The sequence below is a fragment of the Schistocerca americana genome, chromosome X (genome assembly GCF_021461395.2).
Source record: "Schistocerca americana isolate TAMUIC-IGC-003095 chromosome X, iqSchAmer2.1, whole genome shotgun sequence".
NCBI lineage: Eukaryota > Metazoa > Arthropoda > Insecta > Orthoptera > Acrididae > Schistocerca > Schistocerca americana.
The window spans coordinates 810,724,415-810,868,593 of record NC_060130.1 but is presented as its reverse complement, the minus strand read 5'-3'; positions in this window follow the sequence as shown (position 1 = coordinate 810,868,593).

Here is a 144,179-nt window from a genome sequence, read left to right as displayed (position 1 = left end):
GGCAGCTAACTCTAAATATAGATAAATGTAAATTAATGCAGATGAATAGGAAAAAGAATCCCGTAATGTTTGAATACTCCATTAGTAGCGTAGCGCTTGACACAGTCACGTCGATTAAATATTTGGGCGTAACATTGCAGAGCGATATGAAGTGGGACAAGCATGTAATGGCAGTTGTGGGGAAGGCGGATAATCGTCTTCGGTTCATTGGTAGAATTTTGGGAAGATGTGGTTCATCTGTGAAGGAGACCGCTTATAAAACACTAATACGACCTATTCTTGAGTACTGCTCGAGGGTTTGGGATCCCTATCAGGTCGGATTGAGGGAGGACATAGAAGCAATTCAGAGGTGGGCTGCTAGATTTGTTATGGTAGGTTTTATCATCACACGAGTGTTACGGAAATGCTTCAGGATCTCGGATGGGAGTCTCTAGAGGAAAGGAGGGGTTCTTTTCGTGAATCGCTACTGAGGAAATTTAGAGAACCAGCATTTGAGGCTGGCTGCAGCACAATTTTACTGCCGCCAACTTACATTTCGCGGAAAGACCACAAAGATAAGATAAGGGAGATTAGGGCTCGTACAGAGGCATATAGGCAGTCATTTTTCCCTCGTTCTGTTTGGGAGTGGAACAGGGAGAGAAGATAGTAGTTGTGGTACGAGGTACCCTCCGCCACGCACCGTATCGTGGATTGCGGAGTATGTATGTAGATGTAGATGTAGATGAGTAATTGTTATTGTTTACCAATGTTTCATTTCAACAACATTAACCTTGTTTGCCAACTTTTCTATGTTTCATCTAGGAGAACTGTAAGACTGCCAACATATCGTTTACTGGCCGCTGCCGAACATTATTGATTTTCACAATTTTAGCAGCCACTAGTGTGTCCCTGAGATCTGTTAAGTTAATCTGTAAACGCAGTTTCTGGGCAGCGCTAACGCGTAATATTAATGATCGGCATACGACCAACAAACGATGTGCGCGGTCAGTCCACTTCACAATATCAGAGCAAGTTAGACAAAATCTTGAATTATTAATTTTCTCTCTCTTAGTGGTAAATTAATCAGTGTCATGTGATAATTTAAACTTATCATTATCAATTTTTTTTACCTGGATGCTTCTTTAAATTAACGACACTCCAGTTAATTTCCCCTTATCAAAAGTTATTTTTCAATTACCAATAAAGGGCGTCATACAAAATAGAGAAAACTTTCTTTCTTTTAAAATAATAATTCAATGGCCATTGCTTTCAAAAACAGATTACCTACTGGTTTTTACGTCACTATTCATAGATAAGCAACAACCATGACTGTGATGGAGGTAAGCATTACAGTTCGGGGAGAAAATAAATTTTTGATACAGGGAAAATATTTGCTCACTTATTAAGTATCCCTCAATAAAGGGAGACAAATTTTTTAGATGTTCTTAAATATGAACTTTCTATTGTTCCGTTGTTATTAACTGATGAACAAAGTAACATGCGGAAAGGAAACAAAGTATTTCTGCTAAATAAACTTTCTGTCACTACTTCAATAGCTAATCCTCCAGATGCTCAGCTCTCAATGATGGCAACACTTTGATGTATGCTACGTAATAGCCAACTGGTTATAATGCGTCCCTTCCCCACTGCACTGTGATAAATGCTGTGAAAGGAGATTACGACACATATATTGTTTTTGATAATGATGAAACTCCATCTACTAAAAACCATGAACGAGAAAGACGCTTATCTGCTAGTGCTGTCAAACAATTACTTCTGACATTAGACGCTTATCTGATAGTGCTGTTAAACGATTACTCCTGACATTGACAACAGCGCTTCCTACACGAAATATTGTTTTAAGTGGCGTCCAAAGTAAGGAACAGCCTACTGATTTGCTATTCTTCATCGAATATCGAGGTAAACAAGTTCACTTCGTGAATAAGAAGTACTCATCCGCTCACTACTGTCCTATGTTCTACAAATGGTTTTCAAATACGGTAAGGAGGACATCCAGATCGTTAGCGACGATATAGACATGTTTGTTTTAATCCTACACTTTTATTGGAGATGTGACTCTGTCTTTTACCCATTCACCTTGTAGCAGAAACATGATAATCTTGGCTTCAAATTACTAGGCGAGATTCACATTGAGAATCGTCAAATAATGACTGCCGGATATCAGCTCTGTTCACGTTTGTATAGCGATAGACCATGTGACTCAATGAGTCACATACGACAGCAATTGTTTACAACCAAAAGAGAGATCTCTTCTTAGAGTTACTTCCAGCAACAGATGAAGTCCTGAAAAACCACATAAAACAAGTTCACTTGTGAGTCGTTTACTGGAAAACGGCAAAGCAGTTGTCGCCTCCCACGTTATTTTTCAGGAACAATGGTTGAAAAGTGGAAAATGACTCGTGAATACACTTCAGTGGAATGAGCTCTGTAGGGCTTCCTGAACTGATGGAATTAGTAGCATGAGGACGTATGATATGCGAGCGAGGTAACTGTAATTGCAAATCTCATACTGTATTTTGCACAACATATTGTAAAGGTGCATCATCAGAGATATGTATGGATATTTCGACAGTCAACGTAAGTAGCATGAACTGCATCAACAGTGATGAAAGTAATGCTGACGATATTGACAACTTGACATGTGAGACACTTGAGAAAAAGTTTGACTGATACCATAATATAATGTGCGAAACATGTGACATTAAACAAAACAAAGCGAAGGCAGTATTTTAACATATTATTTTACCTTTGCCGACAATGTTTTTCATGTTTTTCATACATACACCATTGCCGTAATCCCCTGGTGTACAAAAATGGAATGTATTTGTAAATGTAAAATTGTAAAGACATTAAATCTTCAAAGCTTATTATTTTTATTAAAGAATAATTAATTATTTTTCTGTAGTCTTGGGAACATTTCAAAATTCTGGACTAAAATATGTCATAAAAATTGTTCTAGTATACCAAGGGAGCGCCTATCAAGTTAGCATCCCTTGAGTATCACTTTATCATATGAAAAAGAGAAATAACTTCATACCAAAGTTGCGGCCCGACTATCTCTCTGTACCGCACAGTGCCATGCTATTGAACTGTGAATTCTTACTCGCAATATTCACACACTTGGATATTTTCAATACCGGCTCCGTCACGTATGGTCGCCCAGTTCCTCTTTTCAAATTTTCCAAATTGCGTTTCATTGAAACTACTTCCTCATTTTTAAGTTATTGCACTGGCTCTAGCGCTACCTAAACTCACCGTTCGTCCAAGATTTTGCATTCCCTGTGCAATATATTCTTTCGTATTTTCGAGCATTCCCGTGCCGGATAGTGTCGCACTATTAGACTGTGAATCCTCGGCCCCAACATTCCTATTACCTGATACTTTTAAGAGCGTCTCCGCCTCTCTTGACCTCTTAGGTCCTCTTTTCAAATTTTCTATTTCGTGTTTCATTAAATCATATTCTTCAGTTTCTACGAATTACACCGAGTCGGTCGCTTCTGAAACTGGCCATTCCTGAAGACTTTGCACCCCTTGTGCAAGTTCTTCATTCGTGGCTTCAGTCGTTTTCACCACTTTTGTCTGGGCCTGGAGTGGCCTATTTTGTGCATACTTGAGACGAGATTCGGTTCTCCTTTCTAACTCTGCAATATTATCCCGCAACTGCTTTCTTCTTCCGTTACTTCTTTCCTCCCTGCATCGGCTCTTGCTCTATCTGCATCAACCTTTGCTCAATTTGTTTCATCCTTATGCTTATCTGCTTCTGCTTCTCGCCTCGGCTTCTTTATCGCTGTCCGCCACTCTAGCTATACACGCCTCTGCTCTTGCGTCGCTTTCCTCCATTCACTTTTGGTATTGTTTGTCCGTATTGGTACGTCTCCCAGAAATCCAGAAATCGAACTATTCGGTGTAACGTTAGTTTCGCTTGCCCTTTCCATACTTTAGAAGGACTTTAATCTAATTTAATGTTCAACGAATAGACACAGCTAAATGATATAATGAACAAATAAATATCGTGTACACATAAAGTATCTTCATATGGACTTTCATTTGTCTTCACAAATAACACCATTGACATAAACAAAAAATCTCAAAATACAAATAAAACATATAAATTTCTCGATAGCAAGATTGCACCTGCTGAGAAGCAATACAAGCGGGCGGATTGGTGACCGGAAAATGGTCGTTACAACAAAGTTCTGCACACTAAATTGCTATTTCTGATTGCAACTGTCAGGCCATTCCAGAGATAGGGATCCTGGCAGTGTCACCACGAATTGATCATTCTTGTAGGGATCACTGGTGCTAGTGTGACGTTCTGGGACTCGGCGGTGGACAGTACTATCTCCCTGTCGCACTTACGTGCTCAACACACAAACAATATCCCAACTGGTGTAAGCATTACATTGCCTTAACCTAGGATATTACTAATCTCAGTAACTGAAATAGCTCTATGATTTCAAGACTGTATTGAGTGCAAATGAGAGCAGTCCTCATTAGTAATTTTTCATACAAATTAGCTAAATTTCCTACGATACATATATAGTTCTATGAAGGGCAGCTGCTTTACTACGGAAAACCATCACATTAAGAGCACAGTTCAGTTACGCTAAATAAAAAGCCCATATTTATTATTTAATGAGGGTTGCCTGAACTAGAGCGTTGTCTAGGGGGGGGGGGGGGGGGGGGGGAGAGCAGATCAGTTCTTTTAAAAAATGGATTTATTTCCTCTACATTGTTCCACAATTAAAACGAATATTTGTACATGCCTGGGACAAAAATGATTACATACATGAAGCTCAATGAAGGAGCAATTATCTCTAAAACACTTAACCAATTTTATATTACAATTGAATGCACATCGATGTGCTCAAAAGTACAATAAATGAACGCTTGAGCGAAGCCCACTTGGGAGCGACTGCCCTCTTAACAAGTGGTGGAAACCTTTAATTGAACAGAAGATGGCTACACAACCGTGACTGGCTTTCCAAAATCTTGCAGCTCACAAATGCAAGTTAAAATCAAATGGAAGACCCAAATAAGTAAAGACACTGAAAATCAACAAAAGTTGCGGAATTGCTCTCACAAATTGTGAACTGCTCAGAGCAAAAAGCAGGGCGAGCGCTAAAAATCGACACTTAGTGTATCGATTCAGCTAAAACTGCTCCTTGCCGCGAGCACGCGCCGCTCTCTGTCGCTTTGCCTTGTTGGCCATGCGTCACCGCACCAACCCCTCGACTCACTCTGTTCCTCCCCGCCCCCAGAAAAAACATCGCTTCGAGGGAAGGATTCACAACTTTCGTCGCAGTGAAGGCCAAGAATTCATCGTCACGCAGAAACGCAGGAGAAGCCTGCCAAAACTTCTCCACTATCGCTTACATATGCCCATTAACTGCCTAGAGGTTTACACATTATACATCAAGTTAATGGGTCACATGATTTGATATTTTAACACAGGCAGCGTTGGGTATACAGTCTCCAGTTAACGAGACTGTGATAGGTGATGTAAGCTAGGTTCACCATTTGGACCCCAAAAACAACAGAGCATCTATTTACAAAACTTAAAGAACACCTTCAAGAATGTCTCTTCGATAGTGACGAAGTCGTGCTACCAGAGATGAAGTTCTGTCTCCACCAACAATGTCAAATATTGTACAGTGACGGTATGAACAGAATGGACACTCATTTGGAGAAATGTGTTGGTCGCCAGGGTGACTATGTTGAGGAATGAATATGTAGACATGAAGAGTAAAGATATAAAAGTTAGTAAACCTTGTTTTATTTAAAAATCCTTAAGAGTTTTCACACTTCACATAAAAAAATTCGGTGGTATTACTTTTCAGCACGCCCTCAAAACTGAGTTCGTTTTGGAATTTCCTTTCTCCCTTTGTGTAGGCGAGGTGCTGTCAACCGGACGCCTTCTCCACGGAGGATGAAGGCTCCTTCATGTCATAGAAAATATGGAAAAGTACTTCCTTGCCCGCCTCTGAAAGAACTGCCAGAGACTGGGAGATAGTGAGCCGATTTCTAAGAATTATAGAGGCGGGAATCCATGTGCTGACTGAAGTTAAATTATCTTTGAAGAATGGGAATTTAGGGCAAACTTTTTAGGAACTGTACCCGGAGAAACACAACAAATTGGCTGGTTGATAAAACTTTTCCTAGGAGAGAAAATTGGCAATTTTGTTAAGAACATTTTCGTTGGCCAGATATTAACGAACCCTTGTCACTGAGGGAGTGCACAGAGGAGACAGTTCAGCGAGAACGCAGGGGTCCCACACCTCTGTGGAAGTGCACTTATCTACAGTTCCTTTTGTGACTGTCGTTGAAGACGGGGCTACTTCTCAGGGAGGTGACGCTGTCTAGGACCCACTGGGTCAGCAGTCATCCACACTACTCCATCCCGAGTTTTAAATCATGGTGAGAATGAGAGTTACCGACCGTTCGGTAGCTGCATGATACGAATTGAGTTATATTCCAGGCCCTCGATGCTTTTGATGAGGCGTTCCAGGGCTCATTACTGACCCAGTTCGTTACGGTAGTTGCATGTGGCATCTTATGCTTTCTGCTAAAGTCAGAGCAATCACTGTGCGAGCATTGTGTGTGTTTCTTTTTATCAGTGACTTGTCGGATAATCACTATTCCTTTCTTTCTTACTTCCAACAGACTTTGTCAAGCGAATCGATCATTAGTTAGGATTGCTCGTTATCCACAAAAGTTAGTTGTTTTATTTGCTCTGTGTACTATCACTCTCGATATCAGTTTGTCTGAAAATTTGTGATACATATTTGGCACAGATATTTTTTAATAAACAGAGGTCAATTTGGGCCGCTAATTCATTTCAGCAGATTGATGAACATGTTCAGTGCTTTAGAAAAGCCTGCGACTGTGTCATTCGTGATTTAAATACTGAGAAACTGCACCAGTTATTTATTTATTTATTGTGTGCTTAGCACAATACGTTTTGAGAATTTATTCTCATTTCCAGGTGCATTTCTTTACATCAATATTTTTCGTGAAGTTTTTATGTGTGATTTTCTACCTCTCTGGCATTGTGGATGCCTTTTTGAGGTTATACTGGAATGGGAAAATAGGACTAAATGAATCTTGGAGGTTTTTATAAGCTGATGTCACAGATAGTATTTTGTTTGTCTGCTTACAAGTATTGTTGAGTGGTACTTAAGATAGGTAAATAAATTAGTGAAATCAATGTGAAGTAGAAATTAGAAAATACATGAAAAACTTCGTTCAGTTTAGAAGAGCTACACACAGGCAAACAGCGGGCAGAGCAGCAATGGCAACGGCCAGCGCTTGCAAGTCAGCACATTCAGTATAAGCCATCGCCCTCCCCACATAAGTGGAAGCTGTCGATTCAGCCGTCAGGGCATAGCCCGACCGGCTCACGTGTTTCTCATTTGTCATATGGGATCAAAGGCCCTAGCCTACATTCCAAGAGCCAATGATCGACGTTAAGAAGATTCTTCGAGAAGCTTTTCAACGTCACAGAAGAGGCAATGACCGGCTCACGTGTTTCTCAATTGCCACATGTGATCAAAGGCCCTCGCCTACATTCCAAGAGCCAATGACCGATGTTAAGAAGATTCTTCGAGAAGCCTTTCAACGTGACAGAAGAGGCAATGACCATGAAGCCCTTCACCTCCAGTGAACTGAAGTAAATAAATACGCGAGACGCAGTGGGTCCGACAGTAGTTTTCAGTTCAGTTCCAGTACAGTTCAGTCGGTGCTGAAGACCGTCATGCAGGAAGAGACTACATCGTACACAGAAGCACCAAGTCTGCCGCTGTAATTGAATAGCAAGCAGCAGTCTCGCCGCCAGAAGACAGAAGTTAGAAGGTATTTGAAGACTGATTTTTAAGTACCCGGGTGACTCGTGAGGACAGGAAGGAGACGGCCTCACATCAGCAGTCACCCGTGAGCTGGTGATGAAGATCTGACAACCGAAGACTGGCAAGCTGGAGTCCGTTGTTCGAGTCTGGGACACTGGCCTTCCCCCGCCGCGCCGCTCCGCTGGGCGACGCACAACACACGCCGCCGCATAGAGAAGAGAAACACTGGGACGCCACATCCAAGGTATCACCATCCGATTCACGACTTCGTTATCAATAATTAAACGGGCCACCTCACGATGCGCGTCTCCAGTCAACTGGGCGAAACAGCGACACGAGATATACACCGCCAGGTGTAATCAGACGCCGCCACCCATGCAGCAGAAGGCTTCGCAAACGACACAGCTGCCGCTCTCCCAGCCAGAACAATCCAGTAAGGAAACCATTGTACAAATATTCAATAAAAGTTATCTTATGGAAAAATGCTGTTTCATTCTACCTCATACCCGAGCCAAGGAAGTACCCACCCTGCCCACATGTTGTTAAGAGAGGAAACGTAATTTATTTAGTGTTTCTCACCCTGACATAATGCTTTAGAATCAAATGCCCTTTGCAGTAATGCTCATCCTGACAATTGACTAGCATCAAAGAGGTTAACCCGTTACAGTATTGTGCCTCCCCCATTACACAGAATGTCACACACTCGCAAATCATCACTTACACAGTTTTCTCAGTAATCAGAATGTGCTGCTAAGATATTGCAACACTATGGTTTCACAAAGAGTATGTACACAGTCATTGGTGTAACAGTGCTTTTGGATTAAAGTATATATATATATATATATATATATATATATATATATATATATATATATATATATATATATGACAAAATGTATCATATGCAAGAGAAATATTTGAAAAAAAGTTTACTGATTCATTGTCTAGTTTGTCAATGGAATTTTTTCTCCTTGCTTTTTGTGGTGTACAATAATTTCTAGTTCCTCTGTTAAATCCATTGTATCTGAGTTTTGGAAGATCTTCGTCTTTGTTTTCGAGTGGGTGTCCAGTGTTTTTTACGTGGTTTGCTATTACTGGTACTGTAAACATATAAATTTAAATAGCTTTCATTACCGCATCTGAGTCCTCGGATTGGCCTTCAGGTAGGTTCAGCCGATTAGGACTCTTGCTTGAAGTTATGGAGTTAAGGAAAGAGTTTCGATAACATTACAAGTAGCGACACTACTTAGGAATCACTTGGAGGAGGTTTTAGGTGGACTTCCCTGAATGCTTGTATCAAATATCATAGAACCAGACAATTTATGTTGTAACCACATTTCCGTTAAATTAAGTACTTCCCTTTCAGCATTTCTTCTGATTTTATGGTTTTTTCCTGTTGGTCCACTTTGATACTGATACCAGCATTGTACCAGCGTTCTGATATTTCCAGATGTTTTTACTGTGTTATATGATGGTCTGCGGTGTTATTACGACAAGGATCAATTAGAGCATCAGTGAAATTTTTTTTATTTTCTTTCTGCATTAAATTAGAATCGAATGTGTATTTGGAGTTAGAGTAGGATAAAAGGGGAATTAAGAGAAAAGACTCGATCGAGAATTATGGAGGAGGCACACAGTGGAGAGGAAACAGGTGCAGCAGGATGGCAGACAACGATTCCTATAAGTCATGTGGAGGTAAGTGGATGATACGGTGATTCTACGGCAGAGATTATGGAAGAAACTGCATACAGGAGAAACGATAAAGTTATATCCGAGAACATGACTGAACCTCACAATATGGATATGGGGTGATTTTTGATGTGTCAGAAGTGGACAGTAATGTTTGGTCTGATTTTTTCATATGTGAAGTCGTTCAGTTGAGCCATCACAGTGCGCCGTCAACAAATTCAGTTGCGGATCAAGATAAATTTGTTGTATTTCTGGAGGAAATGAGAGACAATGAGCCAAAATACAAGAAAAACAGAGTGAAGAGACAAAATAAATGTTTGCTAGACAGGAGATGCGGCTTGTGGATATTGGCCTGCAACTGGAGCAGGTTCCGATGATGCAGCAGCTGTCAAGGGGAAGGAGAGTGGGAGAGCTTAGTTAGGCCTTGGAAAAGAGGATGAATGAGGTAGAGGAGCGCTTAAATAAGGTGGCAGATGACATTAAATATCGGTTCTGCGAAGCAACAGGGCATCTGAAGACTAGTAGGAGGGAAATACTCGAACAGAAATTCAGAAATGTGCGTGAAGAGTCGGACAGCACGTGCCCTGTCACGGAAACAGCTTAAGTACGCTAAAAAAAAATGGCTCTGAGCACTATGCGACTTAACTGCTGAGGTCACCAGTCGCCTAGAACTTAGAACTAATTAAACCTAACTAACCTAAGGACATCACACACATCCATGCCCGAGGCAGGATTCGAACCTGCGACCGTAGCGGTCACGCGGTTCCAAACTGAAGCGCTAGAACCGCAAGGCCACACCGGCCGGGAAGTACGCTCATTTCTCTAGTTTAACCAGTGACAAGGCAAGCCAAACCATAAACAGGTGCAGAAGAATGAATGTTCGATCACTGTTTATTGATGTTTCCAGGTGAAAGTCGCAGAAGTATTAGGCTGGCAGAATGACACCAGTGGCATACGTAACTGCACACCTCCGATGCACAATTATGCGCGAGAAATAGGATGTTCTGTTCCAGAATAGTTAAACAGTGAAAGAGAAGCTTCTCCAGTCTTCCGCTCATATGAGGAGGAACCGCATCTACTACTTATTAGCCATCAACCGAGTTGCAGATATTCTCTGCTTGGCACTAGTGTGCATTGCGACGTAGACATGGTAATATTTGTGAGGAAAAAATGTTTGAAAATGTTCTGTTATTCTAGCGAATTGCTTAGTGAAAAAAGTAAATGACTAATTATAACGTAGGAACTGCACTATGTAGTAATCGTCCACTATGTACAGGGTTATTACAAATGATTGAAGCGATTTCACAGCTCTACAATAACTTCATTATTTGAGATATTTTCACAATGCTTTGCACACACATACAAAAACTCAAAAAGTTTTTTTAGTCATTCACAAATGTTCGATATGTGCCCCTTTAGTGATTCGGCAGACATCAAGTCGATAATCAAGTTCCTCCCACACTCGGTGCAGCATGTCCCCATCAATGAGTTCGAAACCATCGTAAACTTTAAACCGTGAGATTGCACGAAACACGTTAACTTTTGGTGAATTACGAATTTGCTGCACGAATGCGCGAGGATTCTCTACCGCCCAGATTCGCACATTGTGTCTGTTCACTTCACCATTAAGAAAAAATGTTGCTTCATCACTGAAAACAAGTTTCGCATTGAACGCATCCTTTTCCATGAGCTGTTGCAACCGCGACGAAAATTCAATGCGTTTGACTTTGTCATCGGGTGTCAGGACCTGTAGCAATTGTAAACGGTAAGGCTTCTGCTTTAGCCTTTTCTGTAAGATTTTCCAAACCGTCGGCTGTGGTAACGTTTAGCTCCCTGCTTGCTTTATTCGTCGACTTCCGCGGGCTACGCGTGAAACTTGCCCGCACGCGTTCAACCGTTTCTTCGCTCACTGCAGGCCGACCCGTTGATTTCCCCTTACAGAGGCATCCAGAAGCTTTAAACTGCGCATACCGTCGCCGAATGGAGTTAGCAGTTGGTGGATCTTTGTTGAACTTCGTCCTGAAGTGTCGTTGCACTGTTATGACTGACTGATGTGAGTGCATTTCAAGCACGACATACGCTTTCTCGGCTCCTGTCGCCATTTTGTCTCACTGCGCTCTGGCGGCAGAAACCTGAAGTGCGGCTTCAGCCGAACAAAACTTTATGAGTTTTTCTACGTATCTGTAGTGTGTCGTGACCATATGTCAATGAATGGAGCTACAGTGAATTTATGAAATCGCTTCAATCATTTGTAATAGCCCTGTAGTAATCGGCCACTATCCTTCGTTTTACTTACACTTGATAATAATAGTAGCAACTAAAGGTTTCACCCAAAATTTGAAGAGAAGAATTTCACGGCACCCATAAGGCGGCGTAAAATAAACTGTGTACTTTGTACTCCAATTAAAGTAATACAGAAAACTTCATATAGCGCTTCGCAGGCGGATGACTGAATGTTACGTATGGAAGGGGTTGAGTTGCTTGGAGCAGGGACGCAAGATTTTTTTTTTTATTGTAATTGTGTAATCCCTTCTCGCCGACTTGGTGACCATCTCAGGAGATCTATTCTCACCTCCGTATTTTTTAATTACTAATCGAGGACTTCGCTGGCTGTGATGTTATCCGTGCAGCTGGATAGGATTACCCACTAACATGGTCGCACGGAGGGGATACACAGTGGACAGAAAGCGAATGAAGGATAGCGGTTTCAAGAGCAAAGGAAAAGAAGTGCTAAGGCAAGAGCCAAGGGAAGAAAAATCTCAGCAGTAGTCTGGACGGGATAGTAAGAGCAGTAGCGGATTTCTTGCTACATGCGATGGATCGTGCAAAGGTAGGTTATGTTAATAGCGGGTTTTACGAGTCGGTCGTTTCCGTGAGGGCAATCCAGTGTGGCAGCGCAGTGTGCTGCTGTGAGCCTTCTGCTGCGCCGTGTCAGCGGTGACTTGGCACGGCATCAGGCGGCAGCTCACTGATGTTCTGCGTCATCCGTTTACTGCACGGCGCAGTTCTGCTGCATTTGTTCCTCGAGCAGGGCCGCCTGCTGCGGGGATGTCTATGCTAGCCGTCCGTGCATTGGCGACGAGTGCCGCCTTTCTTTCTCCAGCCTCGGTGCTGGCCGCCCCCTAACTTTCGGAGTCGCCGTCGTTGTCACAGGGACTACGGACGCGCTGTGCTCCTGCGGCGCTTCTAGGGCAGTCGCAGGGTCGGTGCCCTAGTAATCTTCTGCTCGCCGGCGGCGCTCTTTTGCGTAGGTGCAGGAGCGGCCGTCGTGGTTGGCAGCCCTGTTGCCGAACGAATGCTGTACACAGCTGCCTCGAGGCCTCTTTCTCTGCAACCAGGGCGGCTGCGAAGGCGGCCCTGGATGCCGCTACGGTTGGCGATGGCAGCTGCCTCTGCGCTGTCCCTCAGCTGTGCCGGGCAGGTCTCCGCCCGTCGTCGTCGCCGTCGTCTTCTTCTCCGATGCGGCATCGGCCGAATGACCGCCTTCGGCACGGCTGTGAGTGCGGGCCGCCACACCGGGCGCGAGTCGGCAGCACTTCTCTGTCGTGCCCGCCTTGACGCGCAGCACTGCACTGCGGCAATGCTTGGCGACGTGGCCCTCACCCTGGCACTCGAAGCGTTGGGGCGCAGGGTCCGTTGCGGGTGGGAGATCCCAGCAGCTTCCGCAACGCGAAGATGTCGCCCTCGTCCTCGGCCGTTTGCGCGATCACGGCATACAGCAGCTTTCTCCTCTCGTTCGTTCGCTTATGCAACCGTGGCAGCACTGTGCACTAGCTCAGTCGATTCCTGCATTCCAAGGTGAGCACACACAGGAAAATTTTCCAATAAAATGACACCTTCAATCTGTAGTAGTGTAATTACGTTATCAGGATAAGTAGTTGCTGGATGTGAGCGTCTCCCACCATTTTAAAGTGAAATCCAGCCCCTGCAAATTAATTTTTATAAACAAACAGTATATCCTATGCTGTTGTTGTTGTGGTCTTCAGTCCAGAGACTGGTTTGATGCAGCTCTCCATGCTACTCTATCCTGAGCAAGCCTCTTCATCTCTTAATAACTACTGCAACCTACATCCTTCTGAATCTGCTTAGCGTATTCATCTCTTGGTCTCCCGCTACGATTTTTACCCTCCACACTTCCCTCCAGTATTAAATTGGTGATCCCTTGATGCCTCACAACATGTGATACCAACCGAACCCTTCTTCTGCTCAAGTTGTACTACAAATTCCTCTTCTCCCCCATTCCATTCAGTACCTCTTCATTTGTTACGTTATCTACCCACCTAATCATCAAAATTCTTCTGTTGTACCACATCTACATCTACATGGATACTCTGCAAATCACATTTAAGTGCCTGGCAGAGGGCTCATCAAACTACCTTCACAATTCTCTATGATTCCAATCTCGGATAGCGCGCGGGAAGAATGAACACCTATATCTTTCCGTACGAGCTCTGATTTCCCTTATTTTATCTTTGTGATCGTTCCTGCCTATGTAAGTCGGTGTCAACAAAATATTTTCGCATTCGGAGGAGAAAGTTGATGGGTTCAAATGGCTCTGAGCACTATGGGACTTGACATCTGAGGTCATCAGTCCCCTAGAACTTAGACCCTCTTCCATGCCCGAGGCAGGATTCGAACCTGCGACCGTAGCGGTCGCGCGGTTCCAGACTGAAGCGCCTAGAACCGCTCGGCCACAACGGCCGGCAGAAAGTTGATGATTGGAATTTCGTGAGAAGATTCCGTCGCAACGAAAAACGCCTTTATTTAAATGATGTCCATCCCAAATCCTGTATCACTTCTGTGACACTCTCTCCCATATTTCGCGATAATACAAAGCCTGCTGCCTTTCTTTGAACTTTTTCGATGTACTCAGTCAGTCCTATCTAGTAAGGATCCCACACCGCGCAACAGTATTCTAAAAGAGGACGGTCAAGCGTAGTGTAGGCAGTCTGCTTAGTAGGTCTGTTACATTTTCTAAGTGTCCTGCCAATGAAACGCAGTCTTTGGTTAGCCTTCCCCACAACATTTTCTATGTGTTCCTTCCAATTTAAATTGTTCGTAATTGTAATTCCTAGGTATTTAGTTGAATTTACGGCTTTTAGATTAAACTGATTTATCGTGTAACCGAAGTTTAACGCGTTCTTTTTAGCACTCATGTGGATTACCTCACACTTTTGGTTAATTAAGGTCAATTGCCACTTTTCGCACCATTCCGATATTTCTTCTAAATCGTTTTGCAGTTTGTTTTGATCTTCTGATGACTTTATTAGTCGATAAACGACAGAGTCATCTGCGAACAACAGAAGACGGCTGTTCAGATTGTCTCCCAAATCGTTTATATAGATAGGGAACAGTGTCAAAAGCCTTCCCAAAATCCAGAAATACGGAATCGATCTGAAATCCATTGTCAATAGTACTCAGCACTTCATGTGAATAAAGAGCTAGTTGTGTTTCACAAGAACGATGTTTTCTAAACCCATGTTGACTGTGTGTCATTAGACTGTTTTCTTCGAGGTGATTCATTACATAATATATGTTCTACAATCCTGCTGCAGATCGACGTTAACGATATGGGCCTGTAATTTAGTGGATTACTCCTACTACCTTTCTTGAATATTAGTGTGACCTGTGCAACTTTCCAGTCTTTCGGTACGGATCTTTCGTCGAGCTATATAATTGAATTTCTTGACGTGGGGTCCTTTCTCTCCAACAGAGACAGCATCTTAGAGACCATGGTGGAATCCATTCTCAGTCAGGCATTTGGCTTGGACAGAAGGCGTTTCGAGTGCGCTGGTATTCCATGAGCGTTCACTGGGAAAACACTGTTTTGTTTGCGATTCGGTCCACTGCGACCGACGGCTCATGCCGGCCTGGCAAGCCACGAGGAGAAACAGAGAAAGAGCATGTGTTACGACAGGAATTCCTCGGATGCTTTAGTTCGGGGATTAGTGTGATTTCTGAACTGTTGGTCGTGCAGTCTGCGCGCACCGCCGCTTCTCAGGTCTCTTATGCGTGGTACTGCCCGGCAGCCGGCGCGGGTGGCATTCTGTGCAGTCCAGTGGACAGTGCGTGCCTCACGATCGAACGGTATTTAACAGCATAATGATGTGTGATGGGTGTTTCATAATGCTATTCTTTGTGCGATCGGAGTTAAAAAACTGATCGATTTGATTAGTTCTTCACAAGACCTACATCTTCCCAAACAGCAGAGAATGATGAGCAAGAGAAATCCAACCTCTGAAAACTTTTTTATAAATGGACAATATACCCTCTGCTATGTAATTGTATTTTTTGTCATGAGATCCTTCCTCTCCACCACAGAGCCGCCAGTTTCCAGGTAGGGGAAAGGGAGAGGGGAGGGAGGGTTGGGGGTTTACCAGAGGGAGAGAGGTTAATTGTTAATCAGATTGATAAGAGAGAGAAGGGGCTATTCGAATAACTCATGCCTGAAAGTGTACTTGTATCAGTGATAGGGTTGGTGGTAGCGTTGGAGGTTTGCTGAGGGGTTGGGAGGAGGAGAGGGAGGGGAGGTGGGAGAACAATAGGTTAAGGACCTGTCAATCAAAAGGAATGTCTATCCCCATGGGTCATAACCTGTCAATCAAAAGAGAGCTATAGGTTTGCCCCTGAGTGCACACTTGCCCCTGATGTAGGCAACCCGCAATGTGTGCTGAAACAATTTGTCCCACTACTTATGGAGGTTAAATTGATGCCACCACCAATTGTAATTGTATAATACAGATACGTGTTTTCTTTGAACCTTTCACCAGTTATATCCTCTGAGTTGGAATGTCAGTAAAGGGATACATTTATTATTTTATTGTGGTTGCCAAGAATGACATGTACCTGTACTAACTTACAGGAAGTATCTACTTCAGTTTCGTTACAAGATTAACTACTTCTAACAGCAACATATGCATCACTGCCAACTGTATTTTACCTATCCTTCCTGAACATCATGTGGACACTCTCAAAAATTTCTGCTGAACTTATCTCTGGTTTTAGCCAGCTTTCAGTGCCTATAACGAATTGAGTGTCAATGGTTTCTATTGGCGCTTGGATCTCTGATACTTTCCCAACATAGCTACGAAAATTTACAACCGTTATATCGATGGTTTCTTTATCTACGTTCTTCCTATGAATCCTTTGAGACTAAGGCCCTTTTTGTATTTCCCTGAGACCGTCTAACCCAAAACCCTCCCATTCCACGCCACACAGCCCCTGCTACCCGTTCTAACAATACCACCACTTACAAAGTAGGTTACAAATCAGATTAATAATGTTGCTCACGCAGCATATGTTCGCTTTATCGGGCAACAACAAAGTTATTGATTGTGGATAGTACCGTCAGAATGGAAATAATGAAGTCACTGTAAAAAAGTCATTAATTTTGGCACTTATCTTGAATGGATTCCCACGTAGATTTTGTCGAAGTTGTTATGGCTCATCTTGTTCATTCTAGGGTGATTCCACTTTGACTGCTAGAAGGTCCAGATCTGTATTTTAGCAATATTTGAAGACCTAACAAATGCGTTTTTCAGGAAATTCTTAATGATCAAACAATCCCAGATCAGAACAATGATATGGTAGAAATAATTTTTGACTTGGTATTCACGATCCACACTTTTATTAAACTTCTTGTAAATTCACATATACTTCTTCTTAATTGTCACATCATCAAGAAAACAGTTTTGTATCAATCTTCATATATTTAATTTCCACTTTAGCCAAACACAAGACTTGACTGTTCTTTTACAACGCGAAATAACAACTTAACTTCTGCAAAGTGAAACAAAGACTGCTCTGTGCGCATTCGCACCAAAACGGTTACAAGTAAGTCAAAGGTTATGACAGTCTCACACAAGAACCATATCACTGTAATATATCGATTCATCAGAGTACCCATACATTAATAAAACCAAATGTGAATATTGTCACAAAAATATGTCTGTTACTTCGCAGAAAAATAGTACGATATTACTGGCATCGAGAACTGGGGTTGGAGTGCCGTAATGGTCACGTAAATGAAGAACCACTACACCGTGTAGCCGCCTTCTGCTTGTAGTGGACTCCTGACCTATTCAGCGGAACCCAAAACCCAACGGAGTCGAGGAATCTGCAGCCTACGCGGTCGCAGAACCGTCTGAGCTTCTGATTCAGACCCTCCACTCATCTCTGCACTAAAGGTCCGCAATCAGTCCTGTCGACTATGCAGCAAATGGTGAGCTCTGCTTCCATCCTGCAAACAAGACTGGCAGCCTTTACCACTTTTGTTAGACGCTTGAAACCAGAGAGAATCTCTTCTATTGCAAAATGACACACATCATTCGTCACCACCTGCAGTTGGCTGCACCACTAAGACTCACAAAGACTCTTTCCCCATCTGGAATGACTCCGTGCAGTACGTACTCTGAGTGCACACTGGCTTTCTTCCCCTCTTTGGCAGCCATTTCCCTAAGGGGCATCACAACGCACCTAACATTGGAACTCCCAACTACTAATAATCTCACCCTCTGTGACTGCTCGAATCTTGCAGACTGAGAGGTTCCCTCTGAAAAAGGATAAGCGACTGCATCTGGAGCCGGCCGATGTGGCCGAGCGGTTCTAGTCATTTCAGTCAGGAACCGCGCTGCTGCTACGGTCGCAGGTTCGAGTCCTGCCTCGGGAATGGATGTGTGTGATGTCCTTAGGTTAGTTAGGTTTAAGTAGTTCTAAGTCTAGGGGACTGATGACCTCAGATGTTAAGTCCCATAGTGCTTAAAGCCATTTGAACCATTTGACTACATCTGGCTGAGGGGCAGTGTCAGCCTTAGACAGCACCTGGAATCTGTTTGTCAGACTAACCGTTAAGGCCTTACGTGCAGTGTCTGGGGAAGTCTTTCACAGCCTGCCACAACCGTAGGCGATCTCCCAGTCGAGCAGTCAACGTCAATGCGAACAGTAACTGGGCTCGCCATCGGTGAGGATCGATCGGCTGACTCGTGGGTTGTGCTGGACGTCCATTGGGTCCCCACATCTGGTACTCAACAGTGATGCCCATCCACTGCAGCATTAAGCTGTGTAAAGCAAGCCAACACAGCCTGGAGGTGAGAGACAACAACCGAGACAACAATCACAGTCCCTATCCATACTAAAGGCCGTAGAAAACTAGGCACACGGACAAACAAAGGACTATCGTCACTCTACTGTAGACACTGACGAAAACGCAAGAACTATGTCTAATAAATTAGATTAACACGCAGAGATTCAAAAACTAAACACCAAAAGCACACTGGTGAGACTAAATTTTTCGCCTTTAAAGCACACAGGCGAGACTGAATAGTGCGCTCCTGGTTAGGAACTTCTAAAATGTCACAAAATCGGTTTCCTATCCGGCACAAACAAAAACTCCAGAACTGTGTCTATTAAATATTAAATTAACACGCAGAAATGGAAAAACTGAACAACCAAGGCACGCAGACGGAACTATATAATTCGCCCCTGGCTAGAAACTCGTGGCCGGCCGGAGTGGCCGTGCGGTTCTAGGCGCTACAGTCTGGAGCCGAGCGACCGCTACGGTCGCAGGTTCGAATCCTGCCACGGGCATGGATGTGTGTGATGTCCTTAGGTTAGTTAGGTTTAATTAGTTCTAAGTTCTAGGCGACTGATGACCTCAGTAGTTAAGTCGCATAGTGCTCAGAGCCATTTGAACCATTTGAACCATAGAAACTCGTGAAATATCACAAAACTGTTACTTCCCTGTTGTTGTTCTGTCTTGGTTGGCGGCTGCTGTCTGACGTAGTTTCGCGTTGTATAGTTCAAATCGTCGCCGTGACATGAGCGTTGTTGGTAGGTGGGTTGCAGTAATGTCATCGAAGTGGGACGGGTGTTGCCTCGCCGACGTCAGTACAGTGACGCGATGTTCCGTCACTGGCTGCGTCGTCCAAGTGCTCTTCTCCATCAGGCTGAACGATCGCAACATTTGTACCGCAGCATCAGCTCTCTACAGAACATATCTTATCTTACCATACACACAGAAAAATAGTGTTAATACACCGGTTTTTTGCTCTACAATAGTTTCAAAAAATAGTTCAAATGGCTCTAACCACTTTGGGACTTCACATTTGAGGTCATCAGTCCCCTAGACTTAGAACTACTTAAACCTAACTAACCTAAGGACATCACACACATCCATGTCCGAGGCAGGATTCGAACCTGCGACCGTAGCAGCCGCGTGGTTCCGGACTGAAGCCCCTAGAACCACTTGACCACAGCGGCCGCCCTACAACAGTTTAAAGCAGCTGTTTTTGAAGTGTCTGTTTTTATTTATTCGACGCATATTAATTACTGGGCATTTTTACTTTGCTTTACGAACGTTAGCAAGCATATTAAAAGTCAATGTATCTTCGTCTTTATTTTTTGTGGTGTCACCGCCAGACACCACACTTGCTAGGTGGTAGCCTTTAAATCGGCCGTGGTCCGTTGGTATATGTCGGACCCGCGTGTCGCCACTGTCAGTGATTGCAGACCGAGCGCCGCCACACGGCAGGTCTAGAGAGACTTCCTAGCACTCACCCAGTTGTACAGCCGACTTTGCTAGCGATGGTTCACTGACAAATTACGCTCTCATTTGCCGAAACGATAGTTAGCATAGCCTTCAACTACGTCATTTGCTACGACCTAGCAAGGCGCCATTATCATTTGCTATTTATCTTGTGATGCACGTACCGTCAGACCGATGTTCACCAATTATGGATTAAAGTTAAGTATTCCCGCAGCTACGTACGTTCTTTGCTACTATAACTTCCTTTACCTGTTCCAGACCTCACGCCAGCCTGCGTGAGCTTAAACGCGTGCCTTTCGGCTACCCGTCATTGTGGATTGGCTGTCTTGACAGTCCACAACATTTTTAATCCGAATTTCTTAGTTACGGCGAGAAGTAACCTCTTTTATTTATTAGTGTTTATACATCCAATAATCACCAACACAAGCATTTTATAGTGTCCTTGTATGTTTAGTTTTAACCACAGTCGCCCCTTACTTCATAGCTGCACTGTTCATTTGCGTACGTTTTGAAAGTGACAACTGCCCATCTCCGCAGTCCGGCGTTGTCATTCGCGTACGCTATGTTGTCATCTCATAGGTGACTGACGTTGTGAGCGGGAGTACATTCGCTGCAATATTTGCAATGAATTTGCTTAAAACTTCACTGTCGGTGACCACAGAAGGTAAGGAACTCCTTCGTCATATTTTTTAGCTTTACTGTGGCACTGCAAGCTTATCATTTGTAATTATCATTCACATGAGCGTCCACAATTGTCCTCCGTGTACTAACACAAGTACTTCACCCGTATGATCGTTCAAACTGAGACACATCTCTCCTACATTCTTCTACAACTCGCGCTCTATCGATTTTCGTGCTACTGTGCTCTGTGTAATTTATGTCCCAACGAATCGGAAAGTTTATTTTTATTTATAACAATTTTATAGTTTCTGTGAATACTCTAGATTTCTTAGTTCAACATTTTTATTTACATTGGTAATTTACTATCTGTGCAGACATTCCATGACTTCAGCGTGTAGCCAGGGCTCTGAAACATGTAGATTTTGTCTTCGCATTTTCTTTTCTTTGCCGGCTGGTGTGGCCGTGAGGTTCTAGGCGCTTCAGTCTGGAACCGCGTGACCGCTACGGTCGCAGGTTCGAATCCTGCCTCGGGCATCGATGTGTGTGATGTCCTTAGATTAATTAGGTTTAAGTAGTTCTAAGTTCTAGGGGACTGATGACCACAGATGTTAAGTCCCATAGTGCTCAGAGCCATTTTTTTTCTTTTCTTTTTGTTTGTAAATTATGTTTTAAATACATACATCTACAACTTCGTGTCATTATATCACACACAACCCTAGTAGGAAATCCTTGTTCGTTTCCAAACACACCAAGTGGTTTAGTTAGTGCGAACCTAAAAAAGTACCAAACAGAGCACATACGGAAGCTACTGCGTGAGCACAAACGTGTTTGACCTACACGGTCCGTGCACTTCAAATAGTATTTACGTAAGAATGAGAGTCGAAAAATAGCAATTTCATTAATAACTTGTTGTGACATTTTTCTTTTCTTACTTAATTAGGTAGTTTATATATAATTCTTGGCCTATTTACAATTTTCAGTGCTTCTTTACTTATCATGTTAATCAGGATTTCTTCTTCCATTTTTGTTGGATTCACTTGTATTAGTCCCCGCTTACACATTTTATTGATTTTTGAGTTTACACCCTTTAATTAGTGCCCTAATGTCACGTTTCGTGACTGTCCATCATTATGCTTATACTTTAACAAAGTCCTACTCCACTTGTAGGTAACTGATAATATCAGTGAACCAAATGTTCCTTTCTCACATCCCATGAAATCAGTCCTTGCCCATAGTGCATGATCTCTTGTACACGTACATACTAAAGCTCATTTAAATTATAGTGCACAGGAAAAATATTTGGGACACGTAGTAACTATACTATCCATCGACGTATTTACAAAATAATCAAATTTGTGTGCTTCCTTTGAATATTACCCATTAGTATCGTACCCCTTGTACTGTAAATCATAGCATCTGAAAAATGTCTGTTCATTACTCGTGGTACATAGTATCTACTCATGCTTGTATTTTACTCATCAATAAAACTTGAAGTTATGTGCAAAGGTACTGCCCATCTGACTTGCCTACTTTAGCTTACAGTAAAACATACAACTACGTATATGTCAACATATTAAATAACATAAGACAAATAAAACTCTTATCACTACTGTACACATCTTTTCAAATCTTGATGTGGGTATAGTCCTTTAGTTTTGTCTCTTTCTCATCCTTCAGTCCACATACTCCTAACCTCTTCCCTTACACATTAGCGCTTCGTCCACGGGCTTGGGCAAGTAAATCAGCAGTAGATATTGCGTTGATAATCCTTAACAATCCCCGGTTTGACAGAAAGGACATCGGTGAACTTTGTCAAAAAATCGGCTAATTTGGTCAGTTGCGTTGCAATGAAGCATTGCGATTGTGTCACTTTATTATGAACGCGACTCGTGTTAGATCCCACATTCACGCCACTTGTGTCTTACTTCACATCATCAATATAGTGAGACTGAGCGTCGCCAGTATACAACAATTTCCTCTGCACAATTCTCACGCTATTACCATGGCAGCATCTACCATGCCATGCTTTCGTTTTAAAACTGTCCACAATAACCTCTTTGCCATTAACTGTGAAAATACACTTTGCACGAGAGAGGTCAATTCACTGTTCACCTCACGCAAAAACTCTAAATATATTATGCAGGACCCAGACAGTCCCTTAACTAGTAGGAATGTGCATTTCATTGCTTCGTTCCCTAAATCTAAATCGACCTGTGCTTGTCACTTAACAGCTGTGTCCACAATAACAATAGCATTCCTTCCATTACCGCATTGACAGCAGCCTGCACTATCTCTTCGGTTTGTACCTTACATGCCTCAATGTCACTACATAATTCCTCTCAAATGTCTAAACCATCACTGTATAGTAACACGTTTGCATCTGCTGCCCTCACCCCATCCTGTGAGACGCACCGGAGGGCTGGGTACGGTCTCGTCTAGTTTGTTGACACGTTCGAGGCCGGTGGGGCGTGGCCATCCGTCATTTCTACTAACGGACCAGCGTCAGTTTTGGATTCCAGGTTGGGACAAATTCGTGTTATTGTCATGACTGGGCCTTCAGCTATCTAGAGTTTTTTTACATGGGGTTGACCCACGTCATTTACTCGGTTCTGCCCCCATGCTTTACCTATTCTGTTCTACCAGTTCGAATTTGTTTCACGCGAAAATTATTGTACACACGGCTATTACCTGTGGTCATTTTTCTTTCTCTTTTTATAGTGCTGGCCGTTGTTTGAATTCAGCGGTGTGTTTATATCTACATACTAGACTTGGCCACTGTTTCTATGTTTCGATACAGTGTATCGATACGTGGAACTGTTTCAGTGTTTCGGAACGGCTGTGGTTCACTGTTTCGAAACAGTGGTGTTTCATTCCGCCCCTGTCTCGGATAACCGGACCAGATTCGATCTCGAGCCAGACACAGAAACTGTATCGTTGTTTCAAAATAAGGCTGTTTCAGTCCACCTGTGCTTGGAACGGACTAACTGTATCGAAACAGTGATGTTTCATTCCGCTCTGTGTCGGACGAGATTCGGGCTCGGCACAGGTACTGAAACACAATATACCACTTCGTGAAACACTTTCAAGAGTGTCGAAATCTTTTTGACAAGCAATAGCATGAAGCTTAAGATATCCGAAAATAAAGCTTCGTTTCTAGCTGCCTGTCCTATCCCGAAATGGCGTAACATCTGCTTTATAAACACTAACCAAACAATAAAACAACGCATACTATTCACATTCAAAATAATAAATATGTGAAAATCATTCAGTTAAATTACACTTTTTTTTATAACATACGCTTCTCTGTTCATGTACAGTAATCATATTAAGAAACGCAAGTAAGCCTACAACATTGTGAATAAAATAGGCGTAGAGTGACAGTTATTAGACATATATACAAATTTGATGTAGGTATAATTGCAAGCAATCTGTTTGACATATCACTGATAGTGTAATGGTGAACGGGAAGGGCTGGGAAGCATGGTGAATTTATAGTAACGGTTCGAAACACTTTGAAAGACAAAATTTTTTTCTGTTATATTTTGTTATTTATTCGAATTATTTGGCATTATATGTAAGGCTATAGTCACTGTGCCTATTATCCACAATGATTCCCTTTGTGTGCATGGAAATTAGCAGGATGGGTATATTAACCATACTAACGGAATGTGGGAATCCCAGTAGCATATCCGTTGTTTCTGCAGTTTGCTCCCACCTCCAGTTCCGTTCGTGGTGGTTCAAAACTGCTTTTTCGAATTACTCATAAGTTTGACATCCTTCTAGCGCGTCTGCAGCCCACAGGGCGGCGTCGACTTGTAAATATATTCTCTACTAATTTGATTTTTTGTTGGTCACTCCAGGATTGAGATAATACACCTTTAAATCCTCCCAGAAACACAGCTGGATGTGGGAATTTTTTTCTCCGGCACATTCACCTGAAATTGTCGGTGTTTCAGAAGGCTTTCTTCTAGCAGGATGGCAGACAATGTAGATCTCACACCTGCTAGTTCGAATCAACTATTGGTACGTGGAGTGGCCGGTCCCTTTGGTTCTCTGTACTGCCTATCGTACAGATGTGCGTTACGGTACACATTACGGGCACGTGAACTTAACGGTGACGGCTAATACGCGATACCTTTGATCGCAGCTAATTCTTGCACAGCTGACGGCTGTGCGCTTAACTCTTCGCACCATTGTGTTGTTTCCTGTTTCAGTTCTTCCTTGAGTTCTTTTAATTCATTGTTTACGTCATCCTCCGATGCACTGCATTCACGCACGACTTCTTAGCCTACGGCCTGCGCAGCTGCGCGTAATTCATTACTGAGTGATTCATTTATGTTTGCTTCCTGGATTCGCGGCCAAGACGACAGGACATTTTCGAGTTCTTGGCGCTGCCCGCCAAAGCTTTTTTTTTTCCACATCTGAATATCGGAAACGGTCTGAGAGTTGTTGCACAGACATTTCTATTGCGGACTGTTCAACCTTTAACTCACCAACATCGTCGGACAATGCGCAAACAAACCTTCGTATACTTTTTCAACTCATTTATTTCGGAACGTATTCCTGTAAGGTTCTCGTTAATCTGATCTGCCTGTTCTTTTGCCACCCGATCCATTATTACTTTTAGTTTCTCTGACTGTTCTCTGGATACTTGATCTAATATTAATTTGATATGACCAGACTGTGCTTTGGATAAGTTATCAGAATTCTCTGTCATACGTACATCCAAACTTCCCTAATTGTTCTAAATTATTTTACATCATATTTTGTAATCTCTGATATAACATTATGAATTTGATCTGTTGCTGGAGATGGCTGTTGAACTGTTTCAGGTGGGGACGGATGTATTTGTATCTCAGTCTCAATGGCATCTGCGTCTGTAATTTTGAGATTAGATCCCGCCATGTCGCCACTTTCTACATTTTCTTGGGTCGATATATCCTCTAAGTGCCCTATTTCATACGTTCTATCAATTTTCGTCATACAGAAATATAACATATTCAAAAATTCATTGTCAATAACCTTACTAAAGTTTGCATGTGTATGAGCAACGCTGTTATCGATAGTGAAATTTCTCGCAAAACTTTCCAGCAGATGCGCACCACGTTTCAAGACAGAGCGAAGTCGCGCAGACATGTCAGCCACGAGCGCTGCAAAAGTGACCATCATAGTGCCATGAATGCTGAGCATACAGCAATTACTACTATTAGAAATATTTTATATCGCAAATTGAAAAATTGTTAATGGTTTATGATACGCCTACCATAACATCTGAAGATTCGTAACATTAATAGGCAATCGGCTATTCGAGGATCCCCTCACCTGGCATTTTTGCTGTTTATCGCCAAGGCTTCAATATTTTGCTTTGGTATTGGATATTTTCCTCTCTGCATTCCAGTACACATAAACTGTTGTTAAGAGAAGAGACTGAAAAACCGTGGTTTATTAGCCCTTGACCTAGGTTTCGATATTTCTGAAAATACCTTCATCAGAAGACGTGGGCCTTGTTACATCACATGATGGTACATTAGATTAGCTGAAGCCGAGCAGCTCTTGTCATATATAAAATTGACAAAAACAAGAATTATCCCAAACTATGGGTTTAGATAGCAGCCAGATTGCATTTAATGTACTTCAGAATGAACGCTCACTGGTAAATGTCCACAGGTAGAGGGTCTTGCCAACATAAAATAATAATAGGTATCACAGTACAAAATATTTGCATACGTTAAGTGTACACCATGCCAGAGACAGAGGCCAACTGTCCTTACAACCTCTTCAGATTTATAAGTTGCTGATTCGCAGATACTTTTAAGATTTTGAAACTGTTGTTTCTTTTTGCTTCCTTTTATTTTTCATTTGGTCCTTAGCTTCGTCTTTATAAGTTTTCTTCGTCAGGCGTCGTATTCAGGAGATTACATGTAATTTCTAAAACACGTATATACGACTGGTCCAGTCGCGTGTCGCCAGACGTAATGTATCCTTCCTTAGTGGCAGAATAAAATTTGAAAAAAAAAATTCGGCTGTACCCAAAATGTTTGAAATCTAGTTAAGAATGGTGTGCCTCGTGAAAGACACGTCACAAGTGGGATGGTACGATGCAGTTGCTAGTTTAACTTAGACCATAAAAATTATCATCATTAGATTAACTTTCATCCACTTTAGTATCTTACTTCTGCCATCGCTATTTTGATGTCCTCTCGATATACGACGTCCTGGTGACTATTGTCTGTTGTCACTGTTTGAAATAATTAACCGAGAAAGTATATTATATTGACTTCCATGCACAAAGTGGACAAATTTATGAAATCAGACTGTAGAAAAATAATGCGAAGGTTCGACTTCGTGTGTATGTATTCGTAGAACGGCCCGACGAGATGAGACAACGGCCGTTTTGCTTCCAAACAATGTGTACACAATCCTGACACGCAGATCTGAAATGTTAAAACTCATAAACCGGATTAAAATGCATGCTTCCAAAGGATTCTACGAACGACTGCAGACACATTTGTAACAAATTGCATTATTATTCATGACTAATTACAAATTACACAGAGTAGCTAAACGTATCGCTATTCGGTAACGCAACACAAAAAGGTGTGAAGATCAAAAGATGAATTCCACGCTTCTGTACTATTGTTTCAAAAACAAACGATGAAACATTAAGTTGTAATCTTCTCTGGTTTCGCTATAAACAATTTGTGAATTAAATACTCCTGAGATGGGCATTAAATTTATCTTTGACATTTACAAGAAAAAAGTAAACATTTACATTCTCCTTATAGGATATGCTTTACCAACCCTACTTCGCAGGCCACCTCAATAAATTTGTTATTTTTATAATTACAGTGTGTACCTACGAGACCGTATGTGCAGAGCTTTCATTGAGTCCCTCTCCTACGAAATGGTGAAGTATCGATATCTACATCGATACACCGCAGTTCACCTTATGGCGCGTGGCGCTGGGTACCCTGTACCGCTGCTAGTCATTTTCTTTCCTGTTCTACTCGTAAAACAGAACGAGGGAAAGCCAACTGTCTATATGCCTCCGTATAAGCCCAAGTTTCTCGAATCTTATCTACGTGGTCCTTACGCGTAATGTATGTTGCAGGCAACAGAATCGCTCTGCAGTCAGCTTCAAATGCCGATCCTCTAAATTTTCTCAATAGTGTTCTTCGAAAACAACGGTGTGTCCTCTGCAGGCATTCCCATTTCCGAGCTGGTACGGGTCCCAAACACTCAAGCAGTACGCAAGAGCAGGTCGCACTAGTGTATATGCGGTCTCCCTTACAGATGAACTACCCCCCTCCTCCCTCCCACACCAGCCCACCTCAAAAAAAAAAAAAAAATATATATATATAATTTAAAAAATCTCTCAGTAAACCGAAGTCGACCATTCACCTTTCCTCCTAGAAGCCTCACATGTTCGTTCCAGCTCGTATCGCTTTGCAACGTTGTGCCTAGATCTGTTAACAACGTGATTGTGTCAAGCAGGACACTACTAATACTGCATCCGGACATTACGGGTTTGTTTTTCCCACTCATCCGCACTGACTTACATTTTTCTAAATTTACACCTAGCTGCCATTCATCACACTAACTAGAAATTTTGTGTAACAAGGAGACGGCACGACCGTGGGGACGGGGATTTGTCCGCAATTTTGTGTGGTGAAAGATGACCCCTAACACCTCACGTGGTTAAAATATTAGGACGCACTACTCGGAAAATCCCGAGAAAAATCGATCCAAAGTTTCTCAGGTGCCGTACGAGTATAAAATGTTGGTCCAATGTCGGGCCGCCGTTTGGCCTACATGGTTAGCGTTTGGATGATTGTGCCAGAGGTCTCGGGTTCGATTCCTTCTCCTGAACATTTTTTTTCTTCTGTTGCTTGCAAAATTGCAGCGCATTGTTACAGGAGAATCGTGAAATTAATTCCCGGGAAGATTGTATAAAAATTCATTCTATAATTCACCATCAATTATCGTCACCAATATTCCGAGACATGATTCAGTATTCCTGGTTTGCCTCAAAATTATCAGAAACTCAAAACATTTTCGTAAATGTTAATGGGGCATGTTTTTGTACAGATTTATTTCAAACACCCTGTGACTGTAAAAAATCCGTTTTCATATGTTGCACAAGATGTAACAAAAACTATTGCTTTGTTTGTTTTTACGATAATTACCACTGCGGTTCTTGTTTATAATTATTATATCTATAAAAATGGAGTGTTTCCCAATCGACTTTGTTATTCTGATTAAAAACCCAATGTTTCTCCTCATATACTTTACAATGGAAAATGGAAAACCCACTGCCATGAATTGTGTTGTTGGACAAAAAGAAAACAATTTTAATTCAATAATGTAACTAATTTGTTAAGTATAATGTAGGTTTGAGAAACGTTCTGAATAATTGGTGGAATAACAAAAGAAAATGAAACAGAAGGAAAAAAAAGTGCCGAAGGAGGAATCGAACCCGAGTCCTTTGGCGTAAGAGTCCGAGCCCTAAACATCGAGGCCAGACGGCGCCTCGGCAATGCACTAACGTTTTATACTCATACGACACCTAAGAAACTTTGGATCGATTTTTCCCGGGATTTTCCGCGTAGTGTGTCCTAATATTTGAACCACGTGAGGTGTTAGGGGTGCTCCCTCACCACACAAAATTTCGGACAAAGCCCCGACCCCACGGTCGTGCCGTCTCCTTGTAAGTCATCTTGTATCCGAAACTTCCTGGCAAATTAAAACTGTGTACCGGACCGAGACTCGTACTCGGGACCTGTGCCTTTCGCGGGTAAGTGCTCTACCAACTGAGAGACCCATGCACGACTCACGCCCCGTCCTCACAGCTTTACTTCTGCCAGTACCTCGTTTCCTCCTACACTCCTCCTACGGTCACTCGACTTCGACACCTTATAGCACACCACAGCATTATCAGCAAACAACCGCAGATTGCTGCCCACCCTGTCAACCAAATCATTTATTTATACAGAGAACAAGCGCGGTTCTATCACACTTCCATGGGGAAATCCTGACGATACCCTTGTTTCTGATAAACACTCGCCGTCGAGGACGACATACTGGGTCCTATAACGTAAGAAGTCTTCAAACCATTCACGTATCTGCGAACTTAGTATACTCGTACCTCCTTTAACAGCCTGCAGTGGGACACGGTATGAAATGCATTCCGGAAATCTAGAAATATCGAATCTGCGTGTTGACCTTCACCCATTTTTCGCAGTATATCATGTGAGAAAAGGGCAGTCTGAATTTCGCACGAGGGGTACTTTCTAAAACCGTGCTGATTCGTGGCCATAAGCTTCTCGGTTTCAAGAAAATTTATTATATTCGAACTGAGTATAAGTTCAAAAATTCTGCAGAAAACCGAAGTTAGGGATGGTGGTCCGCAATTTTTGCGGATCCGTTGTTTTACCCTTCTTCTATACAGGAGTCACCTGCGCTTTTTTCCATTTTCTTGGTACTTCGTGCTGTGCAAGAGATTCACTATAAATGCAAGCTAGGTAAGGGACCAGTGTCGTAGAAAATTCTTTGTAAAACCTCACTGCGATTCCATCCGGACTTGTTGACTGATGTGTTTTGAAGTCTTTTAGTTGTTTCTTTACGCCAGGGATGCTTATTACTATGTGGTCCATAGGGGAGTCTGTCCGATGGTCAAGTGACGGTATGTTTGTATGATTTTCCTGCGTGAACGATTTCATGAAGGTGAAGTTTAAAACTTCGGCTTTCGTTTTGCTATCTTCAACTGTCACACCAGACTGCTCAACAAGGGACTGAATGAAAGCCTTAGATCCGCTTAGCGATTATACATGGGAGCAAAATTTTCTCGGGTTCTCACCCAGATCTTCTGATAAGGTCTTACGGCGGTAGTTGTTGTATGCTTCCCTCATAGATCTTTTCACAGACGTACTGTTCTTTACTAACCTTTTCTTGTCGTCATTTGTGCATTCTCTTTTGAATCGAGAGTGCAACAGCCTCCTATTCCTCCGCCTCTTCTGAACTTTGTTATTAAACCATGGTGGGTCTTTTCCGTTCTTAATCCACTTACTAGGCACATAACTCTCTAGACCACGATTTATATTCTGGTTAAACTTTGCCCATAATTGGCTCTGGCTCTGAGCACTATGGGACTTAACAGCTATGGTCATCAGTCCCCTAGAACGTAGAACTACTTAAACCTAACTAACCTAAGGACATCACATAACACCCAGCCATCACGAGGCAGAGAAAATCCCTGACCCCGCCGGGAATCGAACCCGGGAACCCGGGCGTGGGAAGCGAGAACGCTACCGCACGACCACGAGATGCGGGCTTGCCCATAATTCCTCTACATCCACCTTACAGGAACTAAGTGATGTCAATTCGCTGTCTAAGTAAGATGGTAACAGCTGCTTATCTGCACTGTCTAACAGAAACACTTTCCTAATCTTCTTGACTGACTTATTGACTTTCCTAACCGTAGCTGCTATAATGACGTTATGATCGCTAATCTTCGTTTCTATACTGACTTTGTCGGTAAGGTCCAGCCTTTTTGTAGCTATAAGGTCTAAGACATTCCTTAAAAGGTACGTAAGCGGGACGTTTGCCTAACGCCACCGTCTTTCGTGTGCTCATGTCTCATACAATTGGTGCCAAACGATACTATAACTATTAATTGCTTGTTATTGTAATTGCTGTTTATTAGAGGACAAAGCACCTCTCAAGTACATTCGAAGGTGGAAGCGAGGACTAGGATACTGTGGATGTGATTTAGGAGCTGGAGTGGTAATCAGTGGTTTTTTGTTGCGGCGATATCTTTTCATGAAATTTCGGTCCCTCACCTACACAGGGGGAGATGACCACCTTAATAAAATCAGATGCATTATCGAATTTGCAAAGTAATACGTAGTATAAACCTGATACTTACAGCTTAAGAGACTTGGTATTTGCCGAAGCATTTGGATACTTTAAGAGAGATCGAAAGTGAGGAGGCAACCTGTGACAGATAGATATTAGCACTCTGTCATAAGCCAAAAATGAATTTTATTGTCCTAGTCCTGTGATGCTGGACATAACAGATATTAAGCTGATTACAACTTTTTTTTTCTTTTTTACCTGATGAGAGAATACTTAGAGGATATATAGCCTGTGTCATACTTTTACAGATTTTCACAGTAAGTAACGATATTTTAGTGATGGGAAAACACGTGTATGCCCCGATTTCTTCTATCTTTGAAAATAACTCGTATAAAAGGGAGAAATCTACACTTCGCGTGAGAAATTCGAGGTGTATGGTTAGCAACATCCCTATCTCGTATAGGGTAAAGTGGATTATTTAAACTGTGGGGGGTCTATGTTTGGGTGGAATTGGTTAGATCTAGTGTATACGCCCAGGCTGCTGGTTCAAATGGCTCTAAGCACTATGGGACCTGAAGTCATCAGTCCCCTAGATTTAGAAATACTTAGACCTAACTAACCTAAGGACATCACACACAGCCATGCCCGAGGCAGGATTCGAACCCGCGACCGTAGCAGCAGCGCGGTTCCGGACTGAAGCGCCTACAACTGCTCGGCCACAGCGGCCTGTAGGCTGCTGGTCCTTGTCACGCAGTGTACCGCGGCCGGCAGAAGGACTGGTCACGAGGAGACGGCGATCAGAAGTCAGGGATTAGCTTAGTCTGTGACGGGCGGCTAAGTACAAAGAATGCGCTGAACTGTCTGCTCTTGGCCGCGATAGCGGGTGAGCGGCGACAGAAGCGAACGTGAGTATTTCGTGAGAGGGTTCATTATGACGGGTGTTTGGGCTGGACGATTGCACGGTTATTCCCCCGATGTAAAATGATAGGTTGACTGCTTGGTGACAATCTCTCCGAGATCTGAGCGTTCGGTATGGCCAGCGTGTGGATATTGGGAGATGTGCGACATGGCGATGCGTGTGCGGGTCTCTCCTGCGCGGCACCTGCGAGACGAGGCGATGTCCCTGCCGGTGGCAGAAGGAGCGACCGCGGCTCATGGCAGTCGCTGTTCGAGAGTGTGTCAGATCGGTACGATATTTTCACCAGATATGTTTAGTGGAAATGTTGCGGTGGAGGAGGGTGCTTGTGTTGTCAGACATCAGTACATACAGGACCGCCGATTTATTTAGCGCTACGGTATATATGCGGCGGAAAATTAATTACTTTCCAGAATGAGATTTTCACTCTGCAGCGGAGTGTGCGCTGATATGAAACTTCCTGGCAGATTAAAACTGTGTGCCCGACCGAGACTCGAACTCGGGACCTTTGCCTTTCGCGGGCAAGTGCTCTACCAACTGAGCTACCGAAGCATGACTCACGCCCGGTACTCACAGCTTTACTTCTGCCAGTACCTCGTCTCCTACCTTCCAAACTTTACAGAAACTCTCCTGCGAACCTTGCAGAACTAGCACTCCTGAAAGAAAGGATATTGCGGAGACATGGCTTAGCCACAGCCTGGGGGATGTTTCCAGAATGAGATTTTCACTCTGCAGCGGAGTGTGTGCTGATACGAAACTTCCTGGCAGATTAAAACTGTGTGCCCGACCGAGACTCGAACTCGGGACGTTTGCTTTTCGCGGGCAAGTGCTCTACCAACTGAGCTACCGAAGCACGACTCACGCCCGGTATTCACAGCTTTACTTCTGCCAGTATCTCGTCTCCTACCTTCCAAACTTTACAGAAGCTCTCCTGTTCTGCATGGTTCGCAGGAGAGCTTCTGTAAAGTTTGGAAGGTAGGAGACGAGATACTGGCAGAAGTAAAGCTGTGAGTACCGGGCGTGAGTCGTGCTTCGGTAGCTCAGTTGGTAGAGAACTTGCCCGCGAAAGGCAAAGGTCCCGAGTTCGAGTCTCGGTCGGGCACACAGTTTTAATCTGCCAGGAAGTTTCGTATCAGCGCACACTCCGCTGCAGAGTGAAAATCTCATTCTGGAAACATCCCCCAGGCTGTGGCTAAGCCATGTATCCGCTGTATCCTTTCTTTCAGGAGTGCTAGTTCTGCATGGTTTCGCAGGAGAGCTTCTGTAAAGTTTGGAAGGTAGGAGACGAGATACTGGCAGAAGTAAAGCTGTGAGTACCGGGCGTGAGTCGTGCTTCGGTAGCTCAGTTGGTAGAGCACTTGCCCGCGAAAGGCAAACGTCCCTAGTTCGAATCTCGGTCGGGCACACAGTTTTAATCTGCCAAGAGGTTTCAATTAATTACTTGATATGCATAATGTTTGTGTGTGACACTCAAACGCTGAACACACGTTTTTATTACGAGGAAGGGTCGTCGTAAGGTGGTAGTGTTTTACGTTATCTATTTGACACCTGTAAATTGTTGAATATTAATTTGATAGGGTAGTGGACTATTTCCCTCTATATTTGATATCGAAATTGTGTCAGCTCCCCCCTTGTCCCCGGAATTAGCCAATAGGAACTCAGTATTTTGTGAGGAGAGATGAATACCTCTGTCTACGTGTTTGGAGACGTTGGTTCACACACACAAACAGAAAGTAGCCTCTTGAGAAAGACAGAGCCAGGAAGCGAGACTGGAATTTCCCGATCAGCAGAATGCCTCCACTTGATGCCTTGTTTGGAGCAGCGAGATCAAAGGAGGCTGATTTCCGCTCCGTAGTCTGTGGTATTTAGTATCGTCATATGTAATTAGGACATAGGGCAGTTTATGACCAACGTGGAAACTCCCGGACAATACACACACGCTGGAGACTCCCAAACAGTGGCCACTACACCGCACTTTATTCCACTACTCAGTGCTCACAATTATTACGTCATTGGAAGCGGGGGTGCGGGGCTGCAGATGTGAGCTCTACTCAACTGGGGCTGTCCTCTCTACTGCAAACCGACTAAATGAAGGAAGTGCATCAATATATTATTGACACTGATTGGTAATCTCATGTCGTGAAATCCTTCCTCTCCAACACAAAGTCTTTTTTACGCCAATTTTTCAATTTTTTGTGGAGGAGTGGGGGGGGGGGGGGCGGGGAAATGGGCAACGGAAGGGGAGGGGGGAGATGGGGGACGTCCTATGGTGGTGGTGTTGGGCACCAGCAGAGTCAGTTCCTGCGTGTCAAGGTAAGCGCACAAACGGAAATTTTCCAACGAGACAACTCTCCAGTCTGCACCAATGTAATTACGTAGTGAGGACATGTAACTGCTGGATGTGAACTTTTAACGCAAGTAAAGAGATCCAACCCCTGACAATTGAATTGTAGCCGTGCGGTCTAAGGCACCTTGACACAGTTCGTGCGGCTCTTCCCGTCGGAGGTTCGAATCATCCCTCGGGCATGTGTGTGTGTGTGTTGTCCATAGCGTTAAGTTATTTTGAGTTAGATTAAGAAGTGTGTAAGCCTAGGGACCGATGACCTCAGCAATTTGGTCCCATAGGAACTCACCACCACCAAAATTGAATTTTATAAATAAACAGTATATCCTCAGAATTGTAATTGACACTGACTTCAATTTTGTATCATGAGATTCTTCTTCTCCAGCAAAGACTGTATCATTTTCCCACCAGTTTCCAGATTGAGGAGGGGTGGTTGAGTGATGGACAGTAGGGGATGACTGGGGGGATTTCCCATAGGGACAGGGGTTAATTAATTAATTAGTCAATTCATTTAGTATAAAAAGTGTGCTTGTATCAGCGAGGAGGATGGGGGATTGGAGAGAGGTTGGGGATTTTATAGAGGGTTAGGGGAGGAGGAGGGGAGGGGAGTGTGGGGTTTCGCATCCTCATGATGTCATAAATCAGTTAACAGAACAATAGGGATATGGGGAGGGGGTCATAAGTTAATCAAGTTTGTCCCTGAATGTATGGTTGTCCCTGAATGTATGCAACCCACAATGTGGGGTGACTCGGTCATTACCCTACTACTCACATTCACTGCAAGGTGTGTGACAGATTGCGTTTTTCTACTGGTAAACGCTATCATGCCAAGAAAAAATAAACGTTATCATGCCAAGGAAAAACATGTTTTTAGGTGTGGATGTGGTCCTCAAGGGTAGACGGTTACTTGTGTTGTTCCATTGTGCCTTCCAGAATGACGAGTTCAGTCAGGGAATACCACTAAACATTAATGAGACCATAACACTCCCTGCTCTATCATGGACGCTTCAGATGACTGTTGCAGGGTGCTTGCTTTTAGACGTTTCACGCTGTACACGCCAACAGCCATTCATCTGATGGAGCATAATACGTGATTCATCTGCAAAGGGCATCAGTCGACACTCACTGGATATCCAGTTGCCGTATTGGCGTTGATTCCGGTATTCGTCGCCGATAGGTAGCAGTCAGCATGGATGCATGAATCTGATGCATGCTTTGAATCCCCCAAATGCAGCAACGTTCGATGAAATTTGAGGAGATGCTGTTGGTAGCCCCTTGGTTCATCTGAGGAGTCAGTTCCTCTACAGTTGCGCATCTATCCGCCTGTAAACATCTTCTTAGCCGTCGTTCACCCCTGTTATCTATGGTCTTTGGTGCGCCACAGCTGGCTCAGTGCCAGTTTTGGACAGTACCATTTTGTCATGCACGATATACTTCAACTGTGGTGGTATGCAAACAGTTTACAAACTTTCGTTTCCGCATACAACAATGGCTGCAGTCTTTTCCGCATACCTCCAACATGCTTTATATACCCACGTGTAGTTTGTGAATGTTTATTGCACACTGATGCTGAACATCGGTACTGGTCACATTAACGTGTTTCGACTGTTGACATTGCAGCGTATGTTATGGGAACGCAGTATCACTGGAAATAGTGATAAGTCACGTTATTGATCCACCTACTCAAGTTCTTGGGTCATGTAATCACAAGCAAAGGGATTTTGTCTGGCCTGAACAGTGTCCAACACACAAGTTCAAAAGAAAATTTGTGAGTTCTTAAGGGCTAGTTAGCTTCCATAAATGTTTCATTAAATTGGAATCATTGTTGTTGCCGTGTTTATGCAAACTGACAGGGAGGAAGACGCCTTGGGAGTGGAACGCTGAAGCAGAACATGAATTCCAGTCACTAGAATATAGATTCACAGCTGCACCTATACTCATAAACCTGAACTTGTCCTGTGATTTTTGTATGACCATGGATTGTGCTAATGCTGGACTAGAAGTAGTTGTCTTTCAAGTGTTTGAAGAAGATCGAGCCGTAATGAGGAAAGCAATCATTTTTGGCAGTTGTCCAAGTGTGAACAGAATTATACATATTATCTTCCTTATTTCTCAGCCTCTTTTTTTCTGCAGGTGCAGATATACAAGTTTTGTAGATTAATTACGGTCTTTTGCAACTGTAATGAAAGGCCAGACGCGTTTTGCTTTATTCTAAGAACTCTTCAGTGGTCTGGTTTTTTGTTGTTTCCTTCATTCTTCTTCTTCTTCCACGTGTATGTGTTGGAATTTTGCACATATCACTTTCACAGCACTAAATACATTCACGTATCTGTGTTGAGAAGTAGGACGACAGTCACTCTTCTCAGTACAGATACAACAATATATTTTAGTGCAGTGAAAGCGCTGCGTGGAGAAACCCAAAACATAAACATGAAACAAGAATAAAACTGAAATAAACAACAAACAACCTGACCACTGAAGATGCTTTAGAACAAAACAACTATGTTTGGTATTAATAAGACTTTCATTCAGTTGCAAAACTTGTGAAAACAATTACTCCTTCACTAAATTTGAAGCCCCAGACATTTTCTCGGGGTTCCTGAAACTTCTGGAACTTTTTGTTTGTGTAAAGGTCTAGAGTTTACAGGAACCATCATTGAGATTTTTGCTAATTGTTAATATAACAGGAGGGCGATTTACGTGGTACATGTTGTATCTTCAAGAATTAGACATTATAATTGTGCATATGTCGGGAACTACCAATATTATCTGGGATGTGTTGTTGTGTTCACACTGACTGGCATAGTTGAAGGAACAGGGGAAACTTGGAAGACAATTACTTTGGCTTATGCTACCTAAAAGGCACAGCTGTTGAAAACTGTGTAGCTGCCTTGCTGACAAACATTTTGTTACAACCACCCGAGCTCAGGGGTTGTAATAAGTCAGAACGACCGAGAGGTATGGTTTGGGAGAGAGGAACGACTCACGCCGAAGCGTGCAAAGAAACACAGGCAAGTGCGTCATTGACTTTATTACTTCGAAACTACACAGGCGCCCTTGCACTGAACTCGGCGATGGCGCCGCGCAGCCGGCATGGGTCATCGCCAGCGTGAAATGCGGGGATCTAAAGCGTCCGTGTCCGATTTCCCAGTCTTGCGGATGTAGTGATCCTACTCGCGCTACGTCTTTTAAGCGGACCTTCCATACTGTAAATCACGGATTCTAATGGGCTTCAAATATGTTGTAGAGGCATTTACCCTGAGTACCTGGCTATCTGGTTTTTTAGCGACAGGCCTTGGTTTTTGAGAAAAATGATTTTGATGTTCACTGCGAGCTTTGTACATCCGTAACATTACATATGTTCCGAGGAAGTCGGGGTAACGCAGCGGTAAAGATTCACGTCAACTGCGCTGGGGGTACCGTGTTCAAATCCTGCTGGTGTACTTTTGTTTTCCAAATCGAACGAATTTTTCAATTTTATTTCAAGGAATATCAATAAACAGCGTAAAGTGTGCGAAGGTATAAAGATATATTTAGTTATTCATTTTTTCAAATATTCATTCCGTTTGTGGTTCGCAGTTGGAGTTCCAAATGTTCCTGCGACGGTCGCTTCTTGTATTACCTGAAATCGATCTCCACCCATTGTCGTCCCCTCTCCCACGAATACCGTTAGCCGTAACGGGAACTGCAGCTCCTAGTTGCGGCCAGTGATGATGCGAGTTGCATTCCTTTACGTTCGCATCTAACTACAGTGTCAGTTGCTCGCAAAGCGTTTCTAGTGCCGTGTGTCAGAAAAATTCTGTGAAATGACCGAACCAAATGTTTCTGCAATAGTGCAGCCAGAAGGAGATCCACATGTAGAGGAGTTGAACGAAGAATCAGAAGGCGAAATCACGAATGCCATTAAATACGCCGAAAATCTACTCCACGATTCAGTGCACCTAATTTTGAAAGCGTGATTAGATACACATGGTTCGCATCGAAATTAGCGGATGAAGGAGAATTCCTTTTTAATGCATTAGAGCTGTGTTTCCCGGTATCGCTCATGAGGAACCCGTGCGCCTATAAGACGGTTGCTGTCATAAAATTCACGTGGTGCTGCGAAAATTTGTGCTTTGGTTGTTTCTATGATACGTATAACCCAAAATATTGTTCTGGCACATTGAGCAATGTGGACGATGAAAAATAAGATTTTGTAATATTTATAACGGAATGTATCTTTATAATTTCGCACGCCTTACACTGTTTGTTGATATTCTTTGAAATAAAATTGAAAAATTCGGTCGATTTTGAGAAAAAAAGAGAAGACGAGCAGGTTTCGAACATGGAACCTCTAGAGCGGTAGCCGCTAACATTTGCCGCTGCGCTACGCCGACTTGCTCGGAGTATTTGTAACGTTAAGGATATACAAAGACGCAATGAGCTTCAAAATCATTTTTCTCAAAAACCAAGGTCCGTCGCTAAAAAACCGGATAGCCAGGTACTCAGGATAAGTGCCTCTACAACATATTTGAAGCGCATCAAAATCCGTGATTTACAGTATGGAGGGTCCCCTTGTAAGTGGCCGCCGCGTGTGTTAATTGTACTCGCAGCCTGGAACACGGCTGACTGCTCCCTCCAGCGCGACTCGTGGGCCCCGTGTAGAACGCCGAAGGGAAGCAGCCGACCGCCGTCGTTCTAGTCAGCCGTAGCAGGTCTGGTCGTCCGCTCAGGGCTGCTCGTTCAGTGCCCGCAGACAGCTATGCGCCCTCCCGGCCCTGCCCCCGGAGACGGCAGTCTGCAGTTCTCCGGAGGATGCCACCAGGAGAGTGGGGTCTAGCAGCCCTCCCGCTCCTCGCGTCGGTGCAGCTCCAAGGTCCGGAGCACCGCACAACACCTACGACGCGTCCGTGCAGTGAACGTTGGAGGTAGCTCCAGCGGGCCGGTTGGCCGCCGATATCCATCTGCAAAAGCTCGTCATGCATGGCCTACAACTTAAACACTCGTCTGGACGTGGACAAACTGGTAACGTGACTGCCTGCTTTGTGTCTCCGGGCTCGCTTATTTATAAGTCTTTTTCCTATGTCTCTAAAGTAGTTCCTCTGGAGGGGACAAGTGGATCTTTACTGCACTACTGGCCATTAAAATTGCTACACCAAGATGAAATGCAGATGATAAACGGGTATTCATTGGACAAATATATTATACTAGAATTGACATGTCATTACATTTTCACGCAATTTGGGTGCATAGGCCCTGAGAAATCAGTAGCCAGAACAACCACCTCTGGCCGTAATAACGGCCTTGATACGCCTAGGCATTGAGTCAAACAGAATTTGGATGGCGTATACAGGTACAGCTGCCCATGCAGCTTCAACACGATACCACAGTTCATCGAGAGTAGTGACTGGCGTGTTGTGACGAGCCAGTTGCTCGGCCACCATTGACCAGACGTTTCCAGTTGGTGAGAGATCTCGAGAATGTGCTGGCCAGGGCAGCGGTCCAACATTTTCTGTATCCAGAAACGCCCGTACAGGACCTACAACATGCGGTCGTGCATTATCTTGCTGAAATGTAGGATTTCACTGGGATCGAATGAAGGGTAGAGCCACGGGTCGTAACACATCTTAAATGTAACGTCCACTGTTCAAAGTGGTGTCAGTGCGAACAAGAGGTGACCGAGACGTGTAACCAATGGCACCCTATACCATCACGCCGGGTGATATGCCAGTATGGCGATGATGAATACACGCTTCCAATGTGCGTTCACCGCGATGTCGTCAAACACGGATGCGACCATCATGATGCTGTAAACAGAACCTGGATTCATCCGAAAAAATGACGTTTTGCCATTCGTGCACCCAGGTTCGTCGTTGAGTACACCATCGCAGGCGCTCCTGTCTGTGATGCAGCGTCAGGGGTAACCACAGTCATGGTCTCCGAGCTGATAGTCTATGCTCCTGCAAACGTCGTCGAGCTGTTCGTGCAGATGGTTGTTGTCTTGCAAACGTCCCCGTCTGTTGACTCAGGGATCGAGACGTGGCTGCATGATCCGTTACAGCCATGTGGATAAGATGCCTGTCATCTCGACTACTAGTGATACGAGGCCGTTGGGGTTCCAGCTCGGCGTTCTGTATTACCCTCCTGAACCCACCGATTCCATATTCTGCTAACAGTCATTGGATCTCGACCAACGCGAGCAGCAATGTCGCGATACGATAAACCGCAATCGCGATAGGCTACAATCCGACCTTTATCAAAGTCGGAAACGTGATGGTACGCATTTCCCTTCCTTACACGAGGCATCACAACAACGTTTCACCAGGCAACGCCGGTCAACTGCTGTTTGTGTATGAGAAATCGGTTGGAAACTTTCCTCGTGTCAGCACGTTGTAGGTGTCCACACCGGCGCCAACCTTGTGTGAATGCTCTGTAAAGCTAATCATTTGCGTATCATAGCATCTTCTTCCCGTCGGTTAAATTTCGCGTCTGTAGCACGTCATATTCGTGTTGTAGCAATTTTAATGGCCAGTAGTGTAGTTACGACGTCCGCTTTCCTCAGCTCGCTTCAGCCCCTACATACAGGTCGCTAGGAGCTGTAGCAACTGCAACGTATGGGTTCTTCACAGCATGTCCGTGCCCTGTGCTACCCTGATTACTTCACATTTGTATACAGTGCCAGCCACGCTGTGCCTTCTAGCCTGTGAGCGCTGTCATAAACCTGTCTCACAGAATCATTTGCAAAATGCCTGGCATTTGATGCGACAATCGGTCCCTTAACTTCTGCCTACCAGCAGTAGCTGCGCAAGATTTACAAGAATTCCCCAAATCCACCCCTGTACTTGTTCATGGCGCAGCAGCTGTGGAGGAACGCACAATAATTTTGCCTTTCTGGATTTAAAGCACAATGTGGGTTCTTTATATAGTAAGAAAAGGGATTCTGATTCTTTGATGGAACTAGTTGCTGTGCGTGGTAGATGAATTGGTGAACAAGCCTGTATAGCAGGGCTTCACAACATACGTGCTCGCGGAGCAAGCTGTGAGCAGCAAGGCGCGAGCACGGGGCAGCGCGAACACGCTACCCCCACTACCGGACCAGAGCGGAGAGTGGGGAGAGTCACGTGGGGCACACAACAGCTGCCGCCAATCAATGTAAATCCGCGGCCACCTGTAGGGATATCACTCACGAATTTACTGCGACAAATGAAACAAATAAAAGAGAATGTACAAGTGCCACATAATTTTATTAGCTTAGTATATGCCTCCACATTCGTATTAATTTGTGAACTGTTACACAATAAAAGGTGTCACTGAAGTGTGGGATTTTCGGTTATCTTGTACTTTTAGCCCTTTACAATTGCGTCTATGTTCGGAGTACTTGTTCTTGTGCATTGTAGGCGCAGCGTGCAGTTTAAATTTCGATCAGGCAATGCGTTTCTCAGGCGCGTCTTGTTACATTTCATTGCAGAGAACAGTTGTTCAGCCGGCCTGAGTGGCCGTGCGGTTCTAGGCGCTACAGTCTGGAACCGGGCGACCGCTACGGTCGCAGGTTCGAATCCTGCCTCGGGCATGGATGTGTATGATGTCCTTAGGTTAGTTAGGTTTAATTAGTTCTAAGTTCTAGGCGACTGATGACCTCAGAAGTTAAGTCGCATAGTTCTCAGAGCCATTTGAACAGTTGTTCACAAACATACGTGGAACCGAACATTGATATTATTGTAGCTGCCAGCTTGTGCAAACGAGGAAATCTATCCCGAGGGAAGTGTCTATAGAATTCCAAAATGTTTTTCTTGTTCTGAAATTTGTCTCTGTATTCTTTGTCACACTGCAGGTCAATAATTTCTAGTTGCAGCTCAGGACGAATCTCTTCAATATTCGCTGAATATGGAGAGGAGAACAGATCAAAAACACTGTCTAGTGCTGTCAGATCTTGAAATCGTTGATCAAATTCTTCCTTAAGGGCAACTAAACTATGTGAATAACGTTCACAGTCTTTGTGAACAACTTGCATGGATGATAATTCTGGAAAATGAGCTAGATTTCCTGTTTCCAGCTGACTCACCCAAAGTGTCAATTTCATTTTAAAAGCTCGTATTCGATCTATGAAATGAGTGTTGTGTCTAGACAAGACAGCCTAGACACAATGAGAGGAAGCCGAAAGGCACGCGTTTAACTAAAGCAGGATGGCGTGAGGTCTGAAACAGGATACGTAATGAATGCTATAAAGAAAAGTACGTAGCTTTTGGAATACTTAACTTAAATCCATCCTTTTGGTACATCTGGAGATTGTGGCGATAGAAGTGAGACTCTTTAGATACATGCAATGTTACTAATGGCGCCTTGCTAGGTCGTACCCATTGACTTAGCTGAAGGCTATTCTAACTATTGGCTCGGCTAATGAGCGAGGCTTTGTCAGTGTGCATCGCTAGCTACGTCGTCCGTACAACTGGGGCGAGTGCTATCCCGTATCTCGAGACCTGCCTTGTGGTGGCGCTCGGTCTGCGATCACACAGTGGCGACACGCGGGTCCGACATGTACTAATGGACCGCGGCTGATTTAAAACTACCACTTAGCAAGTGTGGTGTCTGGCGGTGACACTACATTCCTCCCCCGCAAATCGGCGAACGGTCGTGTTATAAGGCTTCCGCCCGCCGTGGGGAGGACCCCATGTCGACGTATGTGATGAGGTGGGGAGCCTAACAACAGGCGAGGCTGTGCCACCCGCACCCGGCCATTCGGTCGGAGGGGATCTAGGAAACGCCTGAAAACCTAGTCCAGGGTGCACGTCAACATGCGGTGTATGCGCCCGTAAAGAGACAGGAGGGGCCGAAGGGTCGACCTCCATCGCGTCGGGGTACCCGACGCGCGAAGACGCCATGTGGTCCGGAGCGGGCAAGAGTTCCATGGCGGAGGACAGCTGGTCACGGGAAGCAATCGGCGGCGCGTGACCCTGGGAGGCGCTTGGCGGCTGCAGCGAAGCGTCCACTGCGGGCGGCGCCGGCGGGAGAACAGGCGGCGGCGGCTGCGGCGGCGCGTCGCCATGGGGCAAAATGGAAGGCATCGTCGGTAACACCTGGGGATGAGGCGAGCCAGTAGATGGGTCCCCAGGGCGCTGACCGGACGGCACCGTCGCTGAAAGCAGACGGGGAGTGGCAGAACCCGTGCGACGACAGAGGCGCAGCTGATTGAGATGCCGACGCACCTCACCAGATGCCCCCAAAACCAAATACATCGCGCGGCCGAGGCAGCGAAGAATGCGCCCTGCGAGCCTACGCCGTGAACCTCGATAGTTGCGATAGAATACAACGTCGCCTGGAGCAAAACCAGGAGTCTGCCGCTGCACAGGAACCTGATGCGGCGGATGTAGCAAAGACATCAAGGTTCGATGAGGACGGCCGTGGAGCAACTCAGCCGGCGAGCGACCATCTCGGGGCTGAGAGCGAGACGATGACAAAAAGAGCAACAACGCGTCCTCCTGAGAATGCGACTCTTTCAACTTCAACATCTGTGACTTGAAAGTCCGGACCAATCGTTCAGCGGCACCGTTTGACTGATGCGAAAACGGCGCGGATGTCAGATGTTTAATACCATTGGCCTGGCAGAATGACTGAAATTCTGTGGACATGAATTGTGGGCCATTGTCGGAAACATTAGTCTGTGGAAGACCTTCAATGCAAAAGATAGCAGACAACGCTTGGATGGTGGCAGTTGACGTCGTGGAAGACATCCGGACAACAAAAGGAAAATTACTGAAGGCATCTACCAGAACCAACCATCGAGCATTCCAGAATGGACCAGCCAAATCGATGTGCAAGCGTTGCCAAGGGGAAGTGGCTGTAGCTACACGACGAAAATCAATCGGAAACGATTCGACCACGTCATCGGTCTCCGAATCAATGAACATTCAAGCAAGTTCGGAAGAATCTAATGCTCTATCTTCAGCAACAGGCAAACGGGACAACGCATCGGCGTTTCCGTGCTTAGCAGTGGACCGATACAAGATATCGTAGCGGTACTGTGAGAGGAAAATAGACCAGTGAATGAATTTCTGCGCTGTACGCGGAGGTACAGGAGTGTTCGGATGAAAAAGCGACGTCAAAGGTTTGTGGTCTGTGATGATGGTAAAGTGACGACCATACAAGAAATCATGGAACTTTGTAACACCAAAGACGAGAGCCAAAGCTTCTTTCTCTATCTGTGAGTAATTTCTTTGCGCAGACGAGAGCAATTTTGACGCAAAGGCAATAGGGCGATCATGCGAGCCAACTTTGTGCACCGATCCCGAAATCCGATGCATCTACCATTAACAAAAGGGGTTTCTGGGGATCGAACGGCGTAAGGCAAGTATTAGAAAGCAACGCCGATTTCAATTGGCGAAAGGCGCGTTCGCATTCCGTCGTCCAGACGAACGGAACACCTGTACGGCGTAAGCGATGAAGCGGAGCTGAAATGGAAGAGGCATTGCGCACATTCACTCACACCTTGTGATTCCAAATCGTTTAATGTTCTTGCGACCTCAGCACGCAATGCGTGGGGAACATTGCGCGCTCGGAAATATTTCGGTTGCGCGTTTACTTTCAGTTCCAAATGTGCTTCATAGTTCGTAGCGCAACCAAGGCCCGGTGCAAAAATGTCTGCAAATTCGTCACATAGACGAGAAACACTGGCTGAAGGCACAGTCTGGTTCACTGATAGGACCTGATTTACAATAGACACGTTAAACAACTGAAATAAATCTAAACCAAACAAGTTCACTGCAGTAGAAGAACGAAGAACGTAAAATAACACAAGTTTTGTTTGTCCCTTGTATGTTGCAAGAAGGGTGCACTGTCCTAACACAGGGATATTCTGACCTGAATAACTATTTAACTGAACATTTGCGGCACGCAACGGAGGTTTGCCCAGTTGTTTGTACGTGTCGTGATTGAGCAATGAAACTGCAGCTCCGGTATCGAGCTGGAATGGTATGACCTTGCCATTAAAGTCCAAATCTACAAAAAGTTTATTGTCCTGCTGACGACAAGAGCGACTGTCTCGTGCAATTTGAACTGATACAGGTACAGCATCACTTGCTAATTGACGTGATTTCCGGCGACGTTGACGCACACTTTTTGTGGGACGAACACAGTCACTGGTAGAGAAAGTGGCACTAGGCGAAGTGGAATTAACTACATGAATGTCCACGGGCGAAGGTCCACGAGCCTGAGTGTCCTTGGTTCGATTCCGGCGCGAAGCAAATGGCCTGGAATGGTTGTGATTGTCTGATCTGAGCTTGTTCTGGCAAACCCTTTGAACATGTCCTTTCTTATTACAGAAAAAGTAAATAGCTTGGCGTGACGGGCAATTGTCACGCGAATGTCTAGTTGCACACGGCGGGCATGATTTCACTGCATTTGTATGCTGGCGCGGCACACCTGGTTTAGAGCGTGGCGGCAGCTGCGTGGACATGCGCGAGGGCAGTTTACCGGGCCGTGCAGTGCGCCCGGCAGGCCGGTTAATGTTACACACGGCTGGCGAAGTTGCAAATGATTCCTGAGCAAAGTCAGGGGTGTCTTGTCTATCCAATATGTCGATCACTTGTTGAAGAGAGGGATTGACTAGTTTCAAAATCTGTTCCCGTATGCGAACATCAGAAACGTTCTGTGCTATTGCATCACGTACCATAGTATCTGAGTAAGGGAGTCCACATTCACACTCAAAAGCACAATCCCTTGTAAGGCCTTGCAATGTTGCAACCCACTCCCTATTAGTTTGACCGGCCATACGTTTTGTACGAAAGAACGTATACCTTTTTTGCCACTACATTAACAGTTTCTTTGAAATAGGCATCCAATGGCCACAAAATTTCTTCGTAGGACAGAGTTGCTACGTCGCGTCGGGGAAATAATTTCACTATCACACGGTACGTTTGCACCCCTACACACGCCAATAAATGAGGCTGCCGCTCGTTACCTTGAATTCTGTAGGCGGCGAGATGAAATCCAAACTGGCGTGACCACTCCGTCCATGTTTCCTTAGCGGGTTCATAGGGACGAAATGGGGGTGCAACTGCATGTTGTGGCTGCGGTAGCGGTGAAGCGGCGGCGGCCGCATCGTTTTGCAGTGCACGTTGACCCTGGACGAGCTGTCCAAGGGCATCCAAGAACGCCTGCGTCTGCTGATTCTGCAAGCGATAAAATTCGGACAGTACATTTGGCGAAGCCATGACACAAGTAAATGTAAGCAATTAGAAAGAACAAGACCCTTTCCATTGACTCGTCGCCAAAAAATGTTGTGTCTAGACAAGACAGCCTAGGCACAATGAGAGGAAGCCGAAAGGCACGCGTTTAACTAAAGCAGGATGGCGTGAGGTCTGAAAGAGGATACGTAATGCATGCTATAAAGAAAAGTACGTAGCTTCTGGAATACTTAACTTTAATCCATCCTTTTGGTACATCTGGAGATTGTGGCGATAGAAGTGAGACTCTTTAGATACATGCAATGTTACTAATGGCGCCTTGCTAGGTCGTAGCCATTGACTTAGCTGAAGGCTATTCTAACTATTGGCTCGGCTAATGAGCGAGGCTTCGTCAGTGTGCATCGCTAGCTACGTCGTCCGTACAACTGGGGCGAGTGCTATCCCGTATCTCGAGACCTGCCTTGTGGTGGCGCTCGGTCTGCGATCACACAGTGGCGACACGCGGGTCCGACATGTACTAATGGACCGCGGCCGATTTAAAACTACCACCTAGCAAGTGTGGTGTCTGGCGGTGACACCACAATGAGTAATCAGCAGATCTTTACCTTGTAGTGAAATGTTCAAAGCATTCAGATGGCTAGTTAAATCTGCTAAGAACGCGAGATCACATTTCCATGAACGCTCTTTCAATTCAGGAACACACATGTTATTTATTTCCATGAACATATTTATCTCATCTAATAGGCAAAAAAATCGATTTAATAATTCGCTGCGACTAAGCCAGCGGACCTCGCTGTAATAAGGCAGGCTACCATACTGGCTTTCTACATCCTCAAGAAAGCTTTTAAATTGCCTGTGTTGTAACCCATGCTTCCTTATATAATTGGTTGTACGAACAACACTCATCACATTTTTTAGAGTAATACTCTTTGCACATAAGTTTTTCTGGTGGATCACACAATGAACGCCCCTTATTTCATTCGCCACGGTCAGTTTTTGCATTTTCTCCTTCAACAGCGCAACGAAACCTGATTTTTTTCCCTGTCATCGCTAGTGCACCGTCTATAGACACTGAAACTAAAGAATTCCACGACAATCCTGTATTTTCAACACTTTCTTCAACACTACTTAAAATATCACCTCCGGTTGCAGTGTTCTTCATGGCTACTACATCGAGGAGCTCCTCCCTCACCTGAAGATCTCTGTTAACACCTCTAATAAATATGGCAAGCTGCGCTGTTCCAGTGATATCAACACTTTTGTCCAGAGCTAGAGAATACGCCATAAAATCTTTACAGATATTTGCAAGCTGGCTCTGGACGTCGTCTGCCATGTCCTGCATGCGACGCATAATGGTCATGTTAGATAATGGCACAATCAGAAACTGTTCAACTTGAGATGGACACAAATGTTCCGCTGCAACTACCAAACATTCTTTTATTAAATCGCCATCAGTGAAGGGGCGCAGGGATTCTGCTAAAAGCAAAGCAATTTTGTAACTCACTCTGAGAGCTGCCTCAGTTGATTTCTCTTCGTCATCCAGATCTTCTTCGGACAGCTTCCTTTTAAGTTTAATCACTTCCTGTGCACGATCTGGTCCATCACATTTTCCACTTCCGTAGTCTTTCGCGTGGTACGACATATAATGTCGCTGCAAAATAAATTTCTTAAAAGAATTCAGCGTTTTGTGACATACTAAACATTTTGCAACACCATCTTTTTATGTAAACAGATACAATTCCTCCCAATGGGGGTTGAACTGCGAAAGCATGGTTCTGGTTACACAACGGCGACTTGACATGATTCTTAACCAGCGAAGTGATTGTTAGATCTGATCGTAGTACTTTAAACGTTACACAGTCGGCGCGAATTCAATAGGCACACTGCAGCCCTATTCAAACGTGCGCGCGCATTTCCCCTCCCTCCCTGCTCCACGACCTTGCACCTGCTCGCGAGCACGTGCCTGAGCAGACGCGAGTACTCGCGCTCAAAACCGGCCAGTTGTTAAGCCCTGCTGTATAGTATATGCACTTAAATCATGCTCACTTTGACCCAAAGAAATGTTTCTTGAAGTTGTGAATGACCTGGATGGTATTGTCTTTTTCCAGTGCCTGTCAGAAAGCAAAACCTTCTACCATATCAAACTAGGACCCCATTTTTTCCAATCCTGCTCGTAAAACTAAGACTTCTTGCGGCATCAGATTTCCTAGGGTCCCTTCCTAGAACAAAACGATGGTTCTGTTATGTATATTGTAGTACTTTTTGCATATGTGATTTTCCATCTATGTCTGCATCTACATCTACATGTATTCTCTGGAAACCACCGTGAGGTGCATGGCAGAGGGTACAGAACACTGTACCAGTTATTAGTGTTTCTTCCTGTTCCACTCACGTATGGGGCGTGGGAAAAATGATTATTTGAATGCTTCTGTACGTGCGGTGATTATTCTAATATTATCCTCATGATCCCTATTGAGCTATACGTGGGAGACTGTAGTATATTCTGTGAGTCATCATCTAAAGCCGGTTCTTGTAACTTTGTTAATACACTTTCTAGGACTAGTTTACGTGTATCTTCAAGAGTCTTCCAGTTCAGTTCCTTCAGTATCTCTGTGACACTCTCTCATGTATCAAGCAAACCTGTGACCATTCATGCTGCCCTTCTCTGTATATGTTTAATATCCCCTATTAGTCCAATCTGGTACAGGTCCCACACACTTCACCAATATTCTAGAACAAGAGAAATATTCTAGAATTGTTCAAATAATTGACTGTTGATCTGACATGGGTGTTTGGTTTATGAATTTTTTGTTCGCATCATAATTTCGGTGCAGCCTTTGTCTACATCTACATTTATACTCCGCAAGCCACCCAACAGTGTGTGGCGGAGGGCACTTTACGTGCCACTGTCATTACCTCCCTTTCCTGCTCCAGTCGCGTATGGTTCGCGGGAAGAGCGACTGTCATCATGGTGCAGTATACTTTTTCTATTTTATCGAGTAAGAAGTCACTTTTATTCTGGGCTGTATTAATTAGGGCTTAGTATCGATAAGTTGGATCTTCTCCAACATGACTAATATTGTTTTTGCATAAAAGTTCCAAGATTTTCTTTAAGCAGTCAGTCTGTGACATGATCATTTCTGTATTTCATTCTGTATTTCACATGTCTACTCTGAGGACCATTGCATTGTTTCTAATTTTTCACAAATTCTGTAGATATTTTCGTTTACTTTTTTGTAGAATTTATTATTTCTGCTGTTGTAATTGCGTTTGCTAATCATTTTTAATATCTTTTCAGTAAGGTAGTTTTGATCTACAATAGCAAGTTTAGCTGTAGAACTTCTATTTTTGTTTGTGCAATAATGCGTGCTATGTTAGTACGAGTTGGTTTATTTGATAAATTGGATTCTGCGCCCTTCTGTGATAACTGTATTTCAATATTATTAAATTCTGTTTCTGTCAGATTTTTTTCTCTATCGAAAAATTTTAATTTCATGTCACATTCCTATTCATTCCTTATTTAATTATAATTTTTGGTTACTGCATCACATTTTTTCTTATGCCTCAATGTTCTTCACAGCATTGTTATTTTATAAGCGCTTCATCAGAACCTACACTGGAGAATGCTAAACAGGAAATAGAATAACAGCACATCCAGCAGCCGGACACCAGCAGGTGCGGCAGAGACCCGGTTCGTGGCAGAAGTTCCCGGTATAGCGGAACTGGTCCGCTCTGAGATACGTGCAGTGCTTCACGAAAAAACATAATCTCGATCTGATTGTTCGCATTATATCACACACAGTAACGGCAACAGTTCTAACAAAAATTCATCACACTGTTGAGATAAATAGTGCTGAAAGTAGAGCTTTAAAAAATTCTATGTCTGAGCATGAGAGAAAGATGCAACATTTTGAAGAAAAGTATCTGTGCGACGGACGAGTTAGAGGACTAGCAAAGGTGAAATAATATACGGCTCTTTGGCGTAGCAGAAGAAGAGGCGGAAGACACAGACAACCTGCGTATGCAGATTGCACATAAGAAGTGAGGCACAGAAGTCAGTAAGGCAGACATTGACAGGAGCCGTCAGGTGGGACGAAGATTATCAGGTTCTGTGTAACCACATCCAATAACTGTGAAGTTTTCCGTGCGATGTGGCCGCTCGTTATGAGGCGTCATGTCACGGACTGCTCGGCCCCTCCCGCCGGAGGTTCGAGTCCTCCCTCAGGCATGGATGTGTCTGTATTGTTCTTAGCTTAAGTAGTGTGTAAGTCTAGGGACCGATGACCTAAGCAGTTTGGTCCCTAAGGAATTCACACACATTTGAACATCTGAACTTCGAAGTTTGTTTCATACAGAAAAACGGTGGAGATATTTAGCCACAAGAAAGAAATTAACAAAAACAGGGCTTACAATAAGACAAGATCTTACACAGGAACGTGTAAAGATATTGAACAATGTCATATGTCGTTTCTGCCTTCAGAATGTGTAGACTCACAGTGGCAGGGTAATTATTAACACTGCAGCTGACAAGAAAGCAGTTACAGACATGACATAACTGAATAGCATTCAGTGAAGTTTCGCTGAATGCGAACCAAAGTGGAAATTTAACACCTCTCACCTTGGTTTAAAGCTAGTCGACACCTGGATTGGCCGAGCGGTTCTAGGCGCTACAGTCTGGAACCGCGCGACCTCTACGGTCGCAGGTTCGAATCCTGCCTCGGGCATGGATGTGTGTGATGTCCTTAGGTTAGTTTGATTTACGTAGTTCTGAGTTCTAAGTCCTAGGGGACTGATGACCTCAGAAGTTAAGTCCCATACTGCTCAGAGCCATTTGAACCAATAATATGACCAGACATTCTTCACTATGCATCAGCATTTGCTATGAGTGTGTATGATAGCTCCGTATTTGAATGAGTGTTTAGCCAAAAGCTCGTATTAATTTAATCACTTCACGTGGCTGGAACTCCGAGATCTTTTTATTCGATGTCACTGCAGTGAGGCTCTGCATTCCTAGTTTTAACAGGTTCTAGGCGCTTCAGTCCGGAACCGCGCGACTGCTACGGTCGCAGGTTCGAATCCTGCCTCGGGCATGGATGTGTGTAATGTCCTTAGGTTAGTTAGGTTCAAGTAGTTCTAAGTTCTAGGGGGCTGATGACCTCAGAAGCTAAGTCCCATAGTACTTAGAGCCATTTGAACATTTTGAAAACCAGTCTAGTGTAACATCCCTTGTACTCTAAACACTATCTTTGAAACGTGCCCTCAGAAAAATTTATGAATTACAGTACCGATAAACCTCTTACGACATTTCATTTTCAAACAGCTGAGCAGAACTGAACGTACTCTGACATTTCTCTCTTTACCTTTTCTGATCAACATTAAACTGACACACAATATTTTTAGCGCAACGCAATCTGACTTTCAATAATACCTACAAAATAATGGCCCTGACTAACAATAACCTATACCTTTCATGCATCACTTACCTCACAAAAATCTTCGTTACTCGAACTACTGCAATACAGCGAGCGCCAATACTAACAGCTAAATAAAAGATTCTAACTACTGAAGGCACTAACTACTGATAGGCATAGTTAGCAAATGAAAGATTTTGATAGAGAACAAATAACGTATTTACCTTAATAATATTCAAAAGTGATCATATATATATATATATATATACATATTAATAATATTCAAAAGTCATCAAATATATATATATATATATATATATATATATATATATATATATATATATATATATATATATATACAGGGTGGTCAGAAGATGTGTGAAATGCTTGTAGGGATGTTACAGGACAGGTTGTACTGAGACATAAATGTTAGGAAAGAAATTCGATACGTTGCTCTGTTTCCGAGTTATTTAGAAAAGAATTTAGCCAATCGGGGCGTCTCGAGCTCGCATTCAAGCGGCCTTCCAGGGGCGCTGTTCCCCAACGAGTGCTTTGTCTCGTTAGCTGAAACTTGAATTTACGCGCGCGACGATCTGATTGGCTAACTTCAATGCTAAACAACTCGGAAACGGCGCAACGTATCGAATTTCTTTCTTAACATTTATGTCTCAGTACAACCTGCCCTGTAACATCCCCACAAGCATTTCACACATTTTCTGACCACCTTGTATATATATCAGTTCATGATATACAGTATTACAAATTTACTCTTTCTAATGGAAACAAGTCCAGATCGTCCGCTCTCAAAATTCTGCCATCTCTCTCCCCACATCCACCACTGCTGGCGGCTCACGTCCAACTGCGCAACGCTACGCGCTGTTCACATCCAACTGCCCAACACTACAATAGCAAATATTCCAACAATGCAAACCAGCCACAGACTTCACACAGCACAGTCAGTGATTTTCATATAGAGCGCTACGTGGCGTTACCAACATAAAAACATAAACAGCCTACTTACATCTTGTAATTGCATCAACTTCAGAACTATCTTTGAGTCCGTGTTCTTCTCGTAACTGTTAATTTATAGTTATCTTTGTAGTAGTGTCTTCACTTATTATCCTTATATTATCCTTAACTGTTGTATTACATAGTTTTATTTGCTGTTAACACTATTTGCTTTAGAATTTTCTTTCTTATACGTAGTAGTAGCATTATTGTCATTATTCTTTTCCTGGTTACATTACTCGCTCATCTCGGTTTAAATGACCAAGAACAAAATTGCTATCAGTGTTACTTCGGTAATTTCTAATTTAAAAGTTAGCCTTCTTGGTTAATCTTTTAGTTATTAAACCTATTTTCTCTGCTGATAGCATCGGCCTTGTAAATCAACTGCTCTCTCCTCCCACCCTGAACTGTACAGCACACTAACCACTTTTCATTTTTTAATACAGAGTAAACTGTTTTTACAGTCGGAACTATTCTCAGTCATATTCCTTCACAATGAATATTCTCTGCTCCCCACGCTTCCATATTCGCGCCAATCTTCGCGCTTCGTAGTATGGAAGAGCAACCGACCTTCAACTCTTCGCTTTCTCCAACCCCTTGCCTGCCTGTGGGCCACTCCCTCGCCCTCCCATCCCCCTCACATACCGCGAGGCAGTGGTTATGCCAGAGTCCAGGACAGCCGCTGTCCCTACTTGCAGCGTTATAGCATAAACGATTCGCGACGACTCTACGCTACAAGTCGCACTTCACTGAATTCGTATGCACATCCGGGATCTCAGCTTTCGTGTCGTACTATTGTCGGAGACGTGGCTGAAGCTGAGTATCCCTTCCCGCTGTGTAAGCCTCGATGACTATGTGCTTCTGAGACAAGACATGTATAATGGAAGAGGTGAAGGTGCGGCTGCATATATATATATATATATATATATATATATATATGTGTGTGTGTGTGAAACCTACCCCCACTGTCGGTCTCACGTCCAAAACCGAGGAGAAATAACCCGAATATACGTTCATTGAAATTAAGCCTCTGGACAGAATCCGTCTTATCCGTGTAATATACAATCCAGACAGCTATGAATCTGCACTCTCAGGTCTTGAATCTTTGTATGAATATCTAATTACAGCCAGAGATGTGAATATAAATTTTATAAGTTACATACTTTCCTGCTCAAATCATATACTGCTTCCACTTAGGCCAACTCATCATACTGCACACACTAATACTTCTAACGATATTTTCGGGGTCAAGTCTCCAAACAGAGTTATTCGCACTGATCAAATTTCTGCATCCGGCTTATCTGCTCGTGATGTAATATACATGAATTATTCGTTACATCTACATCTACATCTACATCTATACTCCGCGAGCCACCTTACGGTGTGTGGCGGAGGGTACTTATTGTACCACTATCTGATCCCCCCTTCCCTGTTCCATTCACGAATTGTGCGTGGGAAGAACGACTGCTTGTAAGTCTCCGTATTTGCTCTAATTTCTCGGATCTTTTCGTTGTGATCATTACGCGAGATATATGTGGGCGGTAGTAATATGTTGCCCATCTCTTCCCGGAATGTGCTCTCTCGTAATTTCGATAATAAACCTCTCCGTATTGCGTAACGCCTTTCTTGAAGTGTCCGCCACTGGAGCTTGTTCAGCATCTCCGTAACGCTCTCGCGCTGACTAAATGTCCCCATGACGAATCGCGCTGCTTTTCGCTGGATCATGTCTATCTCTTCTATTAATCCAACCTGGTAAGGGTCCCATACTGATGAGCAATACTCAAGAATCGGACGAACAAGCGTTTTGTAAGCTACTTCTTTCGTCGTTGAGTCACATTTTCTTAGAATTCTTCCTATGAATCTCAACCTGGCGCCTGCTTTTCCCACTATTTGTTTTATGTGATCATTCCACTTCAGATCGCTCCGGATAGTAACTCCTAAGTATTTTACGGTCGTTACCGCTTCCAATGATTTACCACCTATGGCATAATCGTACTGGAATGGATTTCTGCCCCTATGTATGCGCATTATATTACATTTATCTACGTTTAGGGAAAGCTGCCAGCTGTCGCACCATGCATTAATCCTCTGCAGGTCCTCCTGGAGTACGTACGAGTCTTCTGATGTTGCTACTTTCTTGTAGACAACCGTGTCATCTGCAAATAGCCTCACGGAGCTACCGATGTTGTCAACTAAGTCATTTATGTATATTGTAAACAATAAAGGTCCTATCACGCTTCCCTGCGGTACTCCCGAAATTACAGTGTACAAAGAACAAACTTTTAAACGCTTGAATATGTCTGAGCTTACAGTTGCCGTCTATGATGCCTCTTGTCACGGAATGACGGAAATAACTCTGATACAGACTATAAAGTATGTAATTTCACTAAGAGACTCCATAATTGTACGATAAACACAATCCGACAAAAACTTTAAGAGTCAGGAGAAAACCTGCACAATGGTTCACCGATCAACTCAAACACCTCATGACGTAGCGCACAGGAAATGTAAGCTGCACCCGACCTCCGAGTAGCATATCGTCTGGAAGCGATTACGCAAACCAATTAGTCAGTTGGTGAGAAATGCAAAACCTAGATACGTCCACTCGTTAGTGAGGACTTTCACAGGCCCACTGTCTTGTGGAAAAGTCCACGAGGGCAAAGAATAAGGAAACCTCAATCTACAGTTGATCAAAATGAGTATTTCGCCACTCCTACATCTCTACTTGACCAACGTACAGGGTCGCAAACCATCGAATCACTTGTAATACCTGCGGTCGGTACAGACGAAGCATTTTTTTCTGCGGCCGGTAAGCTTTAGAACAGTCAGGAAGTCAAATGCGCTAATTCGTTCTGGAGCTGTAGGACACGACAGTATTACAATACAAATGATTAGTTTCCTCATCGATCCATTAGTGCCGACAATAACGTTTGTTTTTAACCATTCTCCGACCGCCAGCATCTTCGCAATGATCTGGAAAAAGGGGCTCATAAAACCTCTACCCATAAAGGAATCTCCCAAAGAATCTTCCGACTATAGGCCCATTTGCATTTTACCAGCATTGTCCAAGACTTTAGAATACATAGTTTACGATCAGCTTACCAGTTACGTAACATCAAATAACCTTCTAGATGAATACTAATATGGTTTCATGAAAAATCGCAGTGACTGACGAACTGAAACAAGCTATGTACAGACAAGGGAGAGTTGTTATATGCTTACTGGACTTCCGCAAAGTTTTCGACTTTATATTCTACTTGCTAAACTCAAAAGTCAAAACTTTTCTTAGAGTGCTGTACAGTGATTCCACTCATTTCTTACATCCCGTCAACAGAGTGTAACAGTCAGAATAAAGAGGTCACAGACTGTAACGATCGGAACAAACAGGTCACAATAGAAGAATATAGCATCAGGGAACCCACAGGGATCAGTACAGGGCCCATCACTTTTCTCATTATATGCTATAATATGTTGAATATTGTCTCCCATAGCAAATATCATTTGTATGCTGATGACCTTCATTTATACTTAAGCGCAGGCTCAAAAAATCTGGGCACAGCCATCCAGAACGTAAATGCTGACTTACTTGCATTATCAAACTCGACACAGAGCATAGGTTTCAATAAAACTTATCCCATCTAAAACACAAGCAATCTTAGTTGCTCGCAAAAGATTTATTACTCCTGAGTTCAGAGAATCCCTTAACCCTAAACAGCACAGAAATCACCTTTTCTTCTTCTGTAAAGAATCTGCGGATAATTCTGGACCATAACCTAGACGGGGTTAAAACACAACCGCAGTCTGTAAGAAGGTGGAATCAACCCTCCCTCCCCCACCACTTTTCTCTCCCCTTCTCTACAGTGTTCTCTACTGAAATTATCTTCTTTCCTAGGAGACATTGTCACTTTCATTGCAGTCCTCTCCTCTTTCATTATCGCTTCTACTTCTTCTAGTACCAAACAAAGCTTCAAAACTGCTAAAATAATCAATATCGTTCGTAATGCAACCATTATTTTATTATAATAAATTTGGATTCCGTAGAAATATTGGAACACGTGAGGCAATACTGACTCTACGACTTATCTTAGAACACAGATTAAGGAAAGACAAACTTACTTTTCTAGCATTTGTAGACATAGAGAAAGCTTTTGCATATGTTGACTGGAATACTCTATTTCAAATTCTGAGGGCGGCAGGGGTAAAAAACAGGGAGCGAAAGGCTATTTACAATTTGTACAGAAACCAGATGGCATTTATAAGAGTCGAGGGGCATGAAAGGGATGCAGTGGTTGGGAAGGGAGTGAGACAGGCTTTTAGCCTATCCCCGATGTTATTCAATCTGTATATTGAGCAAGCAGTATAGGAAACAAAACAAAAATTCGGAGTAGAAATTAAAATCCATGGAGAAAAAATAAAAACTTTGAGTTTCGCCGATGACATTGTAATTCTGTCAGAGACAGCAAAGGACCTGGAAGAGCAGTTGAACGGAATGGACAGTGTCTTGAAGGGATGATATAAGACGAACACCAACAAAAGCAAAACGAGGATAATGGAATGTAGTCGAATTAATTCGGGTGATGCTGCCGGAATTAGATTAGGAAATGAGACACTTAAAGTAGTAAAGGAGTTTTGCTATTTGAGGAGCAAAATAGCTGATGATGGTCGAAGCAGAGATGATATAAAATATAGACTGGCAATGACATGGAAAGTGTTTCTGAAGAAGAGAAATTTGTTAACATCGAGTATAGATTTAAGTGTCAGGAAGTCCTTTCTGAAAGTATTTGTATGGAGTGTAGCCATGTATGGAAGTGAAACGTGGACGATTAATAGTTTAGACAAGAAGAGAATAGAAGCTTTCTATATGTGGTGCTACAGAAGAATGGTGAAGATTAGATGGGTAAATCACATAACTAATGATGAGGTAATGAATCGAATTGAGGAGAAGAGAAATTTGTGGCACGACTTGACTAGAAGAAGGGATCGGCTGGTAGGGCATATTCTGAGGCATCAAGGGATCACCAATTTAGTATTGGAGGGCAGCGTGGAGGGTAAAAATCCTAGAGAGAGACCAAGAGATGAATACACAAAGCAGATTCAGAAGGCTGCAGTAGGTACTGGGAGATGAAGAAGCTTACACAGGATAGAGTAGCATGGAGAGCTGCATCAAACCAGCCTGGACTGAAGACCACAACAACAACAACATGCAGTGACTAATTAATGACATTCACAATTCCTCCAATGTTCTATCATCATTACTAATGTTATTACTGTTGCTTTTATTATTATTACTATTATTGTTATTTTTATTGTTATAGCTAATTATTACTTTTAATAATATCGTAAATTATTATTATTGTGATTACTGTATAATATTTTTGTATGTGTTGTTCTTGGACAGATATAAGAGAGGGCCTTAAGGCCCTAATCTGATCAGACTAAAGAAGCCATAAATAAAAAATTAGACAATTTTAATTTTTGTGTTAATTTTTGTCATATTAATTACACAATTTCATAATTATGTCAAACATGAGGCTTTGTAGTAGCTTTCTCATTTCTAGATGTGCCAAACATAGTTATGTCTTCAATAAGTCGTTCTTTCATTAGTTGTCTCCGATCTCTTCTTTTATCCACATCATTATCCCTTTGTTTTATATACCTGGCGACCACTGTCTTTGTTTTTATATTCAAACTTGTATATTTTTGTGTAACTTAACTGGAGGGACACTTTGAATTGAAACATATACTTTCAGAGTTTCTTATTATCTTCGATCGTGTCTTCTGGTATGAGAGTAAAGCATCTCTTGACCTGGAACAAATACAAATACCTTGGGGAAATTTCAGATCAAATCAGACATGCATTCCTGTAAAGCAAACTAAAAATGTACTTCAGAACGCAGAACACATAGAGATTTCAATTTTTTTTGTAACATAGAACACTCTCATAAATTTGCACGATGAGGTGCTTGTAATTTAAAATGTGATAACTGTGAGAGAACGTACATAGAACGAACTACACAAAATTTCAAGACAAGATTTAAAGAATATCTGAACCTAACTGGCATAAACCTGTCTTAGTTTAGCACACACTTACAAGAACAAAATCACACAGCCAGTGACATGATACAATTCCTACCAGTCATACATATTTCCGAGAAAGGCAGTTTATTAAATGTTTTGCAAGAAATACAAATTTTCAAATACACAACGAAACATAAATTATTTTAAATGTACAGAGCGATTCAAAAATTTAAAAAATCATCGAAAATTTCGCTACTATACAAGTACTGTAATGAAAACAAAATTTTTTGTTCTGCTAAGAAAGACAATACAAATTTGCATATATTTCGTAAAAAAGATCCTCATCCTGAATACGTATATGCATATGTACATCATACAATCGTATTATTCGGATTCTACGCCAAAAAATGCGAACGCATTACTCAAACCGTTTTCTTTCTTTTTTTCTGTTCTTTTCTTTTCATTTTCTTTTTTTCATCGAGGTAGATCGCACTGTAATCGACAAATGGCAAGTGTACCTGTCTTTGCAGTTAGGAACTGACACATTTGATTGTACATTTCATTTACAATGTAAATGTAAACTTTGGGTTATAACGGTTGATATCTACCTTCTAAATTTACTATAAAGTTGCAAATTGGGTGGTACAGTACAATATGATTAGCTACTTCAATGTCTGGTTAGAAACTACGTTTAGTATGATCCAGGAAGAAATACATGGATATAAGAATTTGCTGTTGCCATCGGGACGTTTGATATCAGCGAGGCTCCCTGCCTCTCTCCATTGGGGTGTTTTGATTTCAGAGAGTACCCTTGCCTCTCACCATTGCAGTGCTTGATTTCAGTGAGCCCCGGGCCTCTCCGCATTGGGGTGGTTGATTTCGGTAAGTATCCATGGCAGGTGCACAAAGTCAGTATCACTTCATGAACACGTTACCTTACTACAATGGTTGTGCTTTATACTTTGCTAGTAGCTGAGTAGCGTTCAGTGCAGGAGTTACGGCACTTGGATGGAAACATACACGAAAATCAGTCACCCTGATTGCGGAGTTCGAGGGCGGCCACCGAAATGTAGCATTCTGATGGTTTGGGGACTCACCACAATTATCTCCATAGGAACAGGAAACTAAGTTACTATACAAGTGGCTTTTTGCCAGAAACGTCAATTCCTTGCCATATTATTTCTATTGTACAATCACTTTGCAACACTCAAGTAATGTCTGAATATCAATGTCAGTCCTTAGAGTACAAAGGTTGATATTTACATGGTAAATGAAATGTAGGATCAAATGCATCGGTCCTTAATTGCAAAAACAGGCACAGCTGATATTTGCCGATTACAGTGTCATTTACACATGACTGGGCAGCAATGGTTTGAGTATACCGCAAGTATATTTTGATGTAGAATCCGAATATGAAATAAAAATTGGAGGGTTCCCATTTTAAAATACATAGTTCATCCCACCTATGCAGGACCGGTGATTAGTAGGTGGCCAGCTGCAGCAGAAGCACATGTCCTCTTTACTCTACTAACTTTTCACCTAGAACCTTTATTTCGAACGATGTGTCGTTTCCGAGAGCCAAAGAAACTGGTACACCTGCCTAACATTCTGTAGGACCCCCGATAGCATGCAGAAGTGCCGAAACAAGACGTTACATGGACTCGAATAATGCCTGAAGTAGTGCTGTAGGGAACTGACACCACGAATCCTACAGGGCTGTCCATAAATCTGTAAGAGTGCGGGGGAGTGGAGATCTCTTCTGAACAGCGCGTTGCAAGGCATCCCAGATATGCTCAATACTGTTCATGTTTGGGGAGTTGGGTGGTCAGTGGAAGTCTTTAAACTCAGAAGACTGTTACTGGAGCCACTCTATAGCAATTCTGGACGTTTGGGGTGTCGTATTTTCCTGCTGTAATTTCCCAAGTCTCTCGGAATGCAAATCGACAAGAATGGATGCAGGTGACAAGACAGGATGCTTACGAAAGTGTCACTTGTCAGAGTTGTATCTAGACGTATCAGGGTCCCATATAACTCCAACAGCACACGCTCCACACCATTACAGGGCCTCCACCAGTTTGAACAGTCCTCTGCTCACATGCAGGGCCCATGGATTCATGAGGTTGTCTCCATACCCGTGTAAGTGCTTCCGGTCGAAACAATTTGTATCGTCCGACCAGGCAACATGGTTCCAGTCATCAACAGTCCAACGTCGGTGTTGCCGGGCCCGGGCGAGGCGTAAAGCTTTGTGTCATGCAGTCATCAAGGGTACACGAGTGGGCCTTCGGTTCCGAAAGCCCATATTGATGATATTTCCTTAAATGGTTTGTACGTTGATACTTGTTGATGGCCCAGCATTGAAATCTACAGCAATTTGAGGAAGGGTTGTTCTTCCGTCACGTTGAACGATTCTCTTCAGCCGTCGTTGGTCCCGTTCTTGCAAGATTTTTTTTCCGGGCGCAGAAATGTCGGAGAGTTGAAGTTTTACTGGACTCCTGATATTGATGGTACACTCGTGAAATGGTCGTAATGGGAAAATCCACACTTCATCGCTGCCTCGGAGATGCAGTGTCCGGTCGCTCAAATTCACTTTAATCTTGATAGCCTGCCATTGTAGCAGCCGTAACCGATCTAACAACTGCGCCAGACACTTGTTATCTTATATAGGCGTTGCCGACCGCACTGCCGTCTTCTGCCTGTTTACATTGAATATATTTGAATACGCATGCCTATACTAGTTTCTTTGGCGCTTCAGTGTAGTTGACTCGGGTCAAAATAAATACGCCTTACAAATCATGTAATAGTACAATTAAACGAACATTACGAGATATTATCATTGGAATATGGTAGAGAATATGACAAGTGGAATGGAATTATAACGAACTGAAAAATCGCGTGTGCATAATATACACGGAAAGTGGCTTACTATAAAAAAATATGTGTTTTTGTGTAATGCAGATACCGCTGATGATGGACAACATCCGAAAGTAGTCCAGTGAAATAAAATACTACCACAAATTAGGTTTTATCGTACAATTAATCAATAATATGACCAGACATTCTTCACTATGCATCAGCATTTGCTATGAGTGTGTATGATGGCTCTGTATTTGAATGAGTGAAGTATCCACAAGCGAGAAATTTGGTTTTGCAAAGAATCACTTCCAATTGTTCCTAAAATTACCCCATAGTACATTGTGAGACTCTCGTAGTAATAATAAAAAAAATCTTGTTGTTGCCTCTCTAGTCTGTCTCAGTGCGACCCCACTTTGCAATTTTTACGCTATTTTTGGCGTGATGAAATGTGTCAGTTCCTTCTGAACTGACTCGTCTCATTTTTAATAATTTCTTTAATTCAGTTTTCGCGTCTGAGACATTCTTGTACTGATTAAATATACCTATGCTGATTATCAGTAGCCTCAGTGATTGCGACGGTTAAGCTGACAATTAGCGTTATAAAATTTTCTCCACAGTGGGTAGCTATTGTACGTTGAATTTTTCTGTAGCTCCATAATGAGCTGACGAAGGGCTGGCAAGTTTCGGCGACTCCAGAAGTGGCGCCGTGTGTAAACAGAGCGCATACATGGTTCGTTTTGGCCAAGCGGCTGACTGCCAGAGGTCGTAACATTTCTCTCTGAATACGATGGTCAAAAAGCATGACAGTCCATTGACTCCACCTTAAAAAGCGGTATAATGAACCATGAGGAAACCGTAGCCCTTTGCAGAATACTGCCCATTTTTACAAGTTGAAGCTTCTTGGTTGGAGCACTGTTCTATAGAATTCTTTTGCTGTGTCCGGCAGCCCTCCTACAAAACAGCAGAGTGAGAGGACACTCTCAAATAAAGAATTCTGTCTTTTTATGTGGGAGGAGAAATAGCTGAGTTGGATTTAGAATTTCTTTTCTCCCTTTGAGTAGACAAGATGCTGTCAGCCAGACTTCTTCTCCATGCACGATGAATGGCTTCTCGTGTCACAGAAAACAGTAAAGTGAGCTCCATAGGGTGCCTCTAAAAAAAAATACGAAGAGTGGAAGATAGCAAGTCGCTTACTAAAAATTAGAACCGCGGATTGACTGAAATAAAAAAAATATTTGTAGAATGAGAATTTTGCTCTAAACTTTTTTACTCTGTTCGCAAAAACACAAGCTATTGGCTGGTTGATGAAGTCTGTCCTAGGCGGGGAGATTTTAAGTTTTGTTACGAATATAGTCATTGGCCAGAATTTAAAGGAGCCTTGCCGCTGGCGGAGGATAGTTTATGTGAATTTCAGGGAGTGCAGAGAACAGACTGTTCTGCGTGGGCACTCTAGTTCGACAGCTCTGAGAGAGCACTCAGGAGTGCTTTGCAAGAACACATGTATCTATACCTCTGAGGGAGCACACTGTTCTCCAGCTACTTTTGCGACTCTGGTTGGAGATGAGGTTACTTCTGAGCGGCGAGACGCTATCCCGTGGCCATACTTTGGCAGCCGTCCACACTACCCCATCCTGAAGCTTAAATTGCGGTGAGAACCTGCAGCAGAGGCGACCGGGTATGAGAGTTATCAACAGATTGGTAGGCATGGGGTTTCGACTAACGAGAAGAGCATTGCAAGGGCTACAACCCGATTTCGCTCAGTTTAAGAGGGATCAAAATAAGAGATAAGGTGTCTCAGCTTATCCGAAGCAAAACTTCACACTATCTTGTATAGGTGTATGTATGTTATGTATGTGATACATTAATAGTACACTTAATGACTGATAAAGTAATTAAACTATGGATTACTAAGGATGTGCAATTGCAATATCTTCTGGCTATTTCTTGTACACTGATAAAAGTTAATCTCGTAAATAAGTGGAATTATTCTCTTTAATTATCCAAAGTACAAAGGAATGTAACAAAGCCTAATGGTCCAGTTTTACATCGGCAAAGTCTCACAGAACACAAGCATTAATCGTTATGCCCTCGCCGAAACTGCGTGATATAATGTACTGAAATAAAATTGTGACGTCCCAATAATAGTAAAACTGCAGTTATGTAAACTCGTCAATCTCGTAGGGCAAAAGCAGCCGCCGATGATCTCTGGTCGGCTGTGAATTTACCGTTCATAAATAAAAACAACTACATGTCACGGAGAAAACGCATTCTCCCGCAGGCGAAATGCGCTAATTATAAATTTTAACCTTCACAACTGAAAGGTAATTCAACCGTCAGCTGCTCGGCACAGCTTTAATACAACAAACGACAAAATATCGGGATCTATTGCAGGCTCGGCTGGGATATTGTAGTAGATCTCCGAGAAAACGACGGTCAAAGTTTTCGAGGTGCTTTATGTGCCTTTTAGCGAGGCAGTAATTCAGTCGCAGCGGTGGCACAATATCTAGCGTTTCTGCTTCATAGTTTACCGCACCGTGTTGGAATCCGGTTATTATTTTTAGTCTTGTTTTTTATTTATCTACCCAAAACCGCAGAAGATTACTATCGAATGTTTACCGTTGTGTACTCAAATAACATTGTCCCTATTCGTGTACTAATTGCATGACTAGTAACGGATTTTTAAAAAAAACAATAAGTGAACGAAAAAATTACTAGAAATTGCTTTCTGTGAAATTCCTGCAGTTTATTGTTTTCTGTGAAAATCCTGTAGTGTATCTTCATTCATAATCAACTGCAAGAGCCAGTTTTCGGAAAAGTAATCCGTTATGCACGGTTTGTGGCGAATTTATTGCCAACGCGTGAAATCTTCAGCTATGTTAACGACGTTTCTTTCGCAAGTGAGATTCATACGTAGAAATATCGCTGTGGCAAACCTGCCTTTACGTGATGCTCGTGGTGTTCGAAAATTCTATGTTTCGAATGTTTCTATGATCCATGTCATCCAGGAGAATGTATCAAATCTTCCTGGAGAATAAAGAAAAGAACAAAATATAAGAATTAAGAGTCGATATAAGAATAAAATATAAGACTAAGAGAATTTTAGAAAGATCGTAACCCCTGAAAATACCATGCACATATATATTACGCAGTAAATTTATGACACTTATTGCAATATCAAGTTGTAATTTTACAACTAATACGACGCCCCTGCACCCCCGAACTTGGTAAAAAAATATTCGTGAAGTAATCTTCTACGGACATGGGTTGGTAAATGAAAAATAAATCAAAATAAAAAGATAAACGGTTTTCGAACTCGAGAAGCGAAAGTGAAAGACCGCGTCGCTAGTTACTATACACCAATTTGGCTGAGTTTATCGTGTGCTAAAAGGCATATAAATTACTTCGCAAACTTGGACGGCCGTTTCGTCATGAACTATCGAGTGTCTACGGAGAAGCCGAGACACGCTTTCTCTTATTTCGACTCCTCTTTCACAGACCGAAGTTTCTGGGAAATCTGGTTACAGCACTTCCCATGTTCTCCTCGTAAGTTAGATCCTGGGCTCTCGAAGCTTTTGATTGGGCTTCACAGGCCTCATCACTGATATAGTTAATTACCGTAGCTGAGTGTGACATCATATGCGTTCCGGAAAAGTTGGAGCAATTACCGCGTTAGCATGGAGATCACTTCATATGATCAACGATTTATAATACGACAACTATTCCCATCTTCCTATTCCCCACATTCTTTGTCAATTGAATCAGTCACTGGTTTAGATTGCTCATTATTCATTAACGTTAGTAGTTTTATTCGATCTGTGTGCTACCACTCTCAGTATCATTTTCTCTGAAAATTTGTATTATGAATTTGAAACAGAAATTTTGTAATAAATAGGGGTCAATTTGGACTGACAATTTATTTTAGTATATAGATGAACCCTTTTTTGTTGAGATTATCATTCTTTTTGAAAGAACCAACACTCAGGACATTTGAAACTTCCTGGCAGATTAAAACTGTGTGGCGGACCGAGACTCGAACTCGGGACCTTTGCCCTTCGCGGGCAAGGGCCCTACCATCTGAGCTACCCAAGCACGACTCATGCCGCGTCCTCACAGCTCTGCACAGTTCTTCAAGGTTCGCAGGAGAGCTTATGTGAAGTTCGGAAGGTAGGAGACGAGATACTAGCAAAAGTAAAGCTGTGAGGACGGGGCGTGAGTCGTGCTTGGGTAGCTCAGATGACAGCAGCTGAAGGTATTAATATATAATAGCCGCCACGGTAACTCAGCGTGTTCGGTCATAGAGCTGGTTGGCCTCTGTAATAAAAAACTGAGTGAAAGGATCAACAACGAACTTCAACGAATGTGATGTGACGTCCGCAACGACCAAATACAACGATGCCCGCGAAAGGCAAATGTCCCGAGTTCTAGTCTCGGTCCGGCAAATAGTTTAAAACTGCCAGGAAGTTTCATATCAGCGCACACACAGCTGCAGAGTGAAAATCTCAGTCTGGACTCAGGACATTTGTCAGCGCCACCATTTTCATCTCTTTATTTCGTTGTGCGACAGTTCCCGTCAACACATTTTAGTTCATTGGAATCGACCTGCCTCTCGTGAGGTCCAGCCGATGCAAATTATTGTGATTGCAAGAAGGCATGTCCAGCTCGGCTGGCGTCTTTCAAATTGAAAAATGGAAATAGTTACGTTAGTCAGATACGGTGAGAATTACTAAAGTGCGGTGAGAAGCAAGAGTAAACAATACGACAGAAGACGAGTAGGTACCTTCCTCACATCTGTCAATGAAACACTAAACAGTCATCTCTACGGATAACGTAGCAGAAAGTGAGACGCCGAGTTGAGGAAGCAGGTGGCGGCGTCGTGCAGTGAGTGTACCTCGCGCCGGGGCGCCGGAGGCGTGTCGTGTGGGCGGTGATGTATGTCGTCGCGGCGGTAATGGGCGGCGCACGTGTGGCGCTATTAATACCACGGCTCGTTTAGCCGCCGACACTCCAACTGTCGAGTCGCTTCCAGGCAGAAATGCTTCGCGCCCGCCACGGTGGGGGTGGGGAAGCGACCTCTTGTCGAGGGGGACACAGCAGCGGCCAGTCTTCTCCAACACGGCTGCACGGTAGCTGCCACATGTGTACCAGGGAGTTCTGGTTAGACCTGGAAAACATCTAGCTGCGACCGTGAAACTCTACTACTCTACATAGTCACTCTTCAACGTGAAATATTTGTGCCAACGAGGGACGATGTGGCAGAGACCTCGGTTGTAGAAGTCTACATTTTGGCTGTTCCACGTAACTGTCATTCTGGAAATGCCTGCCACGCAATCGGATCTTCGTCGTTTGAAGGTACACTACTGGCCATTAAAATTGCTACACCACGAAGATGTCCTACAGACGCGAAATTTAACCGACAGGAAGAAGATGCTGTGATATGCAAATGATTAGCTTTTCAGAGCATTCACACGAGGTTGGCGCCGGTGGCGACACCTACAAAGGTGCTGACATGAGGAAAGTTTCCAACCGATTTCTCATACACAAACAGCAGTTGACCGGCGTTGCCTGGTTAAACGTTGTTGTGGTGCCTCGTGTAAGGACGAGAAATGCGTTTGCAATTTATCGTACGCTACATTGCTGCTCGCGTTGGTCGAGATCCAATGACTGTTAGCAGAATATGGAATCGGTGGGTTCAGGAGGGTAATACGGAACGCCGTTCTGGATCCCTACGGCCTCGTATCACTAGTAGTCGAGATGACAGGCATCTTATCTACATGGCTGTAACGGATCGTGCAGCCACGTCTCAATCCCTGAGTCAACAGATGGGGACGTTTGCAAGACAACAACCATCTGTACGAACAGTTCGACGACGTTTGCAGCAGCATGAACTATCAGCTCGGAGACCATGGCTGTGGTTACCCTTGGCGCTGCATCACAGACAGGAGCGCCTGCGATGGTGTACTCAAAGACAAACCTGGGTGCACGAATGGCAAAACGTCATTTGTTCGGATGAATCCACGTTCTGTTTACAGCATCATGATGGTAGCATCTGTGTTTGGTGACATCGCGGTGAACGCACATTGGAAGCGTGTATTCGTCATCGCCGTGCTGGCGTATCACCCGGCGTGGTGGTATAGGGTGCCATTGGTTACACGTCTCAGCCACCTCTTGTTCGCATTGACAGCACTTTGAACAGTGGACGTTACATTTCAGATGTGTTACGACCCGTGGCTCTGCCCTTCATTCGATCCCTGCGAAACCCTACATTTCAGCAGGATAATGCACGACCGCATGTTGCAGGTCCTGTACGGGCGTTTCTGGATACAGAAAATGTTCGACTGCTGCCCTGGCCAGCACATTCTCCAGATCTCTCACCAACTGAAAACGTCTGGTCAATGGTGGCCGAGCAACTGGCTCGTCACAATACGCCAGTCACTACTCTTGATGAACTGTGGTATGGTGTTGAAGCTGCATGGGCAGCTGTACCTATACACGCCATCCAAGCTCTGTTTGACTCAATACCCAGGCGTATCAAGGCCGTTATTAAGGCCAGAGGTGGTTATTCTGGGTACTGATTTCTCAGGATCTATGCACCCAAATTGCGTAAAAATGTAATCACATGTCAGTTCTAGTATAATATATTTGTCCGATGAATACCCGTTTATCATCTGCATTTCATCTTGGTGCAGCAATTTTAATGGCCAGTAGTGTAGCTGCGACCGTGAACCTCTAGTACTCTACATAGCCACCCTTCAATGTGAAATATTCGTGCCATCGAGGGACGACTTGGCAGAGACCTCGTTTGTAGAAGTCTGCATTTTGGCTGTTCCACCTCACTGCCATTCAGGAAATGCCTGACACGCAATCGTGTCTTCGTCGTTTGTAAGTATGAAGTAGAACACACAGCTAGTAATACTGATGGCAGGCTTCTATGCAGAGTGACTTAGCTAAGCTGTCATCAGATATTTCCGAAGCGGTTTAAGACACCGTAATTCTGTTTTCTCCCAAATGTATCGTGAAGAACTCCTGACTATCAGTTACACAGATATCAGTATCAATTAAGCGTTTTAAAATGGCAATTAGTCATTTCAGTTGGTGGTATTATAGTTGTAAAAGAGACGATTTCACTCTTAAAAATCTGATTAGTAGTCTCAGAGAAATAACAGTACTTAGAATCCAGGATTTATCTGTTTTGAGCATGAAACATATCGCTGTTTTATGCGGAAGTTCGCTTTGTTGTAGGTTAGCTGTCACGTGAGGCTGATGGGGTGCTCGAGCTTGACACAGATAGTAGAGTCTACTTAGAGCAGTAGATTAGTAGAGAAAAGTTAGTTTAAAATGTATATTAATCACACTTTGCTGCAGGTGCTTGAAATGACACACAAACTGGAAGATAAAGAACGTAACATCTAAGTATGATTCACCAGCTGTTAACTTTGGTAGCAGTTCTGCTCTTATTTTTGCCGGAACCTCGAAAGAAATATGAGCGTGAAAAATTGAATGGATTTGTTACAACAAGGAACTGCTGTATGAGATTGTTAAATAATGACTTCGGGTCCTGAGTTTAATGTCAAAATTACACCAGTAATAGCAACAAACAGGAAATCATGATAGAATGTGGTTATAAACCACTTTCTTCAAATTCTTTTTATTTCACCGACTGTTCGAAATGCCCACTGCCTATTGGAATATCCGTTTGCAACCATTGGTGCAAGAACGTCTATACAGACGGAAGGGATTCCATCAATATTATTGCACATCCTGCAACAGCTCGATGTTTGAAATCCTCTTAGTTCCTCGGAAGTTGTGCACAAACTTCATCTTTGATTTTACCCTTGTGAGAAAAGTCCAGTGGCGTCAAATCAGGTGAGCGCTTTCCTAGCCACAAGCGCGTAGTGAGACGGGCACCGATAGTGCTGATATCACAGAGATATACGCATTTCAAGTGGTTCTTTCTGTAGCATATCCGGTAGCATTTCGGTAAGAAACTGAGCGTTTGTTTTTCCTGTTAGCGTTTCTTCACTGAAGTAAGTACCAGTCACGAAGTCTCTAATAGCCCCGCTCCAAACGATCAAATTCCACTGACTAATGGTCAACCTGCCTCAGCCAGAACCAATTACCAGCGACTCCATGTTACTTATTATTTATTACATTCAGCTTTCCACGATTTTTAAAGGAACTTCATCGGTAAAAAGAAAGCTTTGAAGAAACAACCTACTGTCGCATCACACCCGAGTGACAACATTCAATGGGTTTTCTGCAGTTTCGCTGGTTCATCTGCTGGAAAACTGACAGATGATACGGATTCCAAGGAAAGCAGTTGCTGACATGTTTGAAAATCACCGAAGTATCAGTTTAATAAGTCATAGTTGCAAAATACTAATACAGATTCTTTACAGAATGTTGGAATGACTTGTAAAAGTTGACCTCGGGGAAGATCAGTTTCAGTTCCGGAGAAATGTAGGAACGCGCGAGGCAATATTGACCCTACGACTCAGCAGATAGGTTAACGAAAGGAAAACCTACGTAGAGGAAGACTTTAACAATGTTGACTGGTATAATCTCTTTGAAATTCTGAATGTTGCAGGGCGTAAAATACTGGGAGCAGAAGGCTATTTACAGCTTCTACAGAAACCAGACGGCAGTGGAGGACAGTGTCTTGAAAGGAGGGTTTAAGACCAACATCAACAAAAGCAGAACAAGGGTAATGGGTGTGATCAAATTAAATCAGGTGATGCTAAGGGAATTATATGAGGAAACGAGACACTTAATGCAATAGATGAGTTTTGTTATTTGGACAGCAAAATAACATGATGGCCGAAGTAGGGAGGATATAAAATATAGATTGGCAATAGCGAGAAAAGCATTTCCGAAGAAGAGAAATTTGTTATCATCGAATATAGATTTAAGTGTTAGGAAGCCTTTTCTGAATGTAGTTGTCTGGAGTGTAGCCATGTATGTAAGCGAAACATGGACGTTAAACAGTTTAGACAAAAAGAGAATACAAGCTTTCGAAATGGGGAGCTAAAGAATAATGTTGAAGATTAGATGGGTAGATCAGTTAACTAATGCGGGGGTACTGAATAGAATTGGGGGAGACAGGAAATTCGTGGCACAACTTGACTAAAAGAAAGGATTGGTTGATAGGACGCATTTTGAGACATCAAGGTATCACCAGTTTAGTATTGGAGGACAATTTGGGGGGGGGGGGGGGGGTAAAATTTTATAGGGAGGCTAAGAGATGAATACAGTAAGCAGATTCAGAAGTACGTAGGTTTCAGTGGATATTCGGAGATGAAGAGGCTGGTACAGGACAGAGTAGCATGGAGAGCTGCATCAAACCTGCCTTCGGGCTGAAGACCGCAACAACACGGATGGAAGCTGTTAACGCGCAAAATACAAACAACACTGGGTTGACGTATTCCAGAGGCATTAGCATTTTGTTTAAACCTAACATGTGGATTATGAACGACTGGAGTAGTTTGAGGAGATTAGTGTTTCACGTTCCGTCGATAACGAAGTCATTGGAGACGGAGCACATGCACGGATTGGGGAAAGATGGGGAAGGAAATCTGTCGTGCCCTTTCAAAGGAACCATTCTGGTATTTGCTTAAAGCGATTTAGAGAAACCGTGGAAAACCTAAATCAGGATGGTCGAAGGCGTCGTCCTCCCGAGTGCGAGTCCAGTGTGCTAAGCACTGCGCCACCTCGCTCGGTATGAACAACTGCCACCAGGATGCTGTTCGTGCGCTCCGCTCGTTGCAGGCTTGCTCCATAAGCTCTGCGTAGTATTCCAGTGCCCTTCCAATAACAATTTTTAGCACTTTTCCATGAATTTTCAGTACTGTTGGACACCATCTGTCCAGATACCTTTGTGCGCGTAGCTGAACTGTTCTCTTCACATTCCTGCTACATCCTCAGTAAATAAATATCATTTATTTTTTATCTTGGTTTATGGAAGACTTTTCTAAAACTAACCAGCAAATGGTTCAAATGGCTCTAAGCGCTATGGGACTTAACTTCTGAGGTCATCAGTCACCTAGAACTTAGAACTACTTAAACCTAACTCACCTAAGGACATCACACACATCCATGCCCGAGGCAGAATTCGTACCTGCGACCGTAGCGGTCGCGCGGTTCCCGACTGTAGCATCTAGAACCTCTCGGCCACTCCGGCCGGCAAATGTCTTGAAATCGTCTCTTTTTAGAAGTACGATACTAGCAGCGGAAACTAGTACACTTCCATCTGAAACAGCGAAGTTAATTCCGATATCCCTTAATTAATATAGTTAAGAAATGAGACTGTGCGTCGTTTGGTGATGACTTTCTGGCTGAAAACAGAATTGCAATATCTTAAACAGCTTAAACAATATTTCAGCTGGATCACCCCGTATATCGGTAGGACACTGGGTAATCGTGGCTGCCCTATAGAACAGATTGCTACTTAAAAATTGGAAGAAATTGGTGCGGTGAATACGGGAGCATCACCCAACTGTTTGTGATCCATGTGACGATGGAGTACTGGGGACATCGGCCGTATGTAAAGAATGATAGAGCCAGTGATGACGGGCATGTTTGCGCTATGGGAGAGAGTACCATTGTTGTTGACAAGTCTCATTTGTTAGACACACGAACAAAGACGCAAACCATCTCACCAAAAACCAATTACAAAGCTATAGATGGATTCTAAAAGTACCCTGCACGTCCCTAAATTTCTCTCCCACAGAGACCACAAAGATAAAATTAGACTAAATGTAGCACACGTCGAAGCTAACATTCAGTTTACCTGTGAACCAACTGTGATTAAAACGAAAGATATAGGGTACAAGTAAAGCCCTCTATCATATTCTGTAGTAATCAGCACAGTAAACCGGAATGTACGTAGTATGTATCATAAAAGCTGTTCGAAACTGTTGAGCAGTTTCCTCAGACCAGCTCAAGTAAAAAGTCAGCCATAAAATCACGTAACATGGTTCTCAGGTCACAAAATCATGAACAAAGTTTGTTCGGGGGCTGTTCAGGGAAATTTTATGAGTATTTTGGTTCAAGGAACCTGTGGTCTCCAGTGAATGCAACAGAGGTATTGCATTTAATTTCATTTTTTGTCGTCATTTATCATTTTATTGCACTGAAAATATCCGCACAACAGTGTAAATGTCGGCGCTATGCGCTGTGTGTCTTATTTGGAAACATAATTGTTCCATTCACTTATGAGATTTGCTGTTGACAATAGTAATGCCCACTTTACTCTTCGCCCTCGAGCTTACATTTAGGTTATTTATTGAGTTGGTGCATAAGTTCGTAGCGTTTTGCCATAAGCTTAATAGACACAACAGATACACATAACAGAAACTTTATTCGTCAATAGTACATTGTTATTCGCCACTTACAACAGTCTGCCAATGCTGGGGTAAATTTTCGATTCCGCGACTGTAGAAACCACATGTTTTGAGGCGAAGAATTCGTCCAGCAATGTTCGGAGCGCATTTCCATCCGGAAATGAAATTCCTTGATGGATTTTCAATAGAGGACAGAAAAGATGAAGGTGCGAGATCAGGTGAATAAGGCGGGTGCGGAACCCGTAATCAAACCCAAAACCTGTATAGAGTTTTTTGTCAGTCTAGCAGACTGTTGGCGGGCGTTATCGTGGAGTAGGATCACTTCACGCAGTCTTCCTGGTCGCTGTTCTTGGACTGCGTCTGCAAAACATCTCAGCTGTTGGCAATAAATGTCGCCAGTGATGCTTGCAACTCGGGGAAAAAATCCGTAGTATATCACACCGTCGCTGTTCCACCAGATTCATAGAATTATCTTTTGTGGATATGAATTGGTCTTTGTACAGAGAGTTGCTGCTTTGTTTGGGCTCAAGCGTTCCTTTCTTTTCCTTATGTTAACATGAAGACACCATTTCTCGTCACCGGTAACAATACAGGACATGAATGGTCGGTGATGTTCACAAACCAATTGATGACGAGCAAGCAGAGATGCACATATGGTCACCAGCTGATTTTTGTTATTTTGGCATAGAGCAGGGATTCGCTACATTTTTGGTCTTGGATTCTACTACATGCAATTTAGTCCATTTATGGATCTACTGACTTAAAAATTAATGAAGTTTTGAGCACAAAACAACACCGTAGTCAAAATTAACAATTTTGATTACGCAAAATACGTAAAACTTAATTTTTTCTTTATCAGAAGTTGTAGGCGTACTTCTCAACTTTCAAGATATTACACATACGAAAAAAACACAGTTTCAAATTGGCTCTGAGCACTATAGGACTTAACATCTGAGGTCATCAGTCCCCTAGAACTTAGAACCTAACTAACCTAAGGATGTCACACACATCCATGCCCGAGACAGGATTCGAACCTGCGACCGTAGCAGTCGCGGGGTTCCGGACTGAAGGGCCTAGAACGGCACGGCCACCGCGGCCGGCTAAACACAGTTTTAATCTGCCAGGAAAGTTTCATAACAGCGCACACTCCGCTGCAGAGTGAAAATCTCATTCTGGATTTGACGCATTTCTTGTTTTACTCAAGGTTTCTTCGGAAATACCTTCCTTGTATTTATGTCTGTCTGTCCAACATCTATGACTGCCCTTTTTAGAGATGACCACTGCTCTTCAACTGAACTGCCTACTGTGGTATTCCTTACCGCAATATGAATATCCTCAGCGTCTGATAGTTCCTCAGTACTTTAGTATCCCACTTCCTTCAACAATGTATAGTCACATAAAAACTATACCTTTATTGTCCTTGTCCTGCAAAATCGTATAGGAGTTTTAACACTTTTAGTTCATCTGTGGCTAAAAGAGTTTGAATGATCGTTGATACTGTATTGCAGGAGGACATCATACGCTGCAGCAGTATCATGGTTTCTTAATATCTCCTGATGCAGCCGAAGTAGAAGTTCCTCCCCCCCCCCCCCCCCACACACACACACATGAAGAAAGTCGCATCATGTTGAGTCGGTAGGAATGCTGCCGAAATATCTCACGATTATATCTGAAATGGCCCTAAGCACTATGCGACTTAACATCTGAGGTCATCAGTCCCATGATTAAATCTGAATCCAGGTTTGAAACCGAAGAGTAAAGGGAGCATTACTATTGTCAACAGCAAGTACCGGGAATGTATGAAATAATTTTGATTATGAAAAAGACTCATAGTGCATACCGTCGACATTTGCACTGCTATGAAGATATTTTTAGTGCAATACTGATATAAAGATAAATAGAGGAAGAAATGAAACGAAAAGCAATTACTCTGTAACGAGCCTCTGGAGACCACTGGTCCCTTATGCCTAAATACTCAGCAAATATCCCTAAAGAACCTCCGAAGGTTTTTTAGGTGGAGTTTGGGTTCACCTTGTACATTCACGTACACTCAGTCGATCATGGAATGTTGCACTCTTTCAAACACTTCCCGACGGTACCAGTTGGTTTCACTGGCTTGCGTGGGACATTCATAAGCGACTCTAGATTAGGAACGTGCATTGCACACCCCAATTACTTTAGGTGGTCCAGTATATAATAAAGCATAGGATTCATACTGCGAGGATGCGCAAGCTGCGGAACTGGTCGTACCCAACCTACGGACCCCTCATGTTACATATCATCCAATGCATCTCGAAAAACCTGACTAAAATGTTCTGGAGCCACACAATCCTCCGTCAGAGCACGTTCTGTAGCAAATCAGGAAAGGAACAAATGAAGTTAACCATAGTTCGACCCCAGTCACAAATCTTAAACTGCCGGTGGTGGTGTATCGAGCGAATTGTTCAATCTATCGCTACGTCTACATTTATACTCCACTAGCCACCTTGTGGTGAATGAAGAAGAGTACTTTGTTTATAACTTTCATTTCATCGCTTTCCTACCTCAGTCTCGAAAGAACGATTGCTGGGAACCATTTAAGGGAGCTCCAATCTCTCTAACCTTTCCCTCATCAACTGTTCGCGAAATATACGTAGGACGAAGCAATGTATACCGGTTCAGTCTGCTAAGAAAGTAAGCTAATGGAATTTTAAGAGCCAACAATACCATGCAGCAGAAAACCTCTCTTTGTACTGTCTACCACTGGGATTGGGTAAACTTCTTCATGAGGCTTTCGCGCTTACTAATCGAACCTATGGCCAAACGCGCTGCTCTTACTTTGATTTTCTCTATTTCATCTATTAATTCTATCTGGTAAGAGTCCCAGACTGCCGAGTAACATTGAGGTATCGGTTGAACGATGATTTCGTAAGTTACCTCCCTCGTGGAAGGAAGGACTACACTTCCCCACGATTCTTCCAGCAAATCTCAGTCTGGCACCTTCCTATCCTACGCTTACTCGTACTTTTATGTGGTCGTTTCACTTTTAATCACTCCGTACACATATTCCCACGTGTTTAACGATTGTCACTTGTTCCAGTGATTGTTCAGCAGTTGTATAACCATATTACAATTGGTCTTCCACCTATGGATAGGCAGTACGTTACATTTGTAAATGTTGTGTCTCAACTTCCAATACCTGTACCAGGCGTCGGTCCTCCGAAGACACGTCTTCCTCTATTTCGCTACTATTTGGAGGCCTTGCCATTTCCCTATATACAAAAGCGATCGACCTGATAGAGTATCTGAGGTTACGGAAGAGGTCACTTAAATATGCTGTAAACAGTAATGGTCCTATAGGACTTCCTCTAGGTACGTCAGAATTAACTGTTACGTCTGAAGATTTCTCTCGGTTAACAATTATACGCTGCGTCCTATTTGCAAGTAACTCTTCAGTCCAAACAAGAGCAGTTTCATCCACTCATGAATGTTGCGACAGTGCAAGCGAAAGAAATTCTGAAATTTTCTTATGATTTTCTGTCTCTATAACTTTGTAAAATATTCTTTCATACATAACTCAAATAGGAAAGATTTTCAGACATACATTTATTTGGACTTTTCTTTCGTTACAAGGAATCTACACCAAATGACTGAAAATTTTTTGTACATTCGGTAAATAAATTCCATCTTCAGTCACAAATAGATTTCTTTCGAATAATGCACAGTGACAAATGCATCTTTGGTTGGTTCACATGAAATTTTTGTATTTTGTAACGCCGTTAGTTTAACTGGTTTGATATGGAACTGTGCACAAACACAAAAGCATCTTTGGTTGGTTCACATGAAATCTTTATATTTTGCGTCCTTAGTTCAAATGTTCAAATGTCTGTGAAATCTTATGGGACTTAACTGCTAAGGTCATCAGTCCCTAAATTATCCAAGGACAAACACACACACCCATGCCCGAGGGAGGACTCGAACCTCCGCCGTGACCAGCCGCACAGTCCATGCTGCAGCGCCTTAGACCGCTCACGCGCGCTTAGTTTAATTGTTTTGATTTGTGACTATGTTATCATCATCATCATCATCACCATAATCATCATTAAGATCAAGGATTAAACTACCCTTTGTTTGTTCCGCCCCGTGTATAATGCTGCCCATCTCTTCTTTGTCCTTCTTCCTCGTTTTTGCTTATCCTTCCACAATGACGTTGGTGTTCTGATTTCTCGCAGTCTCGTTAAACGCGTTTTCTATTTGTTCCTGACTTCAATGTTAAAGACGTTTAATTTTTTTTCCTGATATCTCAAATTCTCTTTAGTAATGTGTAACCACCAACTGCTCTCATAACTTTCACCTCTTCACTGTCAATTATGGAAATCCGTTGCGCTACCAAACGCTTACACGACAGATTCGATAAAATGCAGCACGTAGATGTTGTAGAAAGCAGAACAGCCAAAGATGGATGCGCAGGCTCCGCAATGTTTTCGATCTTATTTGTGACAATGCGGAATTTATATTCGCAGTTTTCTGTATTACTACAGTCACATTGGTTTCGAAAGTAATGGATAAGATGAAGCGGTGTCTAGATGAAGACATTTCAGTATCTACTGTGCGTTCATGGGAAGCTTACGACTCTTGGTTTGGGGACATCTACAGCTCGAGATGTTGAGAAAAAGATTCTGGATTCTGTACACATGAAAGTTGTGACAGTATCTAATAACATACATCGGTTATTTCCTGTCAGTGTGACTTGATTTGGTGTCCTTTCTTCAATAGACTTTTTTTCGAGATGCTATTTGGCGTTTCATACTAGTGTAAGGAAGGTTTTCTTTTTAAGTTGTACTTACAACAAGCCGCTGCGTTATCCATCTCAACCTGAACATAGGAATGGAAGCGTTCGCACTGCGTAAATACTCTTCAATAGGATTAAGTGCGCATATATACGAATACGAAAGCTCGCATTCCGTTGTGATTTTTATGTGTAGTCGCGCGACATTTCATTTGGAGTCGGAACTGCCTATTAGTTTAATTTACAAATTCAGGTCGTTATGGGACCAAAATGATTAAAATATGACCGGCAAAGAGGCGTACAGACACTGAGGAACAGAGAGTTATTTTCATGCAGACATTGTGTACTGAAACGTCCCTCACAATTCTGCTCTGCTGCCGACGTACATCAATTTTCGCGAATACAATAATTTTTGAGCTCATTGTGATAACGTATTCACTCCAAAACCACGATTTCCACCTAAATTACGTAGCATGCTGAACTATCTAAACTATTATTGTATTATCTGCAATAATACACATTTTTAATGGATAACCTGGTGGATAATAAACTGAGTTGGCACCAGCATACGGATAAAAGAATTATAAAGTTCAATACTGCTTGCTTTCCATTGTGTTGATCCGCAGGCAAGATTGTTAGCCAAATCCGGACGCGTAATCTTCTGCGACATTACAGCTAAGAGGGAAAAGTATTTATTCTGCAGATGCGTACAATAAGAATATTGTGTATAGCTGATAATAACCGAACATCTTGCAGAAGCCTCATCAGGGCCTAGAGATTGTCACGCTTTCGTGCCAATGCTTATACTACCTAATGGTGTTTGTACTTAACAACAAGAGTGAATTTAGGATGATCTCACCAATTCACAACTAGAATACCACAAAAAAGGAATAATTCTCATGTGGACTATGCATCTCTCTCTGGTATTCAGAACTGAGTGTTATACGGGATGTTTTAAAAATAGATGGTACAGTTTCAGGTATGTGTACCCTATATATAGACAAAAACTATTTATTGCAATGTGTGTCCGGACATCCTTGGTTTCTGTTGTGTCTAGACAAGACAGCCTAGACACAATGAGAGGAAGCCGAAAGGCACGCGCTACGCTCACGCAGATGGGCGTGAGGTCTGAAACAGGATACGTAATGAATGCTATAAAGAAAAGTACGTAGCTTCTGGAATACTTAACTTTAATCCATCCTTTTGGTACATCTGGAGATTGTGGCGATACAAGTGAGACTCTTTAGATACATGCAATGTTATTAATGGCGCCTTGCTAGGCCGTAGCCATTGACTTAGCTGAAGGCTATTCTAACTATCGGCTCGGCAAAGGAGCGAGGCTTCGTCAGTGTAGTAGCTAGCTACGTCGTCCGTACAACTGGGGCGAGTACTAGTCCGTATCTCGAGACCTGCCTTGTGGTGGCGCTCGGTCTGCGATCACACAGTGGCGACACGCGGGTCCGACATGTACTAATGGACCGCGGCCGATTTAAAGCTACCACCTAGCAAGTGTGGTGTCTGGCGGTGACACCACATTCCTCCCCCGCAAATCGGCGAACGGTCGTGTTATAAGGCTTCCGCCCGCCGTGGGGAGGACCCCATGTTGACGTATGCGATGAGGTGGGGAGCCTAACAACAGGCGAGGCTGTGCCACCCGCACCCTGCCATTCGGTCCGAGGGGATCTAGGAAACGCCTGAAAACCTAGTCCAGGGTGCACGTCAACATGCGGTGTATGCGCCCGTAAAGAGACAGGAGAAGCCGAAGGGTCGACCTCCGTTGCGTCGGGGTAACCGACGCGCGAAGACGCCATGTGGTCCGGAGCGGGCAAGAGTTCCATGGCGGAGGACAGCTGGTCACGGGAAGCGATCGGCGGCGCGTGACCCAGGGAGGCGCTTGGCGGCTGCAGCGAGGCGTCCACTGCGGGCGGCGTCGGCGGGAGAACAGGCGGCGGCGGCGGAGGCGGCGGCGGCGGCGGCGGCGGCGGCGGCGGCGCGTCGCCATGGGGCAAAATGGAAGGCACCGTCGGTAACACCTGGGGATGAGGCGAGCCAGTAGATGGGTCCCCAGGGCGCTGACCGGGCGGCACCGTCGCTGAAAGCAGACGGGGAGCGGCAGAACCCGTGCGACGACAGAGGCGCAGCTGATTGAGATGCCGACGCACCTCACCAGAGGCCCCCAAAACCAAATACATCGCGCGGCCGAGGCAGCGAAGAATGCGCCCTGCGAGCCAACGCCGTGAACCTCGATAGCTGCGATAGAATACAACGTCGCCTGGAGCAAAAGCAGAAGACTGCCGCTGCACAGGAACCTGATGCAGCGGGTGCAGCAAAGACATCAAGGTTCGATGAGGACGACCGTGGAGCAACTCAGCCGGCGAGCGACCATCTCGGGGCTGAGAGCGATACGATGACAAAAAGAGCAACAACGCGTCCTCCCGAGAATGCGACTCTTTCAACTTCAACATCTGTGACTTGAAAGTCCGAACCAATCGTTCAGCGGCACCGTTTGACTGAGGCGAAAACGGCGCGGATGTCAGATGTTGAATACCATTGGCCTGGCAGAATGACTGAAATTCTGCGGACATGAATTGTGGGCCATTGTCGGAAACAGTAGTCTGCGGAAGACCTTCAATGCAAAAGATAGCAGACAACGCTTGGATGGTGGCAGTTGACATCGTGGAAGACATCCGGACAACAAAAGGAAAATTACTGAAGGCATCTACCAGAACCAACCATCGAGAATTCCAGAATGGACCAGCAAAATTGATGTGCAGGCGTTGCCAAGGGGAAGTGGCTTTTGGCCATGCAAAGACTTTCCGCGGTGGTGCGGATTGTTGTGCGGCACACGCCATGCAAGAAGAACACATATTCGTAATCGCAGCATCGATTCCGAACCAAGTACAGTGCTGACGAGCAAGTTGTTTCGTTCGCACTACACCCCAATGTCCTTGGTGAAGAAGCCGTAAAACAGAGGACTGTAACAAACGTGGGATCACGACTCTGGAATGATCATTATCAGAACGCAACAACAAAACACCACGTCGTACAAAAAGTCTCTCCTTGTGAGCAAAAAATCGGCGAACCAACGGATCCTCGATCCGTGACTTTGACAAGGGCCATTGCGTAGCAACAAAACGCAAAACGGTAGCAAGGACAGGGTCAGCAGCTGTGGCTGTAGCTACACGACGAAAATCAATCGGAAACGAGTCGACCACGTCATCGGTTTCCGAATCAATGAACATGCAAGCAAGTTCGGATGAATCGAAGGCTTTATCCTCAGCAACAGGCAAACGGGACAACGCATCGGCGTTTCCGTGCTTAGCAGTGGACCGATACAAGATATCGTAGCGGTACTGCGAGAGGAAAATAGACCAGCGAATGAATTTCTGCGCTGTACGCGGAGGTACAGGCTTGTTCGGATGAAAAAGCGACGTCAAAGGGTTGTGGTCTGTGATGATGGTAAAGTGACGACCATACAAGAAATCATGGAACTTAGTAACACCAAAAACGAGAGCCAAAGCTTCTTTCTCTATCTGTGAATAATTTCTTTGCGCAGACGAGAGCAATTTGGACGCAAAGGTTCAAATGGTTCAAATGGCTCTGAGCACTATGGGACTTAACATCTGAGGTCATCAGTCTCCTAGAACTTAGAACTACTTAAACCTAACTAACCTAAGGACATCACACACATCCATGCCCGAGGCAGGATTCGAACCTGCGACCGTAGCAGTCGCGCGGACGCAAAGGCAATAGGGCGATCATGCGACCCATCTCTGTGCGCAAGCACAGCACCGATCCCGAAATCCGATGCATCTACTATCAACAAAAGAGGTTTCTGGGGATCGAATGGCGTAAGGCAAGTATTTGAAAGCAACGCCGATTTCAACTGGCGAAAAGCGCGTTCGCATTCCGTCGTCCAGACGAACGGAACACCTTTACGGCGTAAGCGATGAAGCTGAGCTGAAATGGAAGAGGCATTGCGCAGAAAGCGATGATAATAGTTAATTTTACCCGACACACTCTGCAGCTGCTTCAAATTCCGCGGCGAAGGCAAGTCTTGTATGGCACGGAGGTGTTCTGGACTGGGATGGATGCCTTGGGCGTTGATGACATGTCCCAGGTATGGTAAGTCACGAGCAAAAAACACACATTTATCCTTCCGCAAGCGAAGACCATTTTGTCGCAATACTTTAAATAATGTTCGGAGATGTTCTAAATGTTCGTCTGCTGTCTTTCCGGAGATCACAATATCGTCCAAATAGTTCGCAGCAGTAGGGACCGACGCACAAACAGTTTGTAAATATTGCTGAAACAATGCAGGGGCGGACGCACACCCAAATGGCAGTCTTTTGAATCGGTACAAACCAAGATGCGTGTTAACCACCAAGACGCGCTGGGATGCGGCGTCCACTGGGATTTGCAAGTACGCATCTGCTAGGTCCAACTTCGAAAAGTATTTACCCGGGCACAGTTTATCAAAAAGATCTTCCGGGCGGGGTAAAGGATAAGTTGTAATCACTAATTGTGGATTCACCGTTGCCTTGAAGTCCACACAAAGTCTCAATTTTCCGGAAGGTTTCGGCAAAATTACTAAGGGTGAGGCCCAGAGAGAAGCTTGCACACGTTCAATTACACCTTGTGATTCTAAATCGTGTAATGTTCTTGCGACCTCATCACGCAATGTGTGAGGAACATTGCGCGCTCTGAAAAATTTCGGTTGCGCGTTGACTTTCAGTTCCAAATGTGCTTCATAGTTTTTAGCGCAACCTAAGCCCGGTGCAAAAATGTCTGCATTCTTCACACAGATGAGAAACACTGTCGGAAGGCACAGTCTGATTCACTGATAGGACCTGATTTACAATAGACATGTTAAACAACTGAAATAAATCTAAACCAAACAAGTTCACTGCAGAAGAAGAGCGAAGAACGTAAAATGACACAAGTTTTGTTTGTCACTTGTATGTTGCAAGAAGAGTGCACTGTCCTAACACAGGGATATTCTGACCTGAATAACTATTTAACTTAACATTTGCGGCACACAACGGAGGTTTGCCCAGTTGTTTGTACGTGTTGTGATTGAGCAATGAAACAGCAGCTCCGGTATCGAGCTGGAATGCGATCACGTGGCCATGAATGTCCAAATCGACAAAAAGTTTATTGTCCTGCTGACGACAAGAGCAACTGTCTCGTGCAAGTTGAACTGACACTGGTATAGAAGCACTTGCGACTTGACGCGATTTCCCGCGATGTTGACGCACAGTATTTGTGGGACGAACACAGTCACTGTTAGAGACAGTGGCACTGGACGAAGTGGAATTAACTACATGAATGTCCATGGGCGAAGGTCCACGAGCCTGAGTGTCCTTGGTTCGATTCCGGCGCGAAGCAAAGGGCCTGGAATGATTGTGATTGTCTGATCTGAGCTTTTTCTGGCAAACACTTTGAACATGTCCTTTCTTATTACAGAAAAAGCAAATAGCTTGGCGTGACGGGCAATTTTCACGCAAATGTCTAGTAGCACACCGCGGGCATGATTTCACTGCATTTGTATGCTGGCGCGGCACACCTGGTTTAGAGCGTGGCGGCAGCTGCGTGGAAGTGCGCGAGGGCAGTTTATCGGTCCGCGCAGCGCGTCCGGCTGGCTGGTTAATGTTACACACGGCTGGCGAAGTTGCAAATGATTCCTGAGCAAAGTCAAGCATGTCTTGTCTATCCAATATGTCTATCACTTGTTGAAGGGAGGGATTGACGAGTTTCAATATCTGTTCCCGTATGCGAACATCAGAAACGTTCTGTGCTATTGCATCACGTACCATAGTATCTGAATAAGGGAGTCCACATTCACACTCAAAAGCACAATCCCTTGTAAGGCCTTGCAATGTTGCAACCCACTCCCTATTAGTTTGACCGGCCGTATGTTTTGTACGAAAGAAAGTATACCTTTTTGCAACTACATTAACTGTTTCCTTGAAATAGGCATCTAAAGCAGACAAAATTTCGTCGTAGGACAGAGTTGCTATGGAAGTGAAACATGGACGATAAATAGTTTGGACATCTAATCTTCAGCATTCTTCTGTAGCACCACATTTCAAAAGCTTCTATTCTCTTCTTGTCCAAACTATTTATCGTCCATGTTTCAGTTCCATGGCTACTCTCCATACAAATACTTTCAGAAAGGACTTCCTGACACTTAAATCTATACTCAATGTTAACAAATTTCTCCTCTGCAGAAACGCTTTCCTTGCCATTGCCAGTCTACATTTTATATTCTCTCTACTTCGACCATCATCAGCTATTTTGCTCCCCAAATAGCAAAACTCCTTTACTACTTTAAGTGTCTCATTTCCTAATCTAATTCCCTCAGCATAACCTGAGTTAATTCTACTACATTCCATTATCCTCGTTTTGCTTTTGTTGATGTTCATCTGATATCCTCCTTTCAAGACACTGTCCATTCCGTTCAACTGCTCTTCCAAGTCCTTTGTTGTCTCTGACAGAATTACAATGTCATCGGCGAACCTCAAAGTTTTTATTTCTTCTCCATGGATTTTTAATACCTACTCCGCATTTTTCTTTTGTTTCCTTTACTGCTTGCTCAATATACAGATTGAATAACATCGGGGAGAGGCTACAACCCTGTCTCACTCCCTTCCCAACCACTGCTTCTCTTTCATGTCCCTCGACTCTTGTAACTGCCATCTGGTTTCTGTACAAATTGTAAATAGCCTTTCGCTCCCTGTATTTTACCCCTGCCACCTCTAGAATTTGAAAGAGCTTTCTGTAAGTCTACAAATGCTATAAACGTGGGTCTCCCTTTTATTGACCTATCTTCTATCAGAAATGGTAGGGTCAGTATTGCCTCGCGTTTTCCTACATTTCTCCGGAATCCAAACTGGTCTTCCCCGAGGTCGGCTTCTACGAGTTTTTCCAGTATTCTGTGCTGTATAATACAGTGTTTCGTAATATATTAACGCTATTTAGAATATATGGTTAATTCTTCAGGTACAGAATTTTGCGACAAGCAGAATTCTATACATTTTGAATCTGTTGGTATAATGTGAGGACTGTAAAGCCATACTTCGTCGTTTGTGCACCATCGTATACCTTGAAACCTAAGGTCTTTCGCCATGGAACGTGGAATATTTGCTAATTAACTGAGTTTAGTTAATTTCCTAACAGTTTTACCTGTCATGAAAACGGAAATTTGTGTGACTTTCCAATACCTTCCAGTTCAAACTGCAATTAACTTGTAACACGTTTTTGATAGTACTTCTGATTGAGTTCATTTCACTTACTAATTATTGGTGTGTAGTACAGTAATAACGTAACAGATAGACGACTAAATACACTATTCACAGGCTTTTATCGATTGCAACGCTTTTAAATTTCGAGAGAATATTTTTTCCTAGGTGCGTGACAACGTTGTATGTTGGAATATGTTTTTATGTTTGGAAAAACCTTACTTTTCCGGAGTAATTTTTGTAATTTCACAAAAATACTGCAGCACATCATATGCGAATACAGTGTATATCTAATAAGAAAATATATTACATTTGTATTACAGTAGTGGATAGAGGCGAAAGTATAAAGCGTTTCCGAACATAGAACGCTCTACCCTGGCTGTTTTTCTCCTAACATAGGTATATAATGTAATCCACAAGTAATTACTATTATTATCAGATGAAATAGACTAGCGAGAGAAACAATATGTTGTTAGCATATTTAACAGACGTGGCTACTTCTGGCAGTTAATATGTAACTCACGGTGTAATTTACGGAACATGATGTGCGTATGAATTAATGACTGAATTAATTGATAGTAACATCAGCACCATCAGGATTTACTTCATTATTCTTGAATAAGTTTATTGGACTTTATATTAAACTGATATTTCAAAGTTGTCAAGCTTGTTGACTCACTCCTTCCTCTTTTCTCGCCGTTGCAGCTTTCAACTAAGCAAAAGGGAACTGGAGTGTAGGTACAGCTCCTCGGCTAAACATGCGACAGTCTGAGTAATTTTCTAGTAATATGCGAGCACACACCGTACGACTCTGGTCGCACAATTTCGTGCAACGCTTTAGTTACACGATTTGGCAGCCAGTGTGATGTCTTTGACGGCACGAAACGGCTCCTGCGAGGAGCGAGCAAGCGATATAGTGTCCCTGTACACTCCAGACGACATCTGTGACTTCAGATGCATCTTCTGTGAACAGTTGGTCCTTAGAAGGCACTGAATGCGCTCACAGGGGGCGTCACGCGTAACTTACCAAAGTCGTAGCGGCATGCATCAACTGTCTCATTGTCAGTGTCAGCAATTGGTGGTCTTGTGGTTAGCGTTGATGACTGTCGATTATGGGCCCCCCGGCCCGATTCGAGGCTGAGTCGGAGATTTTCTTCGCTCCGCACTATATATATATATATATATATATGTGTGTGTGTGTGTGTGTGTGTGTGTGTGTGTGTGTGTGTGTTCATCATCATCGACTCACACGTTGATGCAATCGTGTCACATAAAAGGATTTGCATCAAGTCGCCGATCTGCCCAGAAGATATATATAAATGACCTAGTAGATAGGGTCGGAAGTTCCATGCGGCTTTTCGTGGATGATGCTGTAGTATACAGAGAAGTTGCAACATTAGAAAAGCGCAGCGAAATGCAGGAAGATCTGCAGCGGATAGACACTTGGTGCAGGGAGTGGCAGCTGACCCTTAACATAGACAAATGTAATGTATTGCGAATACATTGAAAGAAGGATCCTTTATTGTATGATTATATAACAGTGGAACAAACACTGGTAGCAGTTACTTCTGTAAAATATCTTGGAGTATGCGTACGGAACGATTTGAAGTGGAATGATCATATAAAATTAATTGTTGGTAAGGCGGGTGCCAGGTTGAGATTCATTGGGAGAGTCCTTAGAAAATGTAGTCCACCAACAAAGGAGGTGGCTTACAAAACACTCGTTCGACCTATACTTGAGTATTGCTCATCAGTGTGGGATCCGTACCAGGTCGGGATGACAGAGGAGATAGAGAAGATCCAAAGAAGAGCGGCGCGTTTCGTCACAGGGTTATTTGGTAAGCGTGATAGCGTTACGGAGATGTTTAGCAAACTCAAGTGGCAGACTCTGCAAGAGAGGTGCTCTGCATCGCGGTGTAGCTTGCTGTCCAGGTTTCGAGAGGGTGCGTTTCTGGATGAGGTATCGAATATATTGCTTCCCCCTACGTATACCTCCCGAGGAGATCACGAATGTAAAATTAGAGAGATTCGAGCGCGCACGGAGGCTTTCCGGCAGTCGCTCTTCCCGCGATCCATACGCGACTGGAACAGGAAAGGGAGGTAATAACAGTGGCACGTAAAGTGCCCTCCGCCACACACCGTTTGGTAGCTTGCGGAGTATAAATGTAGATGTAGATGTAGAAGGGTACTCAGTATCAAAACTGTCATACGCACATTTCATTTCGTTATTGCTCGGATAAGAGGGGCAATACTGGTCGTTCGGGCTATAGCGTCTGCCCCAGACACCTGCGTACAAGTTGCTGACTCCTCCTGGAGCAAATGTATTATAACGTGGTTGGAAGAGCACGCTATTAAATTTGTAGCTGATTTGGGGGAATATAGGGTGCGAACTGCCACCTATGGCGGCAATAATGGATCTAAGTCAGCTGAGCATCGAGTCTAACTGAGCTAGCATCAACTATCTATCAGAGCTTTGATGACAGATACTGGTACGTTGTTCCATCTTTGCCAGAGTTCATCGATCACCGGCGCGTGGTAGTGGACCAGTTTCCGTCTGTACAGGCAAGCGAACAATGTGAGTGTTGCAGTAAAATAACGGGACTGATGCTGTCACAGAATAAGTACGTACGCGCCAAAGAGGAGCGACCAACAGCTGTGAATCTTGAAGCCTTCTCAGGCGACTGTAGCATTACTGGTGTCTGTAGACAAATCACTGTGGCAGTGGACTTCGTTTGTGTAAGAGCTATTATTCTGTTTTGCTGTAAAAATGAAAAGTGTAATAATGGAGCAATTAACTGTCGTGAAGTTTCAGTTGCAGCTTAGAGAAACTGCTACTGAAAGCTATCCTCAACCAAAAAAAAGTGCGTGGCAAAGACTATTTATCACGTACGCGAGTTTTTGACTGATTCGAGCGTTTCTAAGATGGCCGCGAAGTACGGGCTGAGTCACGCACGGGACGTCCTTCAGCATCAGAAACGGATGAAACTATCGAATACGTGGATAGTCTGATTCGATCTGGTCGTCGGTTGAGTATTCAATCAATTGTTGAAACTGAAGGAATTGACAAAGAATGCGTAAGGCATATTTCACATAAAAAAATTTAATATGAGAAAAGTGTGTGCGAAACTGGTTCCGAAAATTCTCACGGTCGGACAAAAGAAGCTCGTGGAAATGTTTTTACTGACACTTTGAATACCATCGACAGTGATCCTAATTCCTTGGAAAGAGTAACAATACGTGACGAATATTGGTTTTTCGCTTATGATACAGAAATAAAACGACAATTCATTTATTGGAAGAACCCAGCTTCACCGAGAGCGAAAAAAGCTCAAATGAGAAAATCAAGATTCAAAGCGATGATGATTGTTTCTTTTCCTATCCAAGGAAATGAGTATCTCCACTGGGTTCCTAAAGGTGAAACTGTTGATTAACATTACTACATTGAGGTTCTTACTCAACTCTAAAAAACTACTCGAATTGTGTAACAACAAGTCATGGGTTCTGAATCAAGACAACGCACCGGCTCATACTGTATTCTAGCGAAGTACAGCATCCCAGTGTTAGACCACCCACCATACTCGCCTTAACAAGCACCAGGTGACTCTTATCTATTCCCTAAGGTCAAATTTATATTTAAAGGGAGAAAATTTCACTACGTTGAAGCAGTGAAAGAATACGCGGCACACGTCATCAAGGAGTTCGCACAGGAACACTTTCAGCACTGTTTCCATCAATGAAAAACTCGTATAGAGCTTTGTGGGGATAGAAGAGGTGAGTAGGAGTATATTGAGGGTGTCAGTAACCAAATATGTGTATTTTTGAAATAAACTTTTTACGGCAATAGTCCCGATATTTTATAACCATACCTTGTATGTCTGTCCTTTTTGACGCCTGTCTTGTGTGGATGTTGAGATCCTGCATGCCTAGATGAATGAGTCTATTCCATATACGCGTTGAAGCCCACTCAACGATAAACTACAATCTCGATTGGCCACAGTCCTACCGCTGTCGAATTCCGACACGTGATGGTAGACGTTCCTTTTTACATTAGCAGAATACGATCTCCTCACAAACAACCAACATATAAATGTCATTTCTGAATGAGAAACTTTCTGTATAATCGTCCTTTATATACAGAACATAGATAGCGTGACTCCTAACTACTTTGTGTGTTTGCACTGGGATGCTGATCTTGTGCGTATCTACTCGTGTAGCGCACTGCATCCCCAGTATGACGTTTGCAGCATGCTGCAGTCGCAGTACTGCAGTTTTAATGGCCAGCAGACTATTTCAAATGAAAGCTACCTCACACAGAGAAATGCTTTCTTTCAAGAAATTTTATAAGATTGTGAACCGAAGCATTAAAAAAAATAGTAATATACATGATTATTAGGTCATACGTCCTTCCTGTGAAAATTGAGATGTACTTATGTCATTTTAAATTGTATTATACAAATTTAATTCCTTCACTCATATGAAATGAATGAAATCGATGCGTATTATTTAAATGGCATATAATTACATCATTAAATGCAATTCAGAAATGCTGAATTTTTAGTGTAATGAATATGTTGCTGGCAAAATCAGATTCAGTCCAGAGCGTCAGTGGATCTTGGCTCACCTACTTGTGACTAAAAGATACCTGAGCCATTAGGCTGTTTGATCACTCCCACAAATTTTCTCAACACAACGAATATTTCATCCTATTAGTTCCGAACATTACAAGCAGAAGTCTTCCCTTGGGGTGTGCAGGAATTAATGTGCAGAGTCAGCATACTGGAACATTTCAGTGATGCCATTCATATCACACGTTTCATTCTCATTGGTCATATTCATTAAACTGATTTCCTTTTATTGACTGATTATAATCTCAATGTGTTTCGTGTTCATCGTCATTTATACTTCCAAGCCACATCAACGTGTGTGGTGGTGGATAGGAAATATATCCGTTCTCTTATTTGTAAGTCAATTCGCTTAGTTAACTAGATGTTACTTGTATAGCGTTTCTCGCCTAATGGCAGGCTGACCATGGTTAAAATGGAATGATCACATATTCCCAATGGTAGCTAAACCAGCTGACAGACTGTAATGAGGCAAAGTACGTTCTGCGACACTTCGATTGACAGATCACTGATGAAGACACTGCCTCCTCCTTGGGGGAATAATAAGGGCACCCCTGCGTCGCATAGAGGTCATGGTCAAGATCACAAGATGGTGGACTATGACCTCCCAAGATATCAGAATATGGCAGACTGTTTCAGACTATAGCAGACCATGATGTACAAGATGTCTACCAAGATGGTGGGAAATGGGAGACTGTAGCAGACTCTGGTGTCAGATAGTTGATGGCGCTGTAGTTACTCACCAACTGAGTGAGGATGTACTACCCATCCGTCACTTGTGTTCTGTGTGCCATAGTAGAGAAATCAGCCGCAAACCCCTGGCAGAATAAGAAGATGAAGACAACTGTTGCATTCCAAATTACACTACTGGCCATAAAAATTGCTACACCAAGAAGAAATGCAGATGATAAAGGGGTATTCATTGGGCAAATATATTATACTAGAACTGACATGTCATTACATTTTCACGCAGTTTGGCTGCGTAGATCCTGAGAAATCAGTACCCAGAACAACCTCCCCTGGCCGTAATAACGGCCTTCATACGACTGGGTATTGAGTCAAACAGAGCTTGGATGGCGTGTACAGCTACAGCTGCCCATGCAGCTTCAACACCATACCACACTTCATCAAGAGTAGTGACTGGCGTATTGTGACGAGCCAGTTGCACGGCCACCATTGATCAGACCTTTTTCAGTTGGTGAGAGATCTGGAGAATGTGCTGGCCAGGGCAGCAGTCGAACATTTTCTGTATCCAGAAAAACCCGTACATGACCTGCAACATGCGGTCGTGCATTATCCTGCTGAAATGTAGGGTTTCGCAGGGATCGAATGATGGGTAGAGCCACGGGTCGTAACACATCTGAAATGTAACGTCCACTGTTCAAAGTGCCGTCAATGCGAACAAGAGGTGACCGAGACGTGTAACCAAAGGCACTCCATACCATCACGCCGGGTGATACGCCAGTATGGCGATGACGATTACACGCTTCCAATGTGCGCTCACCGCGATGTCGCCAAACACGGATGCGACCACATGATGCTGTAAACAGAACCTGGATTCATCCGAAAACATGACGTTTTGCCATTCGTCCACCCAGGTTCGTCGTTGAGTACACCATGGCAGGCGCTCTTGTCTGTGTTGCAGTGTCAAGGGTAACCGCAGCCATGGTCTCCGAGCTGATAGTCCATGGTGCTGCAAACGTCGTCGAACTGTTCGTGCAGATGGTTGTTGTCTTGCGAACGTCCCCATCTGTTGACTCAGGGATCGAGACCTGCCTGAACGATCCGTTACATCCATGAGGATAAGATGCCTGTCATCTCGACTGTTAGTGATACAAGGCCGTTGGGATCCAGCACGGCGTTCCGTATTACCATCCTGAACCCACCGATTCCATATTGTGCTAACAGTCTTTGGATCTCGACCAACGCGAGCAGCAATGTAGCGATACGATGAACCACAATCGCGATAGGCTACAATCCGACCTTTATCAAGTCGGAAACGTGATGGTACGCATTTCCCCTCTTTACACGAGGCATCACAACAACGTTTCACCAGGCAACGCCGGTCAACTGCTGTTTGTGTATGAGAAATCGGTTGGAAACTTTCCTCATGTCAGCACGTTGTAGGTGTCGCCACTGGCGCCAACCTTATGTAAATGCTCTGAAAAGCTAATCATTTTCGTATCACAGCATCTTCTTCCTGTCGGTTAAATTTCGCGTCTGTAGTACGTCACTTTGTGATGTAGCAATTTTAATGGCCAGTAGTGTACGTTGATGTCAGGGAGCGTGATGTGCATTCGAAATGAACAATATTTTGTTGTTTTATAGAAGCACATGGCCCGATATTAAAGGGGCTAACGAGGTCGTTTGTTGATTGAGAAATAACAAGGACCGACCTAAATGGCTACAGGAAGACTCTTTGCAAAGGAATAGCTACTAGAATAATGATCGAACAGTCCACAGGTATTCAAAATATCCACGGGTGTACTGCCGGTCTACAGTGTCCAACGGGCACAATATTTCGGCGATCATACATGTCGCCATCATCAGGTGAACTGACGAACTGAGCTCCTGTGAATACCCTCCGGCCGCGGGGAGCCAGCGATTGGGTTAATCAAAAGTAAATCGAGCAAACGTATAGTTGTGACGACCACGGCGGACAGAGCCGTCACACCGACGTCATCTCAGACGCCGTCGCAATCTGTTCCACTGCGCGACCGTGGCGCGGGGCGCGGACGGCGGAGTGAGCACGCCGCGGGCGGAGGGTATTTAAATTGGCCGCCGCCGCGACCGAACCCAGTTCCCCCTGAGCAGCCATAGCGTACGGATCTTCGTACCGGCACGTTCACAGGAGCTCAGTCCGTCAGTTCACCTGATGATGGCGACATGTATGATCGCCGAAATATTGTGCCCTTTGGACACTATTGACCGGCAGTACACCCGTGGATATTTTGATTATCAAATACGCCGGGAGAAACTCAGGAATCCCAGTCCACAGATGTACTGCTGGTTCATAGTGTCCGAGGCCACAATGTGTTGGCGATCAGGCGTTTCTCTCACTTTTCACTGTGTGTGTGAAAGTACATATGGTTGTCCTTTCTTCCAACAGCACAGCAGTGTCCTGATGTGGCACTAACCGTCAAGTTGGGACAGTACACACAACTTTTCGACCATCTACTGGCCACACCTCCACCACTCACCGAGCCACAATTAAGTGGTTTTAGTGTACTGCACACATATCGGCTACCAGATATATCAGATCAGGACACACAACCGTTCATAGAACAGCAGTTAAGTGGTCCTAGTGTAGTACTATTTGCCACAATATGTAATTTGACTGCCTTTAGATCGAAATTGAAATATGTAAATATATTCAAGTCGGCCGTTGTGGCTGAGCAGTTCTAGGCGCTTCAGTCCGGAACCACGCTGCTGCTACGGTCGCATGTTCGGATCCTGCCTCGGGCATGGATGTGTGTGATGCCCTTAGGTTAGTTAGGTTTAAGTAGTTCTAAGTCTAGGGGAGTGATGACCTCAGATGTTAAGGTCCATAGTGCTCAGATCCATTTGAACCATTTTAAATATATTCATAAAAACACACAGTGAATACCAAGTAGTAATGGAAACTGAGAATGTTAGACATAGTGTTGAGGTATGGTTCAGTCAGATGCGTTGGAACGAACTATGTCGTTAAATGCAGTACATCGATACTCTGATGACTACAGAGTATGAGCCACCTCAGTATCCTCATCCAGACATCTACTGCTTTGAAGCTGTCTATCATAATGATATGTGGGGATGCAGCACTCAAGGTAGTATCTGGCTACTCCTCCATTTATTTGTGTAATTCAAATAACATGAACTCATGTGACATTGGGAGCGCATTATGGACTATGTTAGGCACACTGAGTGGGTGGCAGTCGTATGCTAAAGCTGTATTAATGCTGTTTTGTGTTAGTTGTATGAGCATAGTGTAATTGTGAATGACTTAGAGCAGTGTATAAATTCATGTGTGTGCACAATGCCAAGTGAGATACTATTAGCCTTATATGTATAACATACTGAATTTACGGATGGAATACGAAAGTTTTTTGTTGCTCCTATGCAGCTGCACGCCATATAAGTTGAATAGATGGCATAAAAGAATAATTATCTGGAAAATACTGTACAGTTGTTGATGAAGTGAAAAAAGAAATCAATGGAGATGGTTTACTGCATCTTAAGTATGCTTACTGTGTAAGTAGGCTGTTTAGGTTTTTTTTATTGGTAACGCCACCTCTGTATGAAAATCACTGGCTGTGCTATGTGCAGTCTGTGGCTACTTTGCATTGTTGTAATACTCGCCATTGTAGTGTTAGGCAGCTGGCTGTGAACAGCGCGTAGCGTTGCGCAGTTGGAGGTGAGCCGCCAGCAGTGGTGGATGTGGGGAGAGAGATGGCGGAGTTTTGTAATTTGTCATGAACTGCTATATATATTATGACTTTTGATGATATTAAGGTAAATACATTGTTTGTTCTCTATTAATATCTTTCATTTGCTAACTATCCCTATCAGTAGTTAGTGCCTTCCATAGTTTGAATCTTTTATTTAGCTGGCAGTAGTGGCGCTCGCTGTATTGCAGTAGTTCGAGTAATCAAGATTTTTGTGAGGTAAGCGATTTGTGAAAGGTATAGTTTAATGTTAGTCAGGGCCCATTCTTTTGTAGGGATTATTGAAAGTCAGATTGCGTTGCGCTAAAAATATTGTGTGTCAGGTTAAGGACAGTCGTGTATAATTTTTCTAAGGGGACGTTTCATAACTGATGTATAATAAAATAATATTCCGACATAGATTTTTATTTGATTCATTACCAAAGTAGTTAAGCTACAGCGGCTCTGCATTTTTAAAGAAAAATATGTGTATAGAAATATTACTTTATTTGTTCCTTTTCACAGCCTTCACAACGTATTTTAATAGGAAGTCAAGCAGTTTGACGTGATGCCCTCAAATCACATTGTTTATAACGAGGTGACGTTCGATCATCCCAAAGATGTTCGGGCTCACATGCGGTTCCTCTTCGTCAAAATGTCTTGGCTCAAACTCGTCTAGGGGCTGAATCGCATGTGTCGCATTACACGCACTAAATTAGACACTTGTGACCCTTTGGTTAATTGTCTGGCTGACGGCAAGTTTGCGAATTACAGAGTTAACATAACATATAATAACAGTAATAATAATATCGGGAACTAATTAACGACCCATAAATGATGCAGGCTACACAGTTGAGATTTGGTTAGAATAATGTTTATTCGGAAACCAAACTAACAGCGAAAGTGGTTGTACTTAGAGTTACTGTTACACTCGAGCGCATATCCATTTGACTCAGTTCGATCATTCACAATCTCATCGCAAATTACAAGTTCGATACTCCACCTCGTTAACTATAGGAAAAGTTCACACCAGGCGCACGGCTGCTCGCCACTCAAGACTAAGTTCCGCGATACCATACGACGCGAAATTTTCTAAGTCGTTTCACTTCCTAGCTACCTAAAGACCGACCGTCCGCTTCCGCGTCTCGACAAGCACTCCCTTTGGTGTCTAGACCAGAACTGCCCGTCTCTGGCCGCTTTTCCCTCGCGACGAACCTCCTCGCTCAACTGACTAGCGCAGTTCCCTTTCCTGACTCCATCCATCTGATTGGCTACAGCTTATTCTACATTATTTTACATTTTAACATATTTAAATAATCAAAGCTTGACCACTTTCACGTTCTAAATAAAGTAACAATAATATCCATTACATAATAAATATTAAATTCTCTTACATCAAACCAATACAATTTCCTTCTTAACTTTGAATGTCACGGCCAGTAGCCTTGCACCAATGTGCTTTCCGATAAATAAATAAAGAAAAAAAGGAACTACTATGCACTAAACTTTACAGCAAATATTCTATCACCTAATGATTCAATAAGGTGTCATGCTGTCATCGTTCAGTGTGTTTTGTGTAGAGGAAATGATGATCTGATGCTTAACTGAAAATACTGATAATTTAAATTTACTAAATCTTTTAAGCAAATAAAGTTACAGAGTTGATATTTACAACTTTTTTCATTTTAATTATGCACTTCTATATAAAATGTCGATCGTTAAGATCGACCAAAGCTTTCAAATTTTAGCATTCAGGTCTTTGTTACAAAACTTGTTTAGTTTCACTTTAATAGTAATTCCTGAACTATTATAGATATGATCAATATTCAAGTTTTATTGGGATCACCATGGAAATTTATGGAGGATGGCAGACTAAAATTACTGGGGCTTCATTCCCTGCACTACTACAGAATTAAATAGTTTTCATAAATGCTTCCCCTTATGGCCGATCTTAGGTCCGCCATTTTTAACACTGCTACATCTCTTTGGCCACAAAAGCCTTTTACTGGGTTTCCCTATGACGTAGGTTCTCGTCTGTCTCACTTGCACATTACAGCGCTTAGGCCTCAATAGACAATAGACGCCTGTGAGTTTCCCCATCTCGTGGTGAACCTGCGCCCTTTGTGGCATCCAGTCCTGGACGACAGGGTTCGTTTCACAATTCCTGTAGGTCGACTCTTTTGGCCATATATTTAAATGAGAGTACAATGCTCATTAACTCACAAGGTTCAGACTTAGAAATAAAAACATCATTCTGAAACATCTGAGGTAGGCATCGAAAGCTGTGTGAAATATCGCATAACAGTGGTATCGGAGGTTTTGGAAACAAATTATAGTCAATTATCTTCAAACTTCGACACCTTTCTATAAATTTTTTATATATGTCAGGAAGTACCTTACATGCGTCTCTAGATTCAAACTACTCGAACAGGGAATAAGCATTGACCCCTTCATTCTCTTCCTTTACATCGAATTCATAGCCCTCCAGGTGTTGCTTTGAGACATATTTAGGGACAGTTAGTACCTGGATCCTCAAAGCATTAGTATATTTCTTCAAAAAAACATCAGAGTCTGGCAGTCATCTCTTTTTCTCTTAGCAGTGAATCGATGGATATGTTCAATGTGTGGGCTGATGCTTCAGTGTTCAGAATTTGCAGTACACTTTCACTGTCATCACTTAAAATAACAACTGACATTATAGCCTTACATTCATCACGTTTGGCATCAACTATCACAACTTTGTTGGTTTTCTCAAGATTGGCAGAAAGAGCGACAGCAAAAAACTGACTGATGAGAACAGTATATTCTTTCTTGTATACCGAAAAGCAAATATGATTTACATGTTTTTCTTTTTCACAGTTGCATAAATTGTGACGAGTTACATGTGCACTGGATGAAATAAAATGTTCTTCCAGTCGAGAAGTAGCCATCAAATGGTAAGCATATCAAAACGTGTAGCAGCAAAGCCGCCTACATGCAAGTATTAGTGAGTAGAATATGCCGATGGTAAAAATATACATAATTCATTTTTCGCATCTCCATGCAGGTGGAGAGAACCATCAAACGTAAAAATAATGCTTAATACAACATCTACTTGAAACAACAGTGATATTAGATCAGTTAATGTGTGAATGATGTTCGATTGCTAGTTCTATCCAGTGTAGGTTTTCGAAAATCCATGATATGATGATATTAAGGTCATATTAACCTTGGATGAGTGGTTTCGACTATGCTAAGCTTCATGTTCAATGGAATTGCTGAAGGTCCCTCAATGATATTAGATGATTCTATGGTCTCTGCAAGGGACTTTCCACAAATAGTTAAACTTTGCAACGAGAAATAGTACATTTATCAGCTAGAGTATAAAAACGTAGCCTACACCAGTTACACGATCCAGCATGCTCTAGAGCAGACATGGGCAACCTTTTGTGACCTCCAGGCCTGATTCGCAACATTCTTAACCACATGAGGTGCCTCATCATGTGACATGACAACAGTGTTGCTAACACATAAAATCAAAACTGTAGTTTCTGTGACGATAATATTTATGGATAATATATTTTAACTTGGTGCTAAATTTTCTGACATACCATTACAATAAATTATACATCAAAACACGACTTTTCAAGAGAACATGAATATTATTATGCACAGAAACTCTCAAAATCGCCAGTCCAAATTGGAAATTATTATTTTAATTTTGTCTTTTGGAGTTGTGCTGTTTTTGAGCAGTGTGTTTCATACAAAAGAGCATTTTCATATTATATTCCATCACAACACGTAGTTATTCACTACACGACAAGCAAATATGTATATCTCTGTTCATGGTAAGTAATTCTCCATCCATTTCCTCTTGAACTGGCGACATTCAGCATCTGCTTTTCTCTTCAGGTATTTTGAAAATAAATTCAGTGCAGATGCACAGCAACACTTGTTCAAAATTAACCAACAAGTAGCACAGAACTGCAGCAAGTAATTAGTTTCTTCATGAAGTTATGGCGCCTGCTGCCGTGTATAAATTGGCATATATCCCCACTAGTCGGTAATTTTCGTGCCATTGTCGCCTATTACCAAATTTGATGATTTATCAATGTGTAGCACAGACATACGCAGAAGCAGTAAATAGCGTGTGTGTATTGTCAGCACTGATCCAGAGATAAAAATACTTCTCCCCAAAATGACTGTCAGCAGAAATATCCGAAAAAGTGTCCCAGGTGGATTAGTAAGTAAGCACCTTGCTCTCTCTCTCTCATGAATTCTCTCTGCAGGCCAAACTAAAGCCAGTCACTGGTCAGATCTAACGCACAAGCCGCCAGCTGCCAACTCGTGCTCTATAGGAGCGACTGAGCTGGCAGACACATGTGTATCGATTCTATGAAGGAATGTGGACCAAGCTGATCTAGTTTTCACACAGAACTAAGCATCCATTGGAAGATGTCATTGCTCAAACTTATGACTCCTGCAGTGGATCAATACATCGAAATATCTATGAAACATGTAGACCAGAAGTGGGCATAGAGCTATGTTTCGATTTAAGCATGTACATACACCAAACGATCTGTATGAGTTTATTAAACGAAAGTTTAACAGACAAATATTTTTATTTTCTCTATAACATTATCATAAAGTCATCACCATGGCTGAGTGGGTGAAACATTCTCGTCACAAGGACTTCGTAATAGTCGACCGATCCTGCAACATTACTGAAGCCTGGAAAAAGAATGGAATACTCCCTCCTGATAATATACAAGTGATAACTGTAAGTCCATCTAACTGTGGCAATGTTATAATGTTGCTAACACATTCAGATGGAATTCACTTGAACATGTGTTTCCATTTTAAAGAACACTGCCCAATTATTAGCTATTATGGGAGATATTGCAAGGTATGGATGGTGTAACATACACGCAACATTCAGCGAAAGCAGCACTATCCCACTACGTGAAAGAATAAAGCTAATCACTGTGCTTGTATTTAATGACGTTGCAGTAGAAAACTGGGATCAAATAGGGAAATACTTCTGTTTTGGCCATCATAAGGGAGTTAACGTCTTTTATTAGAGTCAGTCACATTCTAGGATTCCAAAACAGTTGGCGAAGTATAAAGCAAACCTTATTATTGCCATCAAACAAGACGATATGAATTTAAAGCACACTTATGAAGCACACATAGAAACTGACATGACATTCAATGTATTTGTAAAGATATGTGGAAACTGCTATAATCACACACAGTATGGGTTTCTGGTAATCGATAAAATAAGAAAACTGAATGACAGAAAATACAGACAAAACTCCCAGTAGCTTTTCTGTACATAACACTGCAGGAGATAGGTTCATCAGTATACATCACATAACAGACAAATTGGCATATGTGTGCTGTGTCTGAGAGGGAGGTATGCACACGTAGAATATTCTTTCGTAGATGGATGCATAAACTGAATCTATCAAGGAAAGTCTTAAACATCATAGTGGGCTTACTGAAAAAACATCAACAAAAGCTTGAGAAGGACGGTTTATATGAAGTTTTAATCAATAGGTTGAAACAAAATTCGAGAAGAATGGAAGCATGTGGGAGACAATATGCCTTTTTCGAGGGCCATGTTAATTGACCAAACTTAGAAGGTATGAAAAAAAAATCTTAAATGGGACAATTGTTGAACGAGAAATTAATGTGAGAATCCTACTGAAGTTAATTGATATATATAGCGAAAAAGGTGATGAAACTGGCCGAATTTTAGAAATACCACGAAAATAAATCTATTGATTAGTTCGTAAGACTACATAGGTTGCATACTGTGCCAAAGTCAGTTTAGTATGTAACAGCATGTCGACAAAATGTAGTCATCAAGGTGCGTAACGCTAGTCGAGAAAAATTAGGACTGCTAAGGATGAGATATTTAGAAAGAGATCAGTCTCTCAAAGAAACGTTTAAATTAGTTACTGAATTCATCAAGTGACTCTCTCACACAACCACTAATTAAATGGGGGAAGGGAAGAAGAAGAAGAAGAAGAAGGATATACTACAGTTAATTTCCCTAGCCATAAAAGAGATAGTGAAATAGATTGCACATATCAGCAGGGAAGAACTGTATATGTTGGGCACAAAGTCTGTGAGCTTACCCAAACGTGAAAGCATGTTGAGATATGGAATTTGAAAGGTCACCTGGTTTAGAACATCTAACATTTCTAAAAAGCTCAAACCCTAGCAACTAGGTACCCAAAGATCTAAAAATGTATGTTAAAATATTCCATAAGTCTAATGCACATAGGAAAAATAGGTGAATAAAAAGCTTTAAAGTAGAAAACACAGAAACATTATTAAACAGGTGTTACCTGGTAGCACTGGTAAAGGCATTGAAATTCAGCATAAAAGAATGAACAATCGATCTCTAGGGTGAGTGACTGATGGTGACAGGCCATAGGGCCAGGGCAACCACGGTTAACAATTGCAAAGAACTTTACTGATCTTGACACACGAAACAGCCAGGCAGGCATGTCTCTCATCGTTGACCCTGTGGTTGTTGCTGGGACAGCGCCTTCCACGTGGCGCTGCTACAGAAACAGTGCCTTGCACTGCTGAGGGCGACAGTCTCTAAAGCTTCTCCTGGTCAGTACAGCTGTCATGTTTAGTACAATACCTCACATCATAATATCCAGTAAATGAAACGTGTGTTCTAAAATAACACAAACAGTCCTACTGATCAACAGACCACTACCTTGTAATTGCAAATATTTCGCTACCATGACTTTCCCCTGCTCATAGCAACTAGCAACCATCACAGTGTCGTTGTACACGGATTGTAACAATGTAAAACCGCCTTCTGGAGGTAAGGTTCTGGTTCATTCACATCTTTTTGGCAAGAACGTCCCTCTGGTTTACCCCTGAAGAGCTGCGTGTTCCATATACTCCTACTAGTCACAGTTTTGCGAGTCAGGCATATGCTGACTACACCACTGGAGCTCATCCTTAGTCATCACCACCTTCCGCTCGTCGCAGTAACCCTTCATCTCTTACTTGTACACATTCTCAACTTCTTCTAACTTCACTGCATATGTGTGTTCTGATAAAAGTAGCATCCTACTCCTTCAGTCTTTCTCCCATATGGCACTCAGAGAACAGGAACCAATATCATCTCCCCTTTCCCCAGAAACCTGCTGTTTTGAACAGCGTGTCTCAATACACTTACTATGAAAACCATTGTAATGTAAATATATAACTTTATCCATAACAACGCTAATACCCTATACTATAGACAAAAGAAAAATATTCAGAAATCGCAAAAATCACACCACACATCAATTAATTCCTTGGCCTTAATGCATAAAGAGCCTGAAGTTTTTGGGTCACTCTCTCCTGCCGCTCATCCTTCCGCTACTTCTTTTTTTCCTCTCTTCGCTTTTGCCAGTGCCTCTCGTGGAATTGCCTCCAGTGCACCTTTCAGTGGTTGTATATGCCCAACATGCATAACTTTTGTTCTCATCAGCATCTGTAGCTTCACAATTGATGATGATGTAGTATCAGTAAGTCCGCGGCTCGTGGTCTTGCGGTAGTGTTCTCGCTTCCCGCGCACGGGGTCCCGGGTTCGATTCCCGGCGGAGTCAGGGATTTTCCCTGTCTCGAGACGACTGGATGTTGTTGTGTCGTCTTCGTCATCACCATTCATCCCCATTACGGTCGGAGGAAGGCAATGGCGAACCACCTCCGCTAGGACCTTGCCTAGTCAGCGGTATGGGTCTCCCGCATCGTCGCCTACGCTCCTCGGAGTATGGGACCGCATCATCGTCAGTATCAGTAACTTGGTACTAGGTTTGGTACCATGTTATAAAGTTCGTTTTCTTTCCCATCGGGGTATATGGGCTTGACAGAATCAACCACTGACCCACTTTGTATTGAAAAAATGTTCCCACACTCTTGACTACCTCTTCTTGCTTCTCCAACGCCTTAGTATTTGCTTGCTGGACCTTCATCCACAATTCCCTTACCGTTCTAGCAAATTCTGACACTGCCTCTCCTTTCCTATCACCGTTGTGAGTAATCATATCAAATGATAATGGCATCTATTTCTCGTAAACCACCTTGAATGTTGACAACCCTCTACTATTTGAACTTTATGCGCAAAAAACATAGGATAGATGTATGTCCTACTCTGAATGGCAGGAGTTCATGTAATAACAAAGCATCTTCCCGATTGTTCGACGAACTCAGCCCATTAGCTTACCAGTGAAGTGAACGGGTTCTCAGTTTTTTCACCTTTATTAGCCGACATAACTCTTTCATCAGGTCTGGCATCAAGATCGTTCCCTGGTCTATAATAATCGTCTCTGGCACCCAGAACTTCAACATTCACCTATTCACCAACATTCGTGTGACCGTGACCACCTGTTGGTTCAGCATCGGCAGTATACCGGTGTAACAAGAAATATAGGCTATTATGGCCAACAGAAACTGTCATCTGCTGGTATTCAGTTCAGCGGGCTTAACACATTCACCCCAATGAAACTGAACTGTTCTGTTGCTTCTAACAGCCTATGTAACAGTAACTGCTTCCGACTCAAATCTGCTTGCTGTGTGCACTCCACACAATTTCTGACATATCTATAGACATCATCTTTCTTCCATCAAAACTTCTCTGACACCCCCCAGTTCGTCGCCTGGAACACACATGGCCCTGTAAAATATGATCATGCATTTCACTAACACGTGACTTACACCACCAGTCATAGTTCCAATATCGTCTCCCTACATAAAAGTTTGTCATGCATTCTAAACCACTGTTCCTTGCTATACTATTTACACTCTTCGTCAGCACTCTGCACTGCTCGCCGTTCCCCAAGGTAGTGACCTAGAGTCTGTGTTACCGCTAGTTTACTGCTTAGCCTGTCTGTATTGCCGTTTTTCTTCCCTGGTTTGTGGATCACTTCGTACTCAAATTGACTTAGATTTAATGGCCACCTCATCAGTCTGCTGGATTAGTCATTCAAACCTACTAATTATTTCAGAGCAGCATGGTCCGTTACTACCCTGGTCTTCTTTCCATTACGGTCCATCATTACCTTGGTCTTCTTTCCATACAGTAAACACCAGAAGTACACAACTCAATACATCAAGCCGGCCGCTGAGCGGTTCTAGGCGCCTCAGTCCGGAACCGCGCTGCTGCTACGGTCGCAGGTTCGAATCCTGCCTCGGGCATGGATGTGTGTGATGTGTTTAGGTTAGTTAGGGTTAAGTAGTTCTAAGTCTAGGAGACTGATGACCTCAGATGTTACGTCCCATAGTGCTTAGAGCCATTTGAACCATTTTTTTTTAACATCAAGCTAACCATTTCACCCTATCTTGTAGAATAATTCTTCTGCACAGTGTTCAGATGTCTTGAGTCATAGGCAATAGGATGTTCTTGACCATCGACCTCCTGGCTGAAAACACACCAGAGCATGATTCAACACATCACATGATAATATGAGCTCCTTCTGAAAATCTGAAATCACCAACATCAGACTCGACGTCAATAATCGCTTCATTTCGACAACTTAATACGTTCTTTTACAACAGTGTAACAAACCTGAAAATATCCACAAACACCTTCACAAACTTTCTATAATGATTTGTCAGAGCGGGAAAAGATTTCAATTCCTTCCTTGTTCGTGGTACTGGAAACTCTTGCACTGCTTGTACTAACCTTGGATTGGTTCTCACGCCCTACTTATTAATTATAAAGCCCAAATAGTTAACCTCTTCCAGTGCAAAGTGGCATTTCACCACGCTGAGTGTCAAATGGGCTGCTCGTAACCTCTTGAACACATCCCTCAGACATTGTCTATGCTCTTGCGTATCCCTTGAAAAGACGATTATATCATCAAGATATACGAGGCATTACCACAATTTCAATCCCTTCAGCACTCTATCCAGCAAATGTTGGAATGCCGCTAGTGCATTCTTCAGCTGAAAGGGGATCCTTACAAATTGATAGTGTTCCCAAGTGCTGAAAACGCCGGTTTCGACCTATCTTAAAGCGCAACTTATAATTGATGGTATCCACCCTTAAGTCCACTGTCGAGAGCTACTGGCTTTGCCCTAGGTTATCTATCATCTCCGAGATGTTAGGAATTAGATAGGCCCCCGTCGTAGTCTTAGTATCAACTAGAGGTAATTGCAACAAAACTGCTACCTTTTTGAGACGTCCATAGACTTCTTTGTCACAAACACATGTCTTGCCCCCCACGGAGTACTATTCTCTTCTACAATTTCATAGCCCACTGCTGGTTTATAAGTTCCTCTAAGCCTTCTTGTTGTTCTGTATGGCCTCAGATAAACCGGTGCTTAGTTTCCTGCCAAAATCCTACGTCATGTTACTGGCCTAGCAGGTAATGGCCCTCGCAGGAAAAACGAATCTTAACCCTCGAGCAGGCACGTCGATTTTCGTAACACGAGCAGCTGCGCGGCGCACTTTGCGCATATGTAGTTAAAAGCTGTCATTATGCTACCAAGGGAAACATGTATGAGTTAAATCACAGTTTAATTTTAGTTTATTTAACCAACAATACAAGATACTTGTATTACATCGCTAATTTACTATTCGATTAAACAAATAAGAAACTTTCATATAATTCTAGTGCCGCAGCTGACATAGCAATCTATTCCAGTACTTTTTTAAGGACATACTGAACAAAAACACCCTTTCATTGCAGTATAAAAGGAAAAAGGCTTTATATATTGAAGGAGTATCAGTTATCACAAAGTTCCTTCCATCTACACAGTTAAGTGTCTAGCGCACTTTCAGGAAATGCTTTACAAAAAAATGGTTCAAATGGCTCTGAGCACTATGGGACTTAACATCTGAGGTCATCAGTCCTCTAGAACTTAGAACTACTTAAACCTAACTAAGCTAAGGACATCACACACATCCATGCCCGAGGCAGGATTCGAACCTGCGACCGTAGGAGATCGCGCAGTTCCAGACCTAAGCGCCTAGAACCGCTCGGCCACGATGCTTTACATTTCTCACATGTGTGCACTGTTTTTACATGTCCTTTGTAAACAAAACTATGGCATGACTTACACCTTATGGTAGGCTCCTCAGTTCTTTCAAGAAGTTGATCTCTGTATTTCACGAGGAAAGTTGCAATGTCGGCAGGAAGTGAAGGAATATTATCTTTTTTCACTAGTTGAGGCTTCATATGAGACAGTGCTAAATCTCTCAAGAAATTTCTTCTCACCTTTTTTGGATTTGTGTCATTTGCACGAAAAATTATGTGAGCATTGATTCCTGCTATATCCATTAGAGCATAGAATACAAGCAATGGCCATCTTTTTGTCACCTGTGCGACGGAATACGCACCTCCCAGTTGATCGACTGCGTCGAATCCTCTCTTTTGTTATACTGTAATCTAAAACTATCGCTGGTTTATCTGTAACTTCATCAATGGTTCCAAAATCCTGCATAGTTGAAAGTAATATAACTGTCTTATTTTGTTTCGGCACATATTAACGAAACTAGTGTCATGTCATTCTGAAAACCAAATAAAGAGGAGTGGATAGCCCTACATTTTTCAGGTAAACATTCTTGTGGAATCTCGTACTTGTTTTTTCTTAACGTGCCGAGGCACGTTACTCGCTTTTTCAAAAAGGAGTTGGGTAAGGAACAGCTAAGGTACCAATTATCCGTTGTAACGTTTCTTTCTGAGCCTTCAGTGTGAGTAACTAGCATTCCTACAATATCACAGGGAGATTTAGAAACATCGTATGGTTCTATAGGTTGTTTTCCACAATATACGTCAATATTACTAGTGAAGAATGTTTTATCATCTGCTAACCAAAAATATTTATCGTCTACTTCGCTGGTTTGTTTGGAATATACTGAACAAAAGGACAGCGACCCCGAAAAGCTTGCAGCGTTTCGTCTACTGTCGCAAATTGTCCTACACTATAAGCGTTCTTGCAGTTCACCACAAAGGCATCCAATATTTGCCTTATTGCAGCAATTTGATCAGTTACTCTTCTTTCTTGCCTTATACTCTTGTCGTCAAAACGGATACATGGTAAAAGGAACAGAAATCTTCTGTAGCTCATCACAGCTCTCGTAATCTCCATACCAGTACCATCTGCTGTCCGCAGTACAATGACATTTGTGTGGTTTGCTTTCTTTGTCCCAATCGGATACAGCAGTCCCAACAATGCCATTACTTCACACCTTGTAGTTTCCTTAGCGTCCCTTTTTCTAGAATATTGTACACATTCTTAGACTGAATGTATATGTCCGTGCATTTTACAATTTCATCAATCATTTCCAGCCTAAGAATTGTCCATAAAGCCTCTGTTTCACTTGTGACCTCTCTGGCAACAAGTGTAGGCCCAGGGAATATTTTCACAACATTCTTTCCATTTGTTTTCTAAGTCACATTAGGACATATTTTATTCCATTTACACGTTTTGTAACTCCCAATAAAAATACTACCATGGAGAGTGGCTCTTCAGTCATCATCTGAATCTTGGACTTGATCAAAATCTGAATCGTGGTCACTGCATGAGATAAATTCCTCTTCTTCTTCAGAGTCGTCATCGTTTTCGTTGTCTGGTACAGAGTTGAACTCTGGGTCCTCGTTGAGTAACCAGTCAAGCTCGTTGTCTGTCACCGTTTATCTCGTCCTGCACAGTGATATACCCGCTTGTTACGTGTTATCTTTTGATTCGATTAAAAAGGAACGAAATAAAAGTGAAGGAAAAATTACTTACATGACCGGGCGCATGGCGTACTTTGTACATTAAGATGACACTCGCAGTTTACTTTAAATTACTGTAGCTCACGTGGACCTATGACAACACAACTTCTCACTGTGCTAGCTGAAACAATAATGCAGGAATAGATATACGCTTGCTTTTGTGAAACAACAATGGAACTGCGCATGACAATGTTATTTGCGATTGGCGCACCTTATACACAGGCGCACCCGCTCGAGGATTAAATTTTAGCAAAAGGTCCTACATCTCGTTCTACCTGTTTCCCTTAAATTTTTCAATTTCTCTCGATATGCATACTATACTACATTTCACCAAACCTCATTCCACATCCAATATTTCACTAGTGGTCGTATTACACATAACATACCAAATGGTAATTCAGGCTCCACATTCACCTGTTGTGACATTGAAGTGCCTCCCGACACACAGTCATGCAAATAAAGTCTTAATGTTGCAGTTTATGGTTTAACTGCATAGTAGCAGAACAATATTGACAACCGTTTACCTAGTCTGAGTGTCTTCCCACCAAGCTGTCGATTTAAATAATAGTGCAAAAATTGGCAGCATCATGTGCCTTATCACAACCACCACTCCCTGCGTGGCAATCTTCCTCATGCACAATCTTCAGTATAGTCAATAACGTATCCTTTAATAACTTAATTTCTTTGGAGCATAAATTATTCGCACTCATAGTAATTACGTTGCCTCCGTCCCTCTCTTCTATGCATACAATACTACGTTTCACCAAACCTCATGCCACATCCAATATTTCACTAGTGGTTGTATTACACACGACATACCAAATGGTAATTCAGGCTCCACATTCACCTGTTGTGACATTAAAGTGCCTCCCGACACACAGTCATGCAAATCAAGTCTTAATGTTGCAGTTTATGGTTTAACTGGATAGTAGCAGAACAATATTGACAACTGTTTCCCTAGTCTGAGTGTCTTCCCACCAAGCTATCGATTTAAATAATAGTGCAAAAATTGGCAACTGACCCTAAATAATGAAAAGTGCAAGGACATCCACATGAGTGCTAAAAGGAATGCATTAAACTTTGGTTACACAATAAATCAATCAAATCTAAAGGCCATAAATTCAACCAAATACTTAGGAATTACAATCATGAACAACTCAAATTGAAAAGAACACGTAGAAAATGTTTTGGGTATGGCGAACCGAAGACTGCAATTTGTTAGCAGAACACTTAGATGATGCAACAGATCTACTAAAGGGACTGTTACACTACGCTTGTCCGTCCTCTTTTGGAGTACTGCTGAGCAGTCTGGGATCCTTACCAGATATGATTAGTGGATCACATCAAGAAAGTTCAAACAAGAGCAACACGTTTTGTGCTACACCACAAAGATGACGTGCTACAGACACGAAATTTAACCGACAGGAAGAACATGCTATGATATGCAAATGATTAGCTATTCAGATCATTCACACAAGGTTGGCGCCGGTGGCGACACCTACAACGTGCTGACATGAGGAAAGTTTCCAACCGATTTCTCATACACAAACAGCAGTTGACCGGCGTTGCCTGGTGAAACGTTGTTGTGATGCCTCGTGTAAGGAGGAGAAATGCGTACCATCACGTCTCCGACTTTGATAAAGGTCGGATTGTAGCCTATCGCGATTGCGGTTTATCGTATCGCGACATTGCTGCTCGCGTTGGTCGAGATCCAATGACTGTTAGCAGAATATGGAATCGGTGGGTTCAGGAGGGTCATACGGAACGGCGTGCTGGATCCCAACGGCCTCGTATCACTAGCAGTCGAGATGACAGGCATCTTATCCGCATGGCTGTAACGGATCGTGCAGCCACGTCTCGTTCCCTGAGTCAACAGATGGGGACGTTTGCAAGACAACAACCATCTGCACGAACAGTTCGACGACGTTTGCAGCACCATGGACTATCAGCTCGGAGACCATGGCCGCCGTTACCCTTGACGCTGCATCACAGACAGGAGCGCCTGGCATGGTGTACTCAACGACGAACCTGGGTGCACGAATGGCAAAACGTCATTTTTTCGGATGAATGGTCCGCGTTTGTCGACATTGCGGTGAACGCACATTGGAAGCGTGTATTCGTCATCGCCATACTGGAGTATCACCCGGCGTGATGGTATGGAGTGCCATTGGTTACACGTCTCGGTCACCTCTTGTTCGCACTGACAGACTTTGAACAGTGAACGTTATATTTCAGATGTGTTACGACCCGTGCCTCTACCGTTCATTCGATCCCTGCGAAACCCTACATTTCAGCAGGATAGTGCACGACCGCATGTTGCAGGTCCGGTACGGGCCTTTCTGGACACAGAAAATGTTGGACTGCTGCCCTGGTCAGCATATTCTCCAGATCTCTCACCAATTGAAAACGTCTGGTCAATGGTGGCCGAGCAACTGGCTCGTCGCAATACGCCAGTCACTACTCTTGATCAACTGTGGTATCGTGTTGCAGCTGCATGGGCAGCTGTACCTGTACACGCCATCCAAGCTGTGTTTGACTCAATGCCCAGGCGTATCAAGGCCGTTATTATGGCCGGAGGTGGTTTTTCAGGGTACTGATTTCTCAGAATCTATGCACCCAAATTGCGTGAAAATGTAATGACATGTCAGTTCTAGTATAATATATTTGTCCAATGAATACCCGTTTATCATCTGCATTTCTTCTTGGTGTAGCAATTTTAATGGCCAGTAGTGTATTATCGCGAAATGGGGAAGAGACTGTCACTGACATGATATAGCATTTGGGGTGGACATTATTAAAACAAAGACGTTTCTCGTTGCTTTGGCATCTTCTCACGAAATTTCAGTCACCAAAATTCTCCTCCAAATGAGAAAATATTTTGTTGTGCTGACCTACATAGGGAGAAATAATCGTCATATAAAAGAAGCTTGCACGGAAAGATATAGATGTTCGTTTCTTTCTATGCAGTGTTCGAAAGTTGAATAACAGAGAATTATTGTGAAGGTGATTCAATGAACCCTCTGCCACTCATTTAAGTTTGATTCACAAAGTGTCCATTTGCATTTACATGTAGGTAATGAAAACTGAACCACTTATTTATTTTTTGACCTTGAGCATAACGCGTTTAGAGCATTTATTCTCATATTCAAGTGCATGTGTGCATTTATTTACATGAATAAGTTCGGGAATGTTTGTATATGTGATCATCTGCCACTCTTGCGTCTTTTGAAGTTAGTAGGTATTGGGCCTCCTCCAATATACAAAACATCACACACAACCTGTAACACCGGAAGTGCATATCCTTCTATTTCCATCTATTGTACTATAGATCTTTCCTTATTTTGTTACCTGAAGATACGACATTTCTGTGTCTTTATATATTGTAATTGTTTCACTGTTTGTATATATATATATATATATATATATATATATATATATATATATATGCATTTATGTTGGTTTGTTTTGTGAATACTATTTGTATTTTTACGCTGGGTCTGGCCTAGGGAAACTATTAGGTCGTGTGGAGAACCAAAGTGTTTAGGATCTTTGGTAGGGTTAACTCGGCCGCGTGGAGCGCTGGCAGAGCAGAGGAGTCTGGCTGGGTTGGTGCAGTGGAGCAGGTGTGTTGTGTGACGCTCCCGCGAGTTGCCGCGCTTTCGGGGTTGGGCAGCACGTAATTGCGCTCGACTTGCTATGATAGTTTCTGACACGGTGTCGCGGACGGGAAGCATTAGCTGGCGCACATCAAGAGCCCGTTCCGCCTGGTGACCGTGTCGAGAAGAAGGCGCGCCAACATCCAGCTTCTGCAACAGCGACGGCCGACAATGAGTGACTGTCGCCATCTTCTCGATCGACGGCTTCAAACCTTCAATCAACCAACAAGGAAGACTGGAAGCACGTAAAGTTTTAGAACTTTATGGCAGACCTCAGCTTTTCAAACTGTTCCATTTTCATAACTAAATTACAGCAACGTAGCATGAACCTTTGTTGCTCATTGTCCCAATTGCATTACCAAGCAGGGTCCCTTCCTTTTCCAGAATGAACCCGAGTGTCGTTGAAATTCAAACGCCAGCATCATTCGATTTCACTGCTTTAATTTCAAAGTTCAGTTAAGGTATTCATAGCTGGCTACAATATTTAGATTGCATCAGCACAAATTAAGAGTGCGAGTTTTGTTACCGTATTTTAGCTTACCTGTGACTGCAACTCAGCTTGGTACGTACTAAATTTTACTATTGTTAATTGTTCAGAATCATTTAATTCAAGTTCAAAGTTAAATCTCTTATTTCTAAATTGCGTAGATTCAAGTAGCTTTTGAAATGATTGTTGAGGTAGTCCAAGACTAACCGTATTTTACTGAGTTTCGATGTGCTTAAGAAAGAAAGCTCACTATTAACTTCAGTCACTAAATTAACTTTCGATTTTCCGGTTTTATTAATTCTTTTGCTAAATTAAGTCAGAGTGCAGCGAAATTTATTACTTCTGACAAACTTTCAGTTTTCACACTACACGTGTCAACCTTCAGTTGCCACGCTTCTAGTGCTAATTATATGTGTAATAACCAATCTTTTTCAGTTACTATAGTAATTGTCCTTAGGACTGGCGACCGTAATTTCCCCCAAATCTCAAATATCTAATTACCGCTAGTTAATTGTTAACGTAACGGCCGCACATTTACTTTCTTTATTAACTTTACCCCTTTTCAAAATTAATTTCCACCAGTTTCATTTGCATTTTTCCTTTCATTTAGATGTAACCCTTTCCTCCCTCTTTACCGACAAATTAACTTCGGTGACGATTGCTTTTCCCAAATTTCCATTAGGTACACGCGGTTTAATTTTTCACTGTCATTAAGTGAGGTGAGGTTACAAACCAAATCATCATTTACACTGTTAGCTTACAAAACATACTACAAAGATATTAATATCTCTGTAGCATGTTTCGGAAACAAATGATTTGGCCACCTGGATCGTCTAAGATGAATCCCATCGACCATTTATGCGACATAATGGACAGGTCAGTTCTTGTACAAAATATTTTCTCGGTTATGGATGGTTAAAAAGGCAGCGTGGCGCAATATTTCTGCAAGGACTTCCAACGACTTGTTGATTCCATGGCACGTCGAGTTGCTGCATTATGCTGGGCAAAAGACGGTCTTACACGATGTTAAGAGGTATTCTATGACTTTGGTGACCTCAGTGTAGGTCACTGGGTTGTTGTTTGTTGTTGTGGTCTTCAGTCCTGAGACTGGTTTGATGCAGCTCTCCATGCTACTCTATCCTGTGTAAGCTTCTTCATCTCCCAGTACCTACTGCAGCCTTCTGAATCTGCTTTGTGTATTCATCTCTTGGTCTCTCTCTACGATTTTTACCCTCCACGCTGCCCTCCAATACTAAATTGGTGATCCCTTGATGCCTCAGAATATGCCCTACCAGCCGATCCCTTCTTCTAGTCAAGTTGTGCCACAAACTTCTCTTCTCCCCAATCCTATTCAATATTTCCTCATTAGTTATGTGCTCTACCCATCTAATCTTCAGCATTCTTCTGTAGCACCACATTTCGAAAGCTTCAATTCTCTTCTTGTCTAAACTATTTATCGTCCACGTTGCACTTCCATACATGGTTACACTCCATACAAATACTTTCAGAAATGACTTCCTGACACTTAAATCTATACTAGATGTTAACAAATTTCTCTGCTTCAGAAACGCTTTCCTTGTCATTGCCAGTCTACATTTTATATCCTCTCTACTTCGACCATCATCAGTTATTTTGCTCCCCAAATAGCAAAACTCCTTTACTACTTTAAGTGTCTCATTTCCTAATCTAATACTCTCAGCATCACCCGATTTAATTCGACTACATTCCATTATCCTCGTTTTGCTTTTGTTGATGTTCATCTTATATCCTCCTTTCAAGGGTAAGTGATCAAAAATTTTGGTTTCGGCACTATATTCCTCCTTTTTTTTGACAAATACAACCTTAATGTGGAATAATGAATGTAATTTTTTCTTCCAGTATTGTAATTATGTACATTGTTTTTCCTTTTGAACTGCAGTGCCTTATTCACAACAAACGTAATGAAGGGATAAATACACTCTGAAGCATTAGCCAAAATGTCTAACCCCTTAAACGGACACCTACAAGATGATCATGGGTGCGCATCACACGTTATTCTCACATCACGTTTCTGAGGAATGAGAATATTCTTTTTTAAAGATGAGATACCCCAGCACATTATTTATATGATATTGAATGAAAATAAGCAAAGTATTGCAACTTATTAATTTGCCTCCCCCCAAGATTTTCAATGATCCTTAGTTCAACTATGGTAGAATTAAGTACTTTTGGCAGTACCAAAATGTGGTTATGGGGTCAAATTCTCATCCATATGGAGACCTAAAAATTCCGAAGTTTACACCCTATCCATTATCTCCCCATCATGCGTCACACTTTTCACTGTTGTGTACGTCTGGATCAGGGTTTTCCAAACTGTGTTCTGTGGAACACTGGTGATCCATGGGATATGATTAAGTGCTCTGTGGACAACTATTTGTGACATAGTGTTGAACATTTGAAATAAATAGTTATTTCTTAAAAAATTTATCGTGCTTTCTGTATTACTAGTTAAGATTTAAAACTGAAGTAATCTATCAAGAAAGCATTCTTTTATCTCTCTTTTAATTTTGTTAATTTTATTAATTTTGACAATAAGGAAAGTACTCAATCAAAGTACTGTAGGGAAGCAGCCTACTCCGGCCGTATAAAATTCACATCAGTCTTTCCATTTTGTGCCAGCCTAGTCCGCTGTAACTAGCTCTGACGTCATAAATGTTGCGCAATACTTTAAAAATCAAGTAAATAACCTGAAACGTTTCTAGCATGTCAGGAGTAATAATAAATCAATATGTGTTAAATGTCAGCTCAAAAAATTTAACCATTTTTGAAATTTGTACGTTTTTCTGTAAAAATTATTGGCGCAACAGAAAAGATCTAGAAACTTAAAAATTTATATTTAGATTCCTTTTTCATAATAATTTAGTAGAAACAGTATTCTGGATCTCACAAATTAAAATTTTAGTTGAAATTCATGATTTTCTGGTTTTTGTCTTAGAAATTAAGGAAGCAAGATAGATTAAGTAAGCGAATAAATGAGGCTAGAATATTTAAATTTAATTAGAAGGGAGATCCGCTATAATCATAAAGATGTGAGAAGTTTCAATTGAATAACTGTAAAACTATAGCGATAGCGTATTTCCAAAGGGCAAGTTCAGAGCTCGTCTACTGCATGTAGTGTAATTAAATTAATTCTCTCGCCCAAAATATTTGACTTAGCCACGTCAACCTTTTATTATGATTACTTACCTGTGTGCTGATTGCACATTTAAATTGTGAGCTTCATCGGTCATCAGCTAAGGAAGCGATGATTTATTCAATAACTTAAAGTGGTGCATTACTAGCCAGCGGCTAGTAGGGAGAGCGGAATTGATCAGGCGTTCCCTTAGCCGTCCGCACCGCGGCTTTGTATATAAGAACGCTGCTCGAAAAAAAAAAGGCCCCCGTTCTCTCCAGACGCTGATTAGCGCACCATCTGTGCCGGGAGTCGCGTCGCATCGGTATCATTGCTATAAACAGCCTCGGATGCCGTAATAAGTTACTCGGGATACGCGTAACCATGAAATCGTTTTCGAGTGAAGTGTTAATTCTGGGATGACTTTAATGATCTATCTTCAGTTTGTGTATGTCGTGTTTTCACGTGCCGCCGCGGGACAGACATTCTACCATTATTTAGCGTGGCGTTTGATGAACATTATCACCAAATTTTGGCGAGCATTCACTTAAACATTTAATTTGAACAGTTATAGTTGCATCAGCGCATTAGACTCTGAACTGCTCTGGTAGTTGGATTGTGTGGATTCTTTTTTTTGGTCTGTGACTTTCAGAATATAGTGAACATTTTAGACAGAATCGTTTTTGATTATGAATCCCAGACAATCTCGTAATTCCTCAGAGCTATAAGCTGCAGCTATAAGTGTATTTCTCAGATGAAGTGGGCACTAGGAATTCTAATTACAGGCTTCACGTTTTGCTAATCACTTTCTGGTTGCCAATATTGTAGTTAGAGAGCCAGTGTTGAGAACGGCAAACAACAGCACTAAATAAATAATAGGAACATTTATGATAACAATTATTCCACCCGCCGCCCCACATATGTTGCTAATCATCCGGGAAATGCATCTTTTCTACATTACATTCTACACATTATATATAACAAATATTTCCACCCGCCGCCCCACATATGGTGCTAATCGGCCGGGAAATGAGCTGAGTAAAAGTGAAAGTGATAAGTGATTTTTAAATATTCGGATTCGGGAGTGAAATGCGACACGCAACTGAGTAATAGAACAATGATAGTGTTACGTGTGTATGTGGACGACGCAATTGGATTAACAACGCATCTGGATTGACGGAGCTGGCACTGAGTCTAGCAGCCCTGCCGGCATCGCGAGAAGCCAGTTTTGCCTCACCGCAGTTGTCCGCCGGAGCAACCGGAGCCGCGCCTGCAGTTGCAGGCCACGCAAACACACATCAGCCGTCGAAGTGCCGTCTGCAGTTCAACGCGCTGCGTCGCATCAGTAATCCTGGTACGCCGCGCTGGCAACGCCATACGTCGTGCAGAAGGAACTAAGTTAAGTGAAAAGCTGTTAAAAATTTTACTAACCTGCACTAAAAGATTGTCAGCGATGGAACTGCCAGAAGAAACCGAGGTTAAACTTAAATCAGAACCTATGTCTGTTGAGGGAACTGTAAATCCAGACAACGGTTCAAGTGTAAATATGCATGAAAATAGTAATGTTAAAGTGAAGTATGAAGTATTGACTCCTGACAGTTGTGTGAAAAAGGGCAATGATTCAATAATAGAGACCCCTGTAGTAAAGCAGAAATCAGAAATTGTTAATTTATTGGATGATAGTATGTCTGATGAGTTAAAAACGAAACAGTCATCAGAGGTGGTAGAGTTTAAACAGGAGAAGTTAGATATGACTGATCAATCAGAAGTTTCATTTAGTTTTGATGATTCTGGTGTTGGTGCTAGGTTTTCGTCACCTGAGTGTGATAAAAAGCCAGCTAGTGAGCAACGCACAGATACTGGGGCTATTGATTTAAATGTTATATTACAAGCAATAGCTACCAGTAATGCTGAATTAAAGTCTGAAATAACTGAGATCAAAAGCAGTAATGCTGAATTAAAGTATGAGATTGTGGCCAGCCAAACAAATTTTAATAAACGGTTTGAGGCAATGGACAATTAATTAGAATCCAATAATGCTGAATTAAAGTATGAGATTGTGGCCAGCCAAACAAATTTTAATAAACGGTTTGAGGCAATGGACAATAAATTAGAATCCAATAATGCTGAATTAAAGTATGAGATTGTGGCCAGCCAAACTAATTTTAATAAACGATTGGAGGTAATGGACAATACCTTCAAGGCTGGTTGCAGTAAGTTGAAAGAGAATCTGGACAGTTTGAATTATAAAATTGATTACAATCATGAGGATATTAAGAAAAAGGTTGCTCAACAGTTATCTGAGATGTATAAAACAGTAAAATCCGAAGTTGCTGAGGTTCGCAGAGACTTGCAAATGGAAGATGCGAGGCTGGAGCACAAGTTAACAGAAAAGATCGAGGCGGAATATGAACTGTGCTCAGATAGGTTTAAAGATGTTAATATAAAAGTAAACATATGTCAAGCAGAAGTAGATGCAATCAAAACTGATACTACTCATATTGTGCAAAGAGTAGATAATGTTGAAATGAGAGTAGAAAATATTAGTACTAACATTGCTAACATTGAGAGTAAAGTAGCTTTAGTAACTTCTGGTAATGGTAGTACGCAACAAGTTGTAGCTGCAAACGCCGCTTTTATCGGGTGTCAGCAGTTCTTGCAGTTCGATCCAGATAAAAATATCCACCCGCTAGATTTCTGGAACGATTTTGAAGATGTGATTCCACCAACTTGGTCTGAACGAGAGAAAATCTCATTTATTAGAAACCATTTAGCAGGTGACGCCATGCGTTGGTCAGCTGATGTTATGTTGAAGTGTAAAACATTGGCGGAATTTAAAACAGCTTTCATTAATAAGTATTGGTCTAGCAATAAGTAAAACGAAGTGTTGAGAGAATTTTGGAGTGGAAAACGCTTCAATGCAGGCAAGGAATCTATTAAAGAGTTTGCCAGGTCATGGATCTCACGTTTGTCACATTTGGCCGAAAAGCTAAAACCTGAAATGATAATACTGGGTCTTGAAGCCAAACTGCCATGGTATTGGCAAACTAGAATTATATCTGCCCCTAGAGACAATCTGGATCGTTTCATTGAATATTTGGAACGTGTAGAGCGTGTGGCTGCCAATGAGGAGCAAGCACGTAATAACAGAAATGGTAATAACACTAGTAGTAATTTTAAGAACGAGCAGAATGGCAATGTAAACATCAGAACAGTAGGTGTTCGCCATCCTAAGAGAGGTAGGAATTGGAGAAATAATTATCAGAACCAACAATGGCATCCAAATGATAGTAATTTTTTTTCGAACAAAATTATGCAGGTAAACAACAGTGCGGAAAGCAATGCGGTGCCACTTAACTATAATGCAAATAAAGGAAACAGTAGTAGGCTGAGGCAGGAAAACTAGTTCCCGTCTATGAGGACACTGGCGCTCACCAGGCGGTTACATTTCCTAAGCTAGTAATTACAGTAATTGGTAAGACAGATCAGAATACACAGACTGAACATGTGGATGAGGGGTCGGTAGCATCTAAGGATACAGCAGAAATATTAGATCACTCACAGTATTTGATAGATACCGTGTTAGAGACGCTTTCTAAGTGGGAAGAGAAAGAGAAGGCGCAGCAGTGTAACGGTAGGGAAGATCTACAAAATATTGTTTTGTCAGATGAAGAAGCAGAAGAAATTCATGCTTATATTTACGATGAGGATGATGTGCTCATATCTAAAGTGCCTGTGCAGAATGTTGATACTGTACTAATAGATTTAGGACAGGAGGTAAGTGAGAATGTAGAAGATAGCCTGTTGGGGGTCGATGAGCCCAGTAGCTGTGACCAGTTGTCACTTGAGAAGGAACCCGACGATAATAGTGAAAGTGGTTTAGCTGTAACTAGTGTTATGCCCGGTCTGGAGGCGCAGAATCGCTCAGACTACAGTAATTTGGGTCATGTTCGGCAAACTAAATGTAATGAAGTCGTGCGGTGTTTCGATTTGAAATTAATAGACCGACTGGAAAAGGCGGCTGAAAATGTAATTCAGGAAACCCCTACACACTTTTACCTAAATGTAATGAAGTCAGATGTCGATCACTTTAGTTGGAGACAAATCCAAAAGGAACTATTGGATGAGTTTGAGGAACCACCTGTACAAACTGGAATAAGCCACCCTATAATAATAGTGAATATGTTGGGTATCACTGTACATTGTCTCTTAGACAGTGGAAGTGAGATGAGTGCGATATCTCAGTCCTTCTTTGATGCATTACCTGGTAAAGACAAGCTTACAGTAATGAGGGTATCAGGACTAGGGATAATTGGTGCTACTGGCAAGGTGTCAAAAACGGTAAAGCAAGAAGCTTTACTGCCCTTTAACATTAATGGTAATTTAATTGATCATCCATTCTTAATTGTAAATAATCTCAGTATTGAGGTTCTAATTGGCATAGATTTCTTGTCGAAATATCAGAGTGTTGTTGACTTTGAAAGAAGCCAGTTAAAAATGGGCTTGCCGATAACCGGAGTAATTACGGTACCTTTTATTGATAAACATGTAGTAACTAATGATGAAACTTGGGAGCTGCCTATAAGAGTTCTGAAAAATAGGAGATATTGGGACGAAGGTGTTAAAACTTAGTAAATACCAAGAACCTTTCAGGATCATAGGAAAACCACATGCCAATGCATATAGGCTAGGGTACCCTAAGAGTAAAAAGCTATTAGGTCTCAGGAACGTGATCGACCTAAAGGAGTTCATAGGTAGTGAATGAATTCTGTAGTGAGGAGGTTGTTCCGTAACCTCTACACAGTGTGGCAGCTGTGCAGTCCCAGCTGTGTGAGATCTTCTTTCCCATTTCAGGTCTCACTCATTCTTCATCTTTCCTATCTACAAAAAATTCGACCCATTCTTTCGAATACGAAAATTTTCTGAAACTAATGAATTCTGTACGGAGGAGGTTGTTCTGAAACCTCTACACAGTGTGGCAACTGTGCAGTCCCAGCTGTGTGAGATCTTCTTTCCCATTCCAGATCTCACTCATTCTTCATCTTTTCTATTCACCAAAATTTCGGCTCTTACTCTCAAATACTAAAATCTTCCGTTATGGTTATCAAGCCAATAATAAACTAATGAATTCTATAGGAAGGAGGTTGTTCTGAAACCTCTACACAGTGTGGCAGCTGTGCAGTCCCAGCTGTGTGAGATCTTCTTTCCTTTCCAGGTCTCACTCATTCTTCATCTTTCCTATCCACCAAAGTTTCGACTGCTTCTTTGCAATACAAAAATTGTCCGTCATGGCTATCACGCCATGAGTTCTGTAACCATTCTATCCACCGATTATTGAAAAAAACCTAATGTAACAAACCTAACAGTGACATAAACAACAGAGAAGTATGACGTAATTAAGATACAAATGTATTTGAGTAACAATTATGTATAGAACCCTGGTAATATTGTAAGTACAAAATGTTGTTTTATTTGTAATGGTCCACCAACAGTAATTTAAAAAGATATATGAATTCGTGTACAAGCAGGATCTGAAGTGGCAGTGAAACCTATTGTATGCTGTAGAGCTAACTAGTTAATAGTAAAAGAGATTGCTTAGTGTTATGAAAAATATGCAGATAAGTTGTAAAAATGAACTCACCTTGTGTAGCAAGGAATGGCAGTGTAATAGAATTGAACAGTGTTTGTGGTTGAGACGTGAAGGACACGTCCCTGAAGTATTTATAAGGTTGGAGCTGGCCATTATTTTGGTGTTGGGTGTGCGGTGACACACCTACAGGTATTGAGGTTATGAGTTGGAGGCGTGAGTGCGACCATAGGTACCCTTATGTTAGATGAGACAGAGTAGCTCATGGTGTCCTATAGGTTTAAGGAATGTAGCGTTACGCTCGTCCATAATTACTTAATGCACTTTAGTGGTAGGTCGAGAGAGACTACCTGTGGTTTCAGCGTCCGATCGAGTGGAAATGGATTGCCACGTGAGCAAACTGAACAGCTGCAATACACTATAGATATGAAATAAATGTGCTATCCTATGCTTTAAATTTTAATGGTGTGAGTATTAGTTAAGTTCATACACTAGCAAAGTAATTGAGCAACATAATGGCAGACGTGAAACATTATTTATAGCTCAGCATAAATACACTTCGATAAAGTAAGTACATAATTGCAGATGTGGAACTGACACAGCAGCAGAGGACCAATAAGTGGATTTAGTAGTCAACTAAACGTAGTGTGTTTTGAACACTCAGAACTGTACTATTACTACAAGTTACTCACTTGAACAAAGAAGCTGAGAAGACAACCACTAATCAAATATACTCATATTATCTATAAGAATAAGGCAATCGAAGATGAGTCAGCTAAGTAAATAAAATACAAATGTATCAGGAATGTACCGAGCATTGGTTCAGTGTTCCGGCCCAGAAATAATAAACTGAGATTACATAGGATTCATGATTGTATGCCTTGAGCATAAATTTTCTCTAGTACATGACTAATGGCGTTTTGAGCCATTTGTTTACCGATTTTATTAGGTTAAGTAACTGCGAGAGTAAAATTGAAAAAGTTCTGTTAACTTTGTTCCAGTAACATATTGCAAGATAAAATGTATATATCCCCATTTCATTGTGACCCACCCTTAGATACTAAGTGAACAGAGTCTGAGGCACTCTTTTTGTTTGTTCTACAGGACAAAGCCAGATAATGGCAGCCTGGTAGCTGCGTGAAAGCGTGGAGTGACTTGGACACAACTCACAGTGACCCCTCCCCTTTCCCCACGTAATTTAGAGTGAACATGAAGGACGCACACCATAGCAACTTCCCCTCCTCTACCCTTGTGAATGGAAGTGTAGAACGCCAGCCAAAGCGGCTACAACCACGTGTGTAAAAATGAAATTGTCATGATTTGTGAAATTTTCCTTCAGGTTTAGAAAAGACTGCTAAGATATAATTATCTGTTTATCTATCATGAATAACTGTGTTATTTTCTTTGAATTTGTGTATGTAAAAATGTATTTAATGTAGTTAAGATTTTCATAATTTTACATATTTTTATGTGTTTGTTAGTCTAAGGCAATATGTATGCCAAAGTGTTTCATTGATTTTGCTTAAATTTTGAGTGATAATGTTGCTTAAGAGGCAGTGAACATGCCAGCAATTTAAATAATTGAAGTAGGTAGTAAGTTTTCTTTTAATATTTCTATATGTTTACATTTAAATATTACTTTTCATAGGGAGTTAAGCTGTACTCTTGCTTCCCTTTTGTAATTAATTTTTTTTGTCTGTTTCCCATTTACATTCAAAAAAAAATTAAGTAGAGGGTGATGTAGGGAAGCAGCCTACTCACGCTGTATAAAATTCACATCAGTCTTTCCATTGCGTGCCAGCCTAGTCCACTGTAACTAGCTCTGACGTCATGAATGTTGCGCAATACTTTAAAAATCAAGTAAATAACCTGAAACGTTTCTAGCATGTCAGGAGTAATAATAAATGATTATATGTTGAATGTCAGCTCAATAAATTTAACCATTTTCGAAATTTGGACGTTTTTCTGTAAAAATTATTGGCGCAACAGAAAAGATCTAGAAACTTAAAAATTTATATTTAGATTCCTTTTTCATAATAATTTAGTAGAAACAGTATTCTGGATCTCACAAATTAAAAATTTAGTTGAAATTCATGATTTTCTGGTTTTTGTCTTAGAAATTAAGGAAGCAAGATAGATTAAGTAAGCGAATAAATGAGGCTAGGATATTTAAATTTAAGTAGAAGGGAGATCCGCTATAATCATAAAGATGTGAGAAGTTTCCATTGAATAACTGTAAAAGTACTGCGTGTAGTGTAAATAAATTAATTCTCTCGCCCAGAATATTTGACTTAGCCACGTCAAACTTTTATTATGATTACTTACCTGTGTGCTGATTGCACATTTAAATTGTGAGCTTCATCGGCCATCAGCTAAGGAAGCGATGATTTATTCAATAATTTAAAGTGGTGCATTACTAGCCAGCGGCTAGTCGGGAGAGCGGAATTGATCAGGCGTTCCCTTAGCTGTCCGCACCACGGCTTTATATATAAGAACGCTGCTCGAAAAAAAAAGGCCCCAGTTCTCTCCAGACGCTGATTAGCGCACCATCTGTGCCGGGAGTCGCGTCGCATCGGTATCATTGCTATAAACAGCCTCGGATGCCGTAATAAGTTACTCGGGATACGCGTAACCATGAAATCGTTTTCGAGTGAAGTGTTTATTCTGGGATGACTTTAATGATCTATCTTCAGTTTGCGTATGTCGTATTTTCACGTGCCGCCACGGGACAGACATTCTACCATTATTTAGCGTGGCGTTTGATGAACATTATCATCAAATTATGTCGAGCATTCACTTAAACATTTAATTTGAACAGTTATAGTTGCATCAGCGCACTAGACTCTGAACTGCTCTGGTAGTTGGATTGTGTGGATTCTTTTTTTTTTTTGGTCTGTGACTTTCAGAATATAGTGAAAATTTTACACAGAATCGTTTTTGATTATGAATCCCAGACAATCTCGTAATTCCTCAGAGCTATAAGCTGCAGCTATAAGTGTATTTCTCAGATGAAGTGGGCACTAGGAATTCTAATTACAGGCTTCACGTTAGGGAATCACTTTCTGGTTGCCAATATTGTAGTTAGAGAGCCAGTGTTGAGAACGGCAAACAACAGCATTAAATAAATAATAGGAACATTTATAATAACAATTATTCCACCCGCCGCCCCACATATGTTGCTAATCGTCCGGGAAATGCATCTTTTCTACATTACATTCTACACATTATATATAACAAATATTTCCACCCGCCGCCCCACAGTACCAAGATTCTTAAAGTGTTCTATGAGAGGAAAAGTTCTGTAATCTATGTTCTAGAAGTGCAGAACGTAATGTGCTGTCTATAAATAATAGGAACATTTATAATAACAATTATTCCACCCGCCGCCCCACATATGTTACTAATCGTCCGGGAAATGCATCTTTTCTACATTACATTCTACACATTATATATAACAAATATTTCCACCCGCCGCCCCACAGTACCAAGATTCTTAAAGTGTTCTATGAGAGGAAAAGTTCTGTAATCTATGCTCTAGAAGTGCAGAACGTAATGTGCTGTCTTGTTTTGAAACTGAGTGTGAGAACATTTGCAGAAAATCTTTCAATGATCCTTACAAGAAAGTTGAACAAAACGTTTTCGGGTTGCGAGCTGCATCAAGTGATTATAATGACATGAGCTTTCGGCCAGGCGCTCCTTGGCCATTGTTAAGTGGTATGCCTGCCAGTGGGCTGCTGCTAAACATCCTATACACACTAGCTACATCTACATCTACATTTATACTCCGCAAGCCACCCAACGGTGTGTGGCGGAGGGCACTTTACGTGCCACTGTCATTACCTCCCTTTCCTGTTCCAGTCGCGTATGCTTCGCGGGAAGAATGACTGTCTGAGAGCCTCCATGCGCGCTCTAATCTCTCTAATTTTACATTCGTGATCTCCACGGGAGGTATAAGTAGGGGGAAGCAATATATTCGATACCTCATCCAGAAACGCACCCTCTCGAAACCTGGCGAGCAAGCTACACCGCGATGCAGAGCGCCTCTCTTGCAGAGTCTGCCACTTGAGTTTGTTAAACATCTCCGTAGCCACCTCCTTTGTTGATGGACTACATTTTCTAAGGACTCTCCCAATGAATCTCAACCTGGTACCCGCCTTACCAACAATTAATTTTATATGATCATTCCACTTCAAATCGTTCCGCACGCATACTCCCAGATATTTTACAGAAGTAACTGCTACCAGTGTTTGTTCCGCTATCATATAATCATACAATAAAGGATCCTTATTTCTATGTATTCGCAATACATTACATTTGCCTATGTTAAGGGTCAGTTGCCACTCCCTGCACCAAGTGTCTATCCGCTGCAGATCTTCCTGCATTTCGCTACAATTTTCTAATGCTGCAACTTCTCTGTATACTACAGCATCATCCGCGAAAAGCCGCATGGAACTTCCGACACTATCTACTAGGTCATTTATATATATTGTGAAAAGCAATGGTCCCATAACACTCCCCTGTGGCACGCCAGAGGTTACTTTAACGTCTGTAGACGTCTCTCCATTGATAACAACATGCTGTGTCCTGTTTGCTAAAAACTCTTCAATTCAGCCACACAGCTGGTCTGACATTCCGTAGGCTCTTACTTTGTTTATCAGGCGACAGTTCGGAACTGTATCGAACGCCTTCCGGAAGTCAAGAAAAATAGCATCTACCTGGGAGCCTGTATCTAATATTTTCTGGGTCTCATGAACAAATAAAGCGAGTTGGGTCTCACACGATCGCTGTTTCCGGAATCCATGTTGATTCCTACATAGTAGATTCTGGGTTTCCAAAAACGACATGATACTCGAGCACTTGCGACGCCACTGGTACTTGCAGCATTGCCATAATTATGTGAGTATACTCTGACTCAGCATTTGATGTGCCTGCTTCAACTGCACCATCACTGGATCCTACACCATGCTGAGCTGTAGGCTATCGTGTCTATTTAGGGTGTTTCCTGTGGTTTCTATTTCAGTGGCTTCTTTAATTACACAATGCACAGTGCAGCAACAACGAATGTTTCCCCAGATTTTATCTGGTGACTGTTTTCTAAAGCATGCTCAGCTAAGGCAGATTTTTTGGGGCGGTGTAGGCTCATATTTCTACCTGTATTGTTCCACAAAAAATGGCTCTGAGCACTATGGGACTTAACAGCTGTGGTCATCAGTCCCCTAGAACTTAGAACTGCTTAAACCTAACTAACCTAAGGACATCACACACATCCATGCCCGAGGCAGGATTCGAACCTGCGACCGTAGCAGTCGCGCGGTTCCGGACTGCGCGCCTAGAACCGCGAGACCACCGCGGCCGGCCTATTGTTCCACAGCACGTTCTGTTTGTCTGACGTAAGATTCGTCCACTTGCAAGTTCTCTCATAGATCCCATGTGTTCTCAGACCCACTGTATCTCTAACTGGTCTCAGTAAATGACGAATTTTTGTCACAAGCCTGAAGATCGATTTGCTCTCATGTCTTTTCACTAGGCGGCTTATCTTTCCTGACATGGAGCCACAGAATGGCAAGAAAGCAAGTTCTTTTTCCAGCTCCTCATCAGTGGTTTTACTGTGATTCATGCTTGAAATCACTTCATTTATTTGATGGAGGTTATAGCCGTTTTTCCTGACCTCACGTAGGTGACTCAGTTCATGGAGCAGGTTATGAGTGTCTAATATCATACTTGCTCGATGCATCAGAGTTTGCAACACTGTACGCTTCTGTACTGGGTGATGAAGGCTGATGGCGTGCAAGTACAGATCAGTGTGGTTGAGTTTTCTATGGGTGCTGTGACCAAGGCATCCATTTTGTTCGCAGCAGATGAGGACGTCAAGGATGGGCAGTGCATTGTCTTTTTCTACCTCCGTGGTGAATTGGATGTTACAGTTAATGATTTTTAAGTGTCCCAAGTACTCACCAAGTTTCTCAAGCTAGAGAGACCCAATGATGAACGAGTGGATCAACATATCGAAAGAAACAACTAGGCTTTAATTGCGCAGTGTCTAAGAAGACAATATCCTCAAAATTCACAATAAAGTCTTTGCAACGGCTGGAGCTTATGGGCTACCCATCTCAACACCATCTGACTGATCACAATACTTACGAGTATATAGAAAATTAGGAGATGTAAGTGTGTCCCTAAACAGCTCGACCACCTCACTTACAGAAAACTGGGATACTTTGTCCAAAGAGTCTTTGATAGGCACATTCATAATCAGCGCCACCACATCAAAACTGACCACTAAGACAATGATGGGTTATTCTGCTGATAAAATCTGTTAGTTTTTAATATTATGGTCGCACTGTCCCACATGTAGAGGGTGGAGATTGGCCAAGTGCTACGGCACCTTGTATGTTGGTGAACCAATGATAGATACAATGAAGCGGAATGGCGTCCCATCCTTATTGTTCTTCGGTAAAGCATAACCGGTAGGTGGTATAGGTGCCTGTGGAAGAAGATTCTTGATCACAGTGTCTTCCACTGAAGAGCGTTTGAGAAGTTTAGATGACTTTCCTATTATTCTCAGTGTTGAGTCACGTGGGAGTGTCTTGTAAGTATCTTTGCCCAGTAGTGCACAGATTACTGTATCATATTCCGTGCCTTCCATAATGTTGGCTGATTTGCCCTTGTCAATAGGAAGTACCACAATGATGTCATCACTGAGTAGTGCTCGCAGGCCATTGCACTCAGCCCTGCTGATGTTGGATGCTAGTAACTTTGCTTTTGTGTGAATACGGCCCGTTTCACACTGTATTTCATCTTCCGTTTTATTTGGAGGCTTGCAGACTGCCTGTTCAGTGCCACTTATTATTACAGACAGGAATGTCATACGGTGATGGCGCGAAACTAAGTCCTTCCTTAAGTACCAGCATTGCACGCATGCCTAAATCTCTTGCTATCAAATTGATGATGGTGCATTCTGCATATCTGTTCTCCGCACCTTGCTGTTGTCCGAAAGGCGTCAGAACTTTCCTTTCTGACTCTCTGTAGTTCTTTTCTGTGACCACGTTTTTTTGGGAAACCATAACAGCATCGACCTAGTCGCAGTCTAAAGCTCTGAGTGTCCTTGATAGTTGCAGATGCAAGGCATAAGAGAACGTCCGTTTGTATCCTGCTGTTGCCTAGTGTTTTATATCCTTCCTCTTAGTAACGCGAAGCTGGCATGACGCAACACCCTACTAGGGAGCAGCAGAGTTGATGTGAAAGGTTACCATAGCACATCGTGGAAAAGCATTCTCATCATGGCAGCTAAGTAGGGAGGCTAGTAAACTCAACAAATCATCATTCATGGTGCACAGCTTCTTCAGATTTTAAACACTGTGCCACATTTTGTCACCATAGAGTTCCATAATGTAAGAACACAGAGTCTCACTGTGCTAACATTGAATAAAAAGTTTTCAGCTTTCGAGATATGTCAAGTGATTGAAATTACAGGAGGTTTTGGCCAAGCACTCCTTGTCCATTGTCAAGTGGTATGATTTCCAGTGGATTGCTAGTACAGCCCCTGTATACACTAGCTGCTGGCTGTGATCTCCCTGGTGCTCATGGCATTCCCGCTTCAACAGCGCCATCGCTGGATTCCATGCTGTGCTAAGCTTGAGATGCCCAACCCTGAAATAACTGCTGTTAAACTTGACCATGTGGCACCGGACTATAGAATAGGGAGTCATGCATGTAACAGCTGAATAGTTTTAGAACTTACGCTCAGCTATAACATGGTAGAATTTGGAAAAGAGTTAATAATTTGATGGACAATAACGTGGATTATAACAGAATTAACTAATGACTAATCTCTTTGAAATGATTGGAGCCACACTGAGTGGCCGCGCAGTTTGGGGAGACGTGTCATGGATTGCGCACCCCCTCCCGCCCACGATTTGAGTCCTCCCTCGGACATGGGTGTGTGTGTTGTTACTAGCTTACGTTATTTTAAGTTAGTTTAAGTAGTGTGTAAGCCTAGGGACCAATGACCCCAGCAGTTTGGTCCCTTAGGAATTCGCGCACATGACTGGAAACGGGGAGAAACCTCAACATTTTTCGACACTCAAATAGATCTAGTAATTCAGTTCTCAGGATAATCCACAAAATATGGCATTTGATAACATGTAGTAAAGTTCATAAGATAACGTTACTCTTTGATTAGGAATGTGCTGAAAGCACGAATTCCTTGCTGCTTAATGCATTTTTCAAACCTAATGGCAACAAGTTATTCTGAAGGAGCTGAAGGCTCTTAAGGTAATCAGCGTATTGATTAAGAATGTACCACTTAGCCTGGATCGTGTTGAAGACACAATGTACGCTGTGGTGGCTGCAAATTGTCTGATTAAAAAACAACATTTAGCTTACTTGTACAACTGGTTTTCACTGTTGCAATTACAGCCACTAAATACTCGTTGAACTAGTATCGCACACTGATTTACTTTCTAAATTAACTGCAAAACCACCATGCCGATTCTAAATAGTACAAGTTGGGGCACAATACCTGCAGTCTTCAGTTTACTGCAATAATCTCCACTCAAAGATGATCCCAAGGGCAATTTGTGTACACGTCGCGTTCAGCATATGTTGCTACTTGCTATAGCATCCAGTGACATAGAACCACTGCAAATTGGGTGCGGTTTAGCACATTATAAAACATGGACACTGTGTTGAATTATATCATCTGACTGAGAACACTCAACATTAATTCAACTTTTAGAACGAAATTATTATTCAGTAATATATAAAACACGCAAATTGAAGAAAACTTGGCTGCACAGTTTTAAGAAATACTAGTGCAAATAATACTGCACATAATGGCGGCTTATTAGCGTCCGTTACTGGCACACTCACATGTGAAAGAAATACTTTAGTATGTTGCTATCAAAGTGAGCTTTGCCGTGCACCTCGCTGCAGATTGCTACATTCTTACCAAGCTGTGATACTGTTTGGGTGCAAGTATATTACCTGCTGTAAAAGCAAGCAATTGATCCTCCTCTAACAGCAAAGCTTACAATAAAGCCATGCATTGTGCAAGTTGTACCATAGCATGGAAACCTTGCTATTGGTTATCGTCGAGACACAGCTTTCCTGGGTTGTAATCCATTACCAGTAGCAATATAAACATGTTGCCCAAGGCACAGCAGCTTTAGCTCACAAAAGTTCACTTGTTAGCAACACGGACTCAACGCACCTTGCCCTACTGATTCTCTTATAAACTTGCATTACTATCTGAACACTGTGTGCCAACGCCTCAAGTTCTCTCATTGACGTGGGTTTCCCGTATAATACACTATCTTTACATTACCCCAAGTTCTCTGAATATATTTAATGATACAGTCAATTTAATGATAATTACTGATACTCTTTCCACATATTCAAATATTATTATAAGTATCTGGTTATACACAATTATTGTATGAAATAATAAATAATAAATATTTAGCCACTAGTTGGCATCACTCAGCAGGGGATTTGACGCTCAATGGTTTCGTTTGCCCAACTACCGGCAGATGGTAGTAGCTTACTCTCGTTCAGGGGTGGCCACCCTTTCTGGCAGGTGTGCCACATTTTTGAGAGTGGATTTCCTGCAGGCTGAGTTACCAATTTTTGTTTTGTGAACCAAAACAAGCAAGAAATATTAATTTATTTTTTTAAAGTAAATAAAATGTGATGTTTAAAGCTTTCTCGGCGTACTAATTGTTCCATAAAAACAGGGGAGAACTGCTGGATATCAGTAACGTCCTGCCACGATATTTCGGCGCAGAGTCTTCTGGCCATCTTCAGGTGAGTACCACTGTAGTAGTACTGGCGAGTACGCGCTGAGCTCCGCTATTTAAAGCCATACTGAGGTGACATTGCGCATGCGCTGCTCAGCGTGCACGTTCATAACAGCTCCGTGCGCTGCGCCTCGTGCCCTCCACAGTGAAATTTTTGGAGCTCGATTATCATCAAACTTTTGGAGCTCGATTATCCATAAAACTTTTGGAGCTCGATTATCAATGAATCTGTGGAAATAAGATTGTCTGACAACGAGACACTCATCAGTTGGAATCCTGTTATAGAGATACTTCGTAGTCGACATAGTTATCTGCATAAAGATGAAAATCGACCTGATATCGATACGCCAAGCATTCACCGTGGTGAGCGCGAGGCGCAGCGCACGGAGTTATGAACGCGCACGCTGAGCAGCGCATGCGCAATGTCACCTCAGTATGGGTTTAGATAGCGGAGCTCAGCGCGTACTCGCCAGTACTACTACACTGGCACTCACCTGAAGATGGCCAGAAGACTCTGCGCCGAAATATCGTGGCAGGACGTTACTGATATCCGGCAGTACTCCCGCGTTTTTATGGAACAATAAATAAAACATATCTGAGGTAAGAACTGTAATACCGCAGCCACTTTCGCCAAATCGCCGCGAGCAGCCACAGAGGAGGAAGGGGCCGGACTCCCTGGAGCGAGCCCCCAGGTTCAGTCATTCTGCAAGCACATAGCGGGAAGCTGGGCCGACGTCCTCGCCTCACTCAAGAAGGGACACGATGCGAAGTGCCCATCTGAGAACGAGAAACGTGCCGAGAGCTGATGGACACGTGCAGCCATTAGGATGGAACGCTAAGAATGTATGTGCGAAAGCATCTGAGTTCTTCTGGCCTTGCGGCAGTCATTTTACCTGCCTTAGAAAACAGGGATGTGCCGATAATTCCAGCATCCCACGGGCACAGGGAGGAGTATGCAGAAAGCTAGGGAATCGGCACAGGAAGACGTGTGAAAGAAGGGAGCATTCTTAAGAAGGTGTTTTCCTCGACAGTGAGGACATTCCTCGCAAGTGAGGCCGCAGCTCGTGGTCGTGCGGTAGCGTTCTCGCTTCCCGCGCCCGGGTTCCCGGGTTCGATTCCCGGCGGGGTCAGGGATTTTCTCTGCCTCGTGATGCCTGGGTGTTGTGTGATGTCCTTAGGTTAGTTAGGTTTAAGTAGTTCTAAGTTCCAGGGGACTGATGACCTTAGATGTTAAGTCCCATAGTGCTCAGAGCCATTTTGAACCTCGCAAGTGACGGACGCCGGCAGATTTTGAGGCAGAGCCCAAACATGAGTCTGCCCAGGGCTCACGCAGAGAGAGCGGTTACGAAGAAGTGTTGTGCAGCCGCTCTCCCAACAGGCTCGGAATGCAAGGAAACATCTTAAGAATGTGAAATCTTGAGAAAGATGCCAATTCACGAGACACACGCCAGCCCACGCCAGATAGAAAATTTCCATCCTGCACGGAGAGGCGTGGCAATGAAACGGCAATCTGTCATTGGGCTACACTGAAAATTTCGTCCGCCAACGGCAACGCCGAAAGGGATAATGTTACGAAGAGGAGTTGAGCTGAGAGATGGATGAGAAGCGAAAAAGGGGAGTCGTGGAGGCACCGCGGAAGCGAGAGGACATGGTCGCTCTTCCACCTATCGTCGACATCCGCCTTCCGATGCCGTGATAGCACAGCTTCGGCCACGCAGCCGACAATGGGCAGACAACGCGGAGATCGTACCTGGGACCCGCCTCAAAGCCGTGATTCCCAATGAGGGCAGCCAACCCGTTAAACTGCGTACAGGAGACTGCGGTCCCCAGGGTCACCAAGCACAGGAACTGCATCACGTCACGCTGCGCTCTAACGTGCGCAGGACCATTCAGTTGTGTGGTTCGCAAAAACTCACCGTGAGTCACCCTGCGTCACCTCACGGACCTGCGTCTCATCTTGCGGCCAGCCTAACAGTACTACACGACGAACGATAATGAATAATGGTGAGACGATTCGTCCCCTCCTACTTCCCCTTAGTAACTGAGTGGTGTACACGCCCAGTCAAAACGGCCCTGAGATTTACAATTTTATTTTGGTTTATGTAAACAGCGTGAAAATAAATACATTTCTTTTATTTTTTGATTATATATGCATACATGAACCCCTTAATTACGAACCTTTTGTGTTTTATTTCATTTAATTTCTCGAGTTCACTGCATTGTTGGCACCCAGCGTGGGCGACGTCATGGGTAATGTTCATGGTACCTGATGTAACAAAGTAATTTCTTGAGTTCACTACAATTTTTGGCGCCCAACGTGGGGCGCGATTTGACTTCATTCTCACGTTGTTGTTGGTGTGAGAACTTCTAACAAGGGAACCTCCCCATCGCACCCCCCTCAGATTTAGTTATAAGTTGGCACAGTGGATAGGCCTTGAAAAACTGAACACAGATCAATCGAGAAAACAGGAAGAAGTTGTGCGGAACTATGGAAAAAATAAGCAAAATATACAAACTGAGTAGTCCATGCTTAAGATATCTAACATCAAGGATAGTACTACCTCAGTAGCGCCGTGGTCCTGTGGTTAGCGTGAGCAACTGTAAAATTAGGGGTCTTTGGTTCGAATCTTCCCCCCAACCGAAAAATCTTAATTTTTTATTTTCAGACAATTATCAAAGTTCAGGCACACACACACATACAATCAACTTCGTTCTTCAAAATTCCAGGACATGTTCAGATTTGCTTGGACATATGCAGGATTTGACGGTCTACACACGGAAAAATTTGAAAACGTTAAAAACATATGTTTTGACAGAGCACAGGGAAAACTGTGCGACTGTTGCAGTCATTTGTTGCAGTTTATGTAACAAACTCTTATGTTTTCATCACTTTTTTGGGAGTGATTATCACATTCACAAGAAAACCTAAATCGGCCAAGGTAGAAGAATCATTTTACCTATTCGCCAAGTGTACAAGTTAGGTGGGTGCACAACATATTCCTGTCATGTGACGCACATGCCGTCACCAGTGTCGTATAGAATATATCAGACGTGTTTTCCTGTGGAGGAATCGGTTGACTTATGACCTTGCGATCAAATGTTTTCGGTTCCCATTGGAGAGGCACGTCCTTTCGTCTACTAATCGCACGGTTTTGCGGTGCGGTCGCAAGACACAGACACTAAACTTATTACAGTGAACAAAGACGTCAATTAACGAACGGACAGATCATAACTGCGAAAATAAAGAAATTAAATTTGTCACTCGAGGGAGGACTTGAACCAAGGGTCTCTCGCTCCACTGCTGCTCACGCTAACCACGGGACCACGGCGCTCCTGATCTCAGAGTGTCCTTGATGTTGCATATGTTGCACATAGACTACTCAGTTTGTATATTTTGCTTATTTTTTTCATAGTTCCACACAACTTCTTCCTGTTTTCTTGATTGATCTGTGTTCAGTTTTTCAAGGCCTATCCACTGTGCCAACTTATAACTAAATCTGAGGGGGGTGCGATGGGGAGGTTCCCTTGTAAGTTTCGTGACACGAGTCAGAAAGAATTCCCATTCCATTATTAGCATATGTTAACCTCATTGTGCGAGATTTCAGGCGCACGGATGGTGTGATTGTGTGTGTTCTACATGCGTTGCAAACGAGCATATAAAGTAGATATAGCGGTAGCTAGTGTAGTCAGTTTTGGTTCCCATAGCCTCCTCGTAATTTTTGATGTAGTTTTAGAATGTGTAGTTTGTTGTTGTGAATATTCTGTTCCACGATTTCCATTGTTCTGTTTGCTATTACCAGTGTTGTCATCACCGTTGTACTGTCTCTGTTCGTTCCGTGGAGTGGTTTCAGTTTTTAGTTTAGTTTCTCTGTGCAACTGAGGTGTGGGACACATAAATACGGAAACAGTCAAGCCAGTTGAGGAAAGTTCGGGGGCCTGCGAGGAAACACAAGGCGTGGGGGATACACAAGGTCAGGATCCACTAGATCGAATTCTCGCGATATTAGAAAACCACACATCTCAGTTAACAGCCATAAGGGAGGAGAATAAAACACGGTCCGAAAGACTGGAAACTGAACTAAAGCTGTGCAGTCAAAAGCTTGATCGACAGATCGCTGAAGTTAGGCGCGAGTTGGAGACCGAAACCGAAAAGATACGGATGGAGGTCACCAACAGCCTGGACAAGGTGAGTAAAGAATGTGAAACGAAGGATGACAATTTATAAACGCTGATAAACGTTAAGATTATTGATATCTGTGTGTGCCTAGATGAGGAAAGTAAATCATCCAAGGAAACACAAACACGAGTGTCAGTCCTCGAGCAAGAAGTGTCTGCAATGCAACAAGGTGATGTCTTTGTAACGCAGGTCACGCCAACGAATTTGCAGGCTGCACTCCCGATGTATGGGGTGGACGTACCACACTGCCCAAGCTCGGCCGAAGGCGCAGCACTCGCCCGAAGGCATACCTAAAGAATTTAGAGACGTATCTGCGTGCGAAGGGAGTGGCGGAATGTAAAGCTTTACTCATTGCACGGCAGACGCTCGATCAGGAGGAGCCTGTCTGGTTTGACGTTACAGTTTGCGAGAACAGTAGTTACAAGGATTTCTGCACTAAGTTTCTAGCTAAGTAATGGAACCTGGCCGCACAGGCGAGTGCAAAATGAGTGCCTATCGGGGACAGTATGCGCCACAGTCAGACCAATCCATGGCAACCTACGCTGCTCACTTCGTCGTTCTGGCGGGATACTTGGATGACAGATGAGGAATGCTGCAGCGCGATGCGCTCACATTTCCCTGCTCCTGTACAACGTACACTCCTCGTGGCACCGTCGAGAGAACAGTTCCTCGATATTTTAAGGTCCTTGAACGAAATCGAAGAGCAGGAGAAGCAAAGGACAGCAAATGGAAACGCAGTTAGGACAGAAAATGGGGCGCCGCAAGGGTTTGTGCATCGTAGTGAGAGGCAGAATAGGCGCAGTAACGGACGAAGGAGAGATGAGGGGAATAGGCGAGAGCAAGATAGACGTCATGGCCCACACCGTGGAGGACAAGGCAGGAACGAGGTGCCAATCCAAAGACGCCACATTAACTGCGTGCAAGCGACGCATTATGGGAGAGACCTCAGGCAGAGGAGCTTGAGAGCACGAAAATGAAAGATCAGAGATAAATGAGATATTGCAGGGGACGCCACAGTAGAGAAGGGCCCTCACATACGCAATGTGCGGTACTGGCAAACACAAGTGCAAGACGACAGTGACAAGTACAGTGATGAACCAGAGTTGCCGGACAAAACGGACAATCGGTGTCCCCTCATTGAAATAACTGTGGAAGGAATTACAACGAGAGCATGTCTCGATTCTGGGTCTCAAGTGACAGCACTTTCAGTGTCTTTTTACTCAAAGCTTGTAGAAAATGGTAGTAAATTAGCTGAGATACCCGTAAAAGGAATCTCACTAATTCCCGCTTTTGGGGCGAAAAGAGAGAACGTAGAGAATCAGGTGCTGGTGTCGTTAAGCGACGGAAGAAGTATCTTACAGGTGAATGCAATCGTCATCTCTGGGTTGTCGCTCGATTTTATAATCGGGAATGAAATACTCTAGAGTAGAACGGTGGTCATGGATTGGACCACTAAAACCGTGGTCAGTTTGTTCGAAAATCCGATCGCATTGGGTGCAAAGGGCAAAAAGGGCACAGTTAATTTAGTAAAATGTATGGAAAACGAGGAAGTTTTCATAGATAGGCCACGGGAGGTAAAAGGTGATTTATTAGAGGTAACAGGTGTTCCAGATGAAGTCAGTTTGCCGTCCGCAAGTCGAACGCAGCCGACGAAAGTGAATCTGACGGACATGATGCGACTGGTCGTGGGCTAGAGACCCTCGCACATGTACGGTTAGGGTTTAGAGGGCCGTAAATGAGTACGGTCCCGTAACACCCCATGTCGCCCATGCGGATATGGATGACGCATTCAAAACGGAACATAACGATATACAGAGAGAGACCACAATCAAATGCCGTGACAAGAGCGCCGAGACAATGAAAAATGTTGAAGGTGAAGGCCCCACAGCGACAGAGAAGCGAATGTGCAGTGTAAAATGCGAAAGTGATTGCAGAGTGGCAGAGAAGCACTGCGAAGTACGCCACAGAAGTACTAACGCCCACTCGCCAGTAGTAGAATACAGTGTTGTCCCCTCGACGGTCGCAATATGTCCAAAAGTCAGACGGTTTTCTGAGGATCGTAGGTGTTTCCATGCTTCCAAATGGCGAGAAAAACTGACGTCTCACTCGGAAGCAGCGGAGACTGCGAACAACAACGATTTCCTACGAAATTTATGAAGGCGAGCGAGAGGTTGGAATTTTTAACGCCCGCAGCCCGAGGGCGTACTTGACTCAATAGAGTATTGTACGGCATTAGTGGTATAAAAAATTTGTAGATGTCTGTTAACAGTACGCTGTATTTTGTGAATGAATTTTTCTGTTGTAATAATTAATAAGTGGTTTTTGTGTTTAGATATACATTTTTGAGTGTGTTTGGATTGTGAGCCACTTGGTGTGAATATGGAGAGATGGTATGACGGCTGCATGTGTATAGTTCCGTGCGCCGTCGCGACGTGCAGCGCAAGGCTGAGAGGAGCCGCACGCATTTGACAAACTGATACATCCCCTAGCGGGGGATTATCATTAGAGATGGGGGATGCGCTCTTGAACTAATTCATAGAGTTGAATCTTTCAAAGGAGTGAACAAACAGTGATTCAGAAAAAAAGAACGGTAGCTCCAAACGTTTCCCACGGCAGAGAGAGAGAGAGAGAGAGAGAGAGAGAGAGAGAGAGACGGAGCATATCAGCAGCGCCTCTGCTGGTCAGAGCACAGTGCACGCCACACAACACAGCCAGCGCCGGCCTCTGCCCTGCTTCTACCTTGGCTGCCTGCATTGTGCAGTGCCCCATTGGATTTTGTGTTTCACATATGCCGTGCCGCCCATGTGCGTCGTCTGCCGCGCGCAGTGTCTGGCGCAGCTTAACTTCGCATCGCACTCTGTCGGCGATCGTTTCAGTCGCACGTCCTGCCCTCTGGGCAGTTGATGCGATCAACAGGACAGAGAGCCACCTAGCGGATAACATAGGAACTACTTGCAACAACCTGCTCGCAAGGGAACGGACGATTTGTTTCGGAGCGGGTGAGTTCACCGCTCCCCCCACCCTCGGAACTCGCCCGCTCAACGCTCACCCCACCGTCTCGACTCTAGCCAGAGCGTTGAGCAAAGCGACTCAGGTGTCACTCTGGTCTCTGCGGTCTCAGCTCACGCAGTAATACAGCTCGCGGCTCGACCCGCTCGACTCAGCGCCTCTGCATCGGAGTTCGTCCCTACTGGATATTGTTCTTCGTAGTAATACCGCTATGTATATTACATTATTATGTTATGTATACATCAATTGTTTTTATTTTATTTTTATTTGTTTAAACTGATTACATTAGGTTCCTGATGACTCCTCTTACTATAGGATTTTTATTATGGACACTCGAATTTACGCTTTAATTACGAGCGAACCGATAAACGTATCGTAAAATGTGATACACCAATATTTTCCTTGTTTTATTCTGCGTAAGGCTATATGCAGCACTTTCGTTTTACAGTCAAATTTATATTTTTTTTTTTTCTTATTCTGGTACGGATTTTGCGATTTTCGGCGTCTTCGGAAGGAAACGTTCACTTTAAAAATATATGGCTTGCGATGAATTTGTATGAGGTTAATGAAATTTTAATACACTATAGCCAAATATATTGTTAATGTAAATCTCAAGTTACAACATTTTCCGATCACCCAAAAAACCACGATAGTGCAAAATAAATCAATAATCAAAAACTTTGTCGTATCGTGGAAATTTCAATAAACAATACAAAATTCTTACTCATTATCTGTGTTACTTAAAAATAGGATCAAATAAGATCAAAATACAGGTGTAGTACTGGAATAAACCAAGTTTAAAGGACAATGTGCCTTCCGTTTATTTTCTATTGTAAATGAGTGGTGAGTCATGAAAAAGAGCTAATTCATTTCAGGGAGTGAACAGTTCTGATCCAATCTCTGAAAAGAACAGTTTTGCCCATCTCTAATTATCATGCAGCTGTCCGCCCCCGGTAGCTGAGTGCTAGCCGGCACGGTAGCTCAGCGTGTTCGGTCAGAGGGTTAGCAGCCCTATGTAATAAAAAAACTGAATTAATGGATAAACGACGAACTGAAACGGGTGTCTTGCGACGTCCGCCCCGATCATATGCAACGAACTAAAACGAACAAAATGATATTTTTAAAAAAAGTGGTCAGCGTCACAGGATGTCAATCCCAAGGGCCCGGGTTCGATTCCCGGCTGGGTCGGAGATTTTCTCCGCACAGGGACTGGATGTTGTGTTGTCCTAATCATCATCATTTCATCCCCAGCGACGCACAAGTCGTCGAATTGGCGTCAAATAAAAAGACTTGCACCCGGCGAACGGTCTGCCTGATAGGAGGCCCTAGTCACACGACATTTATTTATCATGCAGCTCACACAAGCGCATTGCCATTTCCATGTCATCCAATTCTTGTTTATTTGTTGTCCTCAACTCCTCTGTAACTTTCCTCTTCTTAGGTCCTATTTGTTTGGTAGTTGACGACATGCAAAGTATGCATATTGAATTTAAAAAAAATGGTTCAAATGGCTCTGAGCACTATGGGACTTAACATCTATGGTCATCAGTCCCCTAGAACTTAGAACTACTTAAACCTAACTAACCTAAGGACATCACACAACACCCAGCCATCACGAGGCAGAGAAAATCCCTGACCCCGCCGGGAATCGAACCCGGGAACCCGGGTGTGGGAAGCGAGAACGCTACCGCACGACCACGAGATGCGGGCTATTGAATTAAAACAGACATTTTTTTACCACAAGTCGGAAACTGACATAGAGACCACACGGCAATCGGAGTTTTGTAATTTTTTTTATACACGTATACGTTACGTGAAGTTCAGAATCAAATATCAGTTACCTAAGGTAGTTCGATGCAACTATCAAAAACAACCTACAAAACTTACTTTAAAGGTCCCATGAAGTTGTTTAACACCGTAAAGTAAGTTAAACAAAGGTTCATGTTCCATGGCCATTTCCCTGAAGTGTAGGGTACATCCTGATGGAAAAAAATTAATTTGAAATGTTTGTTTTCTTTTTTTTTTAAAGGGCTTTATGCATAAAGAATCAGTATTTTTTTATGTGATATGTAATTTAAAAAAAGAAGACGTGCATTTCTCATAAATATGGCAGTTAAATATGTGCTTATTAGCATATATTTATAAGATGTAGGTATTCGAACTGATCCGAAAAAAATTAAAACAGTAATGACTGAAACTAGACTCAAATAATCCAGCAATTACCTGCCTCGAGCGCTTTCCCAATCTGTATGTATTTCACGCTTCACAGAAATGCCTGTAGAGCATACAACTATATTTGAAAACATATTTCAACTATGCACCTCTGTTTGAAACTACAGCCCACCTGGGAATCGAAACCTGGCCCTCCATATGGAAGCTAGCATCATACCACAGGACTACACTGCTCGTAGAGATATCAGTCTTTCATTTGAGTATTATATTCACTTAGGAAACTTCATAGTCTGTTATCCTGAGAATTTTTGAGAGTAGTATTCAGCTGCTTTCGGAAATCGATATTTCAGTTCAGAATGTCAGCCGGCTGGTGTGGCCGAGCGGTTCTAGGCGCTTCAGTCTGGAACTGCGCGATCGCTACGGTCGCAGGTTCGAATCCTGCCTCGGGAATTGATGTGTGTGATGTCCTTATGTTAGTTAGGTTTAAGTAGTTCTAAGTTCTAGGGGACTGGTGACCTCAGATGTTAAGTCCCATAGTGCTCAGGGCCATTTGAACCATTTCAGAATGTCATGTGTAATAAATATAAAAAATTATATATGATTCACTTAATCTAGCAGCCTTATTTTAAATTTTCGACCCCTATTTCGACTTCTTTTGTAATGATTGTTTCTTAAAACTATTCTACATTTCAAGTCGATAATATTATTAATTGCTGTAAATAAGAGACAAAGTCAGTGGGTGAAGTTGCACTAGGAGGGTCCCTTTTCTATCTTTGTAATGTGAAATCCTTAAACGTCATCAGTAAAACCACATTATTACAATTAAGGATTTATTTATTTTGTGCACTAAGCTTAGAAGAAGGTACTGAGGTAGAAACCACTACTAATTTCGATTGTTGTTCCTGCTCACCATAACTGAATACAAAAAACAAATGCAAGCCTACTAAACGTAAAGACAGGCTTCACAGGTTAATTGTAAAAAGATAAAAGTTGGCTTTACTTACCTGAAGGGATGATAGGTCTATCGCGATGGAATGTGCACCACGTACCCACGTGAAGACCCGTGACTTCACGGCGGATAGTGTTCTGAGTTTGCAGTAAAATTAAATATGGAATGTATTGGCTGTGTCTGGCACTCGTCTCACTCTCACAGAGCAACAAACGTACCTCGTTGCGCAGTCCATAATACTGCTGACTGTTGGTTGCATATCGCCAGGGCGAACTATATTTTCTTCAAGATAACGGGCGGTCTCTTCAAAAATCCAACACACTGATCCTTTTCAAATAGGAATACAGACGAAAATCTAACGATAGTTGAATCAATGAAATGAGATATTCCAGTTGTAATTGGAGGTTTTACGTGAAACAAACCTTAAATTTTTCTTTCACTGAAACAGCTCCGTAGGCCAAAATTAGCGCTCCACAGGCTGCGTGACTCCTGATTGATACAAGTAGATGTTAGGAGCATACATTCTTCTCTTCTTGTGTCCGCCACTCCGAACAAGCTGCCACTACTCAAAATTTTACTTCCTCTTTTTTGTGACAATTACTCTAATATGATATTGTCATATAACAAGTTGCAGGCCACCGTCTCCTTTTATGTTGTTATCGGTGATTTTTATTGCAATGACTTTTATAATTACACAGTTCCTGAAGCCCGATAGTGTAAACTACGACTGATGTTTCGGCAGATTTTACCCAGTAATCGTCTTCTAAAGCATGCTCAGCTAAAGCAGATTTCTTGGTGTACCTCACACAAGCATGGTATCTTGTAGACCCCAGATGTTCTGAAACCAGCTGCGTCTTTTACTGGTCTTCTAACTGGCATATTTTTGTCGGAGGCCTGAAGATTGATTTAAAAGCGGGCAGTTATTGTGTATAAGGGGTGTACTAGTTTCCCAATAGCCGTCATACCACTTGACAATGGCAAGGAGTGCTTAGCCAAAAGGTCGTATTAATTTCATCGCTTCACGTGGCTAGAGCTCCGAGATCTTTTTATTCGATGTCACTGCAGTGAGGTTCTGCATTCTTAGTTTTAACAACATTGTTTACCAGTTCTTCTGTTGTTTTGTATATGCTTGGAATAATTACAGTGCTAGTGTCATCTGCAAATGGAACTAATTCTGTTTGTTGTATATTAGGCATAAGACCATTTACATATGTCAGGAAAAATAGTGGATCTGAGATTGAGCCTTGGGGAACTCCATACAAGATTCGTCCCCAGTCAGAAGAACCTCGCCTGATTACATTGTTTGATCTGAAAAGTACTACTTTTTGCATTCTTTTGGTTATGTATGACATTATTCATTAGTTGGTTATACCATCAGTTGCACGACCCCTTAATTTGTCTATGAGGAAATTGTGATTCATACAGTCAAATGCCTTGTATAGCTCGCAGAGAATACCAACTATTTAATGCTTGTAAATTTTAGTAGGTGATCGTGAAAATTACTTTCTCAGCCGAGAAACACTTCTGAAATTCAAACCGTGCCTTACTCAGGATCTTATCGTCACTCAGGTGATGTACTGTTCAAGACTATGTTACCATCACCATAAATTTGGTAGTAATGTCAGTAGTTAAACAGGTCGGTAGTTATTGACACCTCACCAATCGCCTTTCTTATGGAGGGGTTTAACAATGACAAATTTCAATCATATTTCAATCTCTCTGGAAATATGTCTCGAGTTAGTGAAGCATTGCATATTATATTACTGTTATGTAGAGATTGAAAAATCTGAATCGAGAACACACTTGAAGATAAACGCCAGTCATCCCACAGAAACCTACTGATAAAGTAACAAGTGAATAATTTAGAGATATTCTTCATCCCCGTACATGTCGCTTCCAAAGACACTGTGAAGACAAGTTCAGAATAGTTACAGACCGCACGGAGGTGTTTAAGGATTCATCCCACACTCTAGACGCGATTTGAATGGGATGAAACCGTAACATGGTGTACCATACTACGTACGCTCTGCCACGCACTTCGCAGAGATTTGCGGGCTACGGATAAAGATATGAATGTAGAAATCAATAATGAAAAGAAAAATTAATCCAATATTCCTTTTATCTTAGTTCCATATCATAGGGTTTTCTTTCCTTATGTTGATTGCTATGGAGAGGGCACTTAGGTGCAGTTAGTGCAGAATGTATCTACAACTCTGCTACAAGTAGAGGTGCACAATGTAGGATGGTAATTGTGTGAATCAGTTCTGCTGACTGACTGACAGATGGGCGTGGCATCCGTCATCTTCGTGATATGGCAAACACCTAACCCTGTTATACGGCTAGAAGTAATTAATGCGTGTTAAGTGAAGTGTTGTGTCTGCATTATTATGGATGAGTGTTATGGAAATGAAAGGCTCAGGGAGGGTGCGTCTCTAACAGGGCCGACCCATCTGACAGCCGCATAATTTGCAACTGCTTTTGTCCTCTAACGTATTACTATGCCTTGTTGCTTGGAATTTCGTTGTTGGCCATTGCGGTGCCCTCTCTTGATGAACAGCTCCTCACCTCCACCCCCCTCTCCACCAAAGGGATTCGAACGCGATACTTCTGCGTCGAGCGCCAGCGCGTTACAGCTGCTCAGCAATTTCGGTCAGATAGGTCGAGACGTATAGTTCTCGCTTTTCCAGTTTCCACATTTACGGGGGCTATTCCTTAATAATCAGTATCATACTATAAACAAAATAATCAAAACAAATATATTAGGAAAATCTTAAAATTCTTTCACTGTATAATCCCCATTTAGATTTGAGAAGTTATCGTATTTGTTAACGAATTAACAAATTCTCTCTGCGTGAAATTCTTGAAGTTCTACGTCGAAGTAAAACCGTTGGGAACGAAACAACTTCTACATGTTATGAAGAGGTGGAAATCACTTGTAGCCACTTCTGGGCTGTAGAGTGAATATTCAATAACGTCCCATTTGTAGTGACACGACAGTTCATGTGTTTGCAGGCATAGTGTACAGAAACAACACTCCGGTAGTGAGGACATCGTGTCGCTCGTTTTAATTGTTCTCCTCATTTTCCTTAATGTGTGACAGCAAACTTCTGAGATGATTGTCCTTCCATGTTCTGTAAAATCCAGAAACAAGACTCACTCCATTAGCCTTCTGAAAAGTGGTAGCCATAACCTTTCCAGCTGACAGAGTTTTGAACGCTATTCTTGGATAATTTGGCAAGGCGGCAAGACTCCACAGCATAAACTGTTGTTTTGTCTCCTCCTTAGCATAGGAAACCCTGTCTCGTCACCGCTTATGGTTCTGCTCAGTATGCCTTCTGCTTTCGTATCGTAGCACTAAGGATGTTCCAGAAAAGCATTCTTCCGTTGAATGTTGAAATCGAACGAGCACAGAACTTTTGGCACTCTAATCCTTTAGCCTTTGTGTTATGCGAAACATTCCGAGAAATCTGCGGGATGTTATCCACCAATTCAGATAACGTGAAATGCAGATTTTTCCCAATTTTTTTTCTCTACAGTCTTCTGTACCATTCCGTTGTTTACCACTGATAAACGATCATTTCTGTCATCGTCATTCACATTCCTTAAATAGACGACGTCATTGACGGACAACTCAACACATTCGTCCCAAAGAGTTTTATCATAGAGTGACTATACGTCTGCTATGCTTGAGGCAAATTGAAATACCATGTTTTCTCAGACAAAAGGTATTAGATAGTATGCAACAGCCACTAGAAAATTTTATCCTCTTGCCTCTGGAAACACGTTCCGTGATTTAAATAACTACTGACTATTGAATGTCGATGTGCGTCAGATCCGGCGGTA